Raw genomic sequence first — 123972 nt, 5'->3', positions numbered from 1 at the left:
CGTCCATCCACACAACATTGAGGTCTTAGGAAAGGACTATTTTAATTTTGTACTTTATTTGACCAATATGCTGGAGCAAGATAATGACCAAAAATAATTCTATGGCTCCTCTTTCTCAATTCCAACTGATGGCAACTCTTTTCTTTCTCAGAGTTCAGCTTATTTTGTTTGATTACTATGGAATTAAGAGCAGCTGCACACAGAAGAAAGACAGTTTGACTGAAGTATGCGCATACCATTCAAAGTACAGAAGCATTAAGCTTTATAAAAATAAAGTTCTATTACTGTACTAGTATTTTTACACCATGTTTTTTAGAATAACTTCCTAAAGCCAGAGAATTTTAATGTAAGTTAGAACAAATGACTCCCAAAGAACAACATATTTAGCACACATCATATTCTAAAACTTTGTTTTCAGCGGAGCAAAGCAATCCCAGGAAATTACAAAACTTGTAAAATTACATATTTTCAAATTTTGTCCAATGCACTTTCTTACTGACCCGGTACATGATGCCCCAAATGTGGATAGAAGGTTAGAAGGGAAAACAAATGTTGCATCAAAATGTGGAGATATTCAAGTGTATCTATGATAAAGGGCAATGGAGTATGATTTTATCTCCTTAATTTCCATTGAATTCAATAGAAATAATTTAGATACAATATGACTGATTAATGTCACAAAAGAATGTTGGACTCTATTACAGGTTTTCATCTGATATTTGATAACAATTTAAAGCCATGATAGCTGCAAATGTGTAATAAACCAATCTCAAAATATCCTCAGTTTTCCAAGAGTTTTCTGTGAGTAAGACCCATTAAAGACTGAGAGAGTGTATAACACTGTCATAAGTTTCAAAAGTGGCATGCAAATTCAAATGTTGTAACATCATTTTAGATTTCCGGCCATTCTCAAAAACTAATCACATGACAGGAAAAATAAAGATTCGACAAAATACTGGCCATCATGTGTTGTGCATTTAAGTTAATGGCATCATGATTGTTTCTTGGATGATCACGATGTGCATGTGCTGGAAATACCATACGTTTTATACTTTTCCATGGGGGCACCATTTTACGAGTGCGGCATCCGTTTACTATTTTACCTGTGAAAATGCATAGGCATAGTCCAAATCAGTGTTACTTCTATACACGTCCTTCAGTCAGTACATTTACATGAACAAACTTTAGTTTGAAAATAAAATCATAAAAATTATGGACAAACTTTGCAGCTATTGTTGCTTTAAAGCATAGAGTCTGGCTTGATTGATGTGAATCAATTATTTTACACTAAACATCAAAATAATCCTTTTTCTCGAAGACCTCTTTCATAATTGCACCAATTTCCTTTTCTTTTAGCTTTTTGTGAATTATTTTTTGTAATCTTTGGATCTGTTTGCTTTCTAAATGAAACCCTATTTCACCACTCAATAGCACTGTTAAACAACGCATGATGTCAAAGCAAAGTTAAAAAAGACATCGTTGATGACACAGTCCCCACTTGTTAATGGGTGCTTTGATTACAGGTCCTCAGAGAGGATAGAGTCCTCTTCATTAGGTCTGTGATAAAAATACTTTTGAATAAATTCGCTTGATACATGTCTGAGTTGTAGTTCAAGAGATGAAAAAATCGTAATAAAATGGCCACATGGTAGCCATATTGGATCGAATCACAAAACAAATCAATGTGCATATGTATGACATAGGTCAATGTCCTTGTACCAAGTTTGAATAAAATTGGTTGAGATATGCCTGAGTTATGGCTCTGTACATGAAAAAATCGTAACAAAATGGCCGCCTGGCGGCCATATTGGATCGTATCACAAAACAAATTGATGTGTATAGCTATGACATTGGTCAATGTCCTTGTACCAACTTTGAATAAAATCTGTAGAAACATGCCTGAGTTATGACTCTGTACATGAAAAAATCGTAATAAAATGGCCGCCTACTGGCGGCCATATTGGATCGTATCACAAAACAAATCAATGTGCATATGTATGACATAGGTCAATGTCCTTGTACCAATTTGAATGAAATTGGTTGAGATATGCCTGAGTTATGGCTCTGTACATGAAACAATCGTAACAAAATGGCCGCCTGGCGGCCATATTGGATCGTATCACAAAACAAATTGATGTGCATAGCTATGACATTGGTCAATGTCCTTGTACCAACTTTGAATAAAATCTGTAGAAACATGCCTGAGTTATGGCTCTGTACATGAAAAAATCGTAATAAAATGGCCGCCTGGCGGCCATATTGGATCGTATGACATAATAAATTGACGTGCATATGTATGACATAAGTCAATGTCCTTGTACCAATTTTGAATGAAATTGGTTGAGATATGCCTGAGTTATGGCTCTGTACATGGAACAATCGTAACAAAATGGCCGCCTGGCGGCCATATTGGATCGTATCACAAAACAAATTGATGTGCATAGCTATGACATTGGTCAATATCCTTGTACCAACTTTGAATAAAATCTGTAGAAACATGCCTGAGTTATGGCTCTGTACATGAAAAAATCGTAATAAAATGGCCGCCTGGCAGCCATATTGGATCGTATCACAAAACAAATTGATGTGCATAGCTATGACATAGGTCAATGTCCTTGTACCAATTTTGAATGAAATTGGTTGAGATATGCCTGAGTTCTGGCTCTGTACATGAAAAAATCGTAACAAAATGGCCGCACGGTGGCCATATTGGATCGTATCACAAAAAGAATCGACGTGCATATCTATGACACTGGTCAATGTCCTTGTACCAACTTTGAATAAAATCAGTTGAAACATGCCTGAATTATGGCTCTGTACATGAAAAAATCGTAATAAAATGGCCGCCTGGCGGCCATATTGGATCGTATCACAAAACAAATCGACGTGCATCTGTATGACATATGAAGTAATCCTTGTACCAAGTTTGAATGAAATCGCTTCAGGCATCTCTGAGATATCTGCGTGAACGGACGGACGGACGGACGGACGGACGCACGGACGGACGCACGGACGGACGCACGGACGCACGCACACACGCACGGACATGACCAAACCTATAAGTCCCCCCGGACGGTGTCCGTGGGGAGTTAAAAAAGACCGCAAATCCAACAATTCCAGAGGGCGCTCTACGAAGCAGTCTGGAACTGATGAAAGAGGTGGAGCATAAAGTCGCATGAACTCCCTAGTTAATATAGTGTCTCACGTCACTACAACCTTTGTGTTGACAGATTTCTGAAAATGTGAATTATTACAGCTACTCTAACTGTTCAGCCATCGCCACATTCTTTCTTCTCTGCCAGTGGTAAGTTGCTTCATTCAAACTTGATACCTTGTGCAAGAGGCAGCTCTGAACTGTAGTTGATGGTACTGCATGAAAAAAGCAAAAAACAAATTTTGATGAGATATTTTATGGTCACCAGTCACAATGAATATGTCATTAGTAATATCATAGGGATAGGTTTGATGTTTTGCATAATATACGACATCTTTGCTAGTTACATGATGACAGACTTCGCGACATACCACCTCTTTCCAACGTAATGACATTAAGAAATGGACTGCACAAAGTTTTGCAAGGGTCATGAGGTCAAAGGTCATGAACACTGAGATTGGTAAAGAAGGATGATGATGCAGGATAACTCTTCATGGTGATTGGTTGATAGACTCACCAGGTGGACCTTCTCATGTACTGTTTCCATGAATCACTGCCGGATTCCCTTCCTCCACCTGTGTGCTTTTCACCGCCTACATTGGAAACGGATCAAAACATAGATGCATGTATGTGTGTGTTGAAACTTTGAACTTGCTATAGCATCCCGTTTGAAACAATCATAGCAGCTTTAATTATCCTACCAAGTTCGTATGCCACTGTCAAGTTGCTAAGAACCAGTGAGACATAACATGTGCCATACATTGCATTTTGGCAGAGACTTTAACATTTAAAGGCCACTGAAAACAGAGATATTGTAAACATGACTTTCAGTGAGAATGCACCATGGGGATTTACATTAGCACTCTCAAACTTTTACAATATTCTTTTGGCCAACCATATGGCCACATGTAGAGCTAATACTATAGAAATAAAGGGCGATGCCCTGACCATTAACGTTTATTTATGGACAGATGCAAGAGGAAAGCTAAAAATTAATGGGCGAGACTTCCAGAGCCCAATAGTTTTGGCTGTCCTCTCCCCTGTGCCCATAGAAAAACATTAATGACCAGGGCAGAGTCTATATATATCCATTATAATATCAAAGAACCCAAGAAAACCATCAAAATTTATGAAAATTTCACATGTAAAAAACAACAGGGCCCTAGAACTTGTATTATATGAATGTTGTATTCACTGAATAGTGACGTGCTGCACTGTATGCAATGCGCAATGTACTGTTACGTACACTGTAAAAATTTTGCAAATCCGAAGATTTTTTGGAAGAATGAATCTAAACTTGGCCCACAAGTGCTTCATTTTATTTTGTGATTGTGATCTTTGTACAAATCACAATTTACATTTAAGCTGTAAAGTTACGATGTTACAATACTGTGAGTTGTTACTATCATCATTCATATTCAAGGGCATGTAAACAAATCATTACTGTGTATTTGTAGTCAGTCACATGGTTCAGTGTTTCTACGCTTTATTCAATTTTGGCAAATTCCAGTATGGTGTCAATCTTCTGCAGTGCCATTACAAAAACATTGACATCTGATTTCCATACATTGCAGAATTATCTGACATTTTACATTCTAGCAACTCATCACACTTCACATGCTAAGTTTCTAGAGGATTTTGTAGCATTAACCTCACCACCAACAAAGACATGACCAAATTCAAATGTTACAGGTGTTCGACACCTGTTTGTCTCTACCATTTACTGGTTTCTGTTTTAGTTATGACTTTGTATTGTTCAACTGTGGTGCAAAGGGTTTTTCTCTTGCAGTCTACTTGTTTTTTTATTTTTGGTGTCACTGTTCTGTCTTGTAATCTGTGTTTGCCAGTGAGAAAGTATAATAAATAAATAAATAAATAAAAAAGATACAGGTCCTGCTGTTCTAAATGCATATAATAATTGGGAAAGTTGTGAACACAATATTTCATTAGCATTTCTGTCACAGTAGACAGTATTTAATTTTATGTCACGTACCGAATGCTCCACCAATCTCAGCACCGCTTGTCGGGATGTTGACGTTGACTACACCACAATCAGATCCTTTTGGTCTGGTACATAAAATTACATAAATGAACAGAACATTAAAATCTGCATATAGTAATAGACAAAGCAAAATAAACTATGCTCAAAGCCTTATGCTGTTAGAGTAACAATGTGATCTAAAACTGTTCACAATGCACAGCAAGTGAGGCTACCCACAATTCTCCATGATCCGTACACACGGAGATCACTCACTGAACTGAAGCAAATTTCTTCTGTACACAGAACAGCTCGGTCCATATTTCAAAATTCTGGGACCATAGTTTGATAATCATAATTCTCTAATTTCTCACTGTGAATAATGAGAAGATCAACCCCTTTTCCACAGAGGAGATAGCAATTTTGTGATTTTGTCAACATAGATTTTGACAGCCATATGCAATATTTTCAAAGAAACAAAGGGAATAAGTTGCATCTGTGTTGGCAAAAGAAAGGGTATTGATTTTTTTGAATGTTTGTAACAAAGGAAATTAACATGTCTGACAGGTGGTATGATGAGACCATCTTAGTTGCTGATAACTTTACCTTGACAAGTGTACAATTTTTAGCACCTTCAAACATCGAATTGTTATTCAATTTACTCCTGAATTTTAAACATGATCAATAATTTTGGAACATAGTTTTAACCAATAATCCTTAAATTGAATTCTAAGTTTCAAATTGTTCAGAAACTGATAAAATTGAAGAAGCCTTTAGCAAATAATGTCTGAGCACACAAATCAAGGGGAATTGTGGGTAGTCTCACTTACACTGTTCACAATGTGATCTAAAACTAAAATTCAAATAGAAAGCAGTAAAATCTCTATGCACAACCAAGGACAGAAAAATATTCTCTGGCAAGTTAAAACACAAGCATTTACCAGTAATGCAATTCCATGATTTCTTGCTTAGCCTTGTATAGATATAACACTTGCATCCGGGATGTTTCATTTTATCCTGGAAAATAGAGTCCCTGATATGCCTTGATGACTGTGAAAAGTCCAGTTGAAATCTTGAACTCTGAAAATACTAAAACTTACCCTAACCATCTGAACACTCTGGAGATATCTTTAGTGAATAAACTACTGGAGAGTCCCTGCTTGACTTCATTGTTCCAAGCTATAGCCTCATCTAATGTCTGAAAAAAACCAGAAAGATTTATTAGAAAACTGGATACCTGCATCTCAAATGATATGTGAACTTGTTCACCCCATTGCTCCATATACAATCAACAATGGCTATTGAATTGGTTTGGGCCAAATTGTTATGGTGTAGGGGTTAAGTACAAATTTTCACCATCTGCTGGGCTCTCACTTGTTCTGTCAAGACAACTGACAGCAATTTGAATGCACACACAGCTAACACAAGCCATTTGTTCCCAGAATGACAGACATTTTCACTGGAAAGTGTGTGTATCTAGATTACAGACAAAATACTGTAGAGATCATTCAAAGTGAGTTTGTAATAAAATGTCCCAAACTTTTGTGATATTTTGTGCCAGTCTTACAAACACAATTAAATTTCACATTTTCTGGCACACAGCTGGCCTGGTAACGCTAACCCTTTGAAGTCTGAACATGTCATGAGGACCAATGCAATTAGCATTCTTTTACCCTTTCACCGCAATGGTTTGGCCCAAATTGATTGTTATCAATGGCAAGAGTAGACCTGTTCAAAGGGATTTAGGTGCGAACAGGTTAATACTGAGAAAATGTTTAAACAGGATCATAGAATAGCAACTGCGTCCCTCTGTTCAACTTTCAATCTTTAGATCTCTTCTAATTTACAGATTTCTCTTTCTTGCCAACATACACCCATGCTCTGTTCATAGATACAATGCTAATTCAACTGACCTTGAATTTCATAATGTATGAAATGGGTGCAAAAGTTTCCCTCGTGACAATCTTAGAGTCATGTGCCAGACCTGTCACAATGGTTGGTTCCACAAAGAATCCTGGTCGTTGAATGACCTGTTTAAAGGAAATAAATCCAGGGTGAAAAGACATGAACATGACAGATAACAAAACAAGTTTCTCTGTGAACATTTCAAGGGTGATGAAAAAATACTAATTTCTGCTCATGGTATTTTCCTTTACAAATTCACTGTGTCTTTATTGGTCTAAATTTTTTCCCAATAAATAGTTATTAGACCCCATAACTACATATAAGAAAACAACATTTCTAAGTTTGTGAACAAACAAGGAAGATCATGAGCCCTACTTGACGTTACCTGCTGTATTTCTGTGGTGTTTTGGGATTCAAAATTGAACAGTTTGTTATGAGAGGAAGGTCATATTTTACTTGAAATAGTTAAAATGGCAATTCAGTTCTTAATTACATGAATGTAATTGCTTCTTGCATAGTGCTCAACCAAACATATGGATTCATACCAATAAAAATACCAGGATGTAATGTCATGTAGGGGTCAAAGAAATGGCAACTAGACTTACTAGTGAGTGAACTCACTGAGTACAAGAGAAAGTCCCTGTAGGCAACCACATGCATCAACCCCCCACCCCCGCACACTCTCTCTCTCTCTCTCTCTCTCTCTCTCTCTCTCTCTCTCTCTCTCTCTCTCTCTCTCTCACTCTCTCTCTCTCTCTCTCACACACACACACACACACACAAACGCACAGTCCTAACTCAATGCTTACATTTCCACCGTACTCTATTGTTCCGCCTTCTGCTTTGATTTCAGCAATGGTTTGTTTATACAGATCCACGCCTTGTTGACTGTGCATTGGTCCGTACAGAGTCCCTTCTGATGGTTGAAAAATCAAGATTTGTGTCATCATTCAATTTTCAGCAAGACTGTACGTTTCTGGGATTAAAGAATGCCCAGCAACAATTTAACATAATCCTAGGGAATGCATTTCTCCTATTTATTGCATAAAGCATTCACTAGTGAGCAATGTTCCTTGGCTAGAATATGTAAATAGAGACAATAACATTACGATTTTTCTTGAGAGGATGAGAGCCGTATAATATTGCTGATGATGCATGATGAAAGGGTACAATATACAAGGCTTACACACTAAAAGTCACAAAAAATTCCAGGACTTTCCAGGACTATTCCAGCAATTTTCAAGGGATTTTTGAGGTCCGAAACACCATTTTCCAGATATCATTTTTACAAGTTGTCATTTCTATATACCATTTTACATCACTTTTACAATATCACAAATGTTTATCCTGTCACTTTTGAAAACTGTTGGCGGATTATCAATTTTCCACAACTTTCCAGGACTCAGTTTTACTTTCCATGACTTTTCCAGGACTTTACAGGATGCTTTAAAACTCAAGGACTTTCTATGACTTTCCAGGAGTGTAAGGACCCTGAATATAATAACCAACACCACACTTATGCGATCAAATATCTGTACACTAAGTGGAAATCTACAGGGTTCTTAAATTTTAATATCTCTTTTAATATTATCATTCAAGCCATGTCTGCAATGAAATCAATGCTGAAATTAGGGATTTTAGGTCACGTGACATTTGTGTTGAACGTACGCGTTCGATGCAGGTCTAGTCCGAACTTTCGTGTTAATTCTTAAATAGACCAAATAATCAGAGAATGAAACTGTTGTGTTGAAGATTATTATTTTAACTTCATTTTGGGAAATTTTCACTTTTGTACTACGATAAATGGCAAAACAGCACGACTACAAACTCACGCGTACCGGCGATTTTGGCGTTCATTAGGAGCGTTGTGCCATGACCTCAAATGTCCCGCTAGGGAGATCGAACATATACCTCTTTGATAGGCTCTCCGCATGACTTATTCTGATCGCATCACTATTTTTAAGGGTTGGTACGAAAGTAGAGATCATGGGCTTCATTTTAAGGGGGCGAACGTTAAAATCGGCCGAGAAAAACTCAATCTGTGATCAAACTTTGTGTTTCGTTTGTGTTTTTTTGAAAGAAAATCTTGATTTCCTTAAACGTTCGGCCCCAAAATTAATTTTATGATAAATATTAATTGTAATTCTGCAATAATTACGAGTCTGACGATGCGAAAAATGATGCTTAAGGCCCTTTTTAGCGAGTATGGTTTCACCCGAACTTTACATCCGGGCACTGGCACTCCCGGAATAACATACAAGTAATCAGCGCTTCGCCGCATGTTCTGTGTCAGGAGGTCTAAGCTGAGTTCCGACGTTCATGATTTTGCAGCTTGATTTGTCGGATTTCTTATCTAACGCAAGGATCTAGAGAAATATACTTTACCCTTTCAAACGTTATCTTGTTCGAAGTAGTTTGACTTCCGGGTGATATTTTTCGATAGACACTGAGAAGTTGTCAAGCCAGCATGCAGCACTGCACTGCAGTGTACAACTGTAGGCATACGCACGTGCACCACACTTTGCCGATACTATACTGAAATTTTAGTTTCGATCTTTAGTTCCCGAGAAGGGGACTATTTTGGTTTTCTCTGAAGAACAAGGCCATAGATCATTAATTTGTTCTTTCCTCATTTATGGTGTCCCTGACTTTGGAAAAGTTGTATTTATACTGGTTTGTATTTCGGACCGCTGACTTCGACATGTTCGAGGGTCTATGTTATTTCGGGGGCAGCTTAACTTTACATCCAGTTAAATGCAGTTGTTCATTCTATAAATGCGTTTGCTATTTTACGGCATTGACAAAGGGTTGAGAACGAAGTTTTTTTGACTTTTTGGAAAAGTTCTTGTAATTGTTTTAACTTAAAATCTACATTAATCAGACATATTTCATAATCATTTAATAACAGTTGTAATCACACAAAAAAAATTAAAAAAAATTTCGAAGTTCAAATTAAAAAAAAACCTAAAAGAATTTTTTGTTAAATTCAAATCAAGTTCTAAAATGTCACAGGTATCATTTGATTGTTTACAGGTATTGTTGTTTATTTGTTTACCTTGTAAATATAAATCTAAATAACTGTTTTCATATATGCAAAGTAAATATGATGGAATATGATTATCATATTTCTGTTGATGTTCACAATACATAATGCATACAGCGATCAATGTCACAGGTATCATTTGATTTTTTACAGGTATTGTTTATTTGTTTACCTAGTAAACAGCATTCTAAATAACCTTTTTCATTTATAAAAATTAAAAACCATTGAACATTTCGTCAGCAATATCCACAAAAAATTTCATCAATTTTCAATAAGAAATGCTTGAGTTATTGCAAAAAGGACAAGAAATTGCAATTCTAGTTTTCTCAAACGATGTTCAAATGGGGTCACCTGGTGGTTATGATAACTACAGGTGTCTACCATGGCATAATTTCTAAATGGGAAGAAGTTTTTTATCAAATTCAACAGGACATATCTCTGCATGTACTGAACCGATTTTCATCAAACAAAATGCAATCAATTGGTCTTGAAGAGAGCTTTCTTTTGATATAATAATTTATTATTATTGTAGCTGTCTATCAATTTCATGTAAAATCAATAAAATGAACCAATTCCCTTTGCATTGACACATTTTTATTTTTGCATCATTTCAACCAGAAGTAGTGGTGACTTTAACTTTTTACCACTTTGTGACACTTTTTTATCTATTGAATCACAGTTTTTTGTAACATACACATGTAACATACACATGTAACATACACATGTGAGGTGCACTGCTATTGTTGAAATTGAACTACAACTGTTCTACTTCTTACATACAAACACATACCATTCATAACCACAGTGTCATTTATTTTCCTGTAAAGTGTCTGTCTGTGATCTTACCTTCCAAGGGATCACCAATCTTGATTTGTGCATAGGCCTTCTTCAATCTTGCTACAATTTCATCATAAACTGACTCGTGCAGAATCTACACGGCAAAATAGACAGACACAATTATCATGATGTAAATCACAGCTGGTCAAAGAAACAAAAAGATTACCCTTAGTCTCCCAAGGAGTTCAAACATGGCTGTTCAAAGTAACATATTTGTTAATGCATGATATCGAGACTGTTGGTGTAATTTGGAAAAATTTTGTCAGTGTTACATGCATGGCTTTTGTTGCAGCTTTTAGTCTGAGTCATTATTATGTCTTTTCAAGTGTTTTATCACAACGTTGACAGTGTTTATTAAGTTACATTTTCATTGTTCTAGCACCAGTAATTTCCAAAACTGATTTCTGACACCCAAAATTTGCAAAACTTTTTCTATTTGTGGTCTTACTGTGCATTAGAAGTGTGAACATGGATGTTTATTTTTGAAATATCAAAAAAATTAAAATTATTAGTTGTTTTGAACTTGAGTTTGGACTGGAATTCTTGAGATGCAATTAAGGAGATTCAAAAAACCCCAGCTTGGTTAAAATGATATTGAACAGAGACATTTGCAAAGAGTTTAACTAATCACTATCCATGGTAACATTTCCACGATACATATGTCGTCTGTTATCCATCTCTGTTAGTACCATGGAATTGACACTTATGGTGCTGATCTTGCAGTAATAAGTTAACCATACAAAACTCCTATGACGGCCTTTCATACACAACCAACATATCTTACCAGTCGTCTGGTAGTTGTACATCTCTGCCCAGCAGTACCAGCACATGCAAAGAGTGCTGATTGAACAACCATATTTACATCAGCATCGTCCATAACTTAATTTAAATAAAGAAAAAGGAGAGAAAGATTAGTCTGTGACTGTTATGATCTGTTGGTATTCCAAAATAATTCTCTCTGATTTTCTAAGATAAATATTTATGTTCCACTTGAAGTCTGCATGTAAAATTTCTCTTACTCTTAAATTTCTCCAATTTTTGTGGCAAAGTCATGGTCAGCATCCACTTTCATAGCCCTAAACATCAGTCCACAGTAAATCTTACTTCCTCCATCTCAGTTCATGTTCACATCCATGGTACCTAATTTAAGTCTGTATTCACATATAAGGTCCAAATCTCAGTCTGTATTCATATAAATGATATCCCATCTCAGTCTGTATTTCATAAATGATCCCCTATCTCAGTCTGTATTCACATCCATGGCTCCCCATCTCAGTCTGTATTCACATACATGGCTCCCCATCTCAGTCTGTATTCACATACATGGTTCCCTATCTCAGTCTGCATTCACGTAAATGGGCCACTATCTCAGTCTGTATTTGCATACATGGTTCCCTATCTAAGTCTGTATTCATATACAGGGCCCACTATCTCAGTCAAAGTCTGTCATCACTTGGCATACAAATTACTTACCAATAATGGCATTATTGCCGCCAAGTTCCAAAATAGATTTGCCAAATCTTTCTTGCACTGTGACACCAACCTTTTGACCAACCTGATCACACAAACCAGAACACAGGCATGTTCAATACTGATACACACTTAGTGTAAAATCGACAATAAATTCACATAATTATGCTTTGTATTTCCTTTGACTTGTACTCTTTTGTCACTTAATCATGAAATGTTCATACAGGAAAGTTTGTTGATCTAGCAATGGATAACTAATACTCAAAGCCCACAGACGAGACTTTTTGAAGACAGGTATCTGTACAGTGCCACTGCCACAAACAAGAAAACTGCATATCTGCTTACCGGTGTACTTCCTGTAAATGACAGCAGTGGTATTCTTTCATCTTTCGCCATGGCAGCCCTGAAATAAAGCAGAGACCAGGACAGTGTCAGTTGTCAATCATCAGATACAGGGTTTAGTACAAGGGGTATACAGGAAGGACGTTACAGAAACCTTTGATGGGTTTTCAGCTCCGAGATCTAAAATCTGTATCTTCTTAGTGAATGCATACATCAAAATAAAACAACATTGTCCATGCTATGGGTAGGGACAATGAGTATAATCTCAAGCTCATTTATATGGGTTCAAAGGGACATAAACTGTAACTTGAGGCAAGTATTTCAGTATTCGCTTCTGTATATCAACTACCGTGTCTGACCCTAATCCGTTTGTCATGCTGAAATTTCGAGTATTCTTTTTGTCAACACAACTTGTATGTGTGTAGCGACCATTGTTTATTGTTTACAAATGAATTCTAGTCCGGACTTGAATACAATTTTCAAAAATAACAATGGACATTATACACATATAGGTTGTGTTGATATGCTAAATTCTTGGCATTAAATTACAGTTTAGGGATTCAATGCAGAAAGTGTAGGGAAACCACAATAGTTATACAAAAGTTTTGAAAAAACAGCCAAAAGATACAGCTTATGGAGCTTTAAATAGTTTCAAGACCTGGCAAGACAACCCTTCTTAAACCGTCTTGAACTGATCTTGAGGTGAAAGGTCACCTCTTTAAGGCTATTACAGCTTGACCACAGAGCATCAACATATTATGTAGTTCTAATCATACTGACTTACCCTATGTCAGCACCTCCAACAATCATAGAACACACTTCACTTGGTACATTGTTGGCTTCCAAGACAGATGCCATGATTCTAAAACCAACAGCAATCACATGGTTATTTCAAACATCACATTTGATTGTGGACTACGAAAACTTTACGCTTTGACCTGTAACTTTCTACCATTGCAAAAGTCTGTCTAATGACAACGTATCAAAATGCTTTGTAAGATGAAAGTCTAGTTTTCAAGTCCATAGGAATTGAATTCTTGAATGTAGAACTACTAAACTTTCATTGATAATGGTGAATGGACCACCAAATTTTGAATTGGTTTGCTCAGCCTAAAAATTATACATCACTTTTAAAACTCCTTATGACATGGACGTCTAAGAAATGGACAACAAGATAATAGAATGTTAAGAACACTTTGAACATATATTTTTAACATTAAGTTCATGACATTGACTCCTTTTCTCATAAAGTTGTATTTTGTTGAATGTCTCTGTTGTGCAGATGACATCTTACAGACTATGAGAAGTTCAAGTTCAAACCAACATCAACATTAGGGCTATATTAAGATTATTGATGTGAATACACTAATCTGAGTGTTCATCAAAAATTGTTCACACTTTACACCAAATTCATTCTGGTTACTGTATACTATAGCCCGCTGGATGAAAAAATTGGTATATTTCACCCTGAAGATAGAATGTCCCCTGGGGAAAGCTGTTTGAACTTCATAGGAAAACAGCTTGTATGGGCACACTTCAAAACTTTCACATAAAAGACCCCCCAAAATTGATTTTTTTATGCAATTTTTCATTATTCCCCGTTATTTTATGGCAAATGGTTACTAAAATTAAATTAAATTGAAAATGGTTTACTTTGTACTTATGTGAATAAAGTAAATCTAAAATACTGGTAAACTCACTTGGTTACAGCAATAGAACACAGTGGCGTTGAGGGCGCTCCTTTCCTGTCAAAATAGAGAAAATCAAGTTGTAAGTACAGGAGGTCAATAACATGCTTACATTTTGCAATGTTCACCCTACCCTACTTTTGTTGTGTTTGTAAGATGTACAATCTCAAATTTTTGGTTGTTCGATAATTTTCATGACAGATTTCATTTCTTCAGTACATGCAAAGTTTGTGACTGGCCGACAGACATGTGGGATTCTCTCCTGAATGTTGAAAAAGTTGTTTACTCAAAGACACTTACCAAAAACATGTATTTCCACAAACTAGACCAATGGCAGTATTCCAGCCATAAACAGCGATAGGAAAGTTGAAGGCAGTTATAATACCAACAACACCAAGCGGATTCCACTGTTCTAACAAAGCGTGTCCAGGCCCTTGAGAAGTGACAATAACAAACCATAAATATTTCATTCAGAATACGAGATAGTGGTTTGTAAGAAAATGATTCACTGAAAAAGAAAAGCTCCCTTTCTGAACACTGTAAATGAAACATTCTGTATATGAACAGATCTAACACATACCAAATTGGGTATTGAGTGTTTTTTCATGTTTTTAGAGTATTGGCAAATCATGTGACAAATACAATGAACATCATTTCTGATATCAAGTTTGACTGGTTTGATAATTACAACGGAAGGCCTTGTTAAATGACTTACAATACAATGCAACTTGTACAAGCTAACTGTATTGTGTTAGAAATCCAAGACTGAGTTCAAAGTAAAATAATTCTAGAAAATGTGTGTTCTCTGAGGAGGATTGTAGAAGGAGTAACAGAGTATGACAAATTTGACTATTGATATCAACAACTTAAAGCATATTTTTATCATCATAAGCCATCAACCATGCTGTTGTCTATAAATGGAGGTCTGAGATAAAGTATGCTTGTTCCAGTTTATAAATAATCTAAGTTGCTGCCAGTGCAGAGTTTGACCTTTGAACTATAGTATGACTCTGATTCTATCTTGAGATACACCGCATATTGAGGTCAGCAATTGATCATTTCATACCATAAAACCAGTACAATACTGGTTGCAGGCTGAAAAAAACCTACCCGTCCACGTGGACAAGTACTTTTCAAAACTACTTGTCCCAGGCCAAATTTCACTTGTCCGGGACAGGCAGACAGGTATTATTTCGAGCCCTGGGGTTGGCTAAAGAGTGGGTTTTCTGATACCTGGCAGACACACATATTTAATGTTCAGTGAAAACAGTCCCTCCAGGGACTATGGTAAAAACTTACTTTCTGAGGGAAGAACTTTGCCTCCAAACATTCTTGAGAGACCAACTGCATAGTCACAAACATCGATGAACTCTTGAACTTCACCTTCACCCTCCGGTAGAATCTTACCATTCTCAAGTGATTCCTATGAAATGCGATGGCATAAAAATTATTAAAATTGCTTGCTTATTTGTTTTTGAATTCAGTCACTTTTTGTTCATACACTGCCAAGGTAATTCTAAGCAGTTTCAGTAAATGGATTTATTCAAATAACAAAGCGTCATCGTTGATGACACAGTCCCCACTTATTAATGGGTACTTTGATTACAGGTCCTCAGAGAGGATAGAGCCTCTTTATTAGGTCTGTGATAAAAATACTTTTGAATAAATTTGCTTGATACATGTCTGAGCTGTAGTTCAGGACATGAAAAAATCGTAATAAAATGGCCACATGGCAGCCTTATTGGATCGTATCACAGAACAAATCTATGTGCATATGTATGACAGACATCCAGCTCTATGGGTTTGCTCAGAATTAGATATACGCATAATTAATGAGGTACAGTATGAAGCATCATAAGGTCTCCCATCATACCATATATGAAGGGTGTACCACTTGTGGTTACTGAGTTATGGACAAACATGTATATTTGAGGTCAAAGGTCATCGAGGTCACATGACATTTTGTCAAAATAATTGTATTGCTAAGTTATCGCTATATACCAAAAATCAGACCTCTAGCTCTATTGACTCGCTCAAAATTAGATATGTGCATAATTAATGAGGTGCAATATGTGGCGTCATAAGGTGTTCCATCATACCATATATGAAGGGTGTAGCACTTGTGATTACTGAGTTATGGACAAATATGTATATTTGAGGTCAAAGGTCACTGAGGTCACATGACATTTTGTCAAAATAATTGTATTGCTAAGTTATCCCTATATACCAAAATCAGACCTCTAGCTCTATTGGCTCGCTTAAAATTAGATATGCGAATGATTAATGAGGTACAATATGTGGCGTCATAAGCTGTCCCATCATACCATATATGAAGGGTGTAGCACTTGTGGTTACTGAGTTATGGACAAATATGTATATTTGAGGTCAAAGGTCACCAAGGTCACATGACATTTTGTCAAAAAAACTGCATTGCTAAGTTATCCTTATATACAAAAATCAGACCTCTAGCTCTATTGGCTTGCTCAAAATAGATATGCGAATGATTAATGAGGTACAATAGTGGCGTCATAAAGTTTCCCATCATACCATACATGAAGGATGTAGCACTTGTGTTTACTGAGTTATGGACAAATATGTATATTTGAGGTCAAAGGTCACCGAGGTCACATGACATTTTGTCAAAAAAAATTGTAGTGCTAAGTTATCCCTATATACCAAAAATTAGACCTCTAGCTCTATTGGCTTGCTCAAAATTAGATATGCGAATGATTAATGAGGTACAATATGTGGCGTCATAAAGTTTCCCATCATACCATACATGAAGGTTGTAGCACTTTTGGTTACTGAGTTATGGACAAATATGTATATTTGAGGTCAAAGGTCACCGAGGTCACATGAAATTTTGTCCAAAAAAAATTGTATTGCTAAGTTATCCCTATATACCAAAAATCAGACCTCTAGCTCTATTTGCTCTCTCAAAATTAGATATGCGCATAATTAATGAAGTACAATATGTGGGGTGTCATAAGCTGTCCCATCATACCATATTGTTACGTGCAGAGAAAACGAACAAAAGGGTGAACTCAGCAGTTAACGTTTAAACAAAATTTATTACCAAAATAAAACTAATTGCTAAGTCAGGGATAGAGTACAAGCTTTAAAAGTGTACAGACTACTTATATCAGCTGGGACGGCAAATCTCCAGTCTCAGAGTTGTAATAGTCTGTCGGATGAATGAACAGTCCTTTGGCTTGCAGGCTTGAAGTTGGACAAAGTCCACAGTGTAAATCAAGCGTTGGCAGTGAAGGTCTTGAAAAGTCTTGAGAATGACTACTGCTGGAGTTTAGTAACACACAAGAGACACGATCCCAAAAGTCTGACTGGAAGCTGTGCACGTCCCTTTATAAAGGCATGTAAGAACAATCTAGAACCTTTTATTGACATGCTAATTACTGTTCTAAAATTATCTCCCTTACACAACTAATCAACTTTCCAGAACATTCCAAACATGACTAATTGAATTCAAGGTTGTGAGGTCATCAAGGGCAGTGACCTTGGGAATGTTCTAGACTGATTGAACTCAGGTCATGATGAGTGTGGGGGAAATGACCTACATAACAATATATGAAGGGTGTAGCACTTGTGGTTACCGAGTTATGGACATATATGTATATTTGAGGTCAAAGGTCACCAAGGTCACGTGACATTTTGTCAAAATATCTGAGATATCTGCGTGAACGGATGGACTCACGGATGGACTCATGGATGGACATGACCCAATCTATAAGCCCCCTGGACTTCATCCGTGGGGACTAAAAACTGTGTCACTGCATCCTTTTTGCAATATGAATACGATGAGAAACTAAATTATTATTTTTCTTGGCCTTATACATGGGAGTCTATGGACTGCCTTATACATGGGAGTCTATGGAGGTGAAAACTAAAAAGTCCTCTAACACGGCCAAATTTGATCGCATTGTGAAACAAATCGACGTGCATCTGTATGGGGTAGGGTACTATCCTTGTGCAAAGTTTGAAAGAAATTGACCTGGGCATGTCTGAGATATCTGCGTGAACGGACGGACGGACGCACGCACGCACGGACGCACGCACGCACGCACGCACGGACATGACCAAACCTATAAGTCCCGCAGGACGGTGTCCGTGGGGAATAACAAAGCGTTGTACCATTGATATCACAGTTCATGTGATGTATTTATGTATGCATCTCTGAGGAGGCACATATTGAGGTAACACTCTTTTTATTTGCCTGTGTGCCAAACACTCTATGAATGCCATTACTATAAATTTTCGATTTTTACAAAATTTGGAAACACAAAACTTGTTGCAACACATGCAGACATTACTGAAGAATTTATGGGAGATGAATCAAGCTTGGCTATTTTTAAACTCCCATACTGTGATTATTACTTTACTGTACTGGTATAATATCATTGAAGAATAGCTTACCAATTTACCCAGAAGGTGCTTTTTCTCTCTGAGGGCGTGGCCGACCTGACGTACTATTTCACCACGATGCGGACCGGTGACCTGAAAATGACAACACAATAGAGTACAAAGGTGATGATCCAATGAAAACCATGGCAATATGATAGAACATAATTACAGCTGATATTGTTTTGAAATCACATTTAGAAACTGAAAGTAGAACAAGAAAGTGTGCTCCACAGTTTGAAACAACAGAGGGACTGCCCTTTAACATAAAAAAACAATTTGCATATTTTGCTATGAAAAGTATTCTTTTGTATAGTTCACAAACCTTGTAAGAGTGTATGACTACCTGTTTGGTCTTACTCCAAGATGCTATCATATGAAAGCATGAGCATTGTGCGTCTTTATGAAACGTGTTGTTGATGCGACTACATTCATACAATCTTGCTATTTTCTGTGAAAGCCCTGGAGAATGCATACTGATTTTTTGAAAAAACGACACTTTTTGAATGATTTTACAAGGCACATGCTTCTTATGAATATCATATTTTGAGAAAACTTGGCAAAGTTATCCCACAGGGTTGTTTCCATTTTCAATGTCAGATGTCAACACACATAGCCTTTCCTCATACCTCAACAAATGTATCCCATGCTGCTTTGCAACTCTCCAATGCTCTGTTGTAGTCTTCCATCGTTCCCTGACGAACTCGTGCGATTGGCAGACCATTGGTTGGACAAAATGTATCTGAATACTGAAATGTAATTGAGTAAGAAATTACAAAATAAGTTTGAAAGTTGAAAGTTCAGGGTTTTCAAGTACTTGTACTTCAACATTTTTCTCAGTAGGTTTTTGAGTAGCTGCAAAATTGTAGCTCTACAGTGAGGCGGTTGGTGATGTTTGGTTTTTGCGACCTCGCCCACCAGTAGAGCTACAATGCCGATGGCCAACATCAATTAATCATGCAATGCTGTTCGAAGATACACATCCTGAAACAGTGTTCGCGGTGACTTTTTTCTCCTCGCGTACGGCATACGCATTAGTCTGCTAAAATTGCGTAATGGCTGGATTTGAGTGCGTAATTTCACTTCCGCACTCGATTGATGAAAAAACTGACTGCAAAATACAATGTGCCGTTGAATAAACCTACACTACATATTCAGATTGTACGATGTAACATTATTTTAATGAAAACAGTTTAACGAACAACTTGAACAATGTTGAAACGTAACAGCGAAGGGTATACATGCGACTGTCAAAACACATCGGGCAACCCAAAAGTTAGAGTTATGGCAGCTTATCCAGACGGTTTCTGGACGTTTCGGCACCAAGTCGTTTCGGCCCAAGACGTTTCGGCCTTCCAATTTCAGGCCCCAAGTCGCTTCGGCACCGCAACCCAAGACGTTTCGGCACCGCTGAAGGCTACCTGTGGGAACTAGTGCTGGAGCGTAATGTTACAAATCAAAGTACTAAAAAGTATAGTGTCAACTAACATTCACGTACATGCTTTAATCTTTGTGAGAACATGGGAAGAGACCGTAAGAAAAAACTTCATATCATTTTCAAATCTGTGACACAAGTTTATCGATATCAATAGCCGCCGACACTGCAAAAGTTTGAATGCGATGACGAAACAGCACGGAAAAATTCACACAAAATGCGCTTAAAGTACTGGTCAGAACGCAAAGGTCACGCTGACGAATATGACGGATCAGTCAATTACTAAATAGTTTGAAAAAAATCGAAACACAGATGCCGAAATGTCTTGGGTTGCGGTGCCGAAGTGACTTGGGGCCGGAAATTGAGAGGCCGGAACGACCTGGTGCCTAAACGACCAGTTACCTTCCAGACACTTCTGCAGTGTTCTAAATTATCGGGATTCTGACGAGCTCTACCGATGAATCATATTTTTCATGGACTGGTGCTTCGACGCCATGCTGCATGTGTGCTTGATCAAAATTTGGGAACAGCGAGACGCGATGATCGTGCACGGTTGGCATTTATATAATTTGTCGCAACATTTCTGTCAATCACTCACTTTCAGAAACTATCGCTCGCCTGAAAATTAGCAACGTAATTCATAGGCACAGCTGACATGATCACGTGCCTAACGTGATAACGTGTGGACTACGATGCTGATTTTTCAGACAACGCCCAGAGAATCCGAAACTTTCCACACAAAATGACTGATTGACAGAAATGTGTTGCAACAAATTTCGTCTGGTTGTCGCCTAAGCTCAGTCGTGGGGAGTGCTTTTGGTGTTATCCTTTGCGTATAGAAAACGCATAACAATGAAAAACATGGGGCCCGGGGGCACCGACGTCCTTTGTGCCTCCTTACTGTTTATTATTTGCCATAAATGTGAAATCTGGCAAAAAGTCAAATTGTTTGGACATAAATGAAAGTTAATGTGAAAGTGAATCAAGAATAAGAGATGGAACTCAATAGGATCACAATATCTAAAACAGGAAACGGTGAACTTATATGATACAGAAGGGGAGAAAATTTAGCCACAAACTATTGTAATATAATGGACAATGGCTAATCTAAACCAAATTACTTAAACTGGATTGTTGGCATTGATTACACATGTATTTATTGTCCATCAAATAGAAAATAAATTTGGGCCATTGACTAAAAAACATTTGCTTGTTACACTCACCACACTTGTACTTAGTATTTGGAGTGTACACCTATCTACAATACAATGATAAAAAGTTTGGACTCTGAAGGTCAACAGTGCATCTTTAATGTATGAGACTAAATAAGCTTACCCCTCAAGTATGTATAGGCCAAAAACAATATTTAATTTTGAATTATGTAGTGCAGGGAAGGACATAGAATATGGTGAAAAGCAAACTAAATATAAAAACTGAATATACAATTATATGGAAATGTCAAGTATCTAGTGTGTGCCGAGAGACATATTAAAATTGGACAGTATCATCCTGACCAGAGTTTGTCTGAGTGGTTGTTTCCTTCTGATTTTCTGACACGGTGATAGGTACAAAATATTATGTTATTCACCATAGTTAAGCAACATAGCTTGCATTTTGTTCACAGTAGAACTGAGTTTTACATGTAAGATAACTTTCTCATAAACTGTAAATTCTGGCTTGTGGCAGCTCAAACGTCGCAATACTACATTTTTTGATATGATATGGAGTGACTTGCACACATATGCAATATGCAGTGACAGTCGATATATTCATAGTAAGAGTCTACTACATTCAAGCATAGTGATGTTGACAACTACATGCATGCCAGTGCACGATTTCAAAGTAGCCAGGAGGAAATTCTAATGGTCTTTTAGTGGAAATATAGGTATTAAACCACAGTGAAACAAACAACATTAGTTATAGTGACCTTGCTAAAGTGCAATCTCGGATCATGTATGATCTGATGATCATGCCAAATTACCATGTCGGATTATGCCGTGATTCTGAAGTGCGCGTAAATCGGTCAACATAAGCACACATAGACTCTCGCCAGTCGCTTGTACTGCTTGGTCTCGCGTAGCTTTCGGTATTTATACAAGCTCGTGCCTTCGGCACTCGACCTTGCGCCTTCGGCGCTCGATCGCCTACGTTGGATTACTACCGCAAGTGACTCCGGATCCGGTCAAAAGAAGGCACGAGGACTGTCGACAGTCTAAAGCACACACTGTCTTCAACAATGATGTCAAAATCAATGCACAACTGTCGAAATTACCCAAAATAAGCAACAGAAAACTTAAAGTTATCGCTGTGTCGAAAGGACAGTACATCAACATAAAACGACGCTAGTTTGTTATGACATGGAGGTAGAAGGACAGAGCGAATTCTCTCGCTACTCACACAGCTATTACTAACGGGCCGCCGGTGGGATTGCCTCGCTAAAGCAATGGATTCGCCGGTAACGAAGGAGCGTTTCGTGCCAAAAAAATACATGACAGCAACAAAAATACAATCACCGTGAACTTCATATTTACAAAAAACCATCAAATAAATGCTAAAAGCTTCAAAACGTCAAAATTCGCACAAGACCGAGAAACAAGACAGCGTCGGTTTGATTTTTCAAAGTCCTTGCCAGGAGCTGGTCCTTACAAAACAACGGTAACTTGTTATATGCGCATGCGCATATTAAGGAGAGACCCATTTGATTTCGGGGGGGGGGGGGGTATGCAGGAAGTGGGTATGGGAACTTTTTTGTCAGAGAGACAGCATTTTTCATTTCAACTGTCACACCTGCATCAATTTTTTTATCAAATGGAGTAGCAGTGCAATTTTTCAAATTTAAGCCAGTGTTTCACATATCACAGGATGGTTTTATACATTCATTTTACATTCCAACGAATGAAAACAAAATGGAAAGTCTAGTATATATACAACTTTAAATTATAGAACACTTTTTTGGCAAATCAACAGTGATCAGTACTATACCTGCTTTTCTTTATAACAGTCAATTCCTTTTAAGTTCTCAGGGGAGATGTTATCTTTGTGGTCAGAGAAACAAGGCTCACACATTGTTAGGGGCCCAAGCCGACCGGCTGGGACCCTATTGTTATTGCTCAAGTTCTACTACTTCCTCTTCTTCCTCTAGGTCGCTTTTCTTCTTCTTCTTCTGCCGATTCTTTGTCGACCTAGATCTCTTAAACGGCTGAATGAAAACTTCTCAAATTTGCGGAGCTAGTAGGTGTCAATTAGTACTCGTGCACCTGACCCTTGAAATTTTGATTGGTAACGTGACCTGGCGGCCATATTGGATTTTCCAAAAACCTAAAAATGGCTTCTCCAGAAGACCTAGGGGTCTAGTCGATTTGAAATTTTTTGTAAAGCAAGCATGACCTAAGGTCTTTAGAATTTGCAAATAAAAATCGCATGCGGTCACGTGACCTTGGCCGCCATATTGAATTTTTTAAAATACTCATTTAATCTTTAAAAATCTTCTTCTATAGAACCAACGCACTGATTGAATTGAAATTTCACCAGTATGATCTCGAATGCCATCTCTTTCAAGTTTGCAAAGGGCATTTTGATCAGTCACGTGGTTTGGCCGCCATATTGAATTTTTGAAAATCGCAATTTCATCTTTTAAAATCTTCTTCTCCTGAACCAATACACCGATAGAACTAAAATTTGATATATATCATCTTTAGTGTGATATCTTTCAAGTTTGCGAAAGGCATTTTGATCGGTCACGTGGTTTGGCCGCCATATTGAATTTTGTGAAAATCGCAATTTCAGTTTAAAAATTTTCTTCTCCTGAACAAATACACCGATAGAACTACAATTTTACATATATCATCTTTATTGTGATCTCTTTCAAGTTTGCGAAAGGCTTTTTGATCGGTCACGTGTTTGGCCGCCATATTGGATTTTGCGACAATCGTAATTTCATCTTTAAATATCTTCTTCTCGTGAACCAATACACTGATAGAACTAAAATTTTACATATATCATCGTAAGTGTGATCTCTTTCAAGTTTCCGAAAGGCGTTTGGATCGGTCACGTGGTTTGGCCGCCATATTGGATTTTGCGAAAATCGCAATTTCATCTTTCAAAATCTTCTTCTCTAGAACAAACACACAGATTCAATTGAAATTTATATATACCGGTATATCATCTAAAGTGTGATCTCTTTCAAGCTTGCAAAAGACGTTTGGATCGGTTACATGGTTTGGTTGTCGTATTTGATTTTGCGAAACTGGTCATTTAATCCTTAAAAATATTCTCCTCCAGAACAAATACACAGATTGAACTAAAATTTTACACTCATAATCCCTAGTGGTAGTTCTTTATAATTTCCGAAAGGCGTTTTGGTCAGTCAGGAGGTTTGTTCGCCGTATTGAATATAGCGAAAATGGCAAGTTAATCATTAGAAATTTTCTTCTCAAAAACCAACACACATATTCAATTGAAATTTTACTCTTATCTTTCTTAGTGCGAGCACTTTCAAGTTTGCGAAAGGTGTTTTGATCGTTAAGTCGCCCAAATGTTCATAAGGCTGCAGTTTAAAACCTCGTCAGTCAGAAGATCGATCAGTGATGTATGTTATATTGTACACTTGACAGTCAAAGACGGCACAACAGACTGCAATGGCCGCTGTCAAATTCAGCTAGCAGTCACTAGAACCCTAATCTCGGCCCCCTGTGTATGGCAACTTCAGCGACCAGCTTTGTACGCCAGGATGACGTTGTCAAGTATACTCAGCCACGGAAGTACTTAGAGGAGTGTGCCACTAGCTTTAAGGGGTGGCCGACTGCTGTGATTGACTGAATAAGAGCCGAACAAGGTCCTACCAGGGCACAATGTTACTGGGGTCTACTCACAGCTGATATGTGAGTGTCGAGCTGATGTTCGGGTAATTTTATATGTAGGTGTCTGAATGGACGCTCACTTGTTCATCACGGATAAAAAGGAAGATACATGACATTGCAAGGTGTGGTGATTTGTTTATGTTTCTCTATCTGACATGCATGGAGTGGCCGTGGTGTGTTGTGTAACTGAGAGCATGTAGCTGATTAAAAATGTAAACAAGACCATATCAAGTCCAGCTGTTAATGTCGTAAAAATCGCTGATGCACATCGATTAAAACAACACCTTGTTTAATGAAGTTCTGCAGCTTGATCGAATTTCACTGTAATTGCTTTGTGCAATTTGCACGCCCAGTCAGTGAAATCGCCGAAATTTACCCGATATTTATCAGCGATTTGGGGACTCTAATATCGATACTAGACGATACTAGAATGACTTGCTCTGTGCCTCGGTATGCTGGATCTGTGGAATCTCCGATATTTACCCGATAATTATCAACAATTTGGGGACTCTAATATCGATACTATACGGTAGACGATAGTACAATGACTTGCCCTATGATTCGGTACGCCAGATCTGTGATTCGGATGTTTATCAGCAATTGGGGACTCTAATATCGATAGTAAACAATACTAGAATGATCGACTTGCCCTGTGCCTCAGCACGCAAGGTCTGTGAAATTGCCGACATTTACCAGATATTTATCGGCGATTTGGGGACTCAAATATCGATACTAGACGATACTGGATTCTGTCAAATCGCGAATAAATATCCGATATATATCGGAAATTACACTACTTTACAGTTCTGGTCAAACCCGACTTCACAGGACTGACTCTTATAACTTCGATACTACACGATACTAGATTCTGTCAAATCGCGGGTAAATATCGGATAGCGGAGATTTCAATCCCTTACAGTCTTGGCCAAACCTGACTTCCAAGGACTGACTCTAGCTTCTATTACTGGACGATAAGATTCTGTCAAATCGCGGGTAAAAATCCGGTATATATCGGAGATTTCACCACCTTACAGGTCTGGTCAAACCAGACTTCCAAGGACTGACTCTAGCTTCGATACTACACGATACTAGATTCTATCAAAACGCAGGTAAATATCCGATATATATCGGACATATCTCCACCTTGCAGGTTTTGACAAAACCCGACTTCAAAGGATTGACTCAGATTTCAATACTAGGATATACTAGATTTTGTCAAATCGCGGTAAATATCCAATATATATATATATATATATATATATATATATATATATATATATATATATATATATATATTATATATATATATATATATATATATATATTATGACTCTCACTTCGATACTAAGCGATAATAGATTCTGTCATCTGGCGGGTAAATATCCAATATATTACATCGGACATTTCACCACCTTATACTGTTCTGGTCAAACCCGACTTCAAAGGACGGGCTCTAACTTCGATACTAGGCGATACTAGATTCTGTCAAATCGCGGGTAAATATCTGATATATATCGGAGATTTCACCACCTTATAGATCTAGCCGAGCAAATCTAACTTCTATATTGTATAATCTAGTAGCCGTAAATATCGGATATCATATAAAAGTGCAATGTCGCGATGTCCTCGGGATTCCGGGATACACTTCCTTGTATAGCGCTCACCCCGCCTATCGCGTTCACCACACTCAGGCATCTCACATGGCCTTCACTCCACTAAAACATTCACAAATCACAGACAAGTTTGCGAAAGGCATTTGAATCGGTTATTTCGCCCCAATGTTCATAAGGCTGCAGTTCAAAACCTCGTCAGTCAGAAGATCGATAAGTGATGTATGTTATATTGTACACTTGAAAGTCAAAGACGGCACAACAGACTGCAATGCTCGCTGTCAAATCAAGCTAGCAGTCACATGAACCCTAATCTCGACCCCTTGTGTAAGGCAATTTTGACGACCAGCTTTTGTACGCCAGGTGACGTTGTCAAGTATACTGCCACGGAAGTACTCAGATCAGTGTGCCTCTACTGGCCGACTGGTGTTATTGACTGAATAAGAGCGGGACAAGGTCCCGCCAGGGCACAATATTTCTGGGGTCTACGCACAGCTGATATGTGAGTGTCAAGGATCATAAATGAAGCTGATGTTCGGGTAATTTGCTCACGTGTGAACACGTGAGCATATGTCGCAGCGATGTCTGTCTGTCTGTGTGTCTGTCTGTCTGTTGGTCCATTTTCTCAAAAACGGCTGAACGTATTTCAGTCAAATTTGGTAGACATCTTCAGAATTCAAATGGCTAGAACTGAAAAGGTTTTGGTGGGCGTGGCTTGGATATTAATGAAGTTATGAAAGTTTTAATTTTCTGTTACGCCGCGTATGACAAGTGAAAACAATCGACTGTTTGAGGGCGCTGTGAAATGTGCTTGTCCAGGTTGGCTACAGCTGGATAGCCCTGCGTACGATGCTGTGTGTTCCGCTACAGCTAATAGCCCCGCTCACCACAGCCCTGCAAAGACCCGTACGTAGAGTTGGTGACTTCAAATCCATTTTTGGACTTGACGTAAAAAGCCAAATTACTGCCGAAATTCAGCGTTCTTGGGCCCAAGTCGTATCCCTGCCTACCTCAGCTACTAGATCGCTTCCAAAAATGCCAGTCTTTTATTCTTTTTTCGTAAATAACCGTCGATGTCGGCAACTCTCTCGCTAGCCCTGCGTACGTACGCACTGTACGCTGTGCATTTCCTGTGTGCGTTCCTAACACACAGCGTACACTGCGTACGTACGCAGGGCTAGCGAGAGAGTTGCCGACATCGACGGTTATTTACGAAAAAAGAATAAAAGACTGGCATTTTGGAAGCGATCGAGTAGCTGAGGTAGGCAGGGATACGACTTGGGCCCATGAACGCTGAATTTCGGCAGTAATTTGGCTTTTTACGTCAAGTCCAAAATGGATTTGAAGTCACCAACTCTACGTACGGGTCTTTGCAGGGCTGTGGTGAGCGGGCTATTAGCTGTAGCGGAACACACAGCATCGTACGCAGGGCTAACAGCTGGATAGCTCTGGTTTCAACCACGGTCCCTCCGTGTTTCAACCTCGTATTGAACATTAAAAATATGATATTTTATTACTCATTCAACTCACTATTCAAGATAAAATATCGTTTAGCAAATAGCTTTATCCTTGGTAATTGATTGTTTCCCTCACTGCTCGATCGCCAGAAATGAGTACATACGTTCTCTACCTTGCCTCATGGCATGGAAGTGCTGATGAATAATAACTTTGGGTCAAAGGTATTGAAGTGTTCAATCAGGTTCGTGCACAGAGTCCAAGGCCATGACCTACTTCATGTACTTCTGCACTGTTTTGATTTTGCTTCGCCAAGAAACGTGTTCGTCATTGTCCATAGAAGTATGTTTGCTCTCCTTTGAGGTTGTTTGTGAAACAAATTCCGGGATAGGCCTTGGAATGCATACGATCGGCATCGCGGCAGTGCATGTAGCTAGCCCTACGAGTATGACGAGAGTGTCCGGCTTTGGCTACGCCGCCTCCCACCTCCGGTAGGCGGCGTAGCCAAAGCCGGACACAGTCGCCATACTCGTAGGGCTATGCATGTAGCGTACCATGCTTGTGTAACTGCCGAGCTCAACGTGCATTCACGGTTGATACTCGTGTACAATCATGATGTGTTCAATTCTGATGAAGATTCATAGTCTTACTTTGGCAGTCTTTTTTCCGTACGATAATCCCGACAATACGTGTTACTGTTAGACGAGGTGGCCATTTTATGATAAGTTTCAATACTGCACAGCTACATAGCGTCACTATCGTGTGATCGAGGTACAGCGTTGTTGAACGGGATACAGAAACTCTGCAGAGGGAGAAACGATCGTTGACATGAACAGTCAATGTACTTCAGCACATAGTCCGCAGATAGCGGATCGAGAAAATAAACGTGTCCCAGTAAATAACGGAATATTTATGTACATTAACTCGATATTAATCAAATTTCCAGCTCATCGCAAAAAAATGTATTGCAAAGATTAATTTGTCACTGACAAATACTGCACTGTATGGAAAAACAGTCTGTAGAATTGTTCTACTTCAAGTGGTATTACCCGAGACAAACACTTGTGTTGTCAATTTTGATTTCATTTCATAAACTTCATACTTCATCGAGTATCGTGTATTTCAGCCTTTGTGAAGCCATTTTATTGATATTTTCAATTTTTGTCTTGGCTTTGTTGTGGAACATGTTGAATCGTCTCCGTGGACATGTAGGCAAAAGTGTGACGGGGTCGAAGTGACTTGGGTACCTGGGGCCGACCAAAACCAGTGTGAATTACTGGGGTCAAAGCGGACAGCGGCCGGGATGACGTGTTCCCCAAGCGAGCTACCTTCAGAAGTCTGTTTCATCGCAAAAAACGTCAACTTTTAAAACCCGTCATTTATTTACTGATGTTATTCTCAGCATCACAAACATATACGCCTCTGCTATGTATCACAGCAAATAGTTATATTTGAGCGCCCCGTAAATGGGATCCTCGTTTTTTTGCGAACCCGGAAGTGTGTCTTGCTCAATGCATTTCCTACCCATAGCGAGGGAAACTGCCCGCGTTCCCATACTCCCATGCACCCTTTTTCAATGCCAATGCAACGCCATCTGTGCAAAATTTGTGGTGGTATGCTCCCGTGTGATGGAAACCTCTCTTATTCTAACAATGACGTAGTTGACTTTGGACTTCGATTTCGTAAATGTGATGTCCATGCAGTGAGTTTGGGTTGGCGCGCTTATAATGCAATCTTCGCCCGCCTGCGGTCCGATATCCCGCATTTATTAGCGATATTTATCTGTTTTGACTTGACCAAAGTTGGCAAAACTTGCTATGTACATTAAAGATACTATGATACAAGATTATTGAAAGTCATTTGACATTTTTTTCAGCCAATTCCCAATATGCATATTTAATGAACCTTCCAAATTAGGGATATATACTGGCATTTACTTGATAAAATTTGGCGAAACATGCTGTGTACATTGATCATTATACCAGGTTATAACAGTATTGAAAGTCATTTTGCATTTTCATGTCAGCTAATTCATAATTTGCATAAATAGCTAACAAGCTTTCACGGTTTGGCATATAGAGCTTGAAGGACTACAATGACAGTACTCAAAGAAATTAATTATTTTTATTTCAGCTAATTACATATTTGAATACTTAATGACCTTTAGAATTGATCTGTGGTGAAATTCATTGTGTTGATCATAACACTTTAAATGTAGCAAAGCATGTAGCAAAGGTTCAAACTTGCACATAAATGCAATATATAATGAAACACGTGAGCATTTTCAGTTCATATCTGGTTTTATATGTAGGTGTCTGAATGCACGCTCACTTGTTCATCACGAGTCAAAAAGAAAGTTACATGATATAGCAAGGTGTGGTGATTTGTTTATGTTTCTCTATCTGACATGCATGGAGTGACCCTAGTGTGTTGCGTAACTGAGAGCATGTACCTGATTAAAAATGTAAACAAGACCTCATCAAGCCCAGCTGTTAATGTCGTAAAAATTGCTCTGCAGCTTGGACTTTCGCTGTAATTGTTTGTGCCATTGCGCGCCCGGTCCGTGAAGTCGCCGAAATTTACCCGATATTTATCAGCGATTTGGAGACTCTAATATCGATACTATAGACGATACTAGAATGACTTGCCCCGTGCCTCGGTACGCCGGATCTGTGAAATCTTGTGATATTTACCCGATATTTATCGGAGATTTTGGAACGCTAATATTAATACTAGACGATACTTAAAGATGAATTCGCAAGAATTTTCAGTGTATTGTGACGTGATATCGTAAACAGATTTTCAGAGAAGGCGCTCGCTCGTTTGCCGAGTCGACGTACTTCCGCATTCATATCCTGCAAATACGCAAGTCTTGTCACGATATTTGAGCATTTAACTTGACCGTCAGTGACACAAAAAAGTTACTCCATATCAAAACATCATGTGTTTTATATTTTAGGATTCTGTTAAAGTAATAGACATGAACATTTGGATTTATGATCCATGATTTCCGCGATTGTGGCATGATTCAAGCTGGCCGTGAAAACGCACTGACGTTTTTGGTGATGACCGCTGACCCAAGTGTCATCGATATGCTGTGCACTGTTCGAATATCGCTTGCTAAATTCATGGACCTACCAAAGCTCCATGCTAAATTCAAGTGTAAAGCAAATGTATCGAAAGTCTAAAATGCACACATTTCTCAAGTATGAGAGTATTTTACTTTTGAACTGCTATGACAATGGATATCTAATTCATAAAAACTGGTATGCTGAAGCAGGTTTCGTGCAGTTATAGCGCGATATGTACAGTACAGCAATGATAGCGATTGCAGGTTTGTTACTAAGGCTGCATTCACAAAAAAGGTTAGGGGGGCTGGAGGTATTCATTCAGGAAGGGGGAATCGAAAACTTTAGGGGTAGTAGAGGGGGACTTGAAAATTTTGCTCTACCTGTAGGGGGCACTTGAAAATTTATAGGTTCCCTTTTATGTTTTACATTTTCCGATTCCAAGTTTTTTGTAGGTAATTTAATGAAAAATTCATACCATTTATTTGTCATTCAAATGTTGTTATGTTAGTAATAATTTAACAGAATCTAGAACCATTTTGTCACATTCCATGACTTATATCTCGAAAAAATCTAACCAGGTGTGATTGTCGTAAAAAATCTAACTTGAGCCTAGTAACAGGGCAGAAGCTGCAACCGTTGATGATTTTTGCAATCTATCTAATATATCGACTAGTTTCCTGCTGTCGTCCTACAGCATGCTCAAACACACAATGTTCAGTTTGTCGACGAAACCTGTATATATAAATATGTATTTAGGTGATAGTTTAATGAGAGTCCAGACTGACAGTCAGTTGTCAGCACTGATACGTGGTACACATACACAGGCTGTGCTAGCAAGCTGAATACAGGACAGTTCAACATGCTGTAGAGAGTAGAACAAGAACGCAGTTGTATAATAAACTGAACAAAAATAGTGTCAAAATTATCAAAGTTAATGCAGCTACTTCCTTTGGGCAACTGTCACTATAAGATACTGCCCTGCTACTGTAGTATATACGTGAGCAGTGACAGAGATAGCTCTGACTCCGATATACATTGTAGTTGAAGAAGAGTTTGTGTCAAATGACGCTCATGACAGTGAAACATTACCTAAACAAGATCAGGCCAGAAAGCAACACAGGGAAGAACACATGGAAATTTTTGCGTTCTAGCATATGAGAATAATTAATCAAATATTAAAGAAAAAAGAGGGGTTCACCATGCTTGATTTTCTAAATTTTCACAGTTTTGTCATAACATTATACAAAAGTAAAACTTTGAACAGTGGAGATGAAATGAAAAAATATATGACTAATTATTTATTTGTTAACCAAATTTGCAATTATTACACTCAAAATTTCAGAGATGAATACATTAATTTGATGGAATATTTCAGTCTTCCAGTATTGTCAATTTTGAGTAGCATCTAATTCATATATGTCTTGTACTTTTGAAAGAAATTTTTGGTAGCTCACCGTGCTCAGTTTCAGACTCCATATTTGATTTCGCGAAAATTGCAATTTATCTCTAAAATCTTATTCTCCAGAACCAGAACACTGATGGCAGTGAAATTCCACTTTTGTCATTCTTAGTGAGAGCTCTTTCAAGTTTGTGAAAGGCAATTTGATCGGTCACATGGTTTTGCTGCCATATTGTATTTTGCATAAAACATACGATTACGATTGAAACAGACAGTAAATATGAGATGATGTTCAAAATTCTTCTTTACAACAACTGACTGTTTTCAAGCTGAAATTTTGCACATAATAAAATCACTGCAAGAACTGGAAACCATGTTAATCGCTTGGGCCCCGCCAACGCTGCTTGCAGCTTTAATATTTCATTATATTTGTTGTTCCTCAATTTTTCTTTGACAACTTGTAATCTTTCTACATATTTATGTTGAGAGAATAATATATTGGTTTTTACACTAGTTTATTGACTCCTGTCTTGTGTTTTAAATTTTCACAATGTACAGAAGTCAAATAGTCCCATCTAGATATTGCCTGTACCATTGAGATATTGCAACAGAAATCCAGAAATATGATTTCTTGGGTCAGAAAAGGGAAGGAAAACATCGAGTGCACTGAGGTGTAAAGTAGTGAATGCTTATATCATAAGTGCTGGGGAAAAAAAAACACATGAGAATTGCTTGTGGTAAAAACATTTGCGCTGCCTATGGCAGCATGCTAGCAAAGAACACATGAGAATGAATTTCCAAAATTTTGCTCATTTCAACTGCATTATGACAATTCCTTTTTTATTTATTTCTGTCTGTTATGAGAATTTTTTTTCTCAAGCCATTACAGGCTTATTTTTTTCTTTTATTTCACCTGGTGACAATTTTTTTTCTCAAAATCCTCCATACCCCCCCCCCCCCAAATCAAGTGGTTCTCCCCTAAGTGAGTCCCTGACCTATGCGGGCCAGTGGATTACTTCCTCAGTAGAACTGATATGCCTGCCGGTACCATCATTCTTCAGTCGATCAAAGGCGCCTTTCGTACCAAAAAATACACGACAGCCGCAAAAGTGCATCACTGTCAACGTCATAACTATAAATCATATTGAAATGCACAGTGAAACATTCACAAAGTAAAAAATGTGCCCACACCGAGAAACAAGATGGCGTCCGATTCGATTCTCAACTCAGATTTTGTCCTAGAGTTGTGCGCATGCGCAGACGGTAGCTTTAACGAAAGCGAGTCAAAATCAAGTAAATATAAAATAAAAATGGATAAAAATATTGTTTAAAAATAATACAAGGCATGTATCACCAAATTTTGAACATTTCTGACGGCATTTCAACTATACGAACACCCATGCCAAATATCACAATAATCAAATCAGTGGTTTTGAGGAAAAATTGAAAATAGTGGTTTTCACAAAAAAGCTAAAAAAGTGACTTTAAAATGATTCAATCAAAAAAAGAAAAAAGACCGTTTGAGATACATGCCAAAGTGACCACCAGACCAAATTTCAGAAAAAGTTACTGAAGCGTTTCTGAGATACCTGCGTCCACAGCATACGGCCCACTGTATGCAACAACAGAGGCCGCGTCATCACATTAGTACTTTGGGCCAAAGGCCCAAAGGACTAAAATGCGTAGAGAGTCAATTTCAATGCGTAAATACGCACGATTTTTGCGTAAACGCGAACTCTGTGAAAGCGCTGAGAGATGAAAGCACTCTCATCCATGCTTCTGTATTGCAGAGCATGCAAGGATTGGCCCCATTCAATGGAACCTCAAGTCTACTCAAAAATTAGCTGCAAAATTGTGGCTCTATGGTGAGGCGGTCGGTGATGTTTGGTTTTTGCGACCTCACCCACCAGTAGAGCTACAATGCTGGTGGCCCTGTAGCGTTCCATATAAGCGCATCGCACATGGCCTGGCATTCTGGTGTGAAATCCTACATATTTACTGCATTTGGTCATAGCAATTTATCACTACTGAAGACTAAACACTATACTACACACACTTTGTCGTTTATGGGGTTTGGAATTTGTTCAATCACATTGATTGCATTCCGAAAACATTTCTGGGAACCACCATTACCAACTTCCGATAATGGCGGCTCCCAGAAACACGGATGCCCCACACTCAATGTTGTTGGAACGCCATCGACGCGTTTAAACAAATTCAAACCCCATAAACGACAAGGTTAGTGTAGTAAGTATGGTGTTTAGTCTTCAGTAGTGATAAATCAGTACAACCAAATGCAGTAAATATGTAGGATTTCACACCGGAATGCCGCACCATGTGCAACGCGCTTATTTGGAACGCTACAGGGCCATTGGCATTTTAGCTCTACTGGTGGGTGAGGTCGCAAAAACCAAACATCACCAACCGCCTCACCGTAGAGCTACAATTTTGCAAATTGCAGCTGGTTTTTTGAGTAGACGAGGTTCCACTGAATAGGGCCAATCCCATTCTTGCTTGCTCTGCAATACAGAAGCATGGATGAGAGTGCTTTCATCTCTCAGCGCTTTCAGGATGTGTATCTTAGAACAGCATTGCACGATTAAAGAGTCTTGTGGTACCTCTATGACTTAATTACCGATTAACAAAGCTGTAAGGAACTGATCGGTTATTGATATGATAACAACAATCAACAATCGTGTTTGCTGGGAGAAAGGAGACATTTGATATATCGCACAAAATAATTAGATAAGTCGAAGCGTGAAGCAACAATAAACTAGGTATAAGTATAAAGCACATGCATGCACCGTTATATTGTGGCTGTCTTATTTATCCCGTTCATAAGTGACAGCCTGGTACGATTCCCAAAATCCTACTGTACTTATCGTATTGACTATTGTATTGTAATTTGTAATGTAATACGACACACTTTGTCGCACTTCATACCTCTCCGCTCGCATACCACTGGCCTGAGAATACACCATCGTTTTCCTTCTGCAAGCCAAGATCTTTCAACCACTCGTATTTCTTGTCTTCAATGAGGTAACCTGTACTGCTGGTCGCCATCTTTCTGAAGTTGTAAGCGTGTTTTACGCGAAGCGCCGATCTTCCGATATGGATTGTTATACGCCACATGGTGTACAGGTCTGTTGGTTGCCTCAGTGCAGTGAAAAATGGCGAGTGTTTTATATTTTTGATCAGCGCCCTCTAAGAAATGTTTTTGTAATACTTGGGCGAGGATTTAAGTGGGAATTTGTTCGTCATAAACCACGCTTCCCACCATTCTGAAGAAAATGGTAAATTTCAATGAATATTAATCCTCACTGATCCTTCAAAACAAATTTTGAACGGTTTTGACAACTCAACAGATTTCAACAGTGAAAAGTGAGCCGTAGTGGTAAAAATAGCCATAGTTAGGGGCTCTCACCGTTCCTGCCGTCTCAGTTTGGGAAGGGAAGGAAACAGCACGGGCAGGCCTCAACTGTGGAGCGTAAAAACTGTCTGGTACCTTCGCCTGCTAGACCGTAAAGTATCGCAGAATGGATGATAAGGGTGAAAAATCACGATTGTTTAATACGAGTGCGCTCGATCCGAAAGATGAAATCGAAGAGGTACGTATATACAAGTAAGCTTATGACCACAACATTGCAACAGCAGCACAATGTGAGTGCAGTCTATCGTAAATCCCAGGCCATGCACTGTACATTGGCCAATCCAAGGGACAACCAAAGTATTTTGAGGGTGACAGTTTGAGAGCAAGTCCCCATCTTGGGACAGAATGCAATACTAGCAAAGCTGCATAACGCATTAAATCAAATAAAGGTTATACATATCCTTCCCTGACTTGATTCTGCGATATTGAAAAGGAGTGAAACAAAAACGTAAAGTCCGATGTACAATCGTAGTACAATATTGTGTACAACAACTTGAACAAGGTGAGCTCTGCGTGCGCGTGCCAGCCTTTGAGTTGCTGGGGTTGCGCCGCCAACGCTGCTCTAAGCAACTCGTAGACCTGCTGAGCTTCCCGCACAACCTATGATGTGTGCTGTCTGTATATTCAGTGACTTCATTTTCGTATGACAATTTTGCTCTACATATTTGAGAGATTTATTTGCAATATTCAGCTCTAAAATTTAGTTTGTTGCTCATGTGTCGTGTATCCACAATGAGTTCATAGGCTCTGAGCAAGATGATAAAAGCAGGCAAAACATTTACAGAGAATAAAAAATCACAAAAGTTCAAAATGCAGAGGAAAAAATTACAACAATGCAAAGAAATATAGAAAACAGTTATAAAATATGAAGACAGTTATTAAACTTTACTATACTTTACTTTATTGCTCAACAACACACTCAGGGACTGTGGAATGGCAAAAAATTACAAAACTCAATTAAAAACTTGGTAGCGGGGCATAAAAGACAAAAAATGTTTGTCATAGCCCATAGGCTTGCTTAAAAAGATAGGTTTGGACTTAGAAGAAGTCAAAGCGTGAGAGGCAAGACATTCTGCAGCTGGGGTGCAACGTTAGCAAATGACTGCAGTGAAGTTTGCTCTTTACGGTTAAACAAGGAGATGCTTTCTGCCAGAGCAAAGATTATGTAATGACTGATGTGAAGTGATGAGATCGCAGATGTAAACAGGCACCAGGTCATGCATTTCATGAAATGTGAAGAGGAGAGACTTTAATTCTATTTTCTGTTGACAGTGGTGTATAGGAAACCAACGAAGAGAAAAAAAAGTTAATGTGATTCTTTCATATTTCTTGGTCTTTGCAATGAGTCATGCAGCGTTGTTTTGTGTCAGTTGAAGTTTGTTTAGGCTAGCCTGAGATGTGCCAAAGACAGGACCATTTCCAAAATCTAATTTCAAAGACACAAAGGCACACACAATGTGTATGGTCACTTCCAATGTCAAATACTTCAGGATTTTGCCAATAATTTCTGATGTGATTGTTTGCATTCTTGCACACTTGATGGATATGATCTTCTTTAGTCAATTTATTGTCTAGTATAACCCCCATCGGTTACATACTTTTGCTGGTGATGTTATTCTGTGATCAAAGACGCTGGTACATGTACTTGGGATGTTGATACTGTGCAGAGTTTTAGATTACCCAGAGAATATCACTTGCCATCTTCTATCTTGTCTGAATTGAGTTTCAATATGTCGTGTTCAACCATCTGTCGATGTTTGTCACTTTAATTTTCATTTAATTAACAGAGGGTGTCATGTTTTTGAATTGAAATAGTTGTACAGCTGAGTATCATCAGCATATCGCTGAAAATTGACCTGGTGGTGACGGATGATGTTACCACAATATAAGGTGTACACTATTGGACCCAACACAGAGCCTTTGGGAACACCACATTGCAATGGATGCAGTTGTTATGGTGTGGTCATGCATTTATTGTAATCTGTTGATACAGTATTATCACTAAATCATAAAATAATAATCATAATCTTTATTCCCATATAGCATTACATATTAAAAATCTCAATGCACTTGATATTGAAAAGAAGTGAAAAATGACAACGGCAAACATATTTAATGAAAGTAACAGCTTGTATGGTTGAAAGAGATCAACAAATAAAACTCATCCCAAATGAAGACCCGTACTGGTACAGGTCTTCATTGGGATGTCCAACTTTGAGCAAGACATCCATATCTGTACCTTACATAGGTAATTGTTGTATAGACTAAGACAGGAACAATATGATGGTGTGATACTAATTCCAAAGGCATCATCTGACTTAGGGTAATACTGACAATAAGAGACAAGTTTCTGAAAACACAAACTTTGCTAGTTTTTTTTTTTAGCACAAAACCGCTGGAGTGCTACCCATTTGTTCCCTTTATCATTAATAGCTGTGTAGAGGGACTATGATCCAGGATAATTGTAATCTGTATTATGGTGGATTAGTCTAGGTGCTGGTGGCAAATGATTGATTGCCATGGATATATTCATTAGTGATGTGATAACTCAAGTCAAGCATTCAAATTGACATAACATTGGACTGGTAGGAGAACCCACTGCATCTAGAACCAGGGATTGAATTCTCAGTCTGTGTACACCCAAATAAAGTTGTGTTCCAAATTATTCATATTCATGTACAAATCAAAACTCATTAACAATGGCAAAACAACAAAACCATAATAATTTGTTGACCAAAGGTCTTTCCAAAGTGGCAATACAGTAAAATGTTGTCAAAGATTGATTAAAATACTTGGCGTTAACACCCTGATATTGATGCATGGGTAGAATTTTTAGCTTCATCTGTCATGTTAATACACAGCAGCAGGTGTTGCATGTAGTGTACATACAGTTATACAGTGCACTACTACAGTAGAATAATATGTATTGGTGCTCCATCATCATAGAGTTGGCAGAGTACCCATACCTGTCTGCATTTTTCAGTCTACATTGCTATTCATGAAAGCAAAAGGAAAAATGGGTGACTATCTCATCATGACCCGAATTTTAACCATATTCTGCATACTTTGAAAATGAACAACCTTGTCATTGCAAATCTAGTAATGTCTTGTCACTCTTGATAAATTGTTTTACAGTAACCTACATTTATGTCATTTTCATTATCATTAGAATAATTCCCAGCGTATATGTGTCTAAATATGTTTAGAGTTCTACTTGGCATGATATTCCGTGAGCAATGCTAACCACTTACAGTACTGGTACTTTCTGTATTCTCTAGCGCATGGAACGAGGACACAGTATTCTGACAGAGCTGACATCAGGACTATCAGAGAGGGAAATTCATGATGCTTTAAATGCTCATGTAAGTAAATAAACAGATGTGGGATTTATTGCTCTAAAATACAGCAACAAATCCAGCATTCTGAGGCACAGTCCTTTGGTGTAGAGACTGTAAACATGACTTATATGCTCAGTACAGATCTTGAAGTTTTCCTTTCCTAGCAGTATTTAATTTTGTTTGCCGGTTCACTGTTATTCCAAATTCAATTTGGACTAAACAGTGGTGGTAAAAGGGTGGAATAAAATGGTATAATAATAGATCTAGCATTACATGGCAAGAATTGTAGGGCCTGTGGGTTTATGTTGATGCTTGCTAAATGCTGAATGATATAGCTGACGTCAGCACAGGTCTTATCTTTCGGACAAGAAACAACCTTTGCTTAATTCTTCAAACTCCACCTGACTCCACATCTTGAAGATTTCTCAGTATTTTATATCGTTATCAGTGTCTAACCAGAAACCTGACTTTGAAAGATGAACATGACAGAAAAGGTTTGTTTGTTAGCAGCAAATTGATAAGGGCATTTTGCTTACAGCTGTAGTATCCTTGAGCCAGTGAGAATACTTCATGTATTTTCCACCATAAAACATGAAATGGATGTATGCCCTTGTTAGTTATTTTTGCAAATATGTAATGCATAGCTTTACAGAATTTTTTTCTCTGTTTTAATCTTTTAGGTATGCAAGGGAATGGTTCAACATGAAGAGATTTCTCTAGGTTTAATGTACAGTATATTGGTAGACCCTCCGTTGGCTACAAAGGTAAATGAGATTTTTCCATGGGCACTTTCAAAGGATGACACATGTTTCACCAGTAATGATTACACAAAGTTTTTGTCAAGAGTGGCACATTTGTATTGTGTTGGACTTTGAAGGTCTGCTCACCAAGTTTCCCCTTGACAGACTAAAGATACCATATCAGGCCACATTAGAAAAAATGTAACCGTCACAAAGGCCATTTGTGTATGTTGTAAAATCTTAAAATAACACTGGTATATCTCTCACATCAGCTTTTAATTAGTTTTTAGCAACTTTGGGAAGACTTTTGCAGATGCTTACTGTTATTCAGTGATGCTTCAACACTGTAAGAATACAAACTTTGTGTTTGGAGTTCAGAAAGTAAAAGTACAACACTATCCTATCATCAACAGCTCATCCAAAGTTATACCTTATTATGGCATTTCCATTGGTTTTAGGTGTGAGTTTGAGATGACTATAGTTTGAAGGATCCTTTTTGAATAGCATTTGCTTTCATCATAATTTATACATTTCATAAAGTAGTGCACTTTAAACAAATGAGTTTGGTGTTCAATACTGTAAATCTTTACAGAACAGAAACCCAACAAAATAAGAAAAAGACCAATAGCCAATAGTCATATCTTTGCCACCTTCAAACATAATGGAATAGTCCACCATACTAATCATGATTTATACAGAGGGTTTAAATTTACATTTATACATGTAGTTCAGTTTCATACCTCTTCTATGTGCTTGAATGGATACATGTACGTAGGGATAGAGTGTGTACATATCAATTTCTAAACTCATATTTACTCATCTGTTGATACAACTCTAAATTCTAATTTCAGATTGAACCCATTGTACACACTTTCCATGATACTTGAAAGAAGTAGCACGTCTGGTGGTAATAATTTGAATTTTGCTTTCAGAGTTACAGAGACATGGCACTGATTACTAGAGATGGTCTTCAACTTGTAATTATTAAGCTCAATGAAATTATCCTTGGCAAATATCTGAAACTGCATGAGAAGGCATCGCCACAGGTGAGTTTGCACAGCCTTCTGTATCGAGTTAACTTCTTTGGAAATTCACAATATTATATTTATTTCGTCAAAGGGATGCCATAATAGCTAATCAGCTTGAGATACCCTACCAGGAAATGTGCCATAGAACTATGTCCATAACTTCATAGCGGTATGTGCCTAATGCCTTATCTTGCAGTGTTCTAACTTCATGTATTGTACGTCATTACATGCCTCAATGTGAGTGCAAATCAGTGCATTGATTTGAATAGGAACATCTGGGGAGTTAGTGAGCCAGTTAACGATGTACTGACTGGTTTCCATGGTTACCCGGTCCAGTGAAGCCCTTCAATGTTTTCGACATCAAAGTAGACGCTTAACGCTAGATGTAAAATATCCATGCGCCCACTGCTATTTTGATTTTCATTAAAATCTGTTTGATGCTGGTCGATAATGGTAAAATTGTTTGAAAATGCCCTGCATGTAACTAAATGTCATGTAGCATTAATGTGAAGAGGCATGTAATAATATATATTATTGCCTGAATACATGGGTTTATGTGCCCAAGAGCAGGTGACAATTTGCTCGACGCCAGGAGGACATATTGTCACCTGCTGCTCACATGTAGCGTTGGGTTTGACAGGGTTCATACTGATAGTGATCGGGCAGTTTTCTTTCTAAAACTTGACATGTTTATTTCACAGCTTGTATGGATTGTCAGGGAACTAGTGAAGAACTCTGTGGTTGGAGCAGATAGTGTGTGTTCATCACTTCTCAGACAGATAGCAGGTATGACAGTATCCATGACAATTTTGTGTTTATCAACCAGTGTTATCTGTGGCCAATAGTCTCCCCTAGGCCCAGAGCCTTGAATTACCTTATTTTATATAGGTCATAATAAATCAAGAATGGAAAAGCATGTGTGAAGACTGTCCACCCTATAACTTATCAGTAAAGCTGTGTTGATACATTTCAGGTCATTTTCAGTATAACACATGGTGCATGCAGACCAATACAAAATGTGTAGCTCAACACCATGCTTGTGCACAAATGGAATTTGGTGAATAATTCGTTTATATAATATGGAAAAAACCACATGTAGACATGATGTGCATATGACAGAATCAAAATCAGTCCTTGCTCTCCACCAAGTTCACTACAGCCCTTATTGTATGTTCTTGACAGACCTACCTATGGATTCTCTCACAGCCCTTGCTGGCTATGCACTATGGCTACTGTAGCCTTGTTCAGCATAAGCCAGCATAGCCCGCTCAGTGAGCTTTTGTGCCAGCTTGCTGAGCCAGGTTATACCAGCCACAGCGTGTAGCCATGGAGGGATGTGAGAGTCTAAACTACCCCATACTTCATTTATGTCTCATCTGAGTGGAATACCTATCACATTGTGTACCTCTAGGTGGCGACATAACCCCCAAGAATATCTGGCTTGCTGAGAGTATGTTAGATGTGTTAACTGATAACAGGTTTGTTTTCTATGGATGTTTGCAGGTTTTCTTCACTGAAAATAGAAATAAAACATGGAGATGAGAGATTTAGAGGAATTTAACATGATGACCATTTTCAGTTGTGAATTATTGTACATTTGAGAATAACAGATAAATAGTAAATTATTGCTAGAATGTCACTAATGCGTATTTGCTTTGTATTAAACTCTGTCTTTTGTGACACAAATCAGAATGTGTACAGATAAATGGTCAGGAATGGAAGTGTACAGATAGTAAAGGTACCGGTAAAAATAAAAATGAAAAGTAAGACACTAAAATTAAATGTTGTCTATCTTTGCAGGCAGTGGTTAGACAAACAGTCAGGATTTATACCAATTGTTGTTTATACTTATCTGCGTTTGATAGAAGATCACAGTGGTCAGCTGCTTGCCAATCTCAGACAAAGAGAAGTGGAGTTTTGTATTTCTTTACTCCGAGAAAAGGTAAGAATAGTGGTCAGTTTTCATGTATTCATCAATCAGTGACTGCTATGCATGACATACCATTCACACTTGATATTCACCCAACAGAGAATGTCAAAAAAGCCAGAGAGCTTTTAGAGATGACATTTCTGACCCTTCTAAGAACTGTTCCCTGTAGATGACAAGTTGTCATGGTAAATTATTCCACATTTAATAGTGTTGCTACTCTTGAAAAATCACAAGTTAACTTTAAGCTTGCAAACATTGTTTAAACGATGCCTCATCACTGAACGCAGCACATACTGGTAGTACACTTATTCTTTGTCATCACTTCCACAGTGGACAGAGAATTGAATTCAAGAAACACTAAAGTGACAAAAAAGTAAATTTAAGTGAGCGTAGGTGCCATGCACTGCTGTTTGGTGACAAGTACATGTACTGTAATGAATTTTATTTCTACAACCACACTTTGTATTTTATTTAGTGGTGTAAAGTACAAACTGGCAAAGTTAGTACATATATCTACTACCGGTAGTTATGGTAATTTTCAAGATCACAAATCAGTAATGTTCAATTGAAGTCAAAATTTTCTGAAATATTTTCTCAGCAGAAAAAGTGTATGGTGATGAATAGTTATTGCATTTCCATGACAGGACTGTTTCTTTGCAACACAAGATTTGTCTAAAGGTAAAGTACAAACAATCAATGATCTTCTGTACTGTTTGAGGTTTGCACTGAACTAAAAGCCGGATTCCTAAATTTTTCTGTTTCAGTTCATGGATTGTTTCATGATTGGGCGTGACTTGGTCCGATTACTGCAAAATGTTGCCAGGATACCAGAATTTGAAAAATTTTGGAAAGATCTACTTCACAATCCACAGTCACTGAGTACACAGTACACAGGTATATAAATCCATCCATCATTTCATATTTTGAATGTAAACAAATTTGTCCATCCCTGCATAGGGTCGATCATTACACAAGCTTACAGCAACATGTAATTCGAGAATACTATACGTAATGGTATTTGTAACCAAGCATACAATTTGAACAATCAAATATTTATTTTATAACCAATCAAAAAATACTAAAGTCAGTCATTACACAAGCTTATGGCAACATGAATTCAAGCTTACTATTCTTTAAAGTGTGTTATAACCAATCATACAATTTTCTGATTCACAAAATCAGTTGATTTTTCAAAGACATGGTGTCACTTTAGTAAAATGCCAAATATCAGAAAAGACTTGCTGATGACAATTGCTGAGTAAGGAGTATCCCGTCTTGTAAAGTTTGTGTCCATGCTGAAGTACCGTTCTAAAGCTTTTTCCAATCATAAATTTTCCAGGAATACTTCAGCTGCTGAACCAAAGAACATCCAGGAAATTCCTGCTAAGTCGTCTAACGCCAGATATGGAAGCTAAAGTTGTTTTCCTGACATCCAAGGTGAAGTTTGCACGAACATTTTAGTTTCAGTGTATCCGTTTTCAACTTTGTTTAACTGTAGCTTGATTTACCAGTTCACTTCTTTTTAAAAAATCACAGGTAAAATTTGGTCAGCAAAAACGCTACCAGGAATGGTTTCAACGTCAGGTAAGAAACTCAGAGTTCATTTCATCTGTTGTACTTTATGTATTACAGTTTGCTCCCATCCTTCTAAAAACTCTTAAACCAAATTCAGTGTTTTTGCCAGGTTTTTGAACGTTGGTATCATTATTTCGGAAATCTGGTAACATTTCTGCTATTCCATAATCTGATTACATTGATATACCAATAGCAAATCCTGTAACTTACTGTCTGAACAGAAACACAGCAATTTAAGAAATTCTTCAATTTATCTGAGTCAGCCTTCTATAGAGAATATTCTCAAGTCAGTGTGCTCACAGGGCGGGCAGACAACAACTACCATTTAATCATAAATAGAGAGGAACATTATAAAGTGAAGGATAATACACATGTATTTGTTTTTTCGTACACCTTATGTTTTTTTCTCAATATGGTCATTATAATAACTGATATTTGTATTATCATGGGCTTTGCAAATGGTAGCTTTCATGAAGACCTCCTCCAAAGCCTACGCAAAACAAAACTAAATTTTAAACATCGTCATAGTCCTGAGAAGATGCCTGCAATAACATAGTATGCTGTTGGCTGAGATGCTGTTATAACAGCCTTATTGAGGGGCTTTTTGTCGTAGTGTATGGAAGTTACTCATTAAATTCAGTGCTTTCACACTGTATGTAATCTAACATTTTGTGACTTCAACCCCTACTTGCAGTATTTGTCGACGCCTGAGAGCCAATCACTGAGATGTGACTTAATTCGTTTCATCTGTGGCGTCATCCATCCATCCAATGAGGTACTCTGTTCTGACATCATACCACGGTGGGCTGTGATTGGTTGGCTTCTGACCACGTGCACGGTAAGCATCTTCTCACTGGCTAATTCTCTTTAAAACTTCAATATCCAAGACTACAGGATAGTTTTGATGTGAACATTTCAGGAGTTTGTTTCAGCATTATGTTATTTTTTCAGGTGTTTCATAAAAGCTTGCCCTGCTGATTATAGTTGTTGCTTACTTGCCAAAATGACAACAAAACACTGCAACATAGAAGAAAGTCATGGCTTTTATCAGAGTCACTTTAAAACACTTGTAAAATAGGCGTACTCTAACATTGACAAATACTTTCCAGCGCACACATAGTAAATTAAGCAATCCCTGTGACAGGTGATAGGTTATCATATTATTTTTTGTGTGCAGCTAAGAAACAAGAAGTGCAGTAATCGTGAACATTTCATAACTGTATTTTCAATCTTCATTGGACGACTGCTGTGTCATTCCAGTGAGAGATTATTTGACAAAAAGATGATATTTTTAACTTCCAAGCTGGCGGTGTTAATCCAGAGATAGAACCAGGTCTGTCATTCTAGTTTGTAAGAAATCAAAAACATTGCTGCAATTGTCATTTCATTTTCTATCAAAATACCATGATATTTTACATGTAATATTAATAGAATTTTGCTAAATTGCAATAATTTGTTAAAACTTGTCAATCTTTTCAGTCCAATGTTGCCGCTTCCAGTGCAAAGTTAGCTCTCTTCTATGATTGGCTTTTCTTTCAACCGAACAAAGACAATATCATGAATATTGGTGAGTAAACATCAACAATTCTTGCCGAAATTGCTCTCACTTCAAGTACACAGGAAGGTTTTATGATAAAGTTCATATGGAATATTTGTTTCACTGTATGAATAAAAAAACTATTGACTGACCAACAAATGATACTTCATTCTATTAGTTTAGTGGGCGAGTGTGTATTGCCAGCAAGGCCCTCCATGCCTCAAGAATCAGATGCAAATGTAAGCAGACAGTATCTCATATTGTGGAAGTTTGATTTGAATTTGCATAATGGTTAAGCTGTTCACTCCCTATTCCCTGTGAACCAGTCCAAAACTAACCATTGAAAGTAATGGTTGGGTCAAACCATTGTGGGGAAAGGGTCAAATGAGTTATACAAATTCTCTGTGTTTTTTTCAGAACCTGCCATTTTAGTAATGCATCATTCAATGAGGTCACATCTTGCTATCACTGCTACGTTGTTGGATTTCCTATGCCGGGTAAGAATAACATACTTTTATTCTCTTTCACTTTTTCAATAAACCCAATAATCACATGAACTGGCCCGAATCTCCACCTGTGTGACGTAGAACAGGACGGATAAGAAATCCGAATTACCCGTTTTACGTCATCAACCGGAACTTTTTTCGTGCATAGTACCGTTCATACATGCGGGTCGCGATGTGAACATAGACCGATTTGTTGTGATCGATGCCGTGCTAGCTCGCACGTTATTTTTACAAAAAGGTGACCCGACAAATCCACACATGGGAACACAGGGCTCGACATAAGCGCTAGCCCACTAGCCCGAGGCTAGTAAATTTTCAAGAGGACTAGTAAAAATGTCTCCGGAGGTAGTCCTGCGGACTAGTCAATTTTCAAGTTCCGTAGTTGTCCAGGAAAGTTTATCGCTACAAAACTAATGGGACGCCGGGCCACTCATTCGTTAAGAATGAACCAAGCCTCGATCATTTATATAAAAATAAACTAACTTTTACCCAAACAAATTGGACAGTGAAACAGTGAAGCAAACTTATTGATCACCAACTTAAAATGAAAGTTTACCTGCTACGGAGAATCAAATTGTACTGTACACGCCATAGTAACATTGCCCCGGGAAACATGGCTCAACGCTGAGCATCAAACGGAATTGTCTGCACGTCGTGTATTTTGGTTTGCTTGAAGCTCATCACTTCGCCTAAAAACATGAGCAACCCCACAATTTCGTTCAAACACTGTATCCTTGCCTTTCAAAGAAGATTTTTCTCAAGATTTCTTCAGGGGCATTCCCAAACAACACCTCCGATAGTTCGTAGCCAGCTTGACCCTGCTTTAGAATGCCTCCACATGCTGACCTCCATATATAGTCAAGACCCCCTAGCTTGATTGAAGCTGATCTTAAAAAGAGCCATCTAGCTTGCCAAAACAGTGCTATGGCAAGTTGCTACTGCTTGTACAGGTGAGGGAATTCCTCACCGATAATAACTTGGTGCTAGCACTTATTGTTTTGCCATTTTAGTAGAAAAGTGTAAATTATTGGGGCAATAATAGTGAAGTGAACCTTAAAACAGTAGTGAAAAAACAACGTATGAAATGGGTGTATCAGACTGTTGTATCCAATCACTTCTGGGAGTCATCGGTTATTTTTGTGCTAATCACATTTTGTTACCAGTAACTGGCAAAAACTCATAAAAGACACAAGCACATGAAATGGTAAAATGCAACATTTTTACTATTAAAAACAAAATTTTCACAAACCATTATTACAATGAGAGGTCCTCCCCACAAGCTGGTCAATTTTAAAATGTGATATATGTCAAAACATGAAGGCACTCCACAGGAACATTTGTGATGGCTGTATGAATTTCAGTTCTGGAGAACAAATCTGTCCCCATTATGAACAAACATGTTGTTTGCAAATTAATGGCGCAAAACCTGAGCTATGAAGAATTTTCCAACAAATTCTTTCCTACGTCTGATTTTATTCTTGATGGTAATAGGCTATTTTCATGACCTCTCCTCCTACACAGGACATTTCATTCAGGTTATTTTTGTGGTTTATATATGATTCAAAGTTAAACATTTTGCAGTAAGCAAATGTGCTAGTCTTGCATGAAAGTTAGTTATTGGGTTTAAAAACCTTTGCGACAAAAAATATGAGAGTGGTCATATACACCTCTTTACAACATGAGAGCAACATTTGGCTTTGCTTTAGCAGGACTAGTAGATTTCATTTAGGACTACTAAAAATGAGCTGCTACTAGTCCTTCGGGCTAGTGGATGATTTGACCTTACGTCGAGCCCTGGGAACATAGAAGGCATATTTGTCCTACAAATTTCAAGTCGCTAAAACTATAGCTTTTCCAGAGAATCGAATGGAGATACCGATAATCGTTTTATTTTAATGGCTCAGTAACGTCGCGGCTCCAGTCGAGTCGTGTAGGCTCAATGTGGACGTCGTACCTGGCAATCCCGGTTGGCGATAAAACCGAAACCTACACCTCAAACTGAATAAATGAATACAGTATAATCTTCGGGAAAGCAACATAGGCGGCACATGCCTAAAGTCATTCGACTAACAACGATCAATTTCCTTAATCACACAAAAACTGCGTAAATTCTCGCTCGGAATCAAACTTGCAGCGCGGCATAAGCATGATAAGGCTGTAGCGAAGACAAGCTGTCGAGCTGTGTGCAGCGCTGTGGAATCCCATGTACTTCGAAAGTTGACTCAGACAACACTCAAAACAGAGTTTCCGTAAAGTAACAAAATTAGGATGTATCCATGGGCGAGATATGTGTCAATGCAAACATCAAAGTTCGTAAGACGAAAACATTGAAGACCGAGATCGGGATTGACAAGTTGACAACGGCAGAGACCTGTGACGGCAACGTTGTGGGCACAAACATGCAATGACTCGTGTCATCGAATGGAATCTTTCGCGCTCGCAAAGGTCGTAAACTTGTGTGATATTTTGAAAGCCACGGCATCTCTGAGAATGAGAATTACTGTTTCGATCGTGTCGTTGCATTTACTTCATAAATCTATTTGTAAATATTCTAAGTAACTCTGAATACTATAGCTATCCGTCGTTAGCACGGTGAAAGCTATGTCCGCCGATGGCCAACTTGCCTTGGCATCGGTACAGCGCGAGACAATGATTGACACGTTCACGTGACCGAATCCGTATGTCTGGTTGGTGGAGATACCATTTGATGTATCAAATTTCAGCTTGATGGGATTTATGAATGAAAGTATCTCCTGGGTGACGGGCCGCTTTACTCTTTAAATGAAAGTAATCCGCGTAAGTAAAACACAAATCGCGACGAAATTCATGCAATTTGTTACAATAATTTTGATCCATCTACGTCAAAAGAAAAATAAGAAGACTGTTCATGTGATAAATATATAATCCCATGGTATTTTTCTCTGTTTGACGTCATCGTATACTCGCGTTTTTCGCGGAGCTGCAAAACTTCTCGCCTTCGGCTCGAAGTTGTACGGCCCTGCGAAAAACACTCGTATACGATGACGCCAAACAGAGAAAAATACCATGAGATTATATATAATAATCAAATAGCAATACAATCTGAAAATCCAATAATCAAGTAGCGATACAAACTGCAATTCTTCCAACATGCATGTAACATCATGTTGAGGTCAGTCCATTTAAGAAAAGCCATCACTGTGTTTCCTGTGAATATTCCTATGTTGATGCTAAGATATCAGTTTTGTCTCATATCCAATCTTTCAACAGATAATGGCAAATTTCTACCCACCAATAGAGGCTCAAGTTCGGCAGGGAATTCAGACATCGTTGAAATGCATCCTGGCTAAAAGAGTACTTCCGTAAGTCTTGTTTTTACATCACACTTAGATTTAAATTAACCCTTTGAGTGTTGTAATATTTCCCACCAAAATTTTAATGCCGTTTTTTACCAAATTCTATAATTTTTTTTGTAATCTTTTTGATAATTTTGGACCAAATGGACATCACATTTCATTGGCTACAGTTTTTTATCAAAATTTGGGCAAAAATCTGACAAAAATTGACAAGGGTATATTTTGTAAAAGCAACAAAAATTGACTTTGGCGTTCAAAGGGTTAAACCAGACCAAACATATGGTACCCATGCCATTTGATCTTTCAAAGATTGTGTACATGTCTCAATGTAACTGTGTGTAACAGTAACGATGGTGAACGAAGTTCCTGGTATTACTGTATACATTGATATCCTCCTTTGTCATGCAAATAAATGTTCCTTCATGTAACAGTGACAGTCAGGAATGAAATCCCAGGTATAACTGTATTCATTGATGTGCATACCGGTACATTGAAATTGCCGGGTATAACCTTATTCAATGATATCCCATTTCATACAAATGGCAAATATCAGATTATCATCATCATTTCAGAAGTAGCTATGAAAGAAATGCTGATATTTATAAATTTCCAGATGTACTAATTTTTAAATGAAAAAAAGTTTGCCACAGTATTGCAAACTTTGCATGTATCTATGCAACAAAGAGAAATGAATACTGGTAACAGATTTATAGTACATCAAATGTATGCAGATCTAGCTTATCAAACATTTGTTTGTAAGTTTCCAATATACTCTTGCTATCGTTAATTCCTGTGTATCTTCTTTTTCACATCAACCACACCACACTGCAATGAGTTTCTGACTTTTATTACTTTTTCAATCATGTTTGTGTTTTGCCTGTTTGCTATACATGCACTTTACCTTAGTTGAGACAACATGGTAATAAAATATTTGTAAATGTCTAGTAATCAATTACAGTGTGCTTTGTCGTCACCCATTCCAGTAGATTTGAATGGTATATATTGAAATACTACAAATGTATGAATACTGCTTGACATGGTTTGCATTTCATTCAAATTTCAGGACATTGCAACCTCTCTTTGATAACAACAAATTAGATAAGGAATTGAGAGCAATGATCCGAGAAAATTTTGCCGAGTTCTGTTCCCAAGAAGGTATGAAAGATCAGTTAAGTCTGTGAATATTCAAAGATGCACATATATTTTTCTGCTTGTCATCAGATATTCCAACGTAATTTCTAAAAATCATATTTTCAAGGAGAGTTATCAGTTTCAATTGATGAATAAAATACATAAGTTGGACAACATCTTGGATAATGTCGTCTAGTACATGTGGTAAAGCAATCTTATTTACTTGACTCCAGAGTAGTGCCTCATACATGTGATATTTGTATCAATTGTATTTTCTAATAATAATGATTAAGAATCCTGCATGCAGTCAGTATGTTGTGGATAAATTTGCTGAATCTCCAATTTGGTAATACTATTTCCCAAGAGTTGTGTCCTACATAGAGCAATGTTTTCATGTACATGTGTACAATTGTAGGCAAATGTCAAAGCATTCAAGTTTTAGCTTGAAGGCATCTGTAAACTGAAATGCTTAAACTTTTGCTCAAACTTTTGCCAAAGAAACTTACCGGTAAAACCATTTGCATTCCAAATCAAGAATAAAAATCAGTGGTCACTGTGCAAATTTTATTACTGGAGAAACAAATTACCCAACATGGACTGACATTTGGAATTTACAAATGGCTGGCATCCACATGTTTAACTCTGTGGGGGAAAAATAGAATTTTGATTTTCATAAAACTACAATGGTAAAAAGTTTGTACTCCAAGAGCTTCAAAATAACTCCCACAAGTAATAAATCATAGAAGATTGGAACAGTTTGAGAGTTCGAATATCTCTCCCTTAGACATATTCTATCTTAACATGCAATCTGTTTAATTATTACACCACAGTTGGGAAAGTAGAAGATGTTCCGTCACAACCACCAACACCAACACTTCCCGTTCCGTCATCACCTGTCATTGGCAAGGAAGTACCAGAGTTTCCAGATCTTGAATCCCCAGGTAAATACGATGAGGCTATCTTCAGTGATGAAGAGGATGACAATAATAAAGGTATGTGGATATAAACAAATACTGTTTAATAATGGCTTGATTGAGATTGCAGCCGGCTGGTGATTTTTTGTTATTTGGAAATTTTTGTCATTGTACCAATATTACTGTTTTGCATTAATAAGAGGTGCATCTTGAGAGCCAAATGTTATAACAGTAATAACGTGTGCTTTAATATTGTGTGTGTTGACCCAGAAATGGATATCTAGGTATTTGTGCTGAGGTCACATCGTCAAGTAAGTCTGTACATTTTACCCAGTTGTAGTGTTCATGGATCATTTTACGTGGGGTTTCTTGGTATATCAAAACAATCATGATATGATGGTATGATAAAATGGTACCACAATATATTAACAAATGTTAGCAAATCTCAGCAAAAATCACAGTATTTGCATTACAATGGGATGTTATTTAATCAAATAGTGGTCTTATGGCTTTAATGATTAGAAAACAGTGGCCATAGAAAGTATAGAAGAAAGTTACGTCCTTGTTGGCACTGTTCCCAAGTAATCATCAAAATTTGTCACTGTCAAAGTGCAATTAATCAAAATATATATCATGATTTCTGACTCTAATCACAATAAACACCATGAATTTATTGAAGTCTATCCTTGTTTTACACTGTGTAGTTACTTGTAACATGTTTGTGTGGACTTGTCTTTTTTTACTCACAGGAAAGTTGAAGTTGCAAGAGTACATGTTCAGGCCGATTCGTGATGTTGAGGAAGTGGACTTAGAACAGTGCATTGAACAGTTTTCAGATGAATTGAAAGATGTTGCTGGGAAGCTGTACAGTGAAAGGTACGCAAATCAATTATCAAATCAACTTTTCATTTTATTGCAGTCAGGGTGTTTATTGAGTGTGGTTGATGCAAGTGATAATTTATTTATGCTTTTAAAGCTGTTCAACCATCTTGGATGATCCAATTAAGGTTTGTAATTATATTCTTAGAAAGTTAATTTTGTACATTTTTAACCTTTTACCTGCGAGACAGTATCACTTCCCCATCTGCTAAGTCAGTAAAAAGCGGTATTGAGCCAAAATCATATGTATTTTCACCCACAAGGCTTAGCATGTTATAGCAGCTTTAGTCTGTAAAAGTCATGTTTCTAGTATTTATTGTATCTCTGTCGTCAGGGACCTTCAAATCTTCAAGTCTTTGTTAAAATGCACCATATGGGACATGTTTTGCTTCACCACTTTTAACCAACTTGACCTGATGGTGAAATATGAACTTGGCAGGTAAAGGGTTAATATGCAACAAGCAGTTTCAAATTTCTGTAGGGACATGTTCCAACATTGTAGAAATCAATAGTCACAATAGTCTGTGACAGAAATATGTGTGTTGTAAAATTGCAATATTGGGCACCTGGTTTCTATTATCTGTTGTTGTAGGCTTTAAAACACAGTCAAAACTGACAAAAGATCTCTTGTTGATACAGCAGGGATGATTTTTACAAAGTTCCTATCGCATTATTTTAGTTCAATATAGTCAAAACTTTACTAAAAGCCTGTGAGATGTTACAGCAAGATTTAAAGAATGAAGGTATTTTCCTTCATGAAACTTTGGTTATTATTTACAATTCAAATTTCATCTAGCGTATCATTTATAGTCAACAAACCATTCCATAAAACAGTTTACAATATTCCCAGAATTTGTGAAGACTCAACCAGGTCACAACATGGCTGCATTTAATACATTTCCATATTCCGTTTTTCCCAGGGAAGAGATTGATTCCGAAGCACAGTGTGAAACCATGGAAAGTTTGTGTGAAACTCTGCTGGAAATGGTCAGTGTGAATAGTTCATCAGTATTTCCATAGTGACAAGACTGGCATATGTTTGTTTCCTTCTGATGAAATACAGATACAAACAATTTCTCATAGTGTAAAGCTCAAGTAACTTATGTAACAATACTTATCACCTTTTAAATATTTTTATTACGTATATCAGTGGCAGTTTTTCCCAATTACTCCATAAAGTGTGTTGAAATAAACAGTATCTGATGAATGAATTCATAATCTGATATGTCAACAAAAACTGTACAATGCTTGCTGGTACACATTAATGTTGGACTTGTGATATACATGATGATCAAGTACTTCTACTTGGAATGGAAAGATTGTTAATGATGAGGAATTTCAGCGGAGATGAACTTGAGGAAGCAAGTTCAAGTTCTGTAATTTGTTTTTGGTTTTTATGCAGGATGAATTTGACACTGAGCAAGCATCACCATTAGCAGCATTTCTTTGCCAACTTTACAAAGATCATTTTTCAAGACAACTACTGCCACAGGAACTAACTCAGGAGTGAGTAAACAATGTCACTCATATTTGTATTACTTTCAATGCAAAGTATGATCACCACTCAGGCTGTTTTCAGAGAATTAAAAATGCCATCTGTAAGGACATTTACACCTTCCACCAATACAACCAAGCCATGAGTGCCAAGGTCATGATTGGGATTTTCATCAAAACAACTGCCAGTCTTAAAATTGTAGCATTAAACAATACTGTTAATCTTTTCACTTCACAGAAATCTCATCGAATCCATTGGGAAGCCTCTGTTTGTCATATTCAGGTAAAATGCAGTTGTTTATTTCCTCAAGTGACAGTTAATCTTCCCCATTGTCATGGGATGGATAATTGAAACTTGGAATATGTTTCAAACTTCTTGAGGGTTTTCAGCCCTCCTGTGTCTTCAATGTCACAAAGTACATACTGCATCAGCAGCTGTCAAGTATACACTAATTTCTCACATGAATTTGACTTATATTACGGTATAACATAGTGATATCATATTGCATTCACATGTTGTTTGTTCATTCTACTAATATTTGTTGTATGACACTGTATCACTGCAAACAGACCAGTCTATACCAATTTAGACTCAGCACCATGGCATATGACACTTAAAAGATTGCACATGGCTGTTTTATTTAATGAGAAACGGTGAATTAAACTCAGATATTTTTCTGCCTTACCAGAAATCTCTGCCAAAGCCCTGAGGAGGAGGCGTGTCCAATACAGTTATTGACATTAGTTTGTCACATGTATGAAAAACATCCACAAATAGGATATCATCTAATCTACTTTCTAACTGTCAGGTAAGATCTGCTTGTGTTCTGTTTTACAAATACTTATGTGATCACTGTATAGTTGTGTATACAATTTGTGTTACCTCTTCAATCGTCTAAAAGGGTTTCTTTTTTCCAATTATAATATGTATTTCTTTATCAATATATAAATAATGTTTTTTTCCAATTAATAAGTTTTACCATACCGAGAGATATTTGTTTATGTACTGGAAGTCTTTCAAGAATAATTGATTAAAATGTAAATGTACTTCGGTGTAGAGTAGTACTGCTTAAGTACACACAATTGGCTGGTGTTTTACACCTGAGTGATTGATAATGCAAAACAGGAGTTGATTTGTCCATACATGAATGACGTGAATCTTTGCAATAAGTTCTAACTGTCTACAGCTGTTCAGAAAGCCAAACTGCATTGATAGAAACTGTAGACAAAATGTCCTTGTACTATGTTTGAAATTATGAAGAATTTGTACAAAAGTTTCCTCAAAACGTGACTTGTATTTCCCATCATCTTGTTTACCCTGCAGTAGCAAGAGTGAAGAGAGTAAACTCTATGTTTATGAAGAAGTCTGTAAAAACACAGAATCAGGAAATTTGGAAATGTGTCTCAAGAATGATTTTCAGGTAAGAAATCAAGGATTATCCAGGACTCTCTAGACTTGTCAATGTTAGGTTATTAAAACATTGAGAAAGCATACCATTGTGTAAAGACTCAGCTGTGACAAATTTCAGTTCTAGCAACATCCAAATGGAATGATGTAAGACTGTTGCTAACTTTACAATTATCAAACTCTGGTTTTACTTCTCATGTCATGACTGGTGAAAACGAGTCACAGGTATTGGCATATTTGCATATGAGGCACCTTGTGTTTCATTCAATGATTTGCTTTGCAAGATGGTTGAATGAAGTCTCTCCATTACTGTATCAATAAAGCAAACTGCCAGCAAGGCGAGTGATTTTGATTTGTAACTATCAAAGTAATATGTGCCGTTGATGGTTAATCTTCTCATGCATAATTTTCTTTTCACAGACATGTCAAGAAGATGACATCAGGTTGCTCTGTTACATTATAACTCCTGTTTACAATCAGGTAATCAACTATTTCATGACAATCTTCATTTATTTCAACATTCTTCATACAAAGGAAGAAAGTTATATGCAAGTATGGACTACAAAAAGTTTCTGTGACAACACTCAGAGGCATTTGTACAGTGATTCAATCTTTCAACAAGATTGTTCAACTTCTCCTGAGTGGATAGTAAATATTCAAATCACAATGGAGTCCATTTTTTCCAAAATAACAAACAATGACATAAGAGATGAATATGTGACTGAAAGGGTTAATCTTAATGTAGGTACATTTTGAACCAGTTTATTACAATCTTTGATGTAACACATCACAGCCAGGGCCCACACTTCACCATGATTACATTTAAAATTTACCAAAATGAAAGCAAGGAATACAAAAGTTTCCCATTTTCTTCTTCTCCCACTCTGTAGTTTCCAGATGCTACTCTCAGCAACACAGACCTACTTCACATCATTGCTTCATGTATAGATGCATCCCAGGTAGGTATGCTGGTTTTGCTGACTGATCTTTATCCTCTTAAGGTAGTATGCGCCTCGAAAGTGAAAGACGTAAACTTTTTCTTAAAACTTTCCTCAAGGAATCTTTCAAGCATTCTCTTTCAAAATCAAAATGAAAATCGGGGGTCACCATGCAAATTTAGGTACAAGAGCCAAGATTTACCGATATTTGAAATTCAAAATGACTGTCATCCCTGTGGTAACACTATTGAGGAATAATGCAGACTCATCTGTGCAGACATACTATATTCTTGTAGCTAAATACTTTGTACTGCACGGAGAATTATTTCTCTATCCAGAGCTTTCGACAACTATTGATACCATTGATAAAGACGGCTGGATAGTTGTCGAAAGCTCTGGATAGAGAAATAATTCTCCCATGCAGTACAAAGTATTTAGCTACAAGACTATTGAGGAAAATAAAAATTTTCAGTTTCAATTATGAAAAACTAAGCCAGTGAATTTTTTTCAATTCGAACACCAAGAGCTTTAAAATGATCCCCCACAAGTGGTAGATCAGAAAAGAATTGAGAAAGTTAGAGAGTCCAAATATCTGTTCCCAAGGTGCATTAAGAAAGGTGGTGTACATGAAAATCATCGTGAATTTTCCAATAGATATATGTGTATAGATTCTTCAGCTGTATAGTCGACAACGTCCAACTGACATTTCAAAAATGCAGGACTTCTTATCAGTAAAGATTTATATCAGAAAGACAGGAGAGACTTCATGAGAATGAGTTTGTCTTGTGAAAATGACACCTTATGTTACTTATGTATGCTTTTTCTCCAGCTTCAAGATTTAATTTGTGAAATTATGCAAGGCAACTTGGTTATGTTTAAAGAAGAGGATTTAATCAAAACAATCAGTAAGTTGACCAACTGTAATATTGATATCTTGGCGCAAATATGCATTCGTTTGACTGTATACCGGATACGTCTTTTTCAAATTCATCTGAATTTTACCAGTATAGATTATGTACTTATTGCAAGGCAGGTAGTAGGCAAAAGGTGACTTCTGACAATAGATGTTGATGTACCACAAATTTTACTGAGTCACTGCATACACCATGCACTAACAGCAGAATATTGGTACAACCTGCTATGACAGAATGACTGCAAGGTTGGACATGACCTGAACTTTCTACCGTTTAATCTCCCATGATTCAGTGCATACAATAACCTCACTAAAATCAACAGCTGTGATACAAACTCTGATTTCTGTGACATCCAGCTGTTTCATTTATACTTTGATCTGAGTATGTTTATGATTTAACTTCAACAATGTAAATGGTGCAGTCTCTGCACTATATTCTTACTGTTGCTTTCCTATCCGACAATTTGCTAAGACTGCGCCCTCAGTGGCCAGAATGTGATCACATTGACATGTGAAGAAATCAGTAAAGTCAGCAAGGTTGTAAAAATGAATGAATGCAAGTAAAGACAAAATTTCATGGTACACGTGAAAACAATAAGCAATAGCAATATTAAACTTCAAATGCCTGTTTCCTTTTTTCTCAAATTGTACAGGAACTACATTAGAGTGGGAGACATTTGAACAGTACTGTGTATGGCAGTTATTAATAGCACATGATGAAGTACCAATGGATCAACTGACTGAATTAGCTCCTCAACTTACTTACAAAGGTAACCAAATACCATATACTTCTCATTTCAGAAATTATCACCTCATGTTAAAGTCTTGAGAATATCAGTTTTGTTTTTAGCTACTACAGACTATAGTCTATAGAAGCTATTGGGATGGGTATCCGTCCGGCGTCAGTCTGTATGTATGTATGTATGTATGTATGTATGTATGTATGTATGTATGTATGTCCGTTTGTGAGGCGTCCGTCCACTCAAATATCTTGAGAACCGCAGTATTTACTGATTTGATATTTGTTGTGTAGATGAAAAATATGATTTTGAGAAACTGTTTTTTTTTAATTTTTGATATTGTTGAAAATAGGCATATTAATGCCAAAAAAGGCGTTTTGGTAAAAAATCTTCTTCTTCATAACCACTGGTCAGACAGCTTTATTATTTGGTATACAGGTCCCTAGGGATAACCCAACTTAGATTTGTTAAAATTGTGATGAAATATGCAAATGTGTATTTATAAGGAATTTTTTTTCCATTTTTGGTCAAACTTTGACTTACATTGTACTGTATAAACCCTATCAATTCACCTAGAAAGAAATAATTAATATGATTTTAAATAATTGAATTAATTAGGAAATCATCAAAGCAAAATAACTTTAGTGTAGAATTATTAGGAAGCTCAATTTTTTTGACAGTTCATAGTGAAATGCTTACCATCTTGGAGATTAAAATATGTAAAGGCAACTTTCCTGAATCCCACCTTTTTACGTATTCTTAACCGTCATTTATTGTGCTATGTATGTTATCTAAAAGAAATTGCTGATAAAAGTTTGTCATGGTAGGGTGATTAAATAAATAGAGATAGAGAAAGAAGATTTCCATTTTTGGTTGACTTGTTAAGAATGAAATTAAATTACTTTTTGAGGAAAAAAATAGAGTGGTCAATTAAAAGAGTGGTCAAAGTGATAGGGTTTTTATGGTAAAGCTGGGCTGTAAGATTCCTCATGTGCTATTTATAGCAATTATGCAATCTGTGTAAACAGTGCAATGAAAGTGTTACATGATTCCCTATAATGCTTTTGATGACCTTGAACTTCCCCTTAAGTTTCAAACATTTGTCTCTTCTGTGTGCTTTTCTGATTTTCTGATTTTTACAAGTCCTAGGATGACCTTTATAGTGAGATAATTTCATACAGTCAGGAAATACTTAATTTTGTATCCATGTCTATAGTAGCTTCAGGGACTTTGGCCCTATGTTTGTTGTTGTTTCAGTGAGAATATCAGTTTTGTGTTGTTTTTGTTTTGTATTATTTGTGTCCAATGTCCTGTTACATTTGGTCCACAGAAACAGTGCATTATTCTTCAGAAGTAACGTCATTGATTGTTACTTTACAGATCATCCTGAGGCCCTGACAAGTTTACTACTTATGTTAAAAAATGAAAGGTAAGTTCCTTTTCTCTGTAAAAATTCCCAGATTATTCAAAGAAGCTGATCTCTTTCAGGAATATGGTGGAAAATGACTTTGTAAATTTTATAAAGTGTTTTGATAGTCTTTTTCTACCTGTTAAAGTCAGTGTGATTTTACAGTGCATATGAGTAACATGTCAGTGACAGTGTGTTCAAAATTTTATGAGTGTTTTGTTTCTGTAATTAGTGTGCTTAAAGGCCCATGAGCTGTAACTCTGCAAAATTTGTTCAACCTCAAATTACCTCCAATTTCCTCAGATATTCATTGCAATCTGCAAATTGAACAATAAAGTCATTAACTATGCCTCAACAATGTTTGTTTGTGGCAGAATAGGCAAGAAATTGAACAGATTTATGCTCATTTTCAAAATCTTGCCATGTTATGCGCATTCAAAAAACAGAGAATTTTTTGTCAAAGTGGAGTAAATCCCTTTCCCATCCTTTCAGTGAGTTGCACCATGTTGCATTTGTTAAGATTCAAATGTGTACATGCACCATTTACGCTGTTTATCATGTAGTTGTATGGAGGCAGCCATATTTGGGTGCGGCACCGATTTATTATTTGTCTTACTGAAACCTCCCCATGCAATCCCACTCAGTGGATAATTATACTTGAGTAAACGTCTCTGAGTAAGAACATTTTTTATGAACTGATCTTAATCTAAATATAAAATCATGAAAATAATTCCAAAAGTTGCAGCTTATGTGCCTTTAAAATTCAAATATGATATATTATTGGGTATTTTAAGATCAGTCTGAAATATCAAGTAGGCGGCATCTGTCGATGCTTCACCGAACCATGGAAACATCATTCCTTTTTCTAATCGTTTTGGTTGAATTGCATCTACCCAATTGGAAGTGTATCTTATATAAGAAGTATTATATCATTCCTTTTAGCTACACATATTGCAGATCATAAGTGTTGTTTTACATTACTCAGAGTACTCCTTCAGTACTCTAAAATACAAACAGTCATTATACAACAGAAAATTGTAGAAGTTTCAAGACACAATAGCTTGGAGCCTAATGCTAACATCAAATTTACTTTTGATCGTCTTGTATTCATTTTCAGTGCAAGTTTTGATTTGTTGAGACCAATTTTAAATAGACCAGTGGTTGAATTCGACAAGTTCACAATTTCAATACTCTCACACTGGGCCTTGCAAGATGACAAAGAATTTGCTGAGCTCATGAAAACTATGATATCCAAAGTCAGTACTGCTGCCAAAAGACAAAGACAAAGGTAACACTAGTTTTGCTGCAGTTGTACCATTCTTCCTGTTCTTGTCATTGTTATTACGATTCTAGTTAGATTTTTCTCTGTGACTTCAAAAGGGGGGCAAATGTGCAGCAGTTCAGAAGGTTATAGCTTTTTGGTAGATTGTAATTATTAACAGCTACTCTAAGAGTCTGCAAGAAAGGCTTTGTGAAGCTGATTTGTATTTTAAATGATCCATTAGTGTCCATGATATTCAGTCAACCAATTAGCCATGAGCTTCTGAGATGCTGCACATTGTGAGGAAAAGGTTGCTGGTACAGCTTCTGAGATGCTGCACATTGTGAGGAAACGGTTGCTGGTACAGCTTCTGAAATGCTGCACATTGTGAGGAAAAGGTTGCTGGTACAGCTTCTGAGATGCTGCACATTGTGAGGAAATGGTTGCTGGTACAGCTTCTGAAATGCTGCACATTGTGAGGAAATGGTTGCTGGTACAGCTTCTGAGATGCTGCACATTGTGAGGAAATGGTTGCTGGTACAGCTTCTGAAATGCTGCACATTGTGAGGAAAGGTTGCTGGTACAGCTTCTGAGATGCTGCACATTGTGAGGAAAAGGTTGCTGGTACAGCTTCTGAGATGCTGCACATTGTGAGGAAATGGTTGCTGGTACAGCTTCTGAAATGCTGCACATTGTGAGGAAACGGTTGCTGGTACAGCTTCTGAGATGCTGCACATTGTGAGGAAACGGTTGCTGGTACAGCTTCTGAAATGCTGCACATTGTGAGGAAAAGGTTGCTGGTACAGCTTCTGAGATGCTGCACATTGTGAGGAAAAGGTTGCTGGTACAGCTTCTGAGATGCTGCACATTGTGAGGAAAAGGTTGCTGGTACAGCTTCTGAAATGCTGCACATTGTGAGGAAAAGGTTGCTGGTACAGCTTCTGAGATGCTGCACATTGTGAGGAAATGGTTGCTGGTACAGCTTCTGAAATGCTGCACATTGTGAGGAAATGGTTGCTGGTACAGCTTCTGAAATGCTGCACATTGTGAGGAAACGGTTGCTTGTACAGCTTCTGAAATGCTGCACATTGTGAGGAAAAGGTTGCTGGTACAGCTTCTGAAATGCTGCACATTGTGAGGAAAAGGTTGCTGGTAAATCAGAAAGTTTCTACAAGATGATTATCTAATATGCCATTCTGTCATCAACATTTCTCCTCTGTCCATTTTTAGTTCATTTACAAAATTTTATTTTTCTGTGAAGTCCCTCACAAGACCCCCCTCCCTATGTGCTTGCACTAAGTATTTTAATTATGATATCTATCCTGATTTATAAACAACTGAATTTTTTTGCCTCAAAGACTGAGAAACCATCTGTGGGACTTATGGAAGCTGAAATTTATGCAATTATGTGACAAAACATCAAGCTATGAAAGCTACACACAAGTCACATTCATTAGTAGTCATAGCACATCCTCTTGTTTTTCCATCGTACAATAGGATCAGAAATGTGATAGTATGCAGTCTGGGTCATTTCCAAAATTGGTGACGCTATACCATAATATTTTCCCCGATCATTAACCAATCAGCGGGCAGCGCGCCATCAGTAAAAATTGTATTTCATGGCAACCTCCATATGCATCCTTGGTTACGTACGCCATACTGTGTTGAACTCTATCTTGCTGTATACTCCTCCGCTGCACCATTCACATAACTTTTTCGTGTATTATCGTAGATCCGTGTCAAAACTATTGTCAGTTGTGAAAGAAGGGCTTTGCCAAAACACTCAGCGTTGTGTGGCCACTCTGTAAAAACACATTTTCAAAAATTGCGTACCATTTTTAGTCTGGCTTAGACAACCAAACCCCATACCGTACTCGTTTGAGTATAAGCCCCCAGTTCGGCAACGCTAAACGGCGGTAAAACTAGGGGAGGGGCTTATGCTCGAGCAACCCCATGTTATCTGCCATGGACGCTTAATTTATGCTAATTTTATGCACAATTTTTTTCGAACACCACTCGATCTTTCTATCGCTTTCAAAATAGACTTCCACATCCAAAGTAATTGATTGTACAATCTCTAAATACAGAAGTGACATTTTGGTGAAATTTCAGCGTTGAAAAAACCCTAACTTGAAACAAAGACATCATGTGTATGCTGCTGATCAACAGTAATGTGAACAGGCATGCATTGCCTACAGGGAAAGGCAACTCAATATTCCAGTATCAAACTGTCTACATCTTGTGAAAACAACAACATAGCAGTGAAGATTGTAATAGTCACCAGGAAAAGTCTTCACAAATGAAAGGATAATTGCTTCAAACAAAAGAAACTGCATGAATGAAAACATCGTGGCTGTTAAAATGAAAATAAACAATGGCGGACTGGAGTGAGACTATTCTATTTATGTTACAGGGGTGAGCAGGGACAAAAAATCAAGACAGTACTGGAAAAATGTGTCATTTTCCTTACGATGCTGTCAAGGGAACTCCAGTTTCCCATAATTTTAACAACTTTTAATAGTTTCTTTATTATCTAAAAGTAATTTTACCAAGTTAAATGACTAAATATACTCTCCTAACCTTTCTGTATTTGAGTTACACTAGGGTAGGGGCTTATACACGGATGTAATGCATTTTCTAAAATCCTCTAAAATCAGTAGAGGGGCTTATACACGAGCAGGGGCTTATACTCGGACGAGTACGGTATATCGCTGTGATCCCTCGACTCTGGCCTGAAGTCCTGCAAAATATAAATCGTGTACCTTCACAGATCATTCAGAAAACTCGATTTGTATCAAAGATGGAATGAAATTTAATGAAAATTGAAATTTGGAACAAAGAATGCATACTTCATAGCCCATTCCTTCATTGTCATCAATGGAGAATGACATAATCCCCATCGGGCTGCTGATTTGCCATGCTACGTAATTCTGTTGCTATGTAAATCTCAGATAATGTCACCTGGTATTCACAGCTCTGTCCTAAATTTTCACCATGTATATTATGCAGTTTATGAGTGCCAAAGTGAACTTAAACTGAATATGTATGAACTGCTTCAATATTTTGAACACTGAATTTCAAGTACAGATAGAAATTTGATATTCAACAATGATCGTACAATTCACATCTGTTCAGTCTATTTCAACATCGGATATGCAAAACAAAACTGCTGAAAAATTGCCAAAGCTTACAGTAGCTTGTATTTTGAAAAGGGAACACCAAAAATGTGAAAAACAGTGTGCATACAGCTCATCAAAGAGTTGTTAGTTTTTTGTTTCTTGCTGTTAATTTGTATAATTACATGTATGTAGTTAAAATGAGTAAAGATAGGTAGACTAATGCAAAGCAAACAGATGGCCTTCTTTATTTGTGGCCATTGTATTACATATACACCATTATGCCAAATTTATATTTTCATGCATGCCAAGGAATGGAGCAGTATATATGTAATAATAACTTATATTTAATTTTGCTTGCTATACTGTTTACTGATTTGCTTGCTATACTGTTTACTGATTTGCTTACTATACTGTTAATTGATTTGTTCACTATGCTGTTTACTGATTTGCTTACTATACTGTTTACTGATTTGTTTACTGTGCTTTTTACTGATTTGCTCACTATATTGTTTACTGATTTGTTTACTGTGCTGTTTACTGATTTGCTTACTATACTGTTTACTGATTTGTTTACTGTGCTGTTTACTGATTTGCTCACAATACTGTTTACTGATTTGCTTACTATACTGTTTACTGATTTGCTTACTACTAGTATACTGTTTATTTATTTATTTACAATGCTATTTACTGATTTATTGATTTATTTACTGTGCTGTTTACTGATTTGCTCACAATACTGTTTACTGATTTGCTTACTATACTGTTTATTTATTTATTTCCAATGCTGTTTACTGATTTATTTACTGTGCTGTTTTCTGATTTGATCACAATGCTGTTAACTCATTTACCATCTATATTGTATACTGATTTGTTTACTGTATTGTTTACTGATTTGTTTATTATGAAAATTGCTGTTTTGCTTACAGTGCTGTTTACTGATTTGCTGACTCTACTGTCTACCGACTTGCTAATATACTATCTCTATCATTTTCTAATACTTTTCACCATATTTGTCTTCTGATACGCTAAATTATTGTTGACTGATTTCCAAACTTTATTTTTACTGGTATTTTAGTGATGATATTCCCTAATTTGCTGACCTACTAGAATACTCATTTGTGATTGTTGTTTTGTCATTTTGCAAAATGTGTGACGTTTTACTTCCTAATGACTGTGTATTGTACTTATTTTTTGACTGTTTGATTTTATGTTTGATCTTTTTTCCAGGCCTCCAAAACATCCGTTACCATCGGTAGATCAAGTCTCAGGTCATTTGGAAGCACTGAGATTGACACCAGTTACAAAACAGTGTAATTGTAAGTATTCAGAGCAAAGTCATAGTCAACAGTAAATCATGCAATTTAATTTGTTCTTAGCATTCAGATCAGAGGTAAATAAAGTATATCGTTGATTTTTGTCTTCCATTTACATTTAGATCCTGCACACAGTAAGGCTCTGCCTTGAAAGGCATATTTGTATACTTTAGAATCTAATTATTTATACACTTTCAAATTGCATTCTTCAAGATGTATCTCCAGATCAATCAAAATATTCATTCTTGACTCTTTGCATCGATAATTTTTCTTTAATGTATATATTTTGCTACATCAATATTTGTAGCATGAACAGACATACATGTAATTTGGCAGGACCTGTTGATAAAGCAATATCTTTGAACCTTGAATCAAAATAATTGTTTTCATACACAGAACATTACTGTATACCAGCAGCGCAGCTTACAAAGGGTTCTACCATTGATTGACGTACAATCTCTGTGCATTCTCTGATTAGAAAGTTAATGATATGACTAGTACGATATTTTTGTGAAAAAGTTACACAGAAAGATGTTGCATTTTGAGTTTTAGGTTCCTAGCAAACACTCTATATTTGTACGTGTTTCCCCTGGTTGGATGATGTGTAGACTGAAAACAATCCATACAGTGGACTTGTCATTTGTATGGACTGTTCGGATTGTATATCAGTGATTTTGTCTCCAGTGAAGAAGATTTTTCATAACATACCCAGCTGCCTTTGTAGTTACGAATGAAGAGGTTAACAGAACCAAATAAATAATGTACAAAAGTATAGATGATTGTTCTTCCAAAACATAGCATTCAATCATTTGATTTCCATTATCAAGCCATGTTTTCTGTAGACATGTCAGTATTTCAGTCCTTGGTGATGGATGCGGTTGATTAAATTCAGGTGCTTCACATTTGTATGTTTGCAGCAGCCATAGTTGAAAATTATTGTGTTGTTAAAATCTAGATTGTGCGTTAGTTGCCAACATTTGAATAACTTTCTGTGAGACCTTTTAACAACACGTTTTTGATACGCATTAGTTTTCAGTCAAGAAGCATTCCTGATTGGTTTACAGCTTTTACAAGGTGTCTGTGATGATGCCCAGAAGATGAAGTGAGTAGCTAGCCCTAGTAATTCAGTTTACAACTTCATAATCATGTGTGAACAAATGGATCAGCAAGTCAATTCAGATGTAGCATGAATTTAGTTTTTCTGATTTAGATTTCACATTGTTAGGTTTACCTCATTTAGATTTCATCGAATTCTGCTGAAACGTGCTTATTTGTATGATTAGGAATTTTCACCTTTTCAATCTAATAACAATCCCTGACTGGTAGGCCCTAAGCTTTCCAGTTTATCTTGTATATTCCCAGATGATCTGTGTCATGTTTTGTTCAATGTAATAAATTTATAATACTGGTGTAGTGTAAATCACCAACATGATTGATTTCAAGTGGTCAATATTTATCACTTTCTGTTGATCATTCAATATGAACAGTCAGTATCCAAAAGTTTAGGGTATTTTTGTGATTGGAACTGTAACTTAATTGACTACGTTTTCATATGCAGATACGGTGACTTGTTTGCTCTAACTGAAGAGCTTGGTGAAAGCTTCAGGACAACCAGAAGTAAAAGGAAATCTCCCGGCAGCTACAGTCCCAGAAGTGGAGGAAGTGGTAGCGGAGGTAGCAGCAGTACAGGTAGTTCAACAAGCCGTCAGAAAACAACAACAGTTGTGGAATCATCGTCATCCGAAAGTGAGGTAGGCTGCATTCAGTTAGATTAATGTAAAAAATAATTTTGGAAACAAATGAATGTATCCATGCTGTGTGACATTTTATCACTCTTTTGCAAGTATGGCAGATTGTTAATTTTACATGTCTGATATCATTCAGACTTGCATGGACTTGTTGCATCAAACATCACTACGAGGTGAAGATGTGATCTCACCTTGTTTGTGAATGAACGTCCAATTTTTTTGCCTTGAAGGAGCCATTTTGGTGTAATGTACTCTGTGGGTCTGGTCGAAAAACACAGTCGCCTGGGCTGTGAGAACAGCACACCATGACTTTTGCATATATACATCAATATGTTTCACAAATGTTACAATGTGACAATCAGATGGACACTTTTCACATTTTATCTGTCCATAGCTGTTACTTCAATGCTACTTTTGTACAAGTCACAACTGATGCTTCTTCAAAGCTGTGTTAGGGACAGTACATGCAAGTTGAAGTCATTACTTTCTCAATGTATGATGATTAGTCCAGTTTCATATCTTAGGGGTATACTGTCACCTGTTCCAATTTTGCCACAGTTACCATGGAAAGAGAAAATCTAACCAATCACAGATATTAAGCGGGTGGCCGCTTTTTAAAAACAGCGCCCTCACATGGGCATTTTGAATACCAAGGAATGCCCCTTTGACCATATATGGGCATATTTAGATTACAGGTGACTGTATACCTCTAAGGTAGAATGTGCCTCAGAGACTGATATTCAGACTCTCAAATTTTTACAATTCATTTCTGATCTACCTCTTGTTGGGGGTCATTATACTGTCTCAGTTTTTTTACATGTCAAAATTTTAGCTTTTGCCATAGGGATGGCAGCCATTTTGAATTACAAATACTGGTAAATGCTTGGTAATTTAGTACCAAAATTTGCTCAGTGACCCCTGATTGTTATTCATAATTTGGTAAGAGAGTGGTTGAAAGTTTCATAGAGGAAAGATTTAGCAAAATTTGTCTCATTTTTAGTCCCTGCGGATGCAGTCCGGCGGGGACTTATAGATCAGGTTCCATCTGTCTGTCCGTCAGCAGCCGTTTCTCTGTCATCCATGAGCCAATTTTTTTCAAACTATGTGCAAGGATTAAGTACTGTGGCATACATATGCACATCAATTTATTTCGTGATACAATCCAATATGACAGCAGGGCATTGTTGCTAATTAGTCCCCACGGACACCGTCCGGGGGGGACTTATAGGTTTGGTCATGTCCGTGCGTGTGTGCGTGCGTCCGTGCGTCCGTCCGTCCGTCCGTTCACGCAGATATCTCAGAGATGCCTGAAGCGATTTCATTCAAACTTGGTACAAGGATTACTTCATATGTCATACAGATGCACGTCAATTTGTTTTGTGATACGATCCAATATGGCTGCCAGGCGGCCATTTTATTACAATTTTTCATATACAGAGCCATAATTCAGGCATGTTTCAACTGATTTTATTCAAAGTTGGTACAAGGACATTGACCAATGTCATAGATATGCACGTCAATTCTCTTTGTGATACGATCCAATATGGCCGCCATGCAGCCATTTTGTTACGATTTTTCATGTACAGAGCCATAACTCAGGCATATCTCAACCGATTTTATTCAAAGTTGGTACAAGGACATTGACCTATGTCATACATATGCACGTCAATTTGTTTTGTGATACGATCCAATATGGCCGCCAGGCGGACATTTTATTACGATTTTTTCATGTACAGAGCCATTACTCAGGCATGTTTCAACTGATTTTATTCAAAGTTGGTACAAGGACATTGACCAATGTCATAGATATGCACATCAATTCTTTTTGCGATAGGATCCAATATGGCCGCCGTGCGGCCATTTTGTTACGATTTTTTCATGTACAGAGTCATAACTCAGGCATATCTCAACCAATTTTATTCAAACTTGGTACAAGGACATCGACCTATGTCATACACATGCACATTGACTTGTTATGTGATACGATCCAATATGGCCGCCGTGTGGCCATTTTATTATGTTTTATCATGTCCAGAACCATAACTCAGGCATGTATCAAGCAAATTTATTAAAGTTCGTACAAGGAGATGACCAATGTCATACATATGCATGTTAATTTGTTTTGTGATACGATCCAATATGGCTGCTGTGCGGCCATTTTGTTATGATTTTTTCATGTACAAAGCCATAACTCAGGCATATTTCAACCGATTTTAATCAAAGTTGGTACAAGGACATTGACCTATGTCATACATATGCACATTGATTTGTTTTGTGATTCGATCAAATATGGCCACCATGTGGCCATTTTATTACGATTTTTTCATGTCCTGAACTACAACTCAGACATGTATCAAGCGAATTTATTCAAAAGTATTTTTATCACAGACCTAATGAAGAGGACTCTATCCTCTCTGAGGACCTGTAATCAAAGTACCCATTAACAAGTGGGGACTGCGTCATCAACGATGACTTGTTGTACTTGGGCCTCAGCCCAAGTACATTTGTTTTCATTCCGTGGGAAAAAACTCTGTAAGGTATAACCATTTTGGCTGAGACCAGGGAGGGCAAAATGTCTTGGCTTCATCTTTCTTGGCATAATAAATGGCGTAATGATGTTAACTGAATGGAAGTGCTGCTCTCAGCCAGTCTTGAATAAGTGAGATGTGAATATTAATGCTTCTCTATCTGAGTTTTTGCCACAAAATCTTCTGAATATAATCAAAATGTGCATCGAAATGCAACAATTAATGCACCCTCCGTTTCCTAGGCGATGGCACGACCCTTGCTACACCCACTGGACGAGCCAAAGTGGGAGGGGTAATTTCAGTTTGGTTGAACAGGAGGGCTCGAGACCAGAATTTAACATTTAAACTTGAAACATGTTTAATCGCTGACAAGATCTTGACTAGTCTTAATCAAAGTGAAAGAGTGATAAGGAAAGGTTTTATATCCCGGACACAATGAAAAACATTACGACTGGAAACTGTACCCCCAGTTGAGAATAGTAATGCCCACAGCGATGGAGAACACTTATCCTTGAGCTGAGAAAACCAGACCATCATTTCGAAATAGAGCTGCAGATTCGAGAAGCTCGTTCAAAATAGCTAGGTACACCCCATAAAGGGGTGGTTTCGAGTTTTGAGGGCAAATTTCGCCTCCTTCATATAGAAATCGTACGTTTGTTTTTCCAGGAGAACACACCATTTGACACAAAATTTGCATGTAAAGGGGTCGCCAGTAAGCACGTGGTCAAATCTGGCATAAGAAACAATATGAAATGTTGGGTAAAGCCAGTCCAAAATAAACTGATTTGAACTTTGTGTTTTGTAATTTATACCACTGCAGTAACATTACCTGTTTTTGACAACATCACACAATGTAATACGTTTTGAAACTGAATACTCCGACGTATTCTGTGTCTCCTTTGCTAAAAAATACGGTATGCCGATTACCATGTAAGGAGATGATGACGTCAAGACAGATTTGCAGTGGGTTTGGTCCTGGATGGTGCACGAAGTTTTGTCAAGGTGGCTTGTGTATTTATTTCCTAAATGGGAGAGATTAGGGTCGATCTAAACGAAGGCCGAAGAATGTTATGATACTCTAAGCGAGCTGAACTCTAACGCGAATGGTTGGATAATTTGGAGGATGTCTAGAATGATCTCGTCTCATTAAGATTATTTGGCGGTCAGTATTCAATTTCAATGCGTCACAAGTTTGCGAAATGAGTATTCCGTCGAACGGTCAACGAACGATATTTTAGAAATCTGGAAACATGGCATATCGCATTTTTATTTAGTATTTTATATTTTACAAAAGATTTAAGAAGCAATGATTTTGTCGAAAATTCTGAAAAAAATATATGAAGATTTGATCGCGAACACATTTTCACGTTGGGGTCAACTAGCCCTGAGTACGATGCTAGTGTGTTCCGCTACAGCTAATCGCCCCGCTCACCACAGCCCTGCAAAGACCCGTACGTAGGGTCGGTGACTTCAGTTCAAATCCATTTTGGGACTTGACGTAAAAAGCCAAATTACTGCCGAAATTCAGCGTTCTTGGGCCCAAGTCGTATCCCAGCCTACCTCAGCTACTCGATCGCTTCCAAAATGACAGTCTTTATTCACTTCTCGTAAATAACCGTCGATGTCGGCAACTCTCTCGCTAGCCCTGCGTACGATGCTGTGTGTTAGCTGTAGCACATAGCATCGTACGCAGGGCTAGGGGTCAACATGGGGTCGCAGCCATGCTGCCTCAAAACTTATTTCTGTCTGCACTCAAAACTCAAAAATGTCGGATATGAACCTGAAAAATCGATGCAATTTTGTCAAACTTCGGCGAAATTTCAGCCTATAGACAAAATTCATCCAGGTAAGGTAAATTTACTGAAATTTGATCGACAAATAATCCTGAGCTTGAACGTGACAGCTCGCCTTCTCCGGGAAGTCAAGCATCCAGCTAGCTGCACATATACACAGTTGCCCGTATGGCCAGGTTAATGAGATTGTTTTCAAGCGACGGCGGCAGACCGTATGGGGCTCTGGATATGAACCTACCGCCAGTGTAGCTGTAATAACTGTTGCGTTGTTTTTAGTGCCCACGGACGAAGTCCTGGGGGAGTTATAGGTTTGGTCATGTCAGTCCGTCGGCCGTCCGTCCGTCCGTTCACGCAGATATCTCAGACATGCCCTGGTCAATGTCTTTCAAACTTTGCACAAGAATAGTACCCAACCCCATACAGATGCACGTCGATTTGTTTCACAATGCGATCGAATTTGGCCGTGTTAGAGGCCTTTTTAGTTTACACCTCCATAGACTCCCATGTATAAGGCCAAGAAAAATAAAAATTTAGTTTCTCATCGTATTCATATTGCCTAAAGGATGCAGTGACACAGTTTTTTGTCCCCACGGATAAAGTCCAGGGGGCTTATAGATTGGGTCATATCCGTCAGTGAGTCCATCGGTTCACGCAGATATCTCAGACATTTTGACAAAATATCATGTGACCTTGGTGACCTTTGACCTCAAATATACATTATTGTCCATAACTCAGTAACCACAAGTGCTAAACCTTTCATATTTGGTATGATGGGACACGTTATGACGTCACATATTGTACCCTATTAATTATGCGCATATCTAATTTTGAGCGAGCCAATAGAGCTAGAGGTCTGATTTTTGGTATATAGGGATAACTTAGCAATATAATTTGTTTGACAAAACATCACGTGACCTCAATGACCTTTGACCTCAAATATACATTATTGTCCATAACTCAGTAACCACAAGTGCTACACCCTTCATATTTGGTATGATAGGACACCTTATGACACCATATTTGTACCCCATTAATTATGCGCATATCTTATTTTGAGCGAGCCAATAGAGCTAGAGGTCTGATTTTTGGTATATAGGAATAACTTAGCAATACAATTATTATGACAAAATGTGACGTGACCTCAATGACCTTTGACCTCAAATATATATATTTGTCCACAACTCAGTAACCACAAGTGCTACATCCTTCATATTTGGTATGATAAGACACCTTATGACACCACATATTGTACCTCATTAATTATGCGCATATCTAATTTTTAGCGAGCCAATAGAGCTAGAGGTCTGATTTTTGGTATATAGGAATAACTTAGCAATACAATTATTTTGACAAAATGTCACGTGACCTCAATGACCTTTGACCTCAAATATATATTTCTCCACAACTCAGTAACCACAAGTGCTACACCCTTCATATTTGGTATGATGGGACACCTTATGACACCACATATTGTACCTCATTAATTATGCACATATCTAATTCTGAGCAAGCCAATAGAGCTGGATGTCCGATTTTTGGTATATAGGGATAACTATAGGGTAGAAATCTAAATATGCCCATCTAAATATTAGACATCTATCATCGAGAACAAAAGAAATTTGCTGTAATTTGAATATTTAAGGAGTTTAAGCAATTTCCACTATAAATAAAGAACCCCTGCCTCAAACTCCACAAAAGTTGCTAGACATATTTTGCCGTTGTCATGCCATTGCTTCGTTTAATAACCAGTTAATCAAATGCCTAATTGACAGGAGGAAATTCAAGACCATATTTGAATAGTAGTATATATTGTTCTCAAAATTACTCTATCACGGCCCAAGTACTCATTGCCTTCAGCAATACTGCCTTGTTTTTCATGTTTTTGAACCATAACTCAACTATCCCTCAACCAAATTCATTCAATGTTGGTACACAGATAAAATACTATGGCATATATATGCATGTCAATTTATTTTGCAATACGATCCGATATGGCCACCTGGTGGCCATTTTGTTGCAATTTTTTCATGTTTTTGAACCACAACTCAACTATCCCTGAACAGATTTCATTCAAATTTGGCACACAGACATTGTATTATAGTGTGCATGTGATAAATTTAACTATTGATCTTGCAATGGAAAACACCAACAGCCATAACTTTACTGTCCCAAGTACACAAACATGACCCCCCCCCCACCACCAACAGATCATGTGATTTCCCATCACAGGGAGCTTTCAGTAATTACAGTGGGACGGGCCGGGGGAATTTCGCGCCCACCTGTACCGTAAAATGTGACCCTCCCCCCTATACTCCTGTCTAAAATGTGACCCTCCCCCTTGTCCGACATTCTAAAACTTGACCCTTCCCCCCCCCCCCCCCCCCCCCCACTGCGGTTTTCTCCCCAGGAATAACTAAAACAGTATCAGCTAATTTACGTAACAATTGGTTGAATTGTTATGTTAGGGACAAATTACAGAGGGGAGGGCTGGTGTTTTTGGAGGGACAGTCACAATTTATCACGCAAGAATTTTTGAAGAGATATGGTATTTCATACATTTGAGGGAGGGTCACCTTATTTTGTGCAACTATAAGAAGGCAAGATATGGCTGATTTAGTGCTTCATCAAAAAATATCAAATCATAATACATGGAGTCTATCAGGCAAATTATTGACAATTTACCCCCACAAAACATGCTATATCTGTATTTTATATATGTTTGATAATTAATGTACTTTGCTTGAATAGGGAAGTAAAATGTGCATTTGTGTACAAGAAATTGATTTCGGAATTTCATCTAAAAAGTTGGTTCACTATCCATGGTGTCTATGATGAAATTATGAATAGTTTTTTCCAATACAAAAATAGGTAAATCTTTGCATTTGTGTACTCCTGATTATTGATATTAATGTTCTTGATTAGACTAGAGTGGTTACAAGTCTATGGTTGTGTAAGAAATTTGATTTTGGAATTTCACTGAAATGTTGATTCACTATGCATAGCGGTCTATGATGAAACTATGAATAATTTTTTTTCAGTACAAAATGAGATAAATCTGTGCATTAATGTATGCTTGATTATTCACATTATTGTTCTTGATGAGACTAGAGTGGTTACAAGTCAATGGTTGTGCAAGAAATTTAATTTTGGAATTTCACCGAAATGTCAGTTCACTATGCATAGTGGTCTATGATGAAACTATGAATAATTTGTTGGTCTGTTATATTGCAGGATGAAGAAATAGTACCACCTAGACCAGCCAAAAAGAAGAAGAAAGTGCCTGTTCAAGGTTCCGACAGTGACTGAGTCAATGCCGGGAAGAATCCATGCATGGAGCCATGGATCCATGGAAAGTAATTTGCAGAATGTAAGCCAGTGGATTCATCTGAGGACAAGGATGACAGACAGTCTGAATCTGATGCTGACAAGACTAGCTGTAGATTGACTAGTGAATCATTGACTGCAGGGTCAATAAGTCATTGGATGTAAATACACAGTGTACAGTTACTTCGTAGCTTTGTAACATGTGTTGGATCTTATCTGATTTTATCAGACTTAGATTTGAAAAGTAATCTTAGTGAAGGGTTGGCCAGTGTGCGAAGTTGTATGAATAAATTTCTAATCAACTTGAGAACAAACACGATACTGTCCAATGTAACAGCAACTGATAGATATTGCCTTAGAACCATAGTTCACCGCTGCATCCTTTATTCACAGGGTATTGTTGTGATGGTGGCCAAACAAATTGCCAATCTAAGATTAGTTTTAACTTTTTGTTGTGTAATATACTAGATTACCATACATGGAAAAATTTGCATCATTACTCTGCGGTATAAAACTCTAAAATTTAATCCCACAATGCAGAATTTGATTTCAATCTCAGACGTACTCTGTACTCTCAAAATCAAGCAGGATTTACATTGAGCAGTTCCACACAATAATTGTACTGTACTGAAAATGTGCATATAACTTTTAGATTGTTTTGTTATGAGTCCAAAAAATTATCGATTCATTTTCCATGACACAGAGTTCAACCTGATCTTCCCCAATTCCCTGTGAACAGGTCCACCATCACCATAATAACAATGGGTTTGGGCCAAACTATCGTGGTTAAAGGTAAAACATGTCAGAAACTGAAAAACTGTCATCTGAAATTGCTATGATACAGAAAATTATTGATGTATGAATATGTGCCATCTCTGACGGTAGCATTCTTGATATGTGAGGATAAGCTGAAGTCAATGATCAACGGCACAAAATGTTCAAGCATTGTCATAACAGAAGCATATTCATTGTTCTGTCAAGGGCAGTTTCACAGCTATGTAACCTGTGTTCCCCTGAGTACACAAATTTAATCATTTTACATTGAAACAGATATGCACCAAGGGTACCCAAAACCATTTACCAAGGTTACCAAATCTTAGCAATATAACTGTTGCCATCATATTCCTTTTCAATGGTTTCATAGTTGCAGTGATAAACATCACAAAATCAGGAAATGAAGTGACGTTAACTCTATCTACTTAACTTTTAACTATTTTTAAGATTACTTTTTGTTTGCTTCAAAACATGAAGGAAAGTGTTTAGTCACCATGCAATAAGTGAAGACACCTGTTTATGCTTGAGATAGGGCATTTTTTTTACTTTTGAAATTGTTTATTTTAGCTGTTTACAAAACAGAATCATTGTAACTGTATGTATGTAATGTATGACAAAAATAGAGATGAGTTGAAACCATTTGTACGGAGTCATGACTATTACCATCATCAAGAATCTCTTAGCAATAAGTGGTTCAGGAGAACTGTGAAATGACAAAATCACCAATCCAAGCAAATAAACTTGTGGGCAGGGAGTTGAGATTACTTGATTTGCTCAAAGTCAAGTGAGTGGGGTGGATATACAGTGCTGCATTCTAGTGATATTACCCTCTCAGGATTGAAAATCCCCCAACATATGTTTGGCAGGCAAAGATTAACTAGGCTTGAAATAATGCCTCATTATTTCCATCACATCAGGACATCTTGGGATCTGCTGTCCAACTGCAAGTGAAATACAAAACAGCATCATACAATATCGTTCAGTGGGGCAACATGCCAGATCGAACACTATTACTCACAAATGTTGGTAAAATTTCAAGATAAATACTTAGCGTATTTTCATAGGAAATCATGTATAAATCTTTTTTCATTTCAATAAAACATTTTGATCTTGGAAAATTATCGAGTGTTGGCAATCTGTGTAATTTATAACATTGTAATATTTATATTTGTGGTTTGTACCAGCATTCTGTCATATCTTATTCCTTCATACTTTACAATCTTACCGACAGATCACTTGTAAATAACCTTTGATGGCCAATGCATGTGTCATATGCATGGCTCTTCATTACAGAACAAAGAAATAACCACAGTGGACAAGTGTTTAAGTATCGAGTGTGGCGGTCAGTTTTGTTTGCTCACGTGTTTACACACGTGAGCATATGTTGCAGCGATGTCTGTCTGTCTGTCTGTCTGTCTGTTGGTCCAATATCTCAAAAACGGCTTATCAGATCAGAATCAAATCTGGTACATATATTCAATTAGCAATTGGCAGGACTGATTAGTTTTTGGTGGGTGTGGCTTGCATACTTTTTGCTTATTTGCATAATTAATGATTTTAGAAAAAACGGATATACATTAAAAACGACTACACACAATTTGATGAGATTTGCTACAAATGTCGATCACACCAAGATATATCAGCAGTGGGAAGCATTAAGGGTGACATGAAAGATAGTTGCTAATTTGCATATTTTATTAAACTTTCCTAATTAGGGATACATGTCTGATTTGACTGGATCAAACTTGACCAAACCCTGTATGTATATTAAAGATACTATGATTTAACATTATTGAAAGTCATTAAGCGTTTTAACTTTATCCAATTCCTAATTTGCATATTTAATGAACTTTCCTAATAAGGGATATGTGTCTGATTTGACTCGATCAAACTCGACCAAACTTGGTATGTATATTAAAGATACTATTATTTAACATTATTGAAAGTCATTAACCGTTTTAACCTTAGCCAATACCTAATTTGCATATTTAATGAACTTTGCCAATTAGGGATATATATTTGAATTTACTGGACTGACATTGATGAAACTTGCTACATGTATTTGGAGCTACTATGATACAACATTTTTTAAAGTCTTTAAGCATTTTTACTTCAGCCTATTCCGAATTTGCATATTTAATGAACTTTCCCATTTAGGGATATACTGGTATATCTGAATTAACTTGATTGTAGTTGTTGAAACTTGCTATATACATCAAAGATACTGTGATATAACATTATTGAAAGTCAAAAGACATTTTTAATTCAACCAATTCCTAATTTGCATATTAAATGAATTTTCATAATTAGGGATATTTATGTGAATTGACTTGATCAAAATTGATGAAACTTGCTGTGTACATTAAAGACACTATAATACAATATTATTGAAAGTCATTAAGCATTTTCTCTTCAGCCAATTCCTAATTTGCATATTTAATGAACTGTCCTAATTAGAGATATATATATTAATTGAATTGACCACAGTTGACAAAACTTGCTACATATATTGCAGATACCATGATACAACATTACACTTGCTATATAAAATTGTGATACAAAGACAGCAGTCAAAGAACTTTAATATTTTTATTTCAACTAACTACATATTTGTATACTTCATGACCTTTTAGAATTAATCAGCGGTGATTATTGTTCATTACGTTGATCATACTACTTTCAGTGAAGTTGCAAACATGTGGCAAAGGTTAAAATTTACACATAACCGGTATATAATGTAGCTCGTGAACATTTTCAGTTCATATCTGGTTATTCAGACTGTCAATTTTTTCCAAAACTTTTCTAATCTACTGCTTGTTTTGGCTCATTTTAAACCTCTTGGAATAAGTAAACTTCATACCATCTTAGTTTTGCAGAAATTAATTTTTCTCCATTGAGTTAATACGGCAATGGCACTCATTTGGAATTCCAAATATCTGTAAATGTCGGGAAATTTGTGTCTGTGGTACTAAAATTTGCATGGTGACCCCTGATTTTCATTCTTGATTTGGTAAGAGAGTGGTTGGGTGACCCCTGATTTTTATTCTTGATTTGGTAAGAGAGTGGTTGGGTGACCCCCGATTTTCATTTTGATTGGTAAGAGAGTGGTTGGGTGACCCCTGATTTTTATTCTTGATTTGGTAAGAGAGTGGTTGGGTGACCCCCGATTTTCATTTTGATTTGGTAAGAGAGTGGTTGGGTGACCCCTGATTTTTATTCTTGATTTGGTAAGAGAGTGGTTGGGTGACCCCTGATTTTTATTCTTGATTTGGTAAGAGAGTGGTTGGGTGATCCCCGATTTTATTTTTGATTTGGTAAGAGAGTGGTTGGGTGACCCCCGATTTTCATTTTGATTTGGTAAGAGAGTGGTTGGGTGACCCCCGATTTTCATTTTGATTTGGTAAGAGAGTGGTTGGGTGACCCCTGATTTTTATTCTTGATTTGGTAAGAGAGTGGTTGGGTGACCCCTGATTTTATTCTTGATTTGGTAAGAGAGTGGTTGGGTGACCCCCGATTTTCATTTTGATTTGGTAAGAGAGTGGTTGGGTGACCCCCGATTTTTATTCTTGATTTGGTAAGAGAGTGGTTGGGTGACCCCCGATTTTTATTCTTGATTTGGTAAGAGAGTGGTTGGGTGACCCCTGATTTTTAGTCCCCACGGACACCGTCCGGGGGGACTTATAGGTTTGGTCATGTCCGTGCGTGCGTGCGTGCGTGCGTCCGTCCGTCCGTCCGTCCGTTCACGCAGATATCTCTGAGATGCCTGGAGCGATTTCATTCAAACTTAATACAAGGATTACTTCATATGGCATACAGATGCACGTCAATTTGTTTTTGATACGATCCAATATGGCCGCCAGGCGGCCATTTTATTACGATTTTTTCATGTACAGAGCCATAACTCAGGCATGTTCCAACCGATTTTATTCAAAGTTGGTACAAGGACATTGACCAATGTCATAGATATGCATGTCAATTTGTTTTGTGATACGATCCAATATGGCCGCCAGGCGGCCATTTTATTACGATTTTTTCATGTACAGAGCCATAACTCAGGCACGTTTCAACCGATTTTATTCAAAGTTGGTACAAGCTTATTGACAAATGTCATAGCTGTGCACGGCAATTTGTTTTGTGATACGATCCAAAATGGCTGCTGTGCGGCCATTTTATTACGATTTTTCATGTACAGAGCCATAACTCAGGCATATCTCAACCGATTTTATTCAAAGTTGGTACAAGGACATTGACCTATGTCATACATATGCACGTCAATCTGTTTTGTGATACGATCCAATATGGCCGCCAGGCGGCCATTTTATTACGATTTTTTCATGTACAGAGCCATTTCTCAGGCATATCCGCATGTTTTGACCAATTTTATTCAAAGTTGGTACAAGGACATCGACCAATGTCATAGCTATGCACATCAATTTGTTTTGTGATGCGATCCAATATGGCCGCTGTGCGACCTTTTGTTACGATTTTTTTCATGTCCTGAACCATAACTCAGACATGTATCAAGCGAATTCATTCAAAAGTATTTTTATCACAGACCTAATGAAGAGGACTCTATCCTCTTTGAGTGTAATCAAAGTACCGATTAACAAGTGGGGACTGTGTCATCAACGATGACTTGTTATTCTTGATTTGGTAACAGAGTGGTTGGGTGACCCCTGATTTTCATTTTGATTTGGAAAGAGAATGGTTGGGTGATCCCCGATTTTCATTTTGATTTGGTAAGAGAGTGGTTGGGTGACCCCCGATTTTTATTTTGATTTGGTAAGAGAGTGGTTGGGTGACCCCTGATTTTCATTCTTGATTTGGTAAGAGAGTGGTTGGGTGACCCCTGATTTTCATTTTTGATTTGGTAAGAGAGTGGTTGGGTGACCCCTGATTTTCATTCTTGATTTGGTAAGAGAGTGGTTGGGTGACCCCCGATTTGTATTCATGATTTGGTAAGAGAGTGGTTGGGTGACCCCCGATTTTTAGCTCCGCTGTCAGCGACGCGGAGCTTATCAAATAGGTTGATTTTCCGTCGTCGTCCGTCGTCCGTCGTCCGTCGTCGTCGTCGTCGTCGTCGTCCGTCAACAATTGCCTTCTCCTCTGAAACCGCAAGTCCAATTGCTTTGAAATTTTATATGCGGTTCACTTGGGGTGACCTCACTTAAGTTTGTTCAAATCGTGGTGAAATTTGCATATTTGTATTTTTGGGGCATTTTTTGGTGTTTTTGGTAAAAAAATCTTCTTTTCTCAAACCGCTTGTCCGATTGCTTTGAAATTATATATGCAGTTTACTTATGGTGACTTCAGTCAGATTTCTTCAAATCGTGGTGAAATTTGCATATTTGTATTTTTAAGGCAATTTTTGTCATTTTTGGTAAAAAAAATCTTTAAAATCTTCTTCTTCAAAACTACCGGTCAGATAGCTTTGAAATTTGGTACATATGTCCCTAGGGATGATCTATTTAAGATTTGTTCAAATTGTGAAGAAATATGCAAATTTGCATTTTTAAGGCAATTTTTGCCATTTTTGGTCAAAAAATGTATTTCTCAAAAAGTACTGGTCTGATAGTTTTGAAATTTGGTATACAGGTTTCTATAGATGCACTTAGTAATATATATTGAATTTCTGATGAAATCTGTAATTTTGTATTTTTGGGCAATTTTTGCCATTTTTGGTCAAAAAATGTGTATTGCCAAAACTACTCATCTGATAGCTTTGAAATTTGGTATAGAGGTTCCTACACATGAACTAAATGATATGTATTGAAATTATGATGAAATCTGCAATTTTGTATTTTTGGGGCAATTTTTGCCATTTTTGGTCAAAAAATGTGTATTTCCAAAAGTACTCATCTGATAGCTTTGCAATTTAGTATACAGGTTCCTACAGATCACCTTAATGATATTTGTAGAAATTATGATGAAATCTGCGATTTTGTAATTTTGGGGCAATTTTTGCTATTTTTGGTCAAAAAACGTGTTTCTCAAAAAGTACTGGTCTGATAGCTTTGAAATTTGGTATACAGGTTCCTACAGATGAGCTAAGTAATATATATTTAATTTCTCCTGAAATCTGTAATTTTGTATTTTTGGGGGCAATTTTTGCAATTTTAGGTCAAAAAATGTGTATTTCAACAATGCTCATCTGATAGCTTTGAAATTTGGTATACAGGTTTCCATAGATGAACTACATGATATTTATTGAAATAATGATGAAATCTGCAATTTTGAATTTTGTGGCAATTTTTCCATTTTGGTCAAAATATGTGTTTCTCAAAAAGTACTGGTCTAACAGCTTTGAAATTTGGTATACAGGTTTCTATAGATGAACTCAATTTGATCTTTTGAAATTATGATGAAATCTGCAATTTTTATTTTGGGGGGGCAATTGTTGCCATTTTTGGTCAGAAAATTTTATTCTCAAAACACTACTCATCAGATAGCTTTGGTTGACATGTTCCTAGGGATGATCCGATGTGATATATTCAAAGTATGATGAATCTTCAATTGTGTATTTTTGCAGCTTATTTTAGCCACTTTTTTCTGGCCACTGCATTGAGCTATCAAAGATTTCCTCCTTCTTCATCAACATGTGTCAAAAATAGTTATTCTCTACATAAACACAGCGGAGCTATATCGGCCGCTAGGTCGCTTGTTATTAGCTACTACAGACTATAGTCTATAGAAGCTATGGGATGGGTATCCGTCCGGCGTCCGGCGTCAGTCTGTATGTATGTATGTATGTATGTATGTATGTCCGTTTGTGAGGCGTCCGTCCACTCAAATATCTTGAGAACCGCAGTACTTACTGATTTGATATTTGTTGTGTAGATGAAAAATATGATTTTGAGAAACTATTTTTTTAATTTTTGATATTGTTGAAAATAGGCAAATTAATGCCAAAAAAGGTGTTTTTGGTAAAAAATCTTCTTCTTCATAACCGCTGGTCAGACAGCTTTGTTATTTGGTATACAGGTCCCTAGGGGTAACCCAACTTAGACTTGTTCAAATTGTGATGAAATATGCAAATCTGTATTTTTAAGGAATTTTTTGTCATTTTGGTCAAAATTTGACTTACATTGTATGTAATTCTTGTACTGTATAAACCCTATCAATTCACCCAGAAAAAAATAATTAATATGATTTTAAATAATTGAATTAATTAGGAAATCATCAAAGCCAAAATAATTTTAGTGTAGAATTATCAGAAAGTTCAACTTTTTTTGACAGTTCATAGTGAAATGCTTACCATCTTGGAGGATTAAAACATGTAAAGGCAACTTTCCTGAATCCCAACTTTGACATATTCTGAACCGTCATTTATTGTGCCCTGTATGTTATCTAAAAGAAATTGCTCAAAATAGTCAATAGAGATAGAGATAGAGATAGAGAAAGTTCTAATTTCCATTTATGGTTGACTTGGTAAGGATAAAATAAAATTACTTTTTGAGGAAAAAAATAGAGTGGTCAATTAAAAGAGTGGTCAAAGTGATAGGGTTTTTATGGTAAAGCTGGGCTGTATAAAGATTCCTCATGTGCTATTTATAGCAATTATGCAATCTGTGTAAACAGTGCAATGAAAGTGTAACATGATTCCTTATAATGCTTTTGATGACCTTGAACTTCTTAAGTTTCAAACCTTTGTCTCTTCAGTGTGCTTTCTCTGAGTATGTACAGTCTCAACTTATTAAACAGAACTCACAATGTTAATCAAAGATATCCACCTTCTTCATCAATACATGTGTCACAAAAGGTTATTCTCTACATAACTCACAGAGCTCTGTCAACTGTTGAGTTGCTTGTTCTTTCAAAACCGCTGGTCAGACAGCTTTAATATTTAGTTTACTTGTCCGTAGGATGACCTTAGTGAGATAATTTCATACAGTAAGGAAATACTTAATTTTGTATCCATGTCTATAGTAGCTTCAGGGACTTTGGCCCTATGTTTCTTGATTTGGTAACAGAGTGGTTGGGTGACCCCTGATTTTCATTCTTGATTTGGTAAGAGAGTGGTTGGGTGACCCCCGATTTTATTCTTGATTTGGTAAGAGAGTGGTTGGGTGACCCCCGATTTGTATTCATGATTTGGTAAGAGAGTGGTTGGGTGACCCCCGATTTTTATTCTTGATTTGGTAAGAGAGTGGTTGGGTGACCCCTGATTTTCATTCTTGATTTGGTAAGAGAGTGGTTGGGTGACCCCTGATTTTTATTCTTGATTTGGTAAGAGAGTGGTTGGGTGACCCCCGATTTTTATTCTTGATTTGGTAAGAGAGTGGTTGGGTGACCCCTGATTTTTATTCTTGATTTGGTAAGAGAGTGGTCGGGTGACCCCTGACTTTTATTCTTGATTTGGTAAGAGAATGGTTGGGTGATCCCCGATTTTCATTTTGATTTGGTAAGAGAATGGTTGGGTGATCCCCGATTTTCATTTTGATTTGGTAAGAGAGTGGTTGGGTGACCCCTGATTTTTATTCTTGATTTGGTAAGAGAGTGGTTGGGTGACCCCTGATTTTTATTCTTGATTTGGTAAGAGAGTGGTTGGGTGACCCCCGATTTTTATTTTGATTTGGTAAGAGAGTGGTTGGGTGACCCCTGATTTTCATTTTGATTTGGTAAGAGAGTGGTTGGGTGACCCCTGATTTTATTCTTGATTTGGTAACAGAGTGGTTGAGCGATCCCCGATTTTCATTCTTGATTTGGTAAGAGAGTGGTTGGGTGACCCCTGACTTTTATTCTTGATTTGTAACAGAGTGGTTGAGCGATCCCCGATTTTCATTCTTGATTTGGTAAGAGAGTGGTCGGGTGACCCCTGATTTTCATTTTGATTTGGTAAGAGAATGGTTGGGTGACCCCTGATTTTTATTCTTGATTTGGTAACAGAGTGGTTGAGCGATCCCCGATTTTCATTCTTGATTTGGTAAGAGAGTGGTTGGGTGACCCCTGACTTTTATTCTTGATTTGGTAACAGAGTGGTTGAGCGATCCCCGATTTTCATTCTTGATTTGGTAAGAGAGTGGTCGGGTGACCCCTGACTTTTATTCTTGATTTGGTAAGAGAGTGGTTGAGCGATCCCCGATTTTCATTCTTGATTTGGTAAGAGAGTGGTTGGGTGACCCCCATTTTCATTTTGATTTGGTAAGAGAGTGGTTGGGTGACCCCAGATTTTTATTCTTGATTTGGTAAGAGTTTGGTTCGGTGCTCAAGTAAGTTAATGCACTGGTGTTTGTACCCATCAAGCCCAAAAGTAAGAAAATGATCAATTATCTTTAAAAACCACCAGATTTGATTGATATTTGGCCTAATTATTGGAATTATTAAATCCTTTAAAAAAATGTCTGCATAAATCTTGACGAGTTGAGTCACGTGACCAAATCTGATATTTTCCCGCCAAAATTACGTCTTTATTAATTTTAATATTCCACCGTAACCCGTTAAATTTTCTTGATTTCTTTGCACTTTCGGAAACAACATCTATCATATTCTTTCAAAAATACATGGCACTCATGAAACTCTATCTATACTTCTTTCTGATATTCAAAATATTCATGTAAAACGTCAAAAATATTGTATTTGTTGTTTTTTGTGAAGAAATGTTATTCAAAATTCAATAATTTTGCATCTGCCACTAGTTCTAACACAAGTTCCCATCCCATTTTACATTAATTGGTCATAATATTTTAAATATTTTGATGTTTAGCGGTTGGAATATTCAGTTATTTGCAATATACAATTTTGGCGGGAAAATAACAGATTATGGTCACGTGACCTGACTTAGGTAATATGTTATGATAAATTTCAACTTAATCAAATGCGAAACATATTTTTGGCAATTTTCACAATTTTCTGACCAGGTCTGATTAAAAAGTATGTTCAAACTGATTTTACGTGTATGTATGCCTATGCCAATGCATTAACATACCTGAGTGACCCCCAATTTTCATTTTGATTTGGTAAGAGAGTGGTTGGGTGATCCCCGATATTCATTTTGATTTGGTAAGAGAGTGGTTGGGTGACCCCGATTTTCATTTTGATTTAGTAAGAGAGTGGTTGGGTGACCCCCGATTTTTATTCTTGATTTGGTAAGAGAGTGGTTGGGTGACCCCCGATTTTTATTCTTGATTTGGAAAGAGAGTGGTTGGGTGACCCCTGATTTTTATTCTTGATTTGGTAAGAGAGTGGTTGGGTGACCCCTGATTTTCATTCTTGATTTGGTAAGAGAGTGGTTGGGTGACCCCCGATTTTTATTCTTGATTTGGTAAGAGAGTGGTTGGGTGACCCCCGATTTTCATTTTGATTTGGTAAGAGAGTGGTTGGGTGACCCCCGATTTTCATTTTGATTTGGAAAGAGAATGGTTGGGTGATCCCCGATTTTCATTTTGATTTGGTAAGAGAGAGTTGGGTGCCCCCTGATTTTTATTCATGATTTGGTAAGAGAGTGGTTGGGTGACCCCGGCTTTTTATTTTGATTTGGTAAGAGAGTGGTTGGGTGACCCCCGATTTTCATTTTGATTTGGTAAGAGAGTGGTTGGGTGACCCCCGATTTTCATTCTTGATTTGGTAAGAGAGTGGTTGGGTGACCCCCGATTTTCATTTTGATTTGGTAAGAGAGTGGTTGGGTGACCCCTGATTTTTATTCTTGATTTGGTAAGAGAGTGGTTGGGTGACCCCCGATTTTCATTCTTGATTTGGTAAGAGAGTGGTTGGGTGACCCCTGATTTTTATTTTGATTTGGTAAGAGAGTGGTTGGGTGACCCCCGATTTTCATTTTGATTTGGTAAGAGAGTGGTTGGGTGATCCCCGATTTTTATTTTTGATTTGGTAAGAGAGTGGTTGGGTGACCCCTGATTTTTATTCTTGATTTGGTAAGAGAGTGGTTGGGTGACCCCCGATTTTCATTTTGATTTGGTAAGAGAGTGGTTGGGTGACCCCCGATTTTCATTTTGATTTGGAAAGAGAATGGTTGGGTGACCCCTGATTTTCATTCTTGATTTGGTAAGAGAGTGGTTGGGTGACCCCTGATTTTTATTCTTGATTTGGTAAGAGAGTGGTTGGGTGACCCCCGATTTTCATTTTGATTTGGTAAGAGAGTGGTTGGGTGACCCCCGATTTTCATTTTGATTTGGAAAGAGAATGGTTGGGTGATCCCCGATTTTCATTTTGATTTGGTAAGAGAGTGGTTGGGTGACCCCCGATTTTTATTTTGATTTGGTAAGAGAGTGGTTGGGTGACCCCCGATTTTTATTCTTGATTTGGTAAGAGAGTGGTTGGGTGACCCCCGATTTTCATTTTGATTTGGTAAGAGAGTGGTTGGGTGACCCCCGATTTTCATTTTGATTTGGTAAGAGAGTGGTTGGGTGACCCCCGATTTTCATTTTGATTTGGTAAGAGAGTGGTTGGGTGACCCCTGATTTTTATTTTGATTTGGTAAGAGAGTGGTTGGGTGACCCCCGATTTTCATTCTTGATTTGGTAAGAGAGTGGTTGGGTGACCCCTGATTTTTATTCTTGATTTGGTAAGAGAGTGGTTGGGTGACCCCCGATTTTCATTTTGATTTGGTAAGAGAGTGGTTGGGTGACCCCCGATTTTTATTCTTGATTTGGTAAGAGAGTGGTTGGGTGACCCCTGATTTTTATTCTTGATTTGGTAAGAGAGTGGTTGGGTGACCCCCGATTTTTATTTTGATTTGGTAAGAGAGTGGTTGGGTGACCCTGATTTTCATTTTGATTTGGAAAGAGAATGGTTGGGTGACCCCTGATTTTCATTCTTGATTTGGTAAGAGAGTGGTTGGGTGACCCCTGATTTTATTTTGATTTGGTAAGAGAGTGGTTGGGTGACCCTGATTTTAATTCTTGATTTGGTAAGAGAGTGGTTGGGTGACCCCCATTTTCATTCTTGATTGAAAACTATCCGTATTTTCTGTCCTGGGTCGGTAACACTGCTGGTGGACAGAATTGTCCCCGAGGTTATCGTTCGCCCAGTTAAAGCGATGAAATTCGTTCTTCGCTTCGATAAAGTGTGTATGTGCGATGTATGATAGTGAGCATGCGTGCGTGAGTGCTTCACGAACTCTACAACGTGTTGAAAGGTCTCAGTCAGAAAAATGTAACAACTTAGCCGGCTATTGAACCACTGTTTTTGGGAGTGGAGATTTAGCCGACTGGTTCTGTCTCAGGCCTCTCAGCTAGGCGACTGATGCCGTATGTTATGGGTTCGAATCCGATTGAAAACTATCCGTATTTGGTAAGAGAGTGGTTGGGTGACCCCTGATTTTTATTCTTGATTTGGTAAGAGATTGTTTGAAAGATTCCTCGAGGAATGTTTGAGTAAAAGTATTTCAGTTTAAAGGCACATAGTTCTGTAAATTTGTTTTCATCTTTCTCAGACAATACATAATGTTAAATGTCTTCAGAACAGTGCGCAATGCGGGATGGACATTAATTTTTAGTTCAAAGTTTTAGACAATGCCTGTTGCTATATGAAAATGATGCATGCTGCATTAATACTATATGAAAAATCAAAAGGCAGGGAAGAGTATGTGCAATCAGAGTGGACAGCAAATTGAAATTGTATATATTTTGAAGATTTTTAATAGACTGGGTTTTTGTTTGAAAAGTCTAAAATTCGTTGCAAAGTGCATCTAAGAAATTAGAAAATAACAGACTGACAATGCCAAAAAGTTGGTGATTTGAACAACTAAATTGTTCACTTCCTCTGGTCCTGGAAAATGATAGAAAATAGTATTTCATATGGTTTCCCCATTATGTCACTGGCGAGCTGTTAAGTATTGTCGCCTGAATTTATATACTTGCAAACAGTTTTACAGCGAGCGCGACTGGAAATATGACACGTAATTAGCAAATTACCCAGCTGTATTGCGAGGCATATTGCTATTTCCCTTTGTAATTAGCCAGCGACTTTGTTACATGCTGTAAAGATTTGCAACGATGCAGAGCAAAGGCTTTCATGTTGTACATTTCATGGATGGTACCACAACAGAACTAAAAGACTTTATGTAACATTCTGTGTGGTTTGGTACCACTACAGAAACAGAAAGGCAATTGATATATGACATATTTTGAGGTTTGGTACAACACAACTGAAGGACAGTTGATACATGATACAGTTCATGGTTCAGTAACACAACAGAAACTGAAAGACAAATGATTAGCAAAGCTATGCTGTCAAATAGTTTTGACTTTAGCATATGTACCAGAGATTGACATCATGTAACACATCAGCCATGTACATCTACCAATCAGGTACATAAACTTTATAATACGCAGGAATTTTAATGAATCTGGAAAATTATGTAATTATTTCCCTATGAAGGAGAATTCCCAGTGAGTTCGATTCCAAAGCTAACATTGATTATGGCCTTGCCCTTCTTTCACACCACCCGCCGCTACTACTGACCTGTACTTAAGAAAAAATATATCAAAACCATTGTGACTTTGCCAATTGAAATCATAATCGTATCCATGACGTTGTAATTGACAAATTAAATAACTATTGATATAACTCTAGTAGTGAGAATGCTGGCAGACTTTGCTTTTGAAAGATGCAAACGAAATTTATCAAATTCAGGGTACCGTGATAAGTCTTTGTCATCGAAACAATTGAAGAATACTAACTCTATTGAACTGATCAGACTGATAATCCTAGTAAGTTTGCTGGTCTTTCTATTAAACTGACTACATTGAGATTTGACGTTAATTAAATCAATTCATTACTGTAATTATCAAATTAATTCTTCCTGTAACGATTATCTGCACATTTCCTGCCTGGCAATATTTAGATGGTGATTGTGAATTGTAGTAGCCTGCAGAAAATGCCAAATTTTGTTTTTTGTTATTGTGTTTTTGTTTCCAATTCTTCAGTTATTGAAATTTCAATTTACAATCACAGCTTTGAAGAGCAACTACAGGTGCAGCCAACGGAGCTAACCATTTTGTAAGGAACTATTTTACTGCTAGGGATGTATACACACTCTTTCCATAGGATTACACTGATTGCTCGAAAAACAACTGACAACTTGTCATTTTCATGAGCTCTTTTACCTACGTTAGTCAAAATTCGAAAGTCTTATCAAATATTATTGTCATGACTACAATGCGCCCCGGGGACAGATATTTGGACTCTCAAAGTTTTACAATTCTTATTTGATCTACCACCTGTAAAGGATCATTTTAAGGTAGTATGCGCCTCGAAAGTGAAAGACTCAAACTTTTCAGACTTTAAGGAATCTTTCAACAGTTCTCTTTCAAAATCAAGAATAAAAATCAGGGGTTGCCATGCAAATTTTAGTACTAGAGAAACAAATTACCCAAGATTTATAGATATTTTTAAAATACTTTCGAAGCCGGTGAAAGTCTTTTTTCTCCAAGAACTTCAAAATGAGCCCCCACAAGTGGTAGATCAGAAAAGAATTTGTAAACGTTCTGACTGAGAGTTAGAGTATCTATTCCCAAGGCGCGATCTACCTTAAAGTTCTTGAAACAAGTAGAAGTTTAACCGTCTTATTTTTTCCGAATGTTAAATATTGGTAAGGGTTAGTTGGTAATTTGTTAATTTGTTTCTCTAGTACCAAACTTTGCGCAGTGACACCTTGATTTATAGTCGTAATTTGACAATAGAATGGTTGAAAGTTTCATTGAGGAAAGTTTGAGCAATAACTTAAATTTTTCACTTTTGAGGCGCACTCTTCCTTAACTTTGAGAGGGAATTAATTGATGTATGTGCCCATACCATGGGGAAATGCACTATTTTTTCATGTTCATTTATTTGACAAATACCATAGCCCTGTATGCAAACCAACTCATATACCAATGTATTGAATAATTATGGATTTTGACAGGTAAATCAAACAATTGAAAGCAAAGCAACAACCAAGGGCAATAACATATTGTCAATTTTACTGATTAAGCATCTTAGAACCGTATGCATGACGACAGTTAAAGATTTAGACTCTCAGATATCCTACACACATGTGGCAATTAATGGACATGTTGGCCCCTCCGTTTCTCTCATACCCTCCCCATTCTCTCCTGAACTCCAACATTTACTCTCTTGTTAAAGCCTTAGATGTTTTCTCAGCATTTCCCTGTTTCCACTGTTTGTAACCCTCCCGTTTATCTGCACAACAATTTACCTAATTTCGTTTAACCCAGGCCTGTTTTTGTGCTTCATAATGTATTTTCAACCTACTGGATAATATGTTCCCTTTAGAGTGGATATTCTTTATGGCCTAGAATCCTTAGCATTTCGTTAATACTGGAAAATTCTACTGTTAATTCCTTTGCTTCGTTTTGCAAGAAATGGACGAGTAACTCGGCTATTAAAGAAAAATGTCGTTTCCATTAACTTGACCTACCTTGATTATATCTAATACCATTAACGTTTTTCTATTTTGTAAACTAACAGGTGAACTTACATTTTTGCTTCTAGTTTTTCGCCGAGTTCCCGTCAGCAAACAGCAAAAAAATCGTTCCCCGTCAAATTAACATATCTTACTATTACTAATCCACATTGATATTACAGGACACATTTGATTGTATTTTGGCTATATGATGCCTTCATCTACTCAAAGCTTATATCTTCCCCCAATATTTGTCCCTTATATCGTATATTCAGCCACTTTTTTGAAATATCTGACATTTTTAATGTCCTCGATTTATCACACACACACACACATCCACACCCCCCCCCACACACACACACACACACACACACACACATATATATATATATATATATATATATATATATATATATATATATATATATATATATATATATGTGGGCTGCTGGGGAATTGATTTTACAATTTCATCTCTACAACGTTGGTTGTTTCTTGAGTCGCGAGACTCACTCATCAGGAGACTAGACTGGAGATTCACTCAAGTCTAGTCTCACTCATCAGGAGACTGGACTGGAGATTCACTCCAGTCTAGTCTTCTGATGAGTGAGTCTCGCGACTCACGGAAACAACGTTGTAGAGATGAAATTGTAAAATCAATTCTCCAGCAACCCTTATATATCTCGCTCTACTTTTGTATTGAGCACTGTGTATCGGACAAGTCGAACCGACTACTTCGTATATATGTATGTATATATATATTAGTATTCACATGTACCTGTAATAATGACAGAAGTACGAAATAATGCCGACAATATCTAAAAAAATATTTTGACACAAAGTACGTCCGATACTTTCAATTTTTGTCCTGTAGCCTAGGCCTACTGATGAGGTTACTACGTCTGCGTGGGCGCAGATTGTCCGACTTGCCTTTTATCAAAAACACCAGGAATAGTAACATATTGTGTAGTTCTCCCTGTTCTGTTATTTATTTTCCCTGATCCCATCTAGCGATTGAGTTTTTCCTGGCCGTTATGAGTTGGCTGACGTGTTCGTTGCCTGCATTGACGTCAAAATGACGTCATTGCTAATTTATGGTGACGTCATCCGTCAAAATAGGCTCAAAATGCGCCCTCGTATGGTGACCTTTTCCGATTGGGCGGAGATTCCTTCTGACTAACACAAAGGCTCTTACTAATACAATGCAGCAAAAATAGCTACAACGCCAAAATTTTATATATCTACGCCCTTCAAGCTTTATCTCAGGTAAACAACGGGCTGCACAGCGATTCATGGAGAACCGCCCGACCATCAGGGGAGGTATGAGAGTTTACAAGATCGTTTTGCTCGGCCAGGGAGGCGTTGGAAAAAGCGGTAAGTGGAAGTCAAAAAAGAACCATTGAAATTCTGTAGTGTACACTGCACTTGCATCAGTGCTATGCTAACTGGAGAGTGCTGGCATTTGATTGCGACGTGTTGTTTTTCCGCAAATGCTGCCGTGTGTCCAGGATGGTTGTAACAGGCAACGTAGCCGTGATTGTTTCACTGTTTTAAAAGCTTTAAGGACATCGTTGTTTCACATCATATCTTAGCATGCAGACCCGAGGGGAGGGGCATGGCAGCGTCGGGGATAGGAAATATGTGTTCGCAATGATTTTCACTTTCAGACCTTTTGGTCAGTAGTTTTACTACAAAAGAAACCTTCCTGTCTCGTCCGATTATTTGAAACATCCCTCATTGAAAAAAAGAAGATAACATTCCTTTTCCACCATCAAAATATTTTCCCCAACCGTGAACGATTGCCGAGTGCTTTTGCAATATGCTCCAGTTAGCGCATTAGTTGTTCGACAGACTGCCCGTACCGTGCAGACTTCGCTTCGACCAATATTTTTCTGAAAGTGCAACGCACGTATGCAACGTATGGGAAGTGGATGGCCCTTTACGGATGTACAACAGCCATCAGATCATCGACACTGCTGGCCTCCAGCTTCCACATCACGATTTCAATTTTGTAAACAACTTAAAACTGTTATGCTCATCGTATTTCCAATTGTTCCCCGATCTTGTTTTACACCGACGACTCTATATTACTAGTAGTCCGACCTTGTGTATATTTTGCACGGTTTTGTAATGTGTTACGATTTTCTCAACATGATTTTTTACAGTGCATCTCACTATTCCGTTTCCTCCCTCAACAGATTACAGAACTCAGATATGAAAGCTTTTTAAAGCGCCATATATTAATCGAGATTAGCATTATTGTGAACTCAAAATTATTAAAATATCCGATAATTTCCGTGCTGTGTATCGACGCATAGTGTATGCAATACGTTTGTTTATAATGGCTAGTTGAAAAGTAATCAGTAGACAGCCGGCCTTAGATTTTCTTGTTGGCTTCTTGCCAATGATTATTGCCCAGGGTTGGTTTGGATCGGCCTTGTCGCAAACAGTCAACTTAATGACGATATTGTTATTTGCAATTGCGCTTCCCGCCGTTGTACACTAAATTTAAAGAGACTCCGAACTTTGATTTTTTTGCGAGATTGAAGTAAAATTACATATAACTGTTGACTGTAAAAATTCTTTTAGTGATTTGTGTTGATATGCAAATTCGGTCAAATTTAAGATGACCCAATAGGTACAGGCGTGGCTGACAGTTGAACGCTAATTTGCCTGGATAAACCTTAGCACAACAACCGATAAATGAACCCCACCCAACAACACAAAAATAGCAACATCAAAAACATCAATTTCTTTGCATAAAATTATTAATAAATTATTCTTTTCCTTCCCTTGCAGCCTTAACCATGCAGTTTGTTACACACAGTTTTATAGATTATCATGATCCGACAATAGGTGAGTACACATATATGCCATGGAAGCACAGAGCTCAAATGTTATCAGCAGCCATTATATAACATTATTCAACGTGCGATATCTTTAATTGGGAACAAGAATTTGAAATTGTTTGACAAGCTCAGACAAGAATGTGGAGACGTATTTGTTAGCTTGGAATGTTGAATAAAACCAGTTTACATTTGTTTCAGTTTAATAAAGACTAAATTTTATTTGATTTTCCCAGCTTGCAGTTTATTGCTGTTTGTTGGGTCATAATTCAGTTTGGCCTTCAAAATAGAGAAAAATGTGAACACCGTGAGTAAATTATACATGCCAGTTTGTGGATATCTTGTGTATCCAGTTCTAAAACTCACTATAACTTCTGATATGTTTTCCAATATTTTTGTACTGTTCACATAAAATACACGTGTATTTTACTCCCCGAAATCATATAAAAATGCCTGACACTGAATCTGTGACATTGAATCTGTCACCTTGTTATGCTATTCAGTGTTGCTAACTGAATTGTAACACCAGACTAGAATTCATTTGTGAAGAATGGCATTGCATGTTATACATAATGCATTAATAAGTATGATACTTAATGTTTCAATGTAGAAAGAAAATGATCTATGTAACAGCATAGAAATACTTGAAATAGCCACAAAGGGTAAAGTGGTTTTAACTCTGATTTGTGTCTGATTTTTGCAAATATGTTTTTTCTTGTAACAGAGGATGCGTACCAGCAGCAAGTCAGAATTGATGGAGAAACTGGATTATTAGATATTCTAGACACTGCAGGACAGGTAAGGAGCTTCCTTTTGTCATATATAAAAATGAAATTCGAAATTAAATTTTGAAAATGCCTTTTTCTTCAAAAAAAGAACAGCCACTTGTATGTATTCCAGGTGTAAAAGTCCAGGTTCAATGAAGTTCCAGTGCATTTAAACTCAGTGTCAATAATAGAATTCCAAGTGTCCATCGAGAAATTTGACTTCAAATGTGAATTTTGATGTAGCGAAAGGGAAGAAAACTCAGCCCTAGTGAAAGGAAAGAAAATCCAGAAAAATGTAGAGATTAAAAGTTCAAATCTTCAAAAGGGTGGTGGGAGCTACTTTTACTGTACTGTGAAATCATGAGCAAAATGGCTGAAGTGGCCCCCAGGGTTGCTTTGAAGTAGGAAGTGATAGAAACTAGAGTTGAAATTTATCAGGTACTCAAACCAATTAAAAACAATCACATGGGTCTTGGTGTCACCATAAATTGGACTTTGAGACTTTTGAAACGAAATAAAATACACATGATTTCAGTAGTGGCGAAGGTTTCAGTCTCTTTGAAACCGTACACTTCTGATAGAAACTGTACTGTGTATCATGTTCTTGTATAAAGCATAGGTCAAAGAAAACTCAATGAATGTAGTGAATTCATGGACAAATATATTGGATTGTGCTTCAACATATATAAAGTTTTGTATGGAATGAAAGTTTAATTTATGTGTAATTCATGGTTGAATAAACTTTTTGCATTTTGTCTACATAGTTTGTGGTTCAATTCAATTCTGGAAAACTTAAAGGTTTGTGAAGCAACATACCCTATCCACGCTCATCCATGCCAGATGTGTGGCTTAAATGAAATGTTTTTAACAACCAAATAGTGCTTTTGCCATTTTATTAAAGTGTGACTTGAACAGTTTCAAGCCAATTGCAATTTGCAAGGATGAAATTGGTTTGCAGGTCAGAGGTCACATGTTTTTTGCCTGGACTGCCCTTCTGTCAGTGAAATAAAAAACATACATGAGAAGATTTCGTCTTCATAGTAAGACCTGCACATAAAACGGGGAAATGCTGAAAGTAAAAAAAACAAGATGTTTTGCAACTTTCCTTTTGACCTCTGACCCACACATGGGTGTTTGTGTACAGAGACAATGGCCTGTCAGTCAAGTAGATCTAGTGACCTCAGTAAAATGAGTCACTGCAAGACTTAGTAATGGTCAGTCATGAGACCCAATATTCAATAATAGGTCATTGGCCTCACAACAGACAGCTAGCCGTAAGATGAAACATTAAGTTGTAGGTGTAAATGTATCCACTTTGGCGCCACTCTCTGGAAGTGTTTGGCGTTGGTGTGAATTTTTTCAAATCCATACAAATACTTATTATTCTGAGTCATTTGTGTTTTTTTCGCTTTGTTTTTGACTTGGCAACTACTTCAACCAGATCCAGTACTTTAACATAATAATAGATATTGACTTGCAGTGATCCAAGATTAAGCAACATTTGCATATGTGTTACGAATAATAATGAGTTGTCACAGTCTCTGAAACAAGACTCACAGTTATGCATTGAGTTTGCGAGGTCACCTAATCGTAATAAGAGTGGCATTCAGTATCTACAGTATTTTAATGCTTTTAAAACCAAATCTTGGAACAACCCTATCGTTTCCTGTCGAAATTCAGACCCCTATGAAAGAATATGCAGATGAAAAGATTAAAACAACATGGCCAAATTGTTTGTGGCCATTTTGATAGCAAAGACATAAATACATATCTTCCTGTGACACGTCAGTTGACATAGCAGTCCTTGAGCTGTCCTTCCTAGCTGTTTGATTCACAATGACTTTGAGTTATCTTAATAATTAAGTAATAAACATGTGATCATGAAAGTTTTGACTTGACTATTTTGAATGTGTGAAAATCACAGAAATGAATCCTTTAACCTCGAATATTGTGACAAAAGCTGTAAAAATTGTGTTTAAAGAGCCAATGGTGCCGGCTTTAGCAGTAGAGCATGCATAGTTACAACACAGAAAAAATGTGTGTATTTCTGCCAGCTGCAGCCACAATCATACTTTCAACAGTCAGGATTATAACGCTCTACCTGTGAATTTCTATATTGTGAGTGCCCTGACTATCCAGAACATGAATAAGATGGAAAGTGATGAATATCTACCATGTCAGAAATCCAGTATGCAATTACTGCTTGAGGGGTTAGCCCAATCAATGTGGTCACCTTGTTCATAAACCAACAAACTTGAGTCAGGAATGTGCACTTTAACTAAGCAAGGAGGTTAGACGTTTGTAACCTTTACAATATACAAGAGACAGAAAATGGATCAGATTAAAAAACATGAGCATGACTAAATAAACATAGTATGAAATTACAATGGCAAATATGTATAATTAAAACAGGGGGAAAGTATATTTTAACTCCATAGTGGTTGTTAATGGTGGAAGTAGTGCTGAAAAACGATGGATATTTAAAAATATACTTAAAGGGTATGTGCAATTAAAGCAAGAATGATTCGGTTAGGAGATCTCGCTGAAGGACAAAACATGCAACACTGAAATGCCATTGGTAATGTGTCCTTGTCTAAGAAGGATGAGTATAAATGCAGAGTGCATCATGTCCAGGGACTGCATATGTTGATCGTTTCACATCGATCATGGAAGACCAGATGTGTATCTCCACGTCATTTAAATTCATGCATTTGGGTTTCCAGTATATGTTGTATGTAGTTGATCTGTAATGCACTCATGCCTGCAGCAGTCACCCATTATCCAGTATGTGCTTAGCACAGACTATATATCGGGAGTCTCAGAGCAACTGTCCAGGACTCTTGTCTGAATGAATAAAAAGGAAGAAATGACTGTCAACGGTATACAGACAGTGTTGGGAGAATGTCAGGTTTACAGTGAGAAGCATGGCAGATAGATTGATAAATGACATGAACATGGTTTGTTTCACATCCAGAGGAAAGTAAGATATAAGTAATGAATTCCTTTTAAGAGAGACAGCAGTCTCCATTCCATTCAGAGGGCTTTAGAGTACTAGATATTTATTTGACATTCTTGTCCTGTTTTTCTGACCCTTTACCCCTGTCTCTGACCCTTGACCTCGCCATCTAACATAAATCTTAAAGGTGCTGCCCCAGGGATGTGGTTGTGGTTGTCTGTCCAGACAAGACAGTCGACAGTCAAAATACCACAGTACAGGATTAGTAAAAGCCACACCCAATGACAGAAGTGGGTTTGCCATGTACAGCCAGTTTGCACATTTATACAATCAAGACAACAAGGAATCCTCTATTTGAAATTTTTTGAAGGGTTTGGTCAACATTGGAGAAAAGTGTCTTCTGAGCAAAAATTGCTGAAAAATTGTTTGTAGCCTTGCTGTCATTGTTAAAAAAATAGTCATGTTACTGTAGCTGACAAAAAATAATGCATGCTTATACAAACCCAAAAGAAATTTTCAAATCTGGAACAGCAAAAAGCTTACATTTTGTATTTTGACTAATTCCCCTCCCCAAAAAGCAAATGGTATGTCCCAAATTGATGCAAAAAGAAATACTAATAGTTGTTTTGTCTATTCCAAACTGCACATAAATTATTACATACTGAACTAAAGAAAGGAAATTCTGAGAAAAGTGATTTGAAACTTTGGCACTCTTCACTTTGTGATAATGGCAAATGCAATTTTACTGTGACCAAGAATCCCATGATATGATTTATTACTACAGTGGTTAGCTCCCATTGCCCTATGCAGAGATAACATGGGGTGCTATAAGGTGTTGTCTGTTGTCTGGATGTGTGTCTGTTCATTGATACGATCTCCAGAGCACTTATTTATATATCTACCATTGTAATTTTTTGATGTTTTCTGCTGTGTGATAAATATTTCACTACATTTTCATTTTAAATTGATACACATACTTCATGCAGGCTCGATGTAATTCCCACTTTTCACTGGAAAATTTTTTACTCACCTTACAGTGTGCTAACTCAAATAAAAATTCAATATTTCAGTTCAAAATTTGTCATAGAGATCTATGCAAACAGAACGTGAATCAGGCGTGTGGTTGTTGGGTGTGGTTGAATTTCTTGACTTACTGTTTGTTTCTCTTTTCCACAGGCTGAATTCACGGCAATGAGAGACCAATACATGAGAGAGGGAGAGGGTTTTATCATATGTTATTCCATCACAGATAGGCGGAGTTTTCAAGAAGCAGCAGAATTTAAAAAATTAATTGAACGTGTTCGGAAGACTGATGACATACCAGTAGTATTGGTGGGAAATAAATATGACCTAGAACATTTGAGAAAGGTAGAACTTTATTCCTTCCTAGTTTTTCTTTTACACATTGAAATTGATCATTTGCAAAATGAAATTCTCAGTTGAAATAGTTGATTTTGGCAATTGAATCAAATTCCCTTCACAAATCTTTGTATGGTGCAGTCAAAAGTTTCGGGTTATCACAGTAGAAAGTACTGTAGTTGTTTATTTTGATAAAAAAGTGGTGTCAAAGCAAAGCTTTATTGGTACAAGTAGTGTCATATTAACCAGGAAGTTTAAGGCCCAGTAGTGCTGACTTTTGATCATTTTTTCATTATTTTTATTTTGTACGTCAAGTGGAAGTTCTTATTCTAATCCCAAAGAATGTTGAAACATCCACTATCTAACTTGTCATTATAGCACTATATGTGCAAAATGCACTGTTATTGTTGACATTTGAATTGTAGTCCTTACAAGAATTCACTTGCCAACAATAACAATGCAGTTTTCATTTTTACAGACTGAGTTGACAAGCTGAATGCTGTGTATATCAACATACTTAAGGGAGTAGAACTAGAAATTTATGGTTTATATTGAAACAAAAATAGTAGATAAAATCATCAAAAGTTATTACTACTGGCCCTTTTATAAATTCATGATTGAAATACAGAAGTTTGGAGCATTTTATACACATCACTGTAAGGGTTCAACTGCAGCATAGTGATAGTTTCAGAAAATGACAGACCTTGAAATTTTTCAATGTTTGTGTCTATGTATAAATATTACAGGTTTTGTCTTGTAAATTAAAAAGAAGATTGCATATTTTGTTGTATGGATTATTTAAAGTTCAGTTGTTTCTTCACCGGGGAAATGCCAAGCTTTATGAATTTAAAATATTTGAAAAAGTTAAGGAAATTTTTTGACATTATACAAAAATTTGCATTACGACTTCTTTTTATTTATCCTTGATCATATATGAATGAAATGTAAGGTTATCCTGGCAATAGTGCGAGCAAAACTTTAAAGACTCTCATTTTAGAGTAGCCTAATACCCAAAGTGATCCATTTTTGTATGATTTTTCATTGAACAGGTTTCAAAAGAAGAAGGCGAGGCACTGGCGAGGGAGTTTGGCTGTCCGTTTTTTGAGACTTCAGCCGCCCTGCGACATTTTGTTGATGATGTTTTCCACACTCTGGTCAGAGAAATCAGGAGGAAGGAGAAAGCGGCACTTCTAGAGTTAGAAAAACGATCAAAAAAGAGACTGAAGATGCAGAGAATAAAGGGCCTATTCACCTTGAAAAGACGAAGCAAAAGCCATTAAAAACGACCAAGTAGAATGACTCTGTATTGTTACCTAGGGTAACAGTCATTGTGTCACGTTTTGTCTAGATTTTTCCATCCAGTCAGATTTTTGTCTTTATTTATTTTGTACACAAATACCACGTCACAAGAGATACCACAAAAACTTACTTTTCAGTTTGGTGAACTTAAAAAAATATATTGAGGTCTGGTACCTCAGTTATTTCTATAAAACTGATTGTGTATGTATGTGTTATCTGATATTTATGAAATATGCAAAACATGTTTTTCAGCATGTGCGTAGGAACGTTGTTTGGCAGTCATTTTAAAGTTTATCCAACAGACCTGCATTGTGATTGTAAGACTTCCAACCGACATGTTGTGATTATTGGCAGTGTGTCGTGGTTTGTAAATCTCCAAAAGATATGTATTGTAGGTGTCAGTCCAGCAACAGAAGTTACTGTTATGATAGTCAGCCCTGCAAACAATTGTGGAGTATTAGTTGAACCTCCCACTTGTATTCAAGTATATGGAAGGGCATGAAAATAACATGCTGTCACTGCGTTGACTGAACTTGCAAAGATTTTACTGGACTTCCAAGAGATGCCATTGGGATCATGCGATCAACAAATGAAATGTACATGACATTCTGAAAACTGCATTAGCAGTAACTCTTCATGTATATTTTCCAGAATCTTTGTTTTGTCTTCAAAGTACAGCTTCATGTTCCAAACCCAAAATCAAGTTGAAAAGTCTTGTGTTCAGCTTGCCTGGACATCCATTATACATTTGCTGACCCATGTTGATGTTGACGGATGAATTTAAGTCTGGACTAAAATTCATTTATCAGCAATAATGTTTCTTATTGTACACAGTGCATTTTTTTGTTCTCAAGGCTGACATTTCAACATACTCTGGGATGAACAACAAGAAAATATATGGTACTTGTTTTCCATATATGGTACTTGTTTTCCATATATGGTACTTGTTTTCCGGAACAGAAACGATAACAATGTCAAAAGTGAAATGTATTGTTCCTTAAATGTCAAGGAGATGTTCTTGATGAAGCACAGACTTGACTTTTATGATTTATAGTGTCGCTGATGAGACGCCTCCTTAGACACTACGTTGATGGTACTGTAACAGTGGTGGCTTTGTTGTGATTGTTGCCATGGATATTTGTGTTTTGGTTGACTTTTCTCCTGCCTTAAGGGAGATGCATATAAACGAGTGATTTAAAAGAAAATCAAGTCACACCGTAGGAAAGCATACTTGAGATGCGTTTTAGTATTGTTTCAGTACAGTGACTAAAAACAGTGGTTGATTTTATTGGAAAAGTGGTGTTGAGATTCAAAGAACAGTGGATGTATTGGCCCAACATTAGTGCTAGGGTCAGTCTGTGATGACCATAGTGCAATAGCTATTTTGAATAACTGTCTAGAAAAAAGTCTTGATTGATTTTTTGGTGAGTGAAGAAGCAGCTGATCAAAATTGAGTTGAACTGGTTCACAGTGATGGTTTATTTTGCTGATAGGGCTAGTTTCAAATCTTTTTGAATATGAAAAGATATGCATGCCACTAACATGTGGCAAAGAGAAACAAAATTTTGAACCTTGAATTCCAAAACTCATGACGGCTTTCACAACAGTACATGCTTTCAACAAAGTCTTTGGCTTGGTGTAGGAGGACATAACAGTACCTAGGATAGTGTAGTACAAGTAATTTTGACCATTGTAATATTGCGACCATTGTAATATTGCTGTATAGTGTTCTGTATGAATGATGTTGACAAAATGAAATCTCAAGCATTGTATGCTGTCATGTGCAATTTATGTAAATAATTGTAGATCTGTCTTTTCTTAAATTTTGTCAAATCTAAGCCTTCAGTCGTTTTCAAGTGTAGAAAATTTTACAAAATGTTTTGCTGTATATTATTTTGTTTCTTTATTTGTACCCCACCAAGTGGAATTTCAAGTGATTAATTTGTCTATTGAACCATGTTGTAGCAGGCTAATGTTGGTGTATTTTCATGGCATTGTTAAATATTTCACACTTCTATCAAGAAATTCATTCCATTATGTCTGCAATGCAAGTATTACTTAGCCAGCAGCGTATTACTAATGTGCGATAAACCAGCCCCTCTACCCCAATCTACCTCACACCCTGTGGCTCCCATATGAAATGGTTTGCTCTCACTGCTGAGTAAATATGGCACTGGATAACCAGGAAAACTGTCTTTCCATGATGGAGTGACGGAGCCACGAAGCAGAGAAGCACACTGATAGAATATTTTACGCTTGTTTGAGTTTTTTCAATACTTGATGGTCAGATTGTCTTTAAAGAAGTGAAACGTACATCAGAGTATGTGTGTTACAAACATCCCTTGCCCAGTGCACCTGACAAATTCCATTTTTAAAATCAATATTGCTACGCCAAATACACATATTTTGTGACTTTTAGCCCTACCAAAACAATAACCAATATTTTTCATTTGTGCCAAATAACTTAATTTATAGCGCTCTTGTTGTTGTTTTATATGTATATGAATTTTACTGTGCTCTTCACAAATAAATATAATGTACATGTGTATTTATGAATGAAATTTGTGGGAATAGAGATATTTCATCATTATGCAAAATAAAGTATTTTGTGTCTCACCAAGTATGCTTGCTTTTCTTTTTAGTTTTATGTTAATACAAAGAGGTATGTTTACTTATATGATACATGTATATGTGTGCATGCGAGGACAGTCACAACGTTCCAAGAACAGCCAAATGGAATGATGTCAGCCAAATTCCTCCATGTTTGTGCAACAAAATATCCCTTTAGGTGGCATGTGCCTCCAATCTGAGAGCCTTAAAATTTTGCTCAAACTTTCCCCAAGGAAACTTTAAGACATTCTATTTGAAAATCAAGAATGCACATTTTAGTACTAGAGAAACAAATTACCTTACAGTTACTGACACAAAAAATTCAAAATGGCCATATCCCTGTGTTAGCAATATTGTATAAAAATATTTTTTTTTCTCGCAAAAATAATATTGTGGAAATGTCAATTACTCGTTAGCTTTGACACTCAACCTTAACGAAAATACTTGGTCACACTGTGATATTATCCCCAGGGCTGTCTATGCAGGAGGTGTAATGAAACTATTCTGTTTGCTCCCCATGGTGACAGTCTTTTAAATAATCTCATACAACAAAGCTGAGGCCTCAGTTTTCTGAAAAAAGCAAATCATGTCTGGACTGTATGATTGATGATTCAGTCACAGGTGTAGCTTTGGCAACCCTTGACTTTTGTATGGGTGCATCATCACAGACGAGTACTCTGATGGAGAGCATTTAGCATGCGTGATGTGATGGCTTCCCCCACCCCAAATAAAAAACAACAAAAAATGCTGCAACTCGGAATAATACTGGCCCATAGTTGATTCATCTGGTTTGTTCGTAAATAAAATGGGCATAGATTCATACATCTGAGTTGTACCTTTAACTGAACTTTGAACTTTTGGACCTCCCCTCTTGCTATAAATACATAAGTACACAGACATACACGGCAGTACCAACATCAATTAAAAAATGACGGTTGTCTTCCCCTTTAAGGAAAAGGCTCAAGGGAAGTGACAGAGAGGAAAAACACGAGACATCTTTTAATAGAAGAACATAGAAACCAAAACTTCGGAACCCCAGTAGAGTTTCACCCTGCTCTAATGACATCATGTGATGAATAGTCTCCGTTTATTGAAATGCATGATGGGTGGTAAATAAAGTTTTGCTAAATTTAAGTTATAGATTTTAAGAGTTTTGAAAAATAGCCCATTCAAGAAGTTTATTAATATACAAATTACTAATCGTAACATGGGAGCTATTATCCTGACTGCGCATGTCAGCTTGATTGAATAGTCATGTATCGTTTCATCATAGTCATGACAATTAATTGTTCAATAATTTTATCATGTCCATCTATGGTAGCCGATCACAAATTTTCGATTTGGTGACCACTTGAATGTAGAGGGCCACATACCGATAATACAAGCAATACAAGCGAGAAAAATTGCCTTAAAGCGCCTAAAGAAATTATTGATCTGACGCACCGTAAAAAGTGCAAGGTAATTTACATTTATGTTTCAATAAGACCAGGAATGTCTATGTTAAATGTCTAATGTCGACGTTTAACGTGAACAAACTCTGCCTTATCTAGTCTCATGTGTCGTACTCGATTGTTATACGTAAGCTTCATTATTATCTCACCAGTATAATCTGTGTCACTGTCACTATTTTGTGACCGTGTTCAGAATATACCACCACCACCACCACCATCATCATCATTATCGTCATCATCATCATCATCATCTTCATCATCATCATCGTCATCATCATCATCTTCATCATCGTCATCATCGTCATCATCATCATCATCATCATCTTCATCATCATCGTCGTCATCATCATCATCATCATCATCATCATCTTCATCATCATCATCATCATCACCATCGTCATCATCATCATCATCATCATCAGAGGCACGTAAATATCATCAGTCCATCCGGCTGTACATTCTCATAGGGTCACTTGCACTCTCGTTTCGAATGTTAAGTCATCACTTCGTGGCTTTTGTCTCGGAGCTAGGCTGCCATGTAGGGACCAAGGGACCACAGAGGCAGTAGAAATCGCAGTAATTCAACTTTAAAGGCAAGAAAATCACAACCTATGCTTGAAGGTTTCATATTTTTCTTGCCCTGTGTGTATTCAGGATGTAGTGTCGGGTTCCGTGCGACTGTACTCTGTACATCCATATGATATATATATTTGAGAGCTATGCTAAACCAAACATTACGATGTTCTATAACGCGTACCTTCAACGATCAAATATGATGCCGCACCAGCCATTACAACAACAAATTAGTATACTTCAACTTTGTTGGCACATAACAACGTCACATGACAACAACAACAACAACAACAACAACAACAACAACAAGATTATTATAAAGTTCTTCGCGTTCGTCAGTCCCTGCGTGTTCAGTAACTTAATGAAGCGCCACTATCAATAATCCAGAGGTTATGTGGCAGCTACCGATGGTGGCCGGAGTGTTCGCTGGGCTGAATGTCGGTCTTTCATGTGGTTGTCTACAAAGACCAGCTAGCAGCTTTAAGTTCGCGTCACATATAAACCCATTGTAAACACAACCACCTGTTTACTGACAGGAAACATTGTGTCGGAATTGTGGCCGGCGTTTGACATATATACAAACCATAAAAGTGCGACTACCTCGATAAATAGACCCACACTCGCTGTACCTTGATTGTAGTCACTTATCACGTTTTTAGGTTCTTCTACGATTTGTCAATCGGTAAAGCCAATTATTGATCAGGAAATACAGTTAAAAAGCGCCATTCGTGACAAACAGTAGAAAGCCAGTTATGTCAAAGTGAGTGCATCCCTAAAGGTAGGCTTGTAAATGGTTAAAATATACACAAAAATAACACTAAAACAAGTTTGCCTTTACAATTGACAGTTTTCTCACACAGCGTGCACAGTACTAAAGAATATGCTTCCTACAATACCTTCATACGTCAACGAATGATGCAATAGTTCTGATGTGACTGCCGTATAGTATTTTGCAATATGTTAACACAATTGGAACTAATTTGGGATAATTGGATGGCGAAGTAATGTCGATTTAATGTACAAATGTAATCTCATCTGCTTTTCTTTTTATATTACGCACTTGTTTTTATGAGTAATTTGCGATATTGCAACATCCAGCTATATGGCACTTAACACTTTTGAGATATTTGAAAAATATGAAATTCAATTATCCAAAATTAGTTCCAATCGTGCTGTTTTACAACTTAATATCGCCAACGATGGAAAATCTGAAATAAAAGTGTATTTTTACGTGAAACTCTGATAACCAACTCACACACAGACACAAAACAAATAATTAACTTTGGCTCGTTGACAATTTTGGGCCGATTTCCTATAGACTTCTTTTTTACATTATTCTGTTCATGATCAAACTAAGTCCATGTAAATATGCTTACTGAAGGTTTATTAATCATGGACTGCCTGGAAATTCATGTGCAAGATAAATAACAAAAAACGGGGTCTAACTCAAATGCGGCAGCCTCAATGTAAATACGCGAAGAGAAAAAAACAGTGGACTAACACATTTTCATCCTGAGAGAAACAATGTATTTCATCAACTGGAACACGGTACGTGCTTAATCTTCCATGGTGTTTCTTCGTTATGTGACAAGATTAATTGCGAGAATATTAATGTGACATGAATTAAACTTGAAGTTACTTGTCTTCCACAAAAGGATATTGTGTTGCACTGAACGTCTACTTCATTTAATTGGTAGAATTGACATAATATCTTATACAATATCACAATATTTTTGATTTAAAAACTAAAAAATTTAAGAGATGCAGCTTGTGTGCCGTTGAGGAAGTCTTCCGTTTAATCGTTTATAAGGGACTGGTCAGTTCATTCAGCTTAGGAGGCCAGTGAATCAATGGTGGGGGGTCACCCTGTTTTTGATTTTGGTGATGGGGTCACCATGCTTTTTAAATGTTTTACAATGGGGATGGGTCAGTGCACGGGCTCATAAAATGCATCATACCAGCCACAAATTGGATCATTCAGTGGCAGTTTTCGGCGTGCCCTTTGAGCGCGTAAGTTTAATATATATCAAAGATATATATCAGAGATATCTGGATGTTTGCTAATTTAAGTCCGTTTTGCAACGCATGATCATCATCATGAAATCTGCAATTTATATAAAGGCATGACGCAAACTTGATCCTCTACTAATTCTCCAATGAGAACTCAGTATGAGAAAGCAACATGCATTAATATTTCATGATAAATTGACACGGTAACATATTTTACAGAGAGAAAAATGACAACATATTATTCGTTGTCATCGATGCAAACATTTTCCTTCCTATGACAGTCTTTAAATTAAAAAGGCAGTTTTTATGAGTAAAATAACAGTTTGCTCAGTATAGATCCAGCCTGGAGGTACATTACAGTGCCCAGTGTTATGTTTGTTGAAATAGCCATGAAGAAAGTGTTCAGTAAAGACAAAAATTAATATGTTGGCAATTTATTTACCGTTAATGATATTGATTATTTGACCTGTACGATGTCTATTTTATACATATGTATTCCATGTTGACAAACTGAAGTCTAAGTATTTCTGTACAAATCATGAAAAATCGTCAAAAGTTAAAGCTAACTGTCTTTTAAATATGTAAAGTTTTACCCACAAATGAGGAAAAACAGACTTTCAGGAAGAAAAGCATTTATTGGTTCGTTGACACTTACCATGATGGCTGTGACAGTCTAATTACCCACTCAAGTTTTAATTTACTGCTGTTCTCATTTTAATATAAGTGATTGACATAAATTTATGTACAGCAGTTCTAGACATCTGGTTATGCACAGAAAGTGTGAAACACATTCACAGTTCATTCAAAATACTATATTCAAATTTCCATAATCTAACGTCTAACACTAACTCTCTGTTTTGTTACTTCGCCCGACATGTCAAAAATGTCATCAAAACAGAATAGTAGATTGTTTAACATATAAAGAATATGTATGTATGTATGTATGTATGTATGTATGTATGTATGTATGTATGTATGTATATATATATATATATATATATATATATATATATATATATATATATATATATATATATATATATATATATATATGTGTTTTTGGGAAAGTTAAAAATTATAGGACTACGGAGTTGAAACTGATGGTAGTGTAACTAGATCAAACTCAAGTTGTGCATTCAAACGAAAACACGAGGGCATTCTTGTCATAAAATGGGGAACGACTGCGTCTGTTGGCGTGATCAGTCAGTTTTCATGGTTAAGGCATGAAAACTGACTTCGACTTCCCTTATGAATTGTGCCGGGATTTCAAAGACGCACCAGGGAAGCGGCTTCTAGAATGAGCGCCCTCATCGACAGTATCTGAAACCCGATCCTGAGCACAGGCACAGGAAGTTTTACTGCATTGTGGGATGGGCGTAAAAAATTCACCACTGCACTGTGGTTGTCGCGACAGGGCGATGAACCTATTATCAAGCTGCACACACTCCAGTTGAAGGTGTGAAACACCTGTTCCAACGGCTGATTAACGGTATGCATTATTGTTCCTTTCCGGCTAAAGCCAATCGGAGACAACTCAAAGGAATTTTCTCTCCATCTTTTCTGAAAGTTATTCAAGGCCTGCCGACTCTCACAGTCACACGGTTAGTTCTGAGCATGGAGGTAGTGTTGTCCGCTACCTCCATGAGTTTTCGGCTTATCGTAGTTTTACGTTGGTCGCTCTCACTAGCTGACGATACCTGTGTCGTCGATCAGGTAGTATTGAGCGAGCACACGTAAACATTTAGTTAGGGTAGTTTTCGTAACTTTCTTTTCACCACAAGCATATGTCTCTCTGATTAATCGTTCCAAATTGTACTTCCTGTTTCCGCATTGCGAGTGTAACTTTCGCCATTGATAGCAGATTATCCATCATTATGTTTTGAATTCGATCATTTACGCGACTGCGGCGGAAACGTTCGATTTGCGAAAATTTTTTCGCCTAGGCGCTTCTCTACTGAATATATCCATATAGCGGTAGTCTCCATCCTGAATTACTCGAAAACCCTCCACAGCGTAACTGTAGAATAATAGTGTTGACTACAGGTACACACATTTCGAGTGTTAGACTTTTGATAAACAGTTGCATGCTGTGCAGTCCACGACAAATTAAGCAACGAGCTGCACACGTCTCACACCACATAATTGTAATCACAGACACAACGCATACACCCTCTCAAGTCAACTGCGTTATTTTCCTGTAAGCTGTAATGCCCCATTTGTTTTTTGCAAAGTCACGCTCTGCTGTTCCCCATACAGATCCAATTGACCAACGTCCATTCGAGTGCAAGGTTTGATAAGTGAACAAAGAAACAAAATTGTGCATCATCAGGGAAAGACACTAAGGGTTGTCCGATTGCCCGGGGCAAGTGAAAGTCGCCTTCGGGCAAGTGAAACGCCGATGCCACTTGCCCGACGGGACAAGTGAAAATAATTACCATACCTAGAAATCAAATCCATGAGATCGATTTTTGATGTGGGAACAGCGACTTAAACAACAAATAATAATTATTTTACTTCATTGTGAGAACTAGGAATAAGTTTTCCATAATATCACATGATTGTTTTCAATAAACAATACCATCAGTTAATTACCGTACGCTGGTAGAGCGTACGTCCACAAAGTTCCTTGCCCTCACAAGAAAAGGTTATGGTGTCCACATGTCTGTATGATCAAAAAGACATACGAAGTTTTTGTGTTTTGTATGAATGTTTACAACTCTATAAAAATAAAATTAGGTAGCGACAATTAGCACCAAAAATAGTACTTTTACTAAAACATTCTCTACAATGCAATGTTTAGTTCAGTGACTGGCATCCCTGGGGTCATTGTGGAAAGACTGCATGCAAAGATGACAGCATGCATGGTCACAAGCAAGCTTTGGTGTCAACGGGTCCAGTCTTTGAATTTTCAATGAACACTGACTTATTTCTCAGGTCAATGAGCCAAAAGTTACTTGTCCATGGCAACCAACCTCACTGTTTATGAATTTTGCCATTCTAAAATGACTGTCAAGAAGCAATCGGACTGAATTTCACATTGAGATATTCAGCATGCATCACATCGTAAACTCGCTGACAACCTAAGTTGATGATTAAAAGTTTACTTAATCTACGCATGGGCATTAAAAAGACCACCTAGGTCATCAGAAAAACATATATAGTGCAATGTAATGAAAACTTCATGGTGCCATGGTGGTGAGGGATGATATAGGTATGTAAAAACATGACAAAGAAGTACATTATTTTTCAGAAGCTTCAAAACAGGCTTTATAACTTCTAAAGATTTTTTCTTTCTGTATAGTTCAGTTAAAACTGAAAAAATACCTCGAAGGTACAGTGGAAGTGGCTGTTTATTATTTGTACATTATTATAGCCCTAAGAAAGTAAACATACAAGCATATTATATATTATAATTTTTTTTATGAACTTGAATATTAATGAGCTGTTCAGCAATAGTGAGAGAGTGACTGACATTTTTCACTACATCATGAAGTTTGATGAATAACATGATAAAGGTTTTGAAGTAAAGTGTGTGAAATAAAAAATCACTGATTTTTTTTCGAACCACATAATTTTACTGGGCAAGTGGTTTTCCAATTCGGGCAAGTGAACTTAACCCCCCACTTGCCCAAAGGGCAAGTGGATAAAAAAATAAGTGTCTTTCCTGATCATATTAATGGCGTGTCCAAAAGTTTGATATTTCTGGCAACATGAGCCAATGTCGTTAATCTTTACAGCCCTGATACGGCTTTTGCGGCCCGAGGTCATACGGCGGAAGGGCCCGAGCGTGCGAGGGCCCGTACGCCGTACGACCAAGGGCCGCAAAAGCCATATCAGGGCCGTAAAGGTTTTATCATATACCTTATGGAATGATAAATTTGTAGTTGACATAATATTCCACATTGTTTAGGAGATAAAAATGCGTGCGATATCAAAAATTCATCGGCATTTGTGTCAGTTTTTCATAAATACGATGGCCGCTTCCCGTCGTGGATTGACATATATAATGACGTCATTTGTTTACCTGCAGAATTCTAGAACGCGCAAAGCAATAAGCGTACTGTTATGTGACCAACAGAGATCCAGGCTGAAATCGAGGTGTAAGAAGGACAAAAGCGTGATGTCAGTTTCTTGTAATTTAAACTGAACAGGCACGCACTTAGTATACACAGGATTTCACTAGAATTTAGAAATAAAAGCCGATGTTTACCGGCGCGGCTCCACTGTCGCCACGCACAACTACGATCTGAGCAAGCAGACGTTTTCCAAATCTCGCGCTGGCTTTGTGTACGAATGGAACGTTTGCGGATAGCAACGCGCGTAGTAACCAGAATTGAGAGAGTTCAGAAATGCACGCGATTGCCCATATTTGGGCACTGGGCCGGGGCGTAATACGTAAAAAAAATGCACGGACCTGAGGGCGCTTTCTTCCATAGCTTTACACAGGCACGTGAATGTAGGTATATGATAATTCAGGAAAATGCACCCAGCCATTTCACTACAACTGTTCTCCATGCCACACAGCATGATGAAAAGTTTTCAGCCACACTGCCATCAACTCTATGCTCATATTACATGTACTATTATAATGGAGAGACAGATCATTGTTCCTTGTGGTCGCATGATTGTCCTTTTTTCCAGTGCATGTTTACACTGTCTCTAAAGACAAGAATTATCAATCAATATTGATCTCAGCCAAGTTTGTACATTTATTTTTAACACAATGCATAATTGCAAAGTAAGGCAATCAGTAATACAATTCAAGTCCAGTTTAAGAGCAAAGAGAAGGACACACTTAATGCTTCTGTCATGAAAAATAACATTTACAATACATGAACATGTATTCTTCATTTTAGAAAGGGAGTTCTGTGCTGTAGTTTGTGTCAAGGGAGTGGTGAGCTGCAGTTTGTGTCAAAAACATTTGTGATTGAACTGATCTTCGTGAAGTTTTAAAGCAGAGTTGTGAAACTGGCATTATGTGGAAACTTTAGACTTGTGGCATAAGTTCTATTCTGTACATGACAGTTCCAAGTACTGTGTAAAAACATGAGTGTGAGACTGGAGTTACACAAGGACATTATCCAGCTGAAGATTTTTTGGTTGTTTTTAAAAATGTAAATGTGAAATGTAAATTTTACAAAGTTACCAGCCTGGCACTCATGGTTTCTAAAATGTCTACTCTTTCATTAACCCTTTCACCATGATGGTTTGTCCCAAATCCATTGTTTTATATGGTAAAGTTTGACCTGTATACAGGGAACTGGGGGTGAAAGGGTTAAGGTTCTTCAGTTGTTCTATAGCAGTGTTTCATCCAGGATGGCATCAACAGGGGGAAGTTGTTTCCCCTTTACCAGAAAATTTAGGGGGAATTGCACCAGTTCATGTGGTCTACTTGTATCTCTAAGGTGTGACTGGCACCATTTCATGGGGACTGGTTCCCCCTTGACAAATTACTAGGGGGGTGCCAACATGTCAACAGAGGGGGAATCCCCATACCCCTCTCCAGATGAAACACTGCTATAGTGTCCTTTATAGATACCATAGATCTTCTCTTATACACAGAAAAACAAGTATTTTTGTGTCAACAAATCACTTGTGTCTGCTATAGCTAATAATCAGCAAAGCTCTGTATAAACAGAAAAAAATTTCATTTCCAAGTTAAGTGATGTGTGCTCAGTGCTTATGAGAGTTCTGTTGATCAAGTATAGTGGCATTCCCTCTGCAGTAAACTCATTGCTTGTTGTAGTGGCATTCCCTCTGCAGTAAACTCATTGCTTATTGTAGTGGCTAAAATGTCAACATGATGATTTCAACACAAACAATAACACAATACATTAATAGGGTATATCAAAATAAAAAAATTAAAAAAACGGTAAAGGCTGTTCTTATTTTGACATCTTATCCAAACACATTCCATTTAAGATCCTTTCTTTCAAACCTTTAAAGTTGAATAGAATTCCACTAATATTTTGCCCTTTCTTCTGTTGTTAAAGTATGAAAGTAGATACTTTCTGGCCATATATAATTCCATAGCAACAAAAACAATGTCAACAAACAACAACAATGGTGATGATGATAATGATATTTTGATTATAACAAAAATTATGATAATATTGTTATTTTTGTTGTGTGGTTGTTATTTTGAGCCAACTTTTAGTTGAAATAATACTAAATGAAATGTACATGCGTATGTCTTGTTGTGCTGTCAATTTGTCTATGTCTAAAAGAGTTAGTTAGTATTATCCCAGTGGTACTGTAATTTTCAAAACCTTGGAAGCATAACCACAAGATTTGTACAACCATATCAGAGACAGAACAAGTGGTAGGCAAGTGTCAGGACAAACTTATTTACTCTATACTGAGTTTAAGTGAAACAGAGTAACCTTTCCTCTTATTAGTATACAAAGACAACTCCTATGCATGGGCCAGTGCAAATTGGGTCAGAGGGCCATAGAGCGCTGAAATCCTCATATCAATATCACTATACAAAGATACCCAAGTCACCATAAGTCTTGTTCACATTGGCAACCCAACTGAAATTTGGGCCGACGCAAAATAATTGTCCTTTTGGGATTAAATTTGGTCCGTGTCCACACCTACCGGTACCAGAATTAGGGCCGACGTAACTTTACTTCCTTTGTGACCTCTGACCTGTCAAAGTTCAAAATGGCGCATTTGAATATGGCATGCTGTTTCTACTGTTCATGATTTTCCTGTGTTTTTACGCACAAGAAGGGCAAATATGACTACCACTCACCCTTTTAATCATCGGAGAGATCTTCACCATTTATTGGATGAGCATATGGTATATATAAGATCGCGGTGGAGAAATAACCAGTGCGCGGCATTTTTGACATGCCTCTCTAGTCTATTACGTGCACTGTGGAATCGAATGACATGGTCTCGTTTGCGGAACAAAGGTTGGTGGGAAGTTCAGCGTACATGGGATGATATTAAAATGTAAAGACTGGATTGAAAACTTTCGATAGGTGTAAACTTTAGTTTCAAACGTCGTTTGTTTTGTGCGAATAGTGTGACTAGTTCAACTTCGATCCATAGCGGAGGCCTGGTCAACTGGGACCAGGGCCGACGTAACGTGTCCACACTGGCGATTTGCGTCGGACCAAATTTTGCGTCGGCCCTGAGTCGGCCCTGAACCCCCCCTTCTAACCGGGACTAAACTGAGTCGGCCCAGGGCCGACTCAGCGTGTCCACATTGGTTTTTTACGTCGGCCCCGGCCCTGGTCGGGACCTGGGCCGACGCAAAGTCGTCAGTCTGAACGTACCAAAGTCACCATAATTAACCAAGGGTCCATGCTTGATTTATAGGTGTTCTCCCAAAGTTCTGTCACATGATTGGTACATACATGTATAACAATAGTGTACAAATTAAATGCAACAATTATTATTTCCTTTTTATAAACTTCACACTAATTAAGAGATTTAAGAGATTCAGAATTTATATATATTTGGTCTGGGCAGAAATGTCACACTGTGTCATCTGTCAGGGTCAATTATCAATATTTAATTTTAATGATAGCATTGATGTATACTCTTTTTTCTCTCCTACCCCAAATGCCCTTGACAGGTGAAATTGTACAACCACACGTATCATGCTGGTAGGGTTAGAGTGTCAGGGGTTATGACACACAGCGTAGCATGTCAGTATCATAGTTGAGTTATACCAAACTCATACATGTGTTTTGACACTGATAAAATTTCAACTTTAGCTGTATAGCTCTTGCCCTTTAAAAGCTGTGTGTACTGGATACTTCAATGCAGTATCCAACATACCCAATTTGATATGTTCCATATCACCAACTGCAACCAGATGTCATGCGATGAAATTATATTCAATGGTCTTGTACAGACAGTGTTTTCTCTTACATGGGGGAAATGTTGCCCTCTGCTTGAAAGTGTAGGGGGGGGGTTAGGTTCTGATTGAGGGGGACTATAATAAATGAAGCCAAATAAGTCATGCAAGTTAAGATTTTTTCACCAGTATATCAAAGCATGTGTCAAAAATTAAATAAAAGACACTCATGTTCCTTTATTTTTTTTCCGTCCAGTAAATGTTGAATAAATTAAATAGGAAGGATGCTTGTATGACTGTACTGTGGCTACATATAGTAGATTACAGCAATTGTATGATGTTACATTGTAGACAGTAATCATGAAATGGAATGCCACTGTAAATACTTTGTATACATCATAATCTCAATACTCATTGTAGAAGGGGGTGACATGTCTCGTTTTTGATTATTTGTTTGAAGGTGGATTTTGATTAGATAGGGGGATTCCGTGCAATCACACATCCTGGAGAATACACTGCACAGGTTTCTTATCTAATGATCATGGACATTTTTTCTTTTTGTGGATTAAGTACATTGGTTTAAACCATCTCAATGGTTCCATTTATTGTCTCCAATCACATTGTTTCTATTGGTTTAGCATTGACCGTATCTTGAAGCTCTTTATTGTTCATTTTTGCAGTCCGTAATTCAGTTTTTTAGGATAAAACAACTATAGTGCCATTCTGTATTTCATCAATTAACTCTGTGTTGTTTTATGTAGGCTATTTCGCATTCTTTTCATCTCCCATACATGTTTCTCATGCACTTTGGTATCAGTTGCAAATTGCTACTTGCTCACACGTTTAACAACCATGCTTCAACCATGTATTCACACAAAGTCCCTCAAAAGTGAGTTACGACACCCAAGATGTTATATTTTAATCCCTACATGCGCATTACATTTTATTACCAACATACCTAGACCCAACCAGAACCTGTAGTTTGCCATGTTGTTCCTAGCCTCTGCTTTACACTGATGTGCAGTTTATGGCCTAGTCTAGAAAAGCCCGCAGAGCAGGCTAGTATAGTTCAGAGAACAGCCTACCTTGCAGGGCTGTGCTAGTCTAAAACTGTAGAGGGCGCATGTTCACACAAACCAAACAAAATCAAAATATGTAGTAAAAGGGACCAAAATTTAACCAAAGTAAGCTGAGATGGTTGTGTTTTCTCAGTTAGTCAAAAAAGGGGGAATAAACCATCACCAAAAGTAGTGGATTTATTCATGCTGTGACAAGACCAATATCAAAATTTATTTTAATGAGGGACAATGTGTAGACCTGTTTCTGAATACAATTTGAACCTGTTTTGTCATTATGTATACAAAGAAGTGTCATCATACTATTATCATCCTTGATCTCAGTATGCAACAAACTGCTTAAAGGGGCAGTCATCAATCCCTAGTTCTGGCATTAGTGGTAGTTGACATTGACTATTCATGTGATGTGAGTCCTTTCTTCTCTTTTGAAATTTGTGTCCAGTTAATCAGTCTGTTCAGAGGTAAAGCTGATAATAAGCGTGCACCTAATAAATGTGTAAGATAGATTGCTTCCATAAGCAGAACTGTAAAAGACACAATGTAATCATTACATTTTCTGTCTTCCCAATGTGTAGGAAAAAAACTAGCATGGATGAGTCGGATGTGGGAACAACTGAGATATTTGGTCATACAGTGAGGGACACTCCATCTATGTTCAATCAACAGGAGTCATCATCAGATAACCTCCAGCAATTGAGGACGGAACAAACAGATGTTAGGTTGAAGCAAATAACTAGGCAGAGTTCAGACTCTGATTCCACCAAACAGGTGGGAGATGTTACCAAATCTGTCCGGAAAGGAGGACGGTTTGTCAATCCATGGGCCTCTTTCCAGAAACCAGGTCTTGGAGCTGCCTTGAAGTGGTCTATGTTTTCAAAGGATAACAGCAGTGTACCATCTAAAGCCGTGAGTAACTTGTACTGAAATCTCACTACATTAAATAGTTTGACCAACTCCCAGGGCCAGTCATGAAAAAAATGAATGACCTGTTTTCTTCTGTTCTGCTACACAGGTACTGGACCAAACTTTGCCGATACTGAAACCAAATAAAGAGGAACTGAAACAACCACCTGAGTCTGGTATAAGAGTGACATGGATTGGTCATGCTACTATGCTGGTTCAATTTGATGGAATATCTATACTCACTGACCCAATCTTCAGTCAGCGGTGTGCACCTTCCCAATTGATAGGACCCAAGCGTTACCGTGATCCACCTTGCACTGTGCATGACTTACCACGGATCCATGCAGTTGTGATCAGTCATAACCACTACGATCATTTGGATGTAAGCACAGTGAAATTGTTGAATGCCCGCTTCGGTGGCAGCATACGGTGGTTTGTTCCTCTTGGTCTGATGGAGTGGATGAGTAATATTGGCATTGAGAATTGCATTGAACTTGACTGGTGGCAAGAGAACTCAATTCCGGATGTCCCCAGTGTGACATTCATTTTCACTCCAACACAGCATTGGTGCAAGAGGGGTCCAACAGATGACAACAAAGTACTGTGGGGTAGTTGGACGATACGTGGTTCAAATTGCAGCTTCTTTTTTGGTGGAGATACAGGTTATTGTGAAGCCTTTAAACAAATTGGCCGGAAATTTGGACCAATTGATGTGGCAGCGATACCAATAGGAGCATATGAACCAAGGTTTGTATGGCTTTTGAAGTCTGTACCTAACAAAATACACCTTGTAGGTACAACTGTATTGATTACTGTGTAGGGTTAATTTTTAACTGCAGTCAAACTAGTCTGGAGGTCACCCAGGGGACCAAAAATGTGTCCTGTTCATGGAGATGGGCATTCTCTGGAGGGGACATGTAATATTAATGTTCCGTAGATGGTCATAGAATGGTAAATATAGGGATAGATCACAGTGATGACAAGCCACTGACACCTTTGAGTTATTCTTCCTTGCTTAGTTTCAGTGTCATCAAATCTTATGCAGTGGACTGTAACATTATATTTGTTGTTGCAGTGGATGATAAACGCAGAGACCTTATTGACAGATGATGTGTCTTTTTCAGGTGGTTTATGAAGGGTCAGCATGTAGACCCTGCAGAGGCAGTACAGATACATCAAGATTTGACAGCTAAGAAATCAGTGGCCATGCACTGGGGAACATTTAGTCTAGCCAATGAGGTGAGTTTTTCAACATTGAGTTTTAGTCATGATGAAACAATCACAAGGATGATGAAAACCTTGGAATTTCTCTCCAGAAAATCACTTACCATTCTCCAAATTCTGAAATCACCATCATGATGTTCAGAGCTTAGACCTTCGAAAAATATCACATTTGAGGTATTTTTGATGATAATGCACTTTGCACGACACTTTTGGATCTCCCAAATGGTACAAACATGTATATAGACTTACGGTTATAAGTTACAAGTGACATTCGGTGTTTCAAAATAAGCAGGCGTCCTATTTCTTCATAGTGTCATCCATGGGTGGCCGGCACACAATGTTTTTACCTCCAAAATCTTACAACACTTTACTGATTACCTCCAACTCCTGTTGAGAATATTAAGTTTTTATGATCTACTTTTCATGTGAATAAAGAATGTATTTCTTTCCCACAGATAAATGAAATGGTTGCCCTTGCAAATTTTGAATATCAATAAATTTAGGGTTCCATGCTCCAACAGTCCAACAGTTTGTAAAGAGATCCCTGATTTTTATCTTTGATCATAAATGAAATAAACATAAAATTTCCTCAAAGCAAAGTAAGAGAAAAGTCTAAAGTCTGACTTTCCAGATGATGAATATGTAAGTCTTACAAATAAGTAATAAGTTTAACATTAGCACACACACACTTAGGCCAAAAAGAGTGTTTTGTTCACATCACCGCATAAGTCATGTGAAAACATACACGTCACAACTTTTTTTTTTGGAAGTTTTGAAAAAAGAAAAATAATGAGTAATCAATTCCAGGATATACTATCTGCACTAATGTACATTGAATTGTTGAAATGGAACTAGCAGAAACATAACATCTGCGTGTGAATTCATGTTGTGGATCAGTTGATATGTTCAATAAATGTTCTGAAATGTTCCTCAGGTTGTTTCTTTCAGTGGCAGCCAATTTACTTAATGGCAACCATGTTTGAATTACCCCAAAAATGGGGGTTGGTGATTTTTTTTCTTTCCTAAAAAAAGACAAGAAAAAAAGAAATTCGCATGACTGCATCATTTATTAATCCACCCAAGGATGAGAAACATTTTAATGGGGGGGGGGGGGGGGGGGGGGGGGGTAGCCATGTCACTGTTTACTACAGCAGAATCAATAGCAAAAATTCACTTCACTGCACATACATTTCTTTGTTTCAGCATTACTTGGAACCGCCGCAGAAACTGAAAGAGGCGCTGGAAGCCAAACTGATCCCACAAGAAGATTTTGTTGTTATGAAGCACGGAGAATCCAAACTCTTTTTATGATAGTGAATTGTGTCAATAAGACTTTTTTGATATGAGGCACCCTTTGATTGTTTCCCTACAACTGCATCAAAGGTTATAATAGTCTATGGAGTTATCCGACTAAAAACATAAAAATTTTATCAATACAAGATAGGTTTTCTAATAGTGTATACTGTGTAGATTTTATTGTAAAGGAAATGAATTGTTATATAAGCAATATTTTACAACTGCTATTTCTTACGATAAATTATCTATTCACTGCAGTGAAACTTTGTTTTATATGGTATGAACTTTACTCAGATTTGTGTTTTATTATGTTGTGCTCTGTGTAAATATATAAGTAAATTTTAAAAGTGTATAATTTACGATGCAACTAATGCAGATTAATGAAAGAGACTAACAGCTCTTTGTCATTTTTGTTTACAAATAATCTCTGGAAGGTTGCTATCATTGTACCTACCAACTTCTGATAACTGGTGGTGTCTGTCCAACTTGACGACAATATGCAGTAAAACTATTTACATGTTCAACAGACATGGCTCAGAAGTTGACAAGAGCAGAGAGTTATGTGACAATGTCAGTTTGCTTGCAATTTTTATTGAAGTTGTCTGTCTGACAGTATATCCAAAGTGATCAAAAATGACAAGGTGGGATGTTGTGTATTTAGCTGTTCCAGTGATTTTTAGTATACAGATGACGTTGTAAGTTTACGAAATGGACACCCAAGGGAGTGTATATGTTGTGGGACCATATATATTTTGCAATATAATCCATTATGACCAACTGGTAGTAATTTTATACAAACAGATTCAAGGTCCAAAAAATTATAATTTGCTATATTGACTCTTTGCATAATAAGTACGATGGACATACCTGTACTTCAACTGTGCTGTTACAGCAAGACTGTCATACCAAGGCAACACACATACAAATTCCTTTCCAGAGGTTTATCCAACAGTCAGTGTAGACAAGAAAAAACAGACAGTGTGACCTGTAAGCTGTTTACAAACACAGAAAGATAGTGTGGATAGCAAACAACTTGGGACAATGCTAGCTTATAAGATCCCATCTCATTCAAGTATGAGTTCAAACCAGAGACAGTCTCACTTCTATTGTTGATGCTAAAACTGAATCGCAGTCCCTCCATGGGGGGCTGTGACTGAATGAATTGTCATTTGTGTGAAATTTGTAACATTAATTGATGTGTTTGTGTAGTTTCTTTAAATTTTTAACAGATGGATTGTTTGTTTTTATAAATTGCATTTTCCAAATCATTTACACAAGAATTACATCCAAATGCATATGTCGGTCAAAGACATAACAAATCAAAATTTTCATGGAAAAGCTTTAATAACTTTCCAAAAAGAGGGATTGCATATATAATCTGATGGCATCAATGGCAAATACAAACAGATATTTGAGGTGTATTTCTTGATAATAATCCTTCCCAATAATGTAGATAACCACCAGAATGATGTAGGTTACCACCAGAATGATGTAGATTACCACCAGAATGATGTAGATTACCACCAGAATGATGTAGATTACCACCAGAATGATGTAGGTTACCACCAGAATGATGTAGATTACCACCAGAATGATGTAGATTACCACCAAAAATGGGAGGAGGTTTGCCATGAAAGATCTAAGAACTGTGTACTTGCTGTTTATTCCAACAATTTCCAAGGAAAAGAGACATACCACAGATCAGGATATCTTGATTGTGTATGTTTGGGTATTTACAACGCACGTTATCTACACAAATGTATATTTTCTGTATTGTATAACTTGCAATAAAGTACACAGACTACTGCCATTGTAAAACTTGTTGAAAATGTTAATACTGTGAGAAAATGTGACCAAATGCATAGACTCACCTGATGCAATGGATGACTATTTTCAGTTTGAACGAAATTACCCTAACTACCGGTACTTCAACCATGTTACCAGTTTTCCAATGAAAATCTTTATCACTTCATTGTAAACCTTTCTCCTGGTCATGAATGATGCAACATGCATTATAGTTACACATTTCCACTGATAATATGACATGTGGATGATTGAAGGAAACAGAAAATCGCTGTCAGAGAGAGACAGAGAGACAGAGAGACAGAGACCGGCAGACAGACAGTACTTTAACGAAGAGTGATGTTGGTGCATGTTAGTAATACTATAATATGTATGATTTTGTATTCAAGAAAGCTATATTTTTCGTGGCAAGGTGGAAAAAGGCTTTAATTCAACTCGCATATAGACTATACAGGCTTTAATTCAACTCACATATGGACTATACAGGCTTTAATTCAACTCACATATGGACTATACAGGCTTTAATTCAACTCACATATGGACTATACAGGCTTTAATTCAACTCACATATGGACTATACAGGCTTTAATTCAACTCACATATGGACTATACAGGCTTTAATTCAACTCACATATGGACTATACAGGCTTTAATTCAACTCACATATGGACTATTATATAGGCTTTAATTCAACTCACATATGGACTATACAATTCAACTCACATATGGACTATACAGGCTTTAATTCAACTCACACATTGACTATACAGGCTTTAATTCAACTCACATATGGACTATTATATAGGCTTTAATTCAACTCACATATGGACTATACAGGCTTTAATTCAACTCACATATGGACTATACAGGCTTTAATTCAACTCACATATGGACTATACAGGCTTTAATTCAACTCACATATGGACTATACAGGCTTTAATTCAACTCACATATGGACTATACAGGCTTTAATTCAACTCACATATGGACTATACAGGCTTACATCAATTCACTCTTGCCTTGTCACATTAGGCTTTAATTGCACTTGTACCTCAATTAACATGATTGGAACTAGATTTTGGATAATTGGATGGTGAAGTAAGGTCTTTTTAACCTGCAAATGTAATCTCATCTGCTTTTCTTTTTATGTTACACACTTGCTTTTATGAGCAATTTGTGATATTGCAACATTCAGCTATATGGCACCAAACTCTTTTGAGATATTTAAAAAATATGAAGATCCAATTATCCCAAATTAGTTCCAATGGTGTTGACTTCAGATCAGCAAAGAATTCCAAGATTTTGAGGAGTCCAAAAATCTAACACCAAGAGGTATTCTGCAAATTTTCATACTCTATGACTTGATATATCTATCAATTGTTAACAGATTTTAATAGCTGGTAGTTGATTCTGCCATTCATGGCCCTATTTATTTGTTTATTTAATCCTTATTTATATCTATATGATTGCGCTTCTAAGGATAATCAACTGATTGGCTTGTATAGTGTGACCTAGTGCTTCAGTTTGGCAAATTCCCAGATGTCTTCATGCAAACTTAAGACAATAGTAGAATTCTGAAAGGCATATAATGTACACACACACACACACACATATATTTTATATATATATATATATATATATATATATATATATATATATATATATATATATATATATATATATATATATATATATATATATATATATATATATATATATATATATATATATATATATATAGAGTTTAGCCGTCTTACTCACCATCCACGCACACAGAATGAAAAGCCCCATCTAAGAGTCAGGACCGCTCACATTGAGCCGACTGATCCATTAGCTCAGTTGGTAGAGCATCCGTAATGTATACGGGGGTCGTGAGTTCGAGTCTCGCATGGGTCACTTTTCCTTCACCACTGTATTTTATATATATATATATATATATATATATATATATATATATATATATATATATATATATATATATATATATATATATATATATATATATATATATATAAATCATGTAAGAAGTGAATAGAAATGTGTTTATTTACAACGTAGAATAATTTATTGACAGTTATTTACAAGATTCACCATTGTTAAAAACAATAAGAAAATGATCAGCTGGTTTTAATCTTCGTTCACGAAGACATGGCACTGTCAAATTTGGCAAAGTGAAAATGTAGAAAATGACGATGAGTAAACTGATTTCACTCACAATTATTTACAAAAACTCTACTTAATTGATTCCAATGAAGTTTGCGCTCTGGGTGACATTAATTTCAAACAAAATTTTCAGGTTCCCTCGGAAAGACGAATAGTAATAATTTGCTATGTAAAACTATACACCCCATTGTATTAAAACAGTTCCCTTTGTGTTTTACCGGTATGCAGAGATGCAAATATCTTTAAGGTTTCATTCGTCTCCATTCTATAGAGAGACATTTGTTTCCAGATTACGAGTTTGGTATTGTGTCGGAAAACGAGTGCTTTCTCAACAATCATTCCGATGAGAAATTAAAAAACAATACTTGAATCCCAGCTCCATCGTTGCAATGTCTGTGGTCGTCTGTAAACTGATTGATGGTATGGATACTTTAAAAAGAAATTACCTTATCGAAGTTTAGTGACGAAAATATGTCACCGTGTCATAAACTAGCAGTTTCTACCTACTGAACCCATGGAAACGACTGGTAAGTGCATTCAATACATTGTATCAGTGTCGAATTTGAAATACACCTAAATTATGCGTGAAATGCAGCTCAGTTGTCGATGCCGAAGAAAGCAGCTTGAGTGATAAAGCTTGTTTGCACTTGAACTTGGCTACATCAAGATCTAATAGTGATTTCTGAACTCTATTAT

General features: G+C 37.2%; 5 protein-coding genes across 10 annotated transcripts in view; 3 read left to right on the top strand and 2 right to left on the bottom strand.

Annotated features, from left to right (window-relative positions):
- Window positions 1–3126: 3126 nt before the first annotated feature.
- LOC139121057 (alpha-aminoadipic semialdehyde dehydrogenase-like) lies at window positions 3127–35822 on the bottom strand. Its single transcript, XM_070685660.1, has 17 exons — window positions 35606–35822; window positions 19463–19582; window positions 18849–18929; window positions 15717–15840; window positions 14718–14850; window positions 14430–14474; window positions 13514–13591; window positions 12733–12790; window positions 12391–12472; window positions 11702–11796; window positions 10927–11011; window positions 7847–7953; window positions 7046–7162; window positions 6233–6330; window positions 5148–5221; window positions 3672–3747; window positions 3127–3369 (listed from the first exon to the last, which is right to left on the bottom strand). Exons 1-17 carry the CDS (start codon window positions 35792–35794, stop codon window positions 3315–3317), a joined length of 1617 nt encoding a protein of 538 aa, XP_070541761.1. The 5' UTR covers window positions 35795–35822; the 3' UTR covers window positions 3127–3314.
- A 77-nt stretch (window positions 35823–35899) lies between these two features.
- LOC139121056 (integrator complex subunit 3-like) lies at window positions 35900–76887 on the top strand. 4 transcript variants are annotated; one of them, XM_070685655.1, is made up of 33 exons: window positions 36095–36270; window positions 39371–39454; window positions 40111–40194; window positions 41103–41216; window positions 41900–41984; window positions 42610–42676; window positions 42999–43140; window positions 43893–44022; window positions 44468–44565; window positions 44665–44712; window positions 45398–45541; window positions 46183–46270; window positions 46658–46737; window positions 49996–50087; window positions 51145–51236; window positions 52043–52204; window positions 52876–53002; window positions 53926–53992; window positions 54408–54511; window positions 54738–54782; window positions 55189–55308; window positions 55824–55920; window positions 56328–56387; window positions 56798–56866; window positions 57675–57750; window positions 58412–58528; window positions 59879–59927; window positions 61024–61194; window positions 64596–64613; window positions 65514–65602; window positions 66629–66701; window positions 67158–67350; window positions 74900–75155. In XM_070685655.1, the coding sequence occupies exons 1-33, from the start codon at window positions 36199–36201 to the stop codon at window positions 74972–74974; spliced, it is 3132 nt and encodes a 1043-aa protein (XP_070541756.1). In that variant the 5' UTR covers window positions 36095–36198; the 3' UTR covers window positions 74975–75155. The 4 variants fall into 4 exon arrangements, with proteins under 4 accessions (XP_070541758.1, XP_070541756.1, XP_070541760.1 ...); XM_070685658.1 differs by having other exon boundaries at window positions 36157–36284; XM_070685657.1 differs by lacking the exon at window positions 64596–64613 and having other exon boundaries at window positions 35900–36270; window positions 74900–76887.
- A 15345-nt stretch (window positions 76888–92232) lies between these two features.
- On the top strand, window positions 92233–102975 carry LOC139121034 (GTP-binding protein Rit1-like). The gene is made up of 5 exons (XM_070685620.1): window positions 92233–92501; window positions 93927–93983; window positions 94698–94771; window positions 98873–99064; window positions 100105–102975. The coding sequence occupies exons 1-5, from the start codon at window positions 92420–92422 to the stop codon at window positions 100333–100335; spliced, it is 636 nt and encodes a 211-aa protein (XP_070541721.1). The 5' UTR covers window positions 92233–92419; the 3' UTR covers window positions 100336–102975.
- A 5368-nt stretch (window positions 102976–108343) lies between these two features.
- On the top strand, window positions 108344–121128 carry LOC139121032 (N-acyl-phosphatidylethanolamine-hydrolyzing phospholipase D-like). Of its 2 annotated transcripts, none has more exons than XM_070685616.1 (5): window positions 108344–108487; window positions 116463–116793; window positions 116900–117537; window positions 117915–118029; window positions 119218–121128. In XM_070685616.1, the coding sequence occupies exons 2-5, from the start codon at window positions 116476–116478 to the stop codon at window positions 119323–119325; spliced, it is 1179 nt and encodes a 392-aa protein (XP_070541717.1). In that variant the 5' UTR covers window positions 108344–108487; window positions 116463–116475; the 3' UTR covers window positions 119326–121128. The 2 variants fall into 2 exon arrangements, with proteins under 2 accessions (XP_070541717.1, XP_070541716.1); XM_070685615.1 differs by having other exon boundaries at window positions 108374–108599.
- Window positions 121129–123155: 2027 nt separating this feature from the next.
- LOC139121033 (uncharacterized) overlaps window positions 123156–123972 on the bottom strand; it is an 8709-nt gene continuing 7892 nt past the window's right edge. For both annotated transcript variants that reach the window (XM_070685617.1, XM_070685618.1), the window contains exon 4: window positions 123156–123972. This exon is cut by the window's right edge and continues 405 nt beyond it. The gene's annotated coding sequence lies outside the window, so the exon portion shown is untranslated.

The sequence above is a fragment of the Ptychodera flava genome, chromosome 21, assembly GCF_041260155.1.
Source record: "Ptychodera flava strain L36383 chromosome 21, AS_Pfla_20210202, whole genome shotgun sequence".
Taxonomy (NCBI): Eukaryota; Metazoa; Hemichordata; class Enteropneusta; family Ptychoderidae; genus Ptychodera; species Ptychodera flava.
Note: the sequence above shows the minus strand (reverse complement) of the source record. Positions and strands in the feature narration are given on the sequence as shown.

What these genes read in the sequence shown, in the direction of transcription:
- LOC139121057 (XM_070685660.1), bottom strand. Translation starts at nt 35,794, where the DNA reads ATGTGGCGTATAACAATCCATATCGGAAGATCGGCGCTTCGCGTAAAA. An exon ending in CATTTACAGGAAGTACACCG is followed by an intron (nt 12,473 to 12,732) that starts GTAAGCAGATAT and finishes TTGTGTGATCAG; the next exon opens with GTTGGTCAAAAGGTTGGTGT. An exon ending in TACATGAGAAGGTCCACCTG is followed by an intron (nt 3,370 to 3,671) that starts GTGAGTCTATCA and finishes TTTTTCATGCAG; the next exon opens with TACCATCAACTACAGTTCAG.
- LOC139121056 (XM_070685655.1), top strand. Translation starts at nt 36,199, where the DNA reads ATGGATGATAAGGGTGAAAAATCACGATTGTTTAATACGAGTGCGCTC. An exon ending in TTTCTTTACTCCGAGAAAAG is followed by an intron (nt 43,141 to 43,892) that starts GTAAGAATAGTG and finishes TTTCTGTTTCAG; the next exon opens with TTCATGGATTGTTTCATGAT. An exon ending in GGGAAGCTGTACAGTGAAAG is followed by an intron (nt 53,003 to 53,925) that starts GTACGCAAATCA and finishes CGTTTTTCCCAG; the next exon opens with GGAAGAGATTGATTCCGAAG.
- LOC139121032 (XM_070685615.1), top strand. Translation starts at nt 108,490, where the DNA reads ATGCATTATTGTTCCTTTCCGGCTAAAGCCAATCGGAGACAACTCAAA. An exon ending in CCGACTCTCACAGTCACACG is followed by an intron (nt 108,600 to 116,462) that starts GTTAGTTCTGAG and finishes CCCAATGTGTAG; the next exon opens with GAAAAAAACTAGCATGGATG. An exon ending in CATTTAGTCTAGCCAATGAG is followed by an intron (nt 118,030 to 119,217) that starts GTGAGTTTTTCA and finishes TCTTTGTTTCAG; the next exon opens with CATTACTTGGAACCGCCGCA.
- LOC139121034 (XM_070685620.1), top strand. Translation starts at nt 92,420, where the DNA reads ATGGAGAACCGCCCGACCATCAGGGGAGGTATGAGAGTTTACAAGATC. An exon ending in GGGAGGCGTTGGAAAAAGCG is followed by an intron (nt 92,502 to 93,926) that starts GTAAGTGGAAGT and finishes CTTCCCTTGCAG; the next exon opens with CCTTAACCATGCAGTTTGTT. An exon ending in ACCTAGAACATTTGAGAAAG is followed by an intron (nt 99,065 to 100,104) that starts GTAGAACTTTAT and finishes TTCATTGAACAG; the next exon opens with GTTTCAAAAGAAGAAGGCGA.